We start from the raw sequence: 133068 nt of genomic DNA on the forward strand, positions 1-133068 counted from the left end.
TTAATGTTTTTGGAACTGCGCGGAACAGTTCATGTTTTACGATCAACTGCATTCGACGACGGAGTTGTCATCTACATTATGCAGGTACATTTGCAACAATCACTCTATCCACTATGCTTCCCAAGAGCAAGAACGTATCCGGTGAGGGGGTTCAAGGAGCCCGGAACTCCCCCCCCCAAAATTCTCAAATTTTTCAATTACTTTTTTAACAAACTATTTAATATTTGTCTTCGTCACTGCCACTTTCTTCATCCCACTCGTCACTATCGGAGTCCTCGCCGAGTCTCGCAACAATCCGTTCTGTCATTTCGTCGATTTGACGTTCGAGTTCCATATAAGTTTGTTCCACAGATATCGTATGATCACACCTTTTCCTCCAATCTTATTGAGTGATCGAATCACACGTTTACTTCACCAATTGTTCCACCGTATTTATATTAAATGTCACATTTTTTTCGCTACTCTTTCTTTAAGTAGGCTCCAAATTAGTTCAATTGGATTTAAAACTGGATGGTAGGGTGGCAGGCGCAAAACAGTGTGTCCACTTTTAGAAAACATTTCATCAATTTTGTTCTTTTTGTATGTGGGCTTGTATAAGATTATACAATTCGGGTTTGAACATAGTGCTTGAGTGAACAGTGTTACGCTCGGAAAGCCATTTAATCATTTCGGCCTTTCTGCTTGATGTTGTTGGTGTAGGATCGTCTTTTAATGGAAAAGACATATTTTGTATACTTCCACATAAAATTTATTAAAATAGCGCTTTCGCCGGTTAAGGCATCATCAGTTTGACATTGTTTACAAAAAAAAAAACAATGTCAAACTGATGATGCCTTAACCGGCGAAAGCGCTATTTTAATAAATTTTATGTGGAAGTATACAAAATATGTCTTTTCCATTAAAACCAACTTACTTCCACCAAGGATACAAAGCAGAAAATAGGATCGTCTTGTTTGTTGTGATAGGGGGCGTTATCTATCACAACAACAGAATTATCTTTCAAATTTGGGATTAATTTAGTGTTTACCCATCTTTCATAATTCTCGTAGTTCATGTCATCGTGATAGTCCCCTGACTTCTTCCCTGATTTGAACGTAAGTAGAGCATTGTTAATAAATCCATCTTCCCCGCCTGCGTGGACAATTATAAGTCGTCCTTTACTTAGAGGTGTCTTCAGTCCCGAAGTGCTACCATCTGTCCAACCATTGGTTTGGGTGTGTGTTGAGTGAATATATGTTTCATCCATGTACACTATTGGCCTTTTTTATTTATATACTCGGCTAAACGTTTTAAATACTTAATACGTAATTCACGGATGTCGAAACGTTCGGTTAAAATATTTCTGTTAGTAGCTTTTTTCCAGCGGAATCCCAACTTCTTCAATATTTTTGTAAGCGCCCACTTACTTCCCTTAAAATCTATTTTTTTCCCTTAACACATTTAATAATGATTTCAATGTAGGCCGTTCGCCTTGTTGTTGATGAAAATTATTTATTGTTCTTCGAACTACACCCAAATCAAAATTGTCCAGATCACGTTTAGTATGTTTGCGTTTTCTTACTTTGTTGGGCGTACTAAAAGAATTGCCAATTGGACTTATTTTGTTTTCCTCCTTCACAATTCGTCTCAGCGTGCTTTCTGAAATTCCAGTTGCCTCTACGACACGATGTTGAACTTTCTTCAAATTTATAAGTGTGTTGGTTTCTGCTTCCCGTTTCAAAAAATGGTAAACATTTGCAATCACTTCTCTTGTTTGGCTGTGTATAAACTTTCTACCTCCAATTTTACTTTTTACATTACGATCCATCACAAACTCTTTACCTAAAACGTAATGAGCACAACGCAATTAATTCGCAAATTGTATTACAACTCGTGAATTGGCACAAGCGAATGTTTTTAGGGCGGCACGTATAGAAGACTGGTGACCGAAGTTCACAAGGCTAAATACGGCAACAGACTGAGCCGCTCCACCCCCCACCACTGTAGTTCCGTCTTTGCCTACGACGCATCTCGAAGTCACCGGTCATGCTATACCTTCTCTACAATACTTTAGCTGTATTACCAAATCAGTTTAAGCTCATTTTACTATGCAGCCTTTTAAACCCCGACTTCTGTTTATTATGACTGTCTTTACGAGCTATATTTGCTTTGCGATATGAACTTCCCATTGAAAACCGAGCGGGCGAGCACTAACTCTGACCGCCATGTCAACAGTCCCTTCTTCAGGGTGTGCAGAAGGCGATGTGTATGATGTGGCGCCTAACTAACTACAAACTCGTCAACTCTTGTTTGACGCTTATCAGGCTTTGTCTAGCAACTAGCGCTTGCTCATTCTTCTCACTGATCAGTAGCATCGTAGCGTAGTAGCTCTCTACTTGTTGTTTGGTTAGTTCGTTAGTTGTTCTGTCAGATATAAATGAAGTGCATTAAGTGGTTTTAATACAGTGATAGTGAACAGCGAAGAGTTATCCATAATGGATTGATGTAATGATAAAACTATTGATTGCTTTTTTTCGTCAAACGTGAAAAACAAGATGTAAATGTTGTAAATAATTTGAATAGTGATTCAACTTTGCCACAACTGACTGTTGAAGACGTAGGAACACCATGCACTTCATCGTCCTTTACTTAAGCCGAGTTTCTGAGAAATAGTAGGTACCGTAAGTGATGATATTGGTACAATTTCCAAATGCCAGTTTTCTACTCGCCGCAGTCTTCAGTTTACTAGCAAACAGCTGCAAGATCTACGTAGCAAAGTCTAATTTGGAGTAGATGAACCAAATGATAAATTTTTATTCCCCAGTAGATTAGTAGGTACAAAAACAGATTTACGATTCCAAAGAAACTGGTTGAAACGATTTACCTGGTTAACTTATTCTAAATCGGCCGATGGCGCTTACTGTAAGTATTCTGTTGCATTTTGTACTGAGGCAGTTGGGAATGAACAAATTGGCTCTCTAGTGTCATCATCTTTTTATCAAATGGAAGGATGAGTTATAAAAGTTAAATAAGCATGCTGCAATTGCTGCAAATATCACAAAAAGATGTTTTTCCGTTGCTGAGCATTTTTTGAAAGTGAAAAATATACAAACACATAGTGTTACTTCTCAGATAGATTTCGAGAGAAAAGGCTAAGTTGAAGAAAACAGAAATACTCTTAAGCATATAATCGAAACAATTATCTTTAGTGTGGAGCAAGAGTTGCCTTTGAGAGGCGATGCACATAATCCATATAACTATGGTCCGATTGTATTGGATAAACCCACATCTAAAGATGGAAAATTCAGAGCTCTTTTGAGGCTTAGAGCTGATGTAGGGAATGAGAAACTACCTAAAAATGCAATTTACAATAGTCCTACTATACAGAATGAAAAATGTTAGATATCTGTGCGAGCATAATCCAGGAAACTGTTGTTAGAAATGCCAATAATGCTGGAGTATTTACCTTAATAGCAGACTAAAGAAACGTGTCAGGCATTTAACATATGTCTTTATGTGTTCGTTTCATTGATCAGAAAACAATGTTCACGAGGACTTTTTGTGAAAGTTATTGATATTAGTGCTGAAGGAATTTCATCTCTAATTCTCAACCAATGTTAGAGTCTTGGGCTTAAAATTGAAAATCTGGTTGGCCAAGGTTATGATGGAGTGAGTGATCACAATGAGTGGGAAGATGAATGTTGTAGTTGTCCAGGCACGTAGTAGAAAAGATCATCCGAGAGCATTACATGTGGTACTAGCCACAGATTATATCCTATACTATCAAATGCCTTGAACAATGGGAGCATCAAGAACTGCCTTGGGAAACTGCCTGAAGTATGTAATATATTTATGTTCCATCAGAATGTGGAAGAATACTTTAGACGAACTATTCTCATCCCTGTTTTGGTGATATGTTGAATAGCCTTAACATCAGATTTGAACACGATGTTATTACATCATTTGAAACCTTCAAACCCAATCATGCTTCTTCTGAACACGTTTATAAAATACATTGTCTATCGATTTACTTTGAACATGAGACATCTTCCTCAGTTGTTAAAGCGGAGTATCTTCTGTGGTGCCAGAAATGGCAAAAATGAGAATTTTGTTTTAAAACACCAAACAATTAACGAGTGTGTCGACAGGTGTGACAAACAGGTTTTTCTTACAAATAATCGTTTGTTGATTTTTTAGGGACACTTCCTGTGTCGACATGTACTGCTGAAAGATCGTTCTCAACATTGAAACGGGTTAAGAACTTTTTAAGGAACAAAATGGGGAATGAGCGTCTGACAGCACTTGCGTTATTCTCTGTCCACTACGGGAAAATATCAGTATCTCCAGAGCAAGTACAAGATAAAAAATCCGCTAGTATGTGATAAAAAAGTCGGTTGCATGTGCAAATCCAAGTTGTATTGTTAAAACTAAATTACCAAGTTTATTTAGAGTTTAACTAAACACAAATTCAAAATGCAAGTTATGGTAACACCGAGGGTGCCACAATTCGTGATCAAACCTGGAATTTTGATAATATGCTACCAAATACTTACTATCTCGAGGGATGTCCCTAGTTTATTGTCAGAAGTGTGGGAAGAGTTGGTCGAACCAAAAATAATGAAAAAGCCATCCTTCCTAAATTTGGACAATATCATTCTTCCCATATAAAAATGATCAAAAACTAAATTAAGTTTCCGCTAAAACAAAATATCAGATTTCTATTACAATGATTCGTAGAATCTATTTTGGAACAAATTTGTAATGGAAGAAGTAGGTTAAGTTAATATTTACAATCAAAATATATATTTAAATAATTAGTAATTTGCAGAATAATCAGTAAACTTTTATTTATATCTCCTCAATTTCAATAAATATTCAGATGCACCACACAAGGCCACGACAAGTTAAATGACGACGAGCAAACAAGAAAACAACCAGAATATCATCGGAAGTAGGTGGTCGACTATTTACCAGCCCATCAACATCTACATAACATTAAATACTTTGCATCTGAAACCTTATATCAAATTAATAGTGGATCCAAAACGATTCAAGAAGTTTTTAGAAATGCAGCAAGCAATGATCAATGCTTTAGTAATTAAGCTTTCAACATAATAAAAAACGGAAATCTAGTCTAAAATAACTAATCAGAAACTAAACATACTTTAGCTTATGACACAAATTTTGACAATTTCGATACTAAAAAAGCTTGGAAACAAGTACTAATAATATAAGAGTGCTGACAGTTTAAACATTTTGACTAAAACAGTTTTTTGAGCGTAGCGAGTGAACGACGCTATTAATAATCAACTTGATCACATTAATTTGTTGGTATTGCTATTAAGCACAACTTTGTCCATTTGATATCTGCTGTATCTCTGTATACCGGTAATCTGTTTTCAAGATCCCTTCAGTGAAAATAAAAAATTTGGAACACAATGTATACGAATTGCAAAATATAATTCCCCAGTAGGCTTGGGTAACTGTCAAGGTTATATGAATACATAATTAATTATATAGCGATATTTGCACTTAATCCTGGTAATTCAACATCGAATACAAAGTTTTTAAAAGTGTTTAAACTTATAAATCTAACATTGACCTTTTTGACTTAATTTGTGGATGAAACATTGATTCTTTTTTTAAGTTTGTCGTTGACGAAGCTGCTAATCATATAAACGTATAGTGTTATATTTTTGTAACATTAACGCTGGCAAATGTCTCAAAATTTATCTTCCTTTCAAAAATTGGAGTTGCTCTAGTGGCACAGTAATTCTTTTGTCTGAAATAGATGGAGTAGCTGGGCTATATTGATGCTAATGTTGCTAATTCAGTGTAGTGACCGTGTCTATGGCCTGAATAGGCATCTATAACGACTTGGATTGCAGATATTAATATTCAGACATCCAAGATGATATAAAATATTTTTTTATTAGTAAACTCCGAGTGAATATTCAATAAAATGTATTACTAGATTTTTAAACTATTAAATATTATGGTTTGTCATAAAATCACAGTTCTAAATTTAAATAGTGGATTTATTTTAAGCTGGCAAATTAATAAGTTCAATGTTTAAAAATTTTCGTCACTCTATTTTCCACAAAGAATTGACAAACCGTTTAGTAATTTTAAAAGGTCCTTTGGCAAGAAATAAAAATATCAATCAAATAATTATATCAAACTAAAAATCAGAGCTCTCTTCTGAAATAAAATAATAAAGTTTCCAAATAAATATCAAATACCGCTTGGAAATAACTAAAATAAAAATGGTCACGTCTAAGTTAACTCAAAATTCAAAATAAAAAATCAAGCTTCTCTTTCCACTAGTTGTCCCTTAACTTTCAAGTCTTTACAATTCATATACACATCTCTCAAAAATTATTAAAATTCAATTAATTTCCAATTAATAATTCACAATAAAACAGTTCAAATTAAATATTAATAAATTTCCAAAATTCAATCAAATTTAATAACAAAGTTCAATTTTAATTAACTTTTCTTGCAAGTTTGAACCAAATGTAACTTGTATGATTCTATTGTGCTCTATTGTTCATCGAGAATCAGTTAAGCAGATTGCACTGTAGTATCTATAAATTTAATTTTTCTATAAAAAAAGACAAAAAAATTAATTTAATATAAGATCTGGAAGACTATTTCAATATAACGTACAATAAATTTAATGCTTACGTCAAAATCCCTCGCGGAAAACATTTAGAAACACGGCGCACTTTCATCAACTAAAATCACGATAATTACCAAAAGAAGGGCGAAAATTATGAGCTGGCGGTTTTTATAGTTCCCCTTCCCCCCAACTCTGATGGACATCCGCGGTGTTCTCTCATTGGCCCAGCCGCATCCAATCCAACTCGAGAAACAATAGCCCTGTCAGATCTGACGAAACTGCAGTACACACGACATGTTTTGATCAATTCAAAGCAGTGAACCGCATTCCTAATAATTTAAAGTTACCAGAATTAACTTGCCAAAGGATTACATATTCGTTTTTCCCCTAACTTCTCACAATCTAATTAAAATTAAATCCCAATATTTCTTTCCCAACATTTTCATTTAATTTAAGTTTTAATTTAAAAAAAAAAACCAACCAATGTAGCTTTAAAACGCTATAGCATCCCTCAGAAATGACGTCAGATTCCAGAAGTGGTTACTCCATAGGTACTGAATAAGTGGTCCCTCAAATAACACAATAAATGAAAAATAGAAAATTACAAAATTTTGAAAGAACTATTAAATTAAAAACAATGAAAATTTACTACTTTAACAATTTAGTTATGAACAAAATTTTCAGAAATTGTATGAATAAAAAGTGTTTACGCAGAAGTTATATTTAAAAAACTAAAAAGGTTACTTTCATGATGGAGTTTTTACGTAAAAAGCTTATTTCCTAATAAAAACAAAATTAAAAATTCCCTTTGTTATAAAAGAATATGATTTGGGGTATTTAAAAATAAACTGTTCAGGAGGTAATACGTACTTATTAGGTTATTGTGTATTTAACTTGTGAAACATTTCGAAATATAAAACACTTGGTGCATTATTGTAGATGCACTACTAATACTGACAGTAGTAGTATCTATTGTTCAATTTGTTTAATGTACACAAATGCATCTCTAGACACGTAAATCTTTTCTGAGTGGTAAAAATTACACGTTTCACAAATGTTTTGGAAGCCTTGCCTTCAGGAGTAAGCATGTCCATAAAACCAGTGGAACTTTTTTCGGTGAATGTCTGTATCGGTTCATCAACATAATGAAATGGATCATCGAAATGTAATAATCGATATCTACCATCGATACTAAAACAAATAGAATTAGCATTGTTTTGTGCTATTATTACATATTTGTTTAGATTTTAATTAGTAAAATGAAACCATTGAAATTGGCCATTTGAAACAACCACTTGATATTACTAAAGTTATATTTTTGAACGAGTTAAAAAAATAGTGAATCTACAGTTTTAGAACTTCATCACATTTGATCACAATATTTGGATCCAAATGTAAAAAATGTAGTCTATGTAAGGAGGACATGAAGGAAAGCTTCAATGACGAAAACTAGGTGTTAAAAAACCCATGTTTTACTTACAACAGGGGAAAGTCTAAATTGTCAGACCATCTAGCCAATATTTCTAATGGTATAAGTAAATTTATTTGACTAATATCTAATTTCTATTATTCCTTAAAGCTATATTGAATGTAAAACTTTGAATACTTAGTCCCCGGCAAATAGTATGTATTTAAATCTATTTATCATAAGGGCTGTTTAACGTAATTACTCAATTTAATTTTATGATACTCGTATTTAACTGTTGTTCGTAAATAATCTATGAATAATAGTCTAATGCTGATTGTTTGAATACAATATTACAGTTTTTCTTCGATAATTTTAGCGAAATTAATAATTTTATGCTGACATTTTTAATTCTTTAGTTGCTCGATTTGTAACTACAGTCATTTTTTGACTACACTAATGAATCTAAAGGATTTGGAGTCACACTTTCACATTAGAGGGCTCAAAGGACGAGTCAAAAATTAAGAACAGAGAAGAATTCAGTGTAATATTCTCATTAAGTGGTGTTACATTTTATTCTTAAGGAAGAATCTATATTTCTTAATTATTGAATAATAACATCTTTCGATTTATTTCAATGCGAGGTGTATTTATTTGTATATTGGAATATCACAATATTATTTGTACTATTTTACACTGCCTTAATGAAATATTTAGTTTTGCACTACGATTCAAAAGCTGTAGAACACGTGAGAACACCCTAAATGGAAAAGGCTTAATTATTATACATTGAAAACAGTATTCTTTGCGGCGGGAACCGATCCCACAATGCAAAGCATTGATTTGCGCATGTCAGTTAAGAGCATTGCAAATGGCGGCTCTTGTTATTGTTCCGTAGCGTTTATGACTTTGTCCATTATTATGTCCGCTTTTTCTACATTTTTAGGTAAGACGACATGAGTTATCAGATAATACATGTTTCTTGTGTGTGATGATTGGTTTTAAAGTGGTGTGCAGTGATGGATAGCTATACAAAGCAAGTTAATGGATATACGAAAATTGGGTAAGGTGACATTTTCCTTATTTTATTCGATCTATTTTTCGTTTCTTGGCAATATTTACCGTCTTCACTTACGTCCTTATCAAATCGGAAGTTTTAAAAAATGCGTGTAATATTTTTATTATATTATTTTTTTGATGAGTTTTACATTATTTAAGAAATTAGTTTAATTTTAAGTCATATTTTGACGGCATATTTGGAGCATGCTGGAGTGATTCTCCACTCCCCCATGTCACAAAATGGAGGTCGGATCCCCTTTTCAGCTTCTTAATGTTACGTCTTTTATGGATTATGAAGTACTGTTCAGCAGTTCAATGAAAATCCAGCAACTAAAAGTATGTCGGCTACCATTTGCATGTTTTACCATGCATCCCCTAGATTATATTTACATATAATTCATGTTGTTGACCTGTATTAATTGTAGGCCTTGGTTAGGTTTGTCTTGGTGGGGTAGCTTTTGCTTCAATGACAGTGAATACACTATTTTCCTATTTAATTCACATGGATAGCGGCTTGGGGTATTCCTACCAATACTTTATTGTTTCAATATATTGTATACCTTAATTTGAGTAACGTTTATTTGAAAGTAGATTCAAATTATGATATCCCAGTAAACCTTGATAAAGCCTAAGCTCATCTAGTAATTGATTCTGTGATGGGGTGTAATAATTCAGTAAAGTTAAGTATTTAATTTGTATTCATTATTATCCTTAATTTGTCTTTATTATTATTATATATTGTCAAAATAATAATAATAATAATATTGTTGTCTTAATGCAGATTATTCCTAAGCTTTTAAGTTTAGCAAACTAGGCCCTACTATTTCAATTTTTTTAATTGCTAGGTTTTATTGCTGATAAACTCTAATCCTGCTATGTAAGTTTCTTGTTAATACTAGAGTATAGACTATCGTGTAGAACTAAAAAACATTTAGGCATAAATAGGTGAAATCGATAAACTCAGTTTTAAACGTTGTTTTAAAAGTGGCTCAAATCTTTGCTAGAAGTCAACATTACTGTATATGTCACATTTATTATGAAACTTCATATTAATGGACTTAGCCTAACACAATTTACTGAATGTGAATAATGTTTGGTAAATTAACCAACTATAATAGACATTTATTAAGATCAATAGAGTAGATTTGTCTAAATTCTTAGTTTAAAATTCATTGTTAGGTTCAGTGAAAAGCCAAACTAGTTCTAATTAAGTACATTTAATATCATCTAATATCAGTAATTTCCAAAATTACTGATATTAGATGATTCAAATGATTAGTTATAAGTATAAGCTATAATATGGTTTCAGAATCAGAATCATTTTATTGTCGTCCAACAATTACAAAATTGTATTGACAAAGTCAAATATGATATTAAAAATATCACTAAGTAGGCCTACAGAGCCTAAAATAAATACAATCTATATCTATGTTCAAAGTTTAAAATTATTTTAAAATTGTAAGTCACTAAAATTAGCATTAAAAATCTCATCTACAGAATTAAAAGTTTATGAATCACAGAATAAAACCAAAGCTTAATTATATAATAGCCAGCATAGTAGATATATGTAAAGCTATAAGTAATTAAGTATCTTGCACATCTTGTTTTGTAATGAATCTCACTCATTTCATTTACTCGTTCCAATAGACATAGCCACTTGAAACAAATTACAGCACAGAGTCATGCTTAACACTGGATATATTGAATGTCTCATCACTCAATATTACTGTAACCTCTGGTAGTGAATTTGTTATATACCTGTTGTATTACTCTAGCTATAGTATTCAATGTTAACACTTTGGCTACCAATTGGTGCAAGGTCTTATACAGGGAGTCTCAATATTACTGTAACCTCTGGTAGTAAATTTATTATATACCTGTTGTAATACTAGAAGCTATAGTATTCAGTGTAATACTTTGGCTACCGATTGGTGCAAGGTCTTAAACAGGGAATCTCAATATTACTGTAACCTCTGGGGGTAGGGTACGATAAGCGGACACGGTTTTTTATATCGAAGAATGTAATCATCGATACCTAATATTCCCATCTCAAATCGTAGACTATCAATCGATATAAAAGTATCTATAGCCTAGTCCTCAATAACAATCATAAGTTTTAAATTTAATATTTAGTGACCAAACAAATTATTATAAGCTAATCAAAATTATGAAATGAAGACGACCATATTTGCTCATCTCAGAGTTACAGTTGTTTCTTTCCCACAAATTTTACATAATGGGTTATTCGGTACGAGTCTAACATGTTGAAGCCACTAAAAACATGTCTTATCATCTTTCAAGCAATGTCGTGTAGTTTTCTAAAATTGACTGCCATTTTTAATTATAAATGTTACTTATATAAAATTGAAATTACCGTACGTGTATTATTTGAAAGTGTTTACAGCTGTTGATACTTATAGATTTTTTAAGTTAATTGTTCAAAATAATTAATCAGTATCGATTGATTATATCGATGGTTGTGATTAATTAATATCGTTTGCCAATTTCGATATAAAAAACCAGGTCCGCTTATCGTACCCTACCCACCTCTGGTAGTAAATTTATTATATACCTGTTGTAATACTCTAGCTATAGTAATCAGTGTTAACACTTTGGCTACCGATTGGTGCAAGGTCTTATACAGGGAGTCTCATTATTGCTGTAACCTCTGGTAGTGAATTTGTTATATTAATGTTGTAATACTCTAGCTATAGTAATCAGTGTTAACACTTTGGCTACCGATTGGTGCAAGGTCTTATACAGGGAGTCTCATTATTGCTGTAACCTCTGGTAGTGAATTTGTTATATTACTGTTGTAATACTCATAGCTATAGTATTCAATGTTAACACGTTGGCTACTGATTAATGCAGAGTCATATACAGGGAGTCTCACTATTACTGTAACCTCTGGTAACGAATTTATTACTTACCTGTTGTAATACTCTAGCTATAGTATACAATGTTAACACTGGGCTACCTAGTGGCATATACATATACAGGAAACCTAACTATAACTAATATTAGAAGAAAATCAAGCCTTTACTGTAGTGATGAACTTTGTTGCTCTGTGTAAGTGTAAATTACAAATGTAAGTTACATAAAACAATTAAGGAAGAAAGATGATAACTTGCAAGAGATAAAAATATTGAACACCATAGAAAAAAAAGAAATTTTTTCCTTGCAATTGGGGCCTACATGCGTCAGTACTGAACTATGGCTATTAAGTTATGTAGCCCAACAACTTCATGAATGGAATCTTATTTAACAGTGATTTGATAATAAATGATGCAGATGAACACACAAATGAATTTAAGTATTAACTTGCTAGCTTTTATGGACTTATATTATGCAACATATGAAGTTATTTTAACTAGATTTAAACAAGTTACAATCATCACAATTGATTATTCGAGGGTCATTCCATGTCAATTCAACCAGGTCATTTCACCAAACACCTCAGATTTTTATGAAACTTGGTACATTTGTTCTATATAGGCCTATAGAGATTAATAACACCACCAAATTTTAAATTTTTATCTCACATACTTTTTTAGTTATGGCACTTTAAAGTTTGGTCGTTTCTCAGTTTCCGAGCATTGGATAGTGCCCAGTAAAACGTGTATTAGGATAGAAAAAAAAATTCTCATTCACTTATTTGGCACCCAATCTTGGTGAAATTTTTAAGGTAGGTTTATATAAGTATAAGGAAGTTAAAAAAATATATAACATAACCCTAAGCTAAGCATAAAATATTATAAAAAAAATATTTTTTGAACTTTTTACAATTTAAAAAACGGGAACATGGCTCAGCGTAAAATTAAATATCTCAAAAAGGGAATGAGATAATCAAGAATTTTTTCCCCCCTAAATTATCTATATGAAATGGGCTTTAATTTAATAAAATAAAAGTTTTGTGTATTTTCTTCCTTCTATTTTTTGATACCATTGAAAGTGACATTATATTACTTACGAGCAATGTGAAGTTCGCCTGGTTTCAATAAATGGGTATAGCTTGTTAAACAAGGATAAATTACATTTTTATGTTTGGAAATCATAATTCACCCTTTCACTGTACTTATTTTAAGGCTTTGAAAGTTAATGAACCATTAGCTTTTCAATTAATTTTATGCACTCTGGTGAGAATTGATATGTTCTTCCAGTCGAGGTGTGTGGAGGCTCAACCACTGCAAGGATGTGTGGAATCGGCACATCACATATATCATCTCGTTTTGGCCAGTAAAATGAGGGGGATGGTCCTGCTGGATGAAGAAATTTTACTGTAGCGTCTCCATCTTCCTTGGCAACATTTGTTATTATCCCAAAGAACCAAAGATTGTCGTATTTACAAGCAATGTAGCGTGAGGGGTACAAATCTTCTTCTCTTACATTTAAGGCCAACCCTCTCCTTAAATTGTACGTTAGGCTAGGATGTTCATCAGTACTAATTCGCCTTGCTTCTAATGTTCCTGAAGAGTCCAAGGGTCTAAAGTTGTGAAAACTTCTGGTACCTGGAAGAGTATTAAGGTTTTCAAAACGTGTTTCAAGCTGTCGGCGAACATCATCTGCTGATTCTTTTGAAATGAAATGGAAATTTATTTTGGATATGTTTGATTTACAAAACTCGTAAAAGGTAGCTGCTGTTAGTATTTGATCTTGAAGAGGCCTTTGAAGACTTGCTTTTCTCGCCAACCTTTTAACAGTTCCCCCAATACCGTCACATTCAGTTTTGCCGTGGCTTGTAGCAAAGAAAGACCATTGGCCTTTAATTTTGAAGTCTTTTTCATGAAGTGAAAGGTTCATGAAGTTGTATTTGTTCTTGTACTGTCCGGCGCAACCGTCACTGTAATAGTGAACATCCGTGACATTGGGATAATTTTCCTTGACATACTCTAACAGGGTTTCTTGTATTTTATAAACCATACAAACATCATGATTTAAGTCATCGGAGATTACACAATGTGATGAGACTATTTTTTCCTCGTCAACACACATGTTAATAATTACTGGATGAACAGTACAGGAGTCTGAGGTCCAATGATAACCCTGCACCTCATCTTGAATCACAAATGAGAAATTCTCACTAAAGTCCATTGATATAATGGCTTCGTTTGGCGCACAGTTATCCTTTAAGCTTTTAAAATAGCTGGACTGGCTTTTTGCAATATAAGAATGAGGGATCAGTTTTTCTATTTTTGTTGCCAACTCGTCAACAAATTCATCAATAGTTGAAGTTTGTGTTATCATCTGTGTCCTGTCTGTAGCTACCCACTGTTTGAATTCTATTCTATCATCTTCTTCATAGTTTTCAAACTTTGCTTGTAAGAATGTTGTCAGATTGTCTTTTGAGGGACATGTTTCACATCGCCTTAACATGCAGTTTTGAGTTGGATTTTCACATAAAAGAAGATTTTGTAGATCTTTGTGACTCTCTTCCAGTTGTGCTGCATGTATTAAGAGCAACACATTTTGATGAATAGTACACACACAAACAGAGTGTGTTCCACTAGCACCAGCCAGAACACACCATTTGGGACGAAGAGTACAAAACTTGGAGAACCCTATTTTTATGTCAGGATGTTCCCTTTTGAAGTTTGCAAATATTTCATTGAGGTTACTTAAAATTAATCTTTTCTTCTCATATTTTTTCTTTCCCAGGCTTACTACATCTTTCATACCTGGCAAAACTCTTGATTGCTCGTCGCTTTGATAAAAATTTGTGACCAACTCCACAACTTCAGGACTGAGTTTCTTTCCTCTTCTTGGTTCAGGTTCAGCCAAAAGTCCTTTTTCTTTGTACAATTTTTGTACCTGTCTAGCAGAATAATCAGACACTTCAAAGGCATCTTTGATTTTTGTTCTCGACCAATTCAGTGATGCTGGAATCGTTAATAGTTGTATTTTCTTTTTTGATGAAAGTTTATTTACTTCACTTTTTATATTCTCAACAAGCAGGTCCATTTCATCTGCTTTTTGTTCAGCTGTTTTTTGCAATTTAGGTATTTTTGGTGGCAACTGAACATCTAAAACTGTTTCAATTTTCTTTTTTACATTTTGATGCAGTTTTTCTAATTTATTTTGTGCATAACCAATTTTGGAGTTTTCATTCAACGCATGTAATTTAAGAGGTGAACAACCAATATCCGTTAAAGAGGAATTTAGAGAATCAATAGCCTCTTCTTTTTGTAACTGAGTTTCAGTTTCAGTCGGCAGTGTAAAAAGATCATCATCATGTGATTCTTCTTCACAGTCATTTGGAGTAGAGAATATATTTTTAGAGCAATTGGTGCACAACTTTTCCCCTGGTTTTACCTTTAAACCTTTTGTGATACAGGCCTGACTTTGCTGAATACTTACAACTCTTAAGCCATTTTTAATGGGTTTCTTATGTTTTTTAAAAGGATCACAACAGACTTTTTGGAGGAATTCGTACTTGGTCAAAAATAAACTCTTATGATGCAAACAAATGTTAATTATTTCCTTATCATCTAATTCACTTCTTATTTTAATCAAGTTGAGATTTTCTTCAGACAAATCACTAACATTTTCTAGCCCTTTTTTTGTAACATAAGTTAATTTGTGGCATTCTGTCAGTTTTAATAGCCCTATACTACACTTATTGTCCATTTCTAATTGATTTAAAAGCAGGTTAAATTTCTCTTCTTTACAAATGCATCATAAAACAACGAAAATTTCAAAAATTAAGTTCAAAAATTTGATCTATACAAGTATATGGAATATCATTAATCTTTGTATTAATATTAGGTTTTTTAAAGATTGGCACCTTAGTTAAAACTCAATTCAACACTCAGACACACACACTAACACAATATCATAAATCCAAAGAAAGGTAAACACCACTTTATAACCACCACAGCTTATAACACTTACCTCTTGGGACACTAGTAACAGACTGGCTCATAACTGTCAGATACACTGCCTAGAAAAGCAGCCTGTCATGACATGAAAACCTCGTGTTGCAACTTGCCCAGATTAGGAGGTAGAATATCTGCCTGTTTATTTCTGTAGTCTAATCTATTTAAACATGAATGTTGACATTGAACTTAGGTACAGTACTGTGTTAAACTAAGCTTCTATATAAATATTATAATAATTATAATGTTTATATAGAACATTATAATTATTAAAATGTTAAATTAAAATTATTAAAAATTTTATTTAATTTTCATTAACAATCTGTAGCCATTGAGACTGGTACAACCTCGCTTTGATTGTAATTAATATATTGTAACTTGCAATGGCCTTAGTTAATAGAAGGAAGAAAATACACAAAACTTTTATTTTATTAAATTAAAGCCCACTTCATATAGATAATTTAGGGGGGAAAAAATTCTTGATTATCTCATTCCCTTTTTGAGATATTTAATTTTACGCTGAGCCATGTTCCCGTTTTTTAAATTGTAAAAAGTTCAAAAAAATATTTTTTTTATAATATTTTATGCTTAGCTTAGGGTTATGTTATATATTTTTTTAACTTCCTTATACTTATATAAACCTACCTTGAAAATTTCACCAAGATTGGGTGCCAAATAAGTGAATGAGAATTTTTTTTTCTATCCTAATACACGTTTTACTGGGCACTATCCAATGCTCGGAAACTGAGAAACGACCAAACTTTAAAGTGCCATAACTAAAAAAGTATGTGAGATAAAAATTTAAAATTTGGTGGTGTTATTAATCTCTATATATAGAACAAATGTACCAAGTTTCATAAAAATCTGAGGTGTTTGGTGAAAAAATTATTTTTTTTCTGGTTGAATTGATGTGGAATGACCCTAGATTGAGTGAAATTAAGTGCAAGTCTAGTACTGTACACAGCAAATATTTACAAGAATTTAACAGTGATTGTGCTTCATACATGTATAATATTACGTTATTCTTCTATGCAAGTATATTGCCTTGAAAATCGGGGTGCGACTGCAGTATAATAAGAGGCCACCACCACAATAGAATGATGGTATATCCTTAAAAACAGTAAAAAGTAACTAAATGTTAAACTGTTTTGTTTGTTACATTTAATAGATACATAACATAGATAGTTTTTATATAACGTAATTCGTGTCAACATTTTTGTTTCTATAGTTTGGATAATCATAAATATGATTCTATTGTGGTGGTGGCTTCTTATAATGTAGCCCCAAGAATAAGTACTGTACTAAGTTTATGTTATTATTTTTGTTTGGTATAACTTTTTAATCCCTCAGTGGAAAATTTGCTTAGGGAGTAAACTTATTACACTAAATCTGAAACTTTCTTTACGGATAGAAAAGATCTTCGCATAAGAGGTGATGATGTTGCCAAACCTCTGAATGGGTAGAGTACCTAAACGTACCTATATCAATATTACAAAATAGTATTGCATTTATTTATTCTCTCAACGGCAATGCCAATATACATAACAAAACCACATTGTGGAATACATACAACAAACTTAAGTGCTAGAACTAGACAAGATTAGAATTTCTTTGAATGACAACTAGTAGTTAATCAATTATAGAAAGGTTTACATAACTAAAATTGTGTGGTTATTACATTAGCAAAAATTACAAAACTAGAGAATGGTAAATCATAACAATAATAAATCTAAAAATAAATGGTAACATTACGGCATAACAGGGGCACATAAATGATTGATACATATAACAAACAAGCAAAAATTGAAAATGAGCTACATTATATACAAACAAGTTACAAAAGATAATATAAACAGGACAATGATTGCTTGAATAAATTAATAACTTTTAACCTAATCATGTATAACAAAGAAAATTACATTTTTTCATTAAAAAAAAATGAATGAGTAGTAAAATGAGATCAATGAAATGCATTTGAATAAACTATCAGTATAATCAATCGATACTGATTAATTAATTTGAAGAATAACTTAGTTCAAAAAAGTATCAACTGTACACATTTTCAGATATAAACACAATCCACAAAGTTTTGGGAGCGCCTTCGTCTAAATAAAAAAAGCTAACTAGAAAACTAGGCTGCAGTATAATAAGTGGCCACCAACACAATCGGATTATGATTATCGAATGATTCGAATCATCGATATTCATGACTATCCAAACGACTTAAAGAAAATTGTCAAAAGACTAAAAACAAAATGTCGGACCAAATAACGTAATAGATATTTCAAAGAACAAAATGGTTTTTGCTTGTTTTCAATCTTAGAAATTAACGTATAAATTTAAATATAATTTACAAATTAAAATATAATATATAATTACAACAAAACAATAACATTTAATATTACCTTATGTATTTTCAAGGATAAACGTAACTGCTTATGAAACAAAGATGACATGTTCGTCACTGGTCAGTACTTTCTGATTAAACAGAGGCCACCTATCATAGCACGCTGCGTCTGATGTGGTTAGGTGATTTAGGTTTACTAACCTAACCTAACTTTTAGTATTTACCATGTAACTGCCTACCCAAAGTTGCGAAATCCCGTTTATTATTATCAGTGTCCTCCGTTTAATTAGAAAGTACCCACTGTTCTTGCCATCATTAGTCAATAATAAAACACGTGATTTTAATTTTAAATGTATTTCCAAACACAATTTTATTTTGAGTGAACTGAATTAGGTTTATGTTTTTAAAATCATATTATGGCGAAGCTATACTTTTATATGTAAAATAAATGTATTTGTTTCAGATTGCATAAAATAACTAAACTTTACTTAAACAACGTTTGAGCAGCGTAGTACACTTACGATTACTTCAGCCAATCTGAAATAGCATTTCTGGATGTATTGATGCTGTCAAAAGTAAATTCATTAATAATTAAATATCATAGTTTTGAATTCAACTAAAATAGTACAGGATTTTTAATTATATTCATAATACCAAATTTAGAATGTTCAAAAAGTCTTCTCAAGATCGTTTTTAGATATGTCATGTTTGTTCTTACTTTTCTTGTGATTTTTACTTTTAATTGTAGTTTTCGTCTCGTCTATACAAACTGGACAATTCAGATGTAAAGGAGCAAGGTCCATTATCTTGTAACCATTTAAAACACTGCTCAGTGTTTATTAAATTATTTTGAGCCAATATCTGTATATTCATCGCCGTTTTGCCTGTTATCACCAGCCCTCTCGTGCATAAACAAATTAACAACAGCTAGTAATGACCCACTAGCAACAGCTGGTAATGACATCACTATTCTAAATAAAGAAAGCTGGCAATGATTATTTATGAATATCTATAGGTCAAATGTCATATTTAATAGTATCGATATTTAAAATCGATATCATAATACGATTGTGTTGGTGGCTGCTTATTATACTGTTGCCGAAAACTAGCCTAAAGGAAAGAGCATTGAAAGCTGATTAACTTTGTATTTTAGGTTTAAGGTTTTTGTTTTGTTTTTATAGTTATTTTATTACTTTAATGATATTTACACATTACCAGTCTGAAGTGTTTTTCTTAATGGTATGATTCCATTATTAGCCTATTCATGACAGTGTAAGTGTGTAATGTAATTAATGTGTATAATATATGTGTTTTATATATTTTATTGCATTAATGGTTTTAATTTTAAACATATGATAGTTCTGTTATTGATATAAAGTACAGGGCGTTTCAAAAAGGACTTTACAACTTTGAAAATTCATATAAATTTTATTAAACAAGGTACAGAGCTGGTTTTGGTGTTATTTTAAAGGAAAAAACTTCAAGTTTTTTACCTGAAACCAAAGATGTTCTATGTGGCTTCCGTTGGTTATTCTGCAGACATCCCATCGGTAGTTGATTTCTTCCCGGACTCGCACTAGCATTTCAGGTGTAACTTACTCAGCAGCAGCGTAAATTCTTGCTCTAAGTTCAGGTAGAGTGGCCGGCAAAGGAGGTACGTACACCATATCTTTAATGAAACCCCAGAAGAAAAAATCTAGCGGTGTTAGGTCTGGGGAACGGGGGGCCATCCAATTGGCGCATCACGGCCAATCCATTGACCTGGGAAGCGGTCATTTAGAAAATCCCGGACGTCAGTCAGATAGTGTGGTGGTACGCCATCTTGCATAAAGAAAACATTTTGTTCTCTGTCATCCTAATCGATCTGTGGTATTAAAAATTGTAGCAACATATCAAGGTACACTATCTCATTGATGGAAAAAAAAGGGGCCGTACACTTTCCTCTTGCTCAACGCACAAAAAACGTTCACATTAGGGCTAGCACGAACATGTTGTAATGTTTCATGTGAATTTTCGCTGCCCCAAATCCTACAGTTATGTGTGTTTACCTTGCCACTTAAGTGAAAAGTGGACTCGTCAGAAAAGATTATGTTGTCCAAGAAATGTTCATTATCATCCACTCGATTTAACATATCCACAAAGATGTTCCTACGCGCAATCTTATCAGTGTCTTTAATTGCTTGTAAAAGCGAATATCAGTATGGTTTCAAGTGCAAACGTTTTCTTAACACACGCCAAACCGTCGTATGTGGTATTTGCAGCTCACAAGATGCACACCGGGTCGATTTCGTAGGGCTATTTACAAAACATTGTCTCACTTGCTCAACGACTTCGTCAGATGTGCTTGGACAGCCTGAGGATTTTTTATGTTTCACTGAGCACCCTGTTTCTACAAAACAACTATGCCACTCATAAATTTTAGGCCTACTAGGAGGATCTTTAGCGTACTTGGTACGAAAATTATGCTGAACTGTTGACGCAGACTTCGATTCTTCAAACCAAAACACACAACCAACACGCTCCGGTCCAGTGAAGGCAGCCATGTTTAACTTAACTGTCACTAGCGCTTGTGCGGCGTGATTAGGCACTAGCAGACTACGCGAGTCAAAACTTGAACTGTTTTCCTTTAAAACAACACCAAAACCAGCTCTGTACCTTGTTTAATAAATTTTATATGAATTTTCAAAGTTGTAAAGTCCTTTTTGAAACGTCCTGTATTGATGATTACACCAAGTGAAATGAAAACCAGGTCTGCTTATTGTACTCTGCCCCTCTGAATCCTTTCACAGGAGCTCGTTGCTTCACAGGCTAGTTTATATGACATATATGTATTACACAAACACACCAAAGAAAATGTAATTGTATATAATATGTGAAGGCTTTTTTGTGATCAGTCCACTACCTCAATACCAGACCAAAATCAACAATATACTTTTCAAAGTCAAGCCATTTGATTGTGGATATGCAAAAAGGTTCTAGATTCTCAAATTTGTTATAGAGGCAATTTTTTGGGTGGGTTGAAACCTCTCAAAATTTTTATAAGAAATGCACTGGAATATTTTAAACTACTTATATGTGTGTGAATCAGCTGTTGGAAATAAACCAGTGTAGTAATCTGCAAAAACTGATTATCAGGATACCTGGTGGGTTGAACATTAGTGAACTTAATAGAAAAATGTGTGATGTCAAAACTTTATTTAAGTGTGTATCCCTCTTTCAGCACGATAATTATGAAATCGATATAGAAGAAATGATCTAGAAATGACACTCTCCCCAAGTTTGGTGATAATTTAGGTATTCTGTGAGTCATAATTAATTTGGATTATTATTATTATCTAGGGTAAAATTATTACTATGTGGTATTAACAACATTAAATATAACTGCGTAATTGGATTAGACAGAGAGATTATGGGGAATTGGGCAGCATGTATCAAATGTCGGAGTTTAACTTATGTTATTTAATAAGGGTCCAAGTTTTAGTTAAACTAGTTATTTCAGTCAAAACTAGCTACAGGAGTATCCCATAATATATGTTGTTTATGGCCTTCTGGCCGAGGCCATAATATAACATAATATTTCTGTTGTTGTCACTACATGCATGTACCCCGCACCCAGGCATTGGCGCTTAATCATGAACTAAGTTTCCCAATTCCCCAAAAATCCATCAAATTCTCAATTAATGTTAAACACACCATCATTCAATTGTAATAAGTTACATTACCAATCATATTGCACAAATTTTCTTTTTTTAGGTTTGTCTTTAAAACGTTTTCTAATCTTTTCTTTTGTATATTAGTATTAAATTTGCTATAATGTATTAACAACAGACCTATAAATGATTATGTATAATATATCTATATTAGATATTATTACATTTAACACTTTAAGAAACATTTTTAATTTCTCAAAATTGATTTCAATTAAAAACAAACTGGCCTGATAGGATTGTAAAAATGTACACACCTCAACAGCAAATGTAAGCCTAGAAATAACTATAAACTATAATGAGCACTATCAATAAAGTCTATTGAAGGTGTCTTTAGGTGACCAATTCTTGAAACAGCCAATAATCATCATTAGTGTTGCCAAGTTTCTTAGATTTAAGGATTAGACAATATCAACCGAAGTCAATATCAATAAGACCTGAGTGTACAATCTTAGTAGACCATAAGTGGACCAATCAACATTTTGGCAGTTTGACAGAAAGTCGTTAAGAACAATGCATGATTGTCACATTTAATAGCCAGTGAATCTCGAATGAATGTTTTGAAAAAGTCCATGGTGAGACTAAACCCAAATAGAATTATAGAGCAATAAATGGATTCTGAATATGTATGTGTGTGTGTATGCAGGAAAAAGGAATGAATATCTAATTAGCATTATAAAAGAGCATGACTTCTCCCATAAAAGTCACATATTCTTACTATGAGATGGTGAACCCATAATATTCAGCAATTATTATTTTAAGAGTCTGTGAATCATTGTATATGCAATGCCCCAGGACATTGTAAACTAGCCTACTCAATATACTTTCATTTATTTGTAGAGAACATAACACAACAAAAATAATCATAGTCATTTACTTGTTTTTTTTTTTTTTTTTCACAAAAAAAGAATATTCAATAGTTCTTTTTTTATTATGCAATGAAATTTGAAACATATTTTCAAACTAGACTTTTGTCTTTATAAGTTCTGTACCACATTAAGTCATTAAGTCAAATTAAATCATGACCGAACTTGTACAGTGTATTATATATATATATATATATATATATATATATATATATAATTTCAAAAAACATTGAATCACAAAAAGTACTTGCTCCGCCGGGAGTCGAACCCGGATCTCTCACTTGCCGGGTGAATGTGCTACCATTACACTACAGAGCGCTTACTTTTTCTTACAAATATATATATACAAATACATAATATATATACAAAAATATATATATATATATATATATATATATATATAATTTGTATCAAAATATGATATTTAAATTATAACTTTTAAATAATTATTATATAAGTATATATTGGTAACCCGCAACCCTTAGTATGTCCTGTGTTGTTTGAAAGTGAAATATATTGGTTAAATTCAACTTCTATTCTATATTATTAAATACACATCCATTTACTTTTTATGTTTTTGGTATTTTATTGGTTTTTGAAAAATATTCAAACCTTTTGGTAAATTATCATTAAAACAATAAAAAAGTATATACTTAACAAGTAAAGCTCTAAAGCGTTCACTGTGTATTAGCCATATCTTTAAAATTATTCATTTACTATAATAATTCTACTAAAATAAGCACTTGTAAGTGTTTGATGATTGATATTGTTGTTACAGAGTAAAACTAGAGGTTGTTTCATTACAGCTCAGTAATAAATTACACAAACAAAAATACTGTGTTTGTCTAAAATATGGTTGAATTAAATTGAGAAAGAATTAAACAAAACTGATTAAAGGGTTTTGGATTACTTTACGAATCTATTTTTTTTTTTTTTTTTTTTTTTTTTTTTTTTATCAATTAACAGAATAAACACTATTAACACTAATTAGTGATTTGTAATCTAAAACTTTGCAATAATTTAGTTGTTGTTCATTATAATAAATTCTTCATATCTTGATATTGGACGTGAATCTAAAACAAGTTAAAAGACACTATTTAATACATTGGTGTAGTGAAATCAGTATACTTATCGATATTTTTATACAATTATGCCAAAGCTAATAATACAAATAAATCATAACTTTCCTCATAAAATATATTACTTCAGTTATTTCGGTGTTCAAAGAATTAAAATTAAAATTTCCAATGAATTTTAGGCACATTTCATATGTATGTCAATCATTTCTTATTAAAATGTTATCGTCATTGATGTCCATAGGAGGCGGAGACTTCATGTACCTGTTCTTGAACCAGCCAGTAATCATCATGGTGTATTGCTAAGTTGTTTCCTAGCTTTGAGGCATAGTCAATACCATCTAGAATATAAGTCTGTGTCACAACTTACCTTAAGTGACCAATCAGCATTCTTAAATTTAGCAATTTCACTGAAGTTTGTTGAGAATAGTGTGCAATTTCTGCATTTAACACTTGTTATATATCATTAATAAATATTTTTAAAACATTCCATAGTGAAAGTAAATACACAATAAAACAACAATGTAGGATTGTGCAACATATCATTTTTTTACATGTGTGAATTTGCATAGGCGTGGGAAATAGGAATAAATATGTAACTATTACTAACAAAGATTATATACGAGCTATATTTTTTTACCATAGATGATGAAGAAGGCACACTCTGTAGTCATTATTCAGATTTATTGTATATTGAATGTTCAAGGAAAATGTGAAGTTACTTAATATCTCTTTATTTATTTTATATAGAACTTTTATATAGAAAACATGGATTTAAAGGATTATATACCAGCAATGTTAAATTGCCTAACTTTTGGACAAAGTATCTAAAAAAAAAACTATTGTACTTACAGTTTTAAAAATTTTACACCATTATCTTTATTATACTTTATGATTTTTGTTTACCAAAGTAACATGGCTGTGTTAAAACCTTTAGCTTGAAACTTTTTTAAAATATGACAACTTTTTTACTTAGTTTGTTGTTTATTACATTTTTAGACACAGAAACATTTCATAAAATCAAATGGTTTTGGTACTGAAATCTTATTACATCAAGACATAATCACAAAAAAGTCAAGTCAGTGTCTTAAATAGTTTCTGAAATATTGTGTACCACACCTCAGAAAACATGTTGTAGGGGGAAACTGAAAACTTTTAAAATGTACAGTATAGACTACAAGAGTAATTGTAATTGATTTAAAATGCTCAATGAGTGTGGTCTGTTTTCCCTTCTTCAGCTGGCAATCAATTTTTTCTTATTTCCACTCTTGTTTTTTTTTTCTTTGTGCTGGTTGAAGTATCAGTAATGGTTTTATTGATATTGTCTTTGAGCTTGTCATCCAGTTTACAACCAGCACTCTTGGATCCTGAGTTGGTGACAAGTATGCTAGGTTTAGAGTGACGATATCGGATTCTCTAGAAATGAACCATTTGAAAATTTGAGTTGGACAGCTCGGGAGTCTTAAATATGCTGCATGAGATCTAAAAGTGTTCCATTCCCTTTTTTAAGCTCTTATTATTGAGTTGGGGTTATGATGGTAGTGATTGCTCCCACAAAGTACTTTTAAGGGAAACATGAGATTCATTGGCTTCTTAGGAGTTAGATAACCGATGAGTTTATCAAGTGTCAATGGAGGACATGCCATCTGAGAATGAATGGAGGGGCCATAGCTACAGATATAGCCCTGACGCCCACCTTAGACTTGGTATGAGTGTCCTGTGGCTGACTAAATTCTAATAAGCATTGGGTTCCATTTTTTTTTAAATGGCTAGAACATTGATTAGGATAATTTTTATTCCTGAATCTGATTTTAAGAGTATAAAGCGTAGGTAAAGAAAATTCACTTTTGAGACCAAGACAGAGCAACTGTATAAGTATATGCTCCTATTTTTCAATAATAATTTTATACTACTAATAGGTCTAAAGTTTGTCTAATTTGTACACATATCCACACAAGTTACGATTTCAGAATTAACTGATCAAAACTAAAAAATTATCAAATTTTGATCCATGATTAAATCATTTATTTATTTCATAATTAATTAATTGTATTATAAAAGGGTTATTCCTTTTTGTCCTATATTTTATATTAATATTAGTTTTGTTTAAATATTTAATGTCTGTGATATATATATATGGATATCTTGGTTAATTGTCTCTTAATTACGTATTGCAAAAATCAGACTTTTCAGAAACTCCTTCCCCCCCCTTGTAACGGTAACACTAAACCCCCCGTCAATAACTACATAACACTGCCACCAACACCCCCCCTAATTTATATTATTCTAAAAATGGTAATGTGACAAAGACAATTTTGTAAACTCCTAAAACGTGATTTATTCATTTAAAGGTAGTTTTCCACAAACGAAGAACATCATTTTGAACTATTTGCTGCTACTTCACGTACGTGAATTTTTGTAATTAAAAATCAAGAATTGAAACCGTCTCTGTCTCCTATTGTCAACATTTTAACTTAAATCTAAATCCAACTATGATGTAGCAAGATAATCACTACACCATTGCCCAGCACCTAACTCACTGTATTGTAACATATGACTGTAATGCACATAACACATGCACTGACAGATGATTCTGTGTCTGCTAATCACCATACACTTGTTACCAGAATGTTTACCCGCAATGTTTTGCAGTTTTATCTTTGCTGTCAAGCGCATGAGTGAGGCAGGCAGTTTCTTTAAAAAAATTTTTTATCAGACACTGTCAACGTTTAGCTCAAGTGTCAAAAACTCCTCAGTCTAAAACACTTAATGCAAAGAGATTTAACCAAACTGCTTTACCATTGAAGGAGGCATTTAATCCTAGATTACAAATCTATTGTAAAGTTTACAACACAGCCTATCTAAAACAGTTGAATTTGGGTAGTATGGTGTTGGGAGCACCGTCCCCCTCCCCCTACCTTTCTAAAGATGCCAGTCAAGGTCAATGCCGGTCTGCCAGTCGCCTGCGGCACGGTGTTCTATATGATTTAACCCTTGCGCCGTCATTGTTACAAAGATTTGTGAATGCGTGACTTTTTTGCTGACGCAACTTTTCATTTTTCTTTAAATATTTTATTATACGAATTTATATACCAGTATTTCATTAACCGGAAGTGTAAATAATAGTTACCTAATAGTTAGTGTGTGTATATGTGTGATTGAAATTGTACATTTTAGCAAGTATTAGTTTGTGAGAATGAATGAGGGAGCCAGGATTAGACAATTACTGGACGAAACATTGTCAAAAAATGAGGATGTATAGGATAGTGAGGATGATGAGGACCAGTTAGATATATATATATTTGAGGATAAAGACGATACGTATGCTGACCCAAATTTAGAAGGAGACGAGTAGAGTGATGATGATAACTTTTCTCAGAGGTGGCAATGAAAAAGGCAACGACTAGACTACAATATACTACCATGTACATCCACACCACAAGCTGTCACGCCACCAGCCACCACAACACTTAGAGATACAGATGAACCAACTGACACTTACCTTTATAGACTTAGAACTAATGTAGGGTAATATTCGAACCCCAGCATGAAACGTTGTTGCCAGGAGAGGAGTAGTTGGTACAGCACATGATGCTATCACTCTTTGTGAATGTTTCGAACTGATTATAAATGAAGCTATTCTAAATAAAGTTATTCTTCACACAAACAACCAAATAACTTGTGTAAGAGTAAATTATGCAAATGTGAGTGCTCCACATTCCCTCTTGACAATTGATGAATTGTGGGCGTTTCTAGGAATTTAAGCAAATGCTGCAGTATGCAAAGATAATCACTTGACAAAATGAGAACTCTGTGATACTGAATGAAGTGGTTGTCAATACAAGTGTTCTATGAACAGTGAATGTTTGGAGTTCATTTTGAACTGTCTTCGTTTCGACAGCAGAAAAATGTGTTTGGAGCGTCAACGAAGTGATCTGTTTGTGCCTATTCAAAAATTATGGGATGATTTTGTTCTAAACTGTAAGACGAAGTATAAACCAGGGTCGTACGTAACTTTTGACGAGCAATTATTGGAATTCAGGGGGAAATGTCCCTTTAGGATGTACATCCCAAACAAACCTTCAAAGTATGGAATAAAAATAGTGTTATAGTCTGTGATACAACCATTAAATACATGTTCAATGGAATTCCATATGTTGGTAAAAAAAACTCAAACCACCACTTGCAGAATTCTTTGTAAAAGAAATTACTAGACCGATTTATGGTACAAATAGAAGTGTCACTATGGACAATTGGTTCATTAGTGTCAGCCTGTCCGAAGATTTGCTAAGAGATCCATACAACTTTAGTTGGTACCATACATTCAAACAGAAAAGGTGTTCTTCCGAACTGTTGAACAAAAAGGGACGACCTGTGAACACTTAGCTATTTTTGTTTGATAGGGAAAAAACACTTGTGTCATACAAACCATAAAAGAACAGTCATTCTCCCCCTCTCAACCATGCATGAAGGTAACCATCTCAACAAAAAAAACAAATAAGCCAGATATAATTCACATGTACAATGAAACGAAAGGAGGAGTCGATGCCATGGACCAATTGTTTAACAACATGTCATACAGAAGGAATTGACTCAACACTGACCATTAGCTATGTTCTTTGGCATATTGAACGTTACCTTTGTAAATTCCCATGTGGAATATTACACAAACAATCTGGAAAAAGGACATCAACCTGCCAATAGAAGAACTTTCATGTAAGAACTGTTACGGACCATTGTAGACCTCACATGCTGAACCACCTCCAGATAGCGAACCTTAGACACAGACTGTACACAATGTATAGGAATATTAAATAAGATCTATAAAGCATAAATGTTATTAAATTCTTCTCATATAATGCACAGAGAATGCAGTATGTTCTGTTAAAACTACTTAATTAGTTTAAAAGTATAAGAAAAAAATAATGAACCTAGTCGTAAATTTTACGAAGGTTTTGTAAACATGAGACTCTAAAACAGGTTATGTAATCTAGGGTTAAATGAAGAATTAAGACTTTGTTCCATTTGTTTTTATAGGAATAAAATAAAATTAGTTTTAAAGAGAACCAGGAAAATTTAATGGTGTGTAATGTTTCCGAACCCTCCTCCCATCCCTTTGGAGCGTTACGTAACTTAGGGTCAATCCCTTAGCCAAAGTATCTTAAATCTATTGTAAAGGACGTCCGACATTATATTTTTACTGAATTTATAATGTTTAGATTATCAATAATAGTCAACAAATAATATCAATAAAAAGGTATTCAATGCTATACAAACTATTTGTTTTGTTATATTTTTCCCATTGTTACATGAATCGTTGTCTGCATTTCTTTGTCACTCTTTTTTTGCTACTTTGTCCAATAGAGTAGCCTTTAGACAATAAATGTTTTTATTATTGTCTGCATGTTAAATTTTAAATTCTTATACTACTGTATTTTATTGTGTTACTTATTATTATATATGTTAAGTTTGGTCGTACAGTTATTGTAGAAAGTTGTTTTCATAAATGTATTCAATATTGATATTACTTTTTCTCAAACGTTTATTTTTAATGTAATTTATTATAGTATAATTAAACAATATGTTCATTTTATAGTGCTGACATGAACATATTCCAAAGGAACTTATCTATAAATATTCTCAGTTAAAATAATTTGTTACTTTTGATGAATAAATAAAAGTTACCCATTTTTCTATAAATATTTTTAAAATATTTTATTAAAATATATGGCATTGTTGTTCCATATAAATTTAGCAATATCACCGAATTTCTGTCAGGTCCATAAAACTAATGTTCAAAGGTAGTAGGATTTATCCTTCGTCAAATCTAGGGTTAAACTGTTCAGCAATCACCAAAAGACATCCTGCTCAATCTAATGGGCTGACTACATACATCTAGGCATAATTGTATTATGTAATAGCTTATTTAGTACACCTTTATTTGGTGGTTCTAGCTGATACTGTTCTTATATAAATAGTGAATTGGTTGTCTGGGACACTATATATATATATATATATATATATATATTATACAAAGCACGTCCAGAAAGTAGTGTACTGGTACTGTCACAGCTTTAGGGAATACTTTTTCGACATGTTGGCAACACTGCCGCATACCCTGACCCTTCCCCTTAAAAACGAGACCAATCCCCGAAGTGTATTGAAAACTCTTGATGCAGTAGCATCTCATGAAAAATGTTGATGGTATCTCCCGCCAAGTGCGAAATTCGCACCGTCATTAGTTACCTCATTGTGAAGGGAAAAGCTCTGGTTGAAATTTATAATGAAGTGAAAACTCTTTTTGGTAATGGAGCTATGAATCATACGAGTGTGTACAAGTGGTGTAGCGAGTTTAAAAACGGCCGTACTTCCATGCATGACGATCAGAGGAACGGAAGACCTTCACTTGTGACTAACAAACGTTTGGAAAAAATCGAGATTGCAGTCGGTAACGATTGCAGATTAACGTTAGATGAACTTTTTGTGATGTTTCCGCTAATCTCCAGATCCCTGATAAACGAAACAAGCACAGAAACTCTTGGATATCAGAAATTGTCTGCGAGGTTCATCGCAAAACAGCTAAGAGAACAGCACAATTTGAATCGAGTGCAGAGCTCCAAAGAGTTTTTGGAACACTACAAACTTGAAGGTGATGATTTTCTCTACTCTATTGTTACTGGAGACAGCACTTTTTGCCCACTACACGCCTGAAATTAAGAGGCAGTCTCAACAATGGCGTCACACCTTGTCACCCTCCGCCAAGAAATTCAAAACCAAACTTTTAGCAAAAAAAATCATGGCGGTCATGTTATGAAACCATAAAGCCATAATTTTGTTTGAATATCTGCCTCACAGGGAGACTATCAAAGCGGCAAGATACTGTGAGACGCTAAAAAAAATTAAAAAGGGCGAATCAGAATAAAAGGAGGGACATGCTGAAGAAGGGAGTCTGCCTGCTGCACGACAATGCCAGACCTCACACGGCCAATGCGACAAAGCAACTAGTGGACTCTTTTGGATGGGACGTTTTGAAACCCCCCCTGTATTTCCCTGACCTGGTCCCATCAGATTTCCATCTCTTCACTTCCCTGAAGGTGTACATGAGTGGAAACAAGTTTTCAATGGATGAGGAGGTAAAGGGGGAGGTGGAAAAGTAAGCGAAAGGGCAGGTGGGAGACTTCTTCGTGGCAGGCATAAAAGAATTGATCCCGCGGCTCAGCACTTGCATCGAGAGGGATGGTGACTATGTCGAAAAACAACTTACATATATACAAGTGTAGCCAAGTATGTTTTTGTCTTAAATACATTTTTTTTAACTTTACATAAATAATTGAGTACACTTACTTTCTAGCCGTGCCTCATATAACACAATAAATTAAATATAGAGTAATCTTGCAGAGTTGTATATGTCTGCCTTTTAATCAGATATCTTTTGTATCAAACAAATCTATATTCAAAAATATAACCTAAAAATAGATCTGAGAGTTCAACTTTGTTTTATTGAGTGAAATGTATTATTCATTTAAGTCACATAGATTGTCAATTTTCTTCAACCAAAATATAAAAAAAAGAACACTGAACTACTAATGTTCCAATGTGTACCAAATTAAAAATGAATCTCTTGAGATCTGGGTAAAAATGTTGTTACTTTATAGTGATCTAAATAGTAAGCCTGTTTGGCTGCTCCAAGTGCCAACACCTCATCAAGATTAGGACAGGTCAAGACTTGTGTAACCTCGGGATCGAAGAGATTGGTTATGGAAGACTGCAGCTTGGGAATGTTGGTAGCACCTCCACACAAGATAATTATGTCTACTGGCCTCTCTAACTCTAACTTGTTCAAAACATGCTTTATAGGCTCTGTTAGTTCAGATAAGATCGATTGAATTATCAGTTCAAACTGTGGACGAGAAACAGTCGCCATGAAGTCCACTCCCTCTTGAAGGGATTCTATGTAACAATTAGCAGTCCACATTTTTGACAGGTTGTGGACACAGGTTTCTGCTGCTAAATATAGTTTATTCAAAGCCCTTCTGTTTTCTTTAACATTCAGTTTGTGTTTTTTAAGAAACTCGTCAGCAAAGTACTCAAAAAGTGTGTTTGTAAAATGAAATCCTCCTATTTCTTCACTATGTTCAGAATTCAATAAGAACAACATTCCGTTTATCATCTCATAAGCTGCTACCTCATATGTAGTTCCTCCTAGCCGGTAGACTAATATGGTTTGTAAAGGTTTGTTTGTATCCAAGAGCGAGTATGATAAGACTGCAGCAGCCGGTTCGTTTACGATCTGTATCACTGTCCATCCTGCGTTTTCAGCAGATGTCCTGTAGTTCTCACAAAACTCCTCACAAGAATGTGCAGGAGCAAGCAGCACACATGAAATTTTCTCTTCATTAGAATTCAAGGTATTTCTTGCTATCTGGTATAATTTCTTTAAAATTTGTGTTGCAATTTCTGTAGGTGTAATGTACTTTAATTTACCTCCAACAGTCAAACAGTAATACACTTCATCATTTATCACAGTAATATTTATTTTTTTGTGGTCTTGAAGTTTCTTAATAAGATTAACATTCATGTTCATTACGGTTTTGTTTGAGCTTATGGTTGTTTTGTCGTGCAATGCTGCCGATTTTGCTGCAGCACCAACCAAGATTTCATTATCTGTCACTGTGATGTTTACTGGAGTGAGTCGTTCACCTGAGTCATTAGCAACAATATCTGGATGATCATTGTCTTTGCAAATAGCCATAGATGCGTTTGTATTACCAATGTGGATACCAAATACTGGTTTCATATTTGAATTATAATCAGGAATTTCAAGTTGACACAAACTCTTTAAGCTGTAGGAAGATGTACATTTATTTCAGCAGTTAAAACAATCCTTTATTCGGTTAATTTAATTTTCATTATATACTTAGATAAAAAAAAAACAATTTATCTTTTAAAAGTTTAATCATAGTAAATTTGTAACCTAAAATTTGATATTACACAATTTAAAATTATTTTTACTTCCTAAGCACTGAATTTAAACAGTTTAAGAATGTTTTCAGTGAAAATTATGAAACTATTTTAGCTGATACATATTCACTATAACACTTCTTTCATCCCGGGAGAGTATTAAAATACAATTATTCTTAAAATGTGTATTTATTAAAAATTAACACTTTGGGCAGCTCACTGTAGAATATTGGGATGTGCATTACCATAAACTTGTGTAAGCTGTTAGAAAAAATATATTTACTTAAATAATAAAATCTAATATAAATATTAAAATAAATAAATTATAATCTAATGCATATAAATTCTCTTTAAAATGTGCTATTTTTATACTATTCATGCATTTGTTTTTATGTATGATTTTGTACAAAAATATTAAAATTATCCTTGTAATAATTTATGTAAATACGAGGACTATCCAGAAAATGGATTAAGTTTTGCGCTGTGGCCGCTAGGGCTATTTTTATGTCACTATCGTGGCCATTTTTATGTCAGGGACTTTCTCCATTCGATGGCTATCCAGCTGTACTAGTGAGAAGTTACTGTCGCTCCTTGTTGTTTTACAATGGCAGTTTAAAATGTGTTATGCTATTTTTTAAAGTTGAAAATCCCACGAGTTGTGAAGTGTGGTCTGTAAAATATGGTTTTTGTTGGCTAAGCACAATAAATCAATTGAGGAATGATGTAATTACTGAAGGTGGAGTGCATCAGTGGTGCATTAGGTTTAAAAATGACAGAATTAATGTGTATGACGATGAACTAAGTAAACAGAAAGCATTGTGACCTATGAAATTGTCTCTAAAAGTTGATGAGAAGATTAAAGAAGACCACCGATCTACAATAACACAACTCTCATAAAGTTTTTCTTTAATTTGAAGGAGTTTGTTACATGAAATTGTTACACAGAAGTTAGGTTGCCATAAACTTTGTGCATGATGGGCACCAAAAATCTTAACAAAAAACTATCAAAATCAGCATACGGCTGCTTCATTGCCATTTTTGGACACTTACAAAAAATATGGTGACTTGCTGCTTGATCGAATCATTACAGGAGACGAGACTGGTAAAATATGTCAGTTGCGAAACCAAATTACATTCTATGGATTGGGGTCACATACACTTCCCCAAAAAACTAAGGAAATGCATACAAACATTGTTGGCACGGAAGAGTATGAAAACATTTTGTTGGGACAGAAAAGAAATTCTTTAATTTCTTAGAACATGACAGAACCATAAATTCTGTGAAGCATTGTGAAATCTTCCTAAAGGTAAAAAAAGCAATACAAAACAAGCACAGGGGAAAGTTAAATTGGAAAATTTTTATTTTGGAATGACAACGTCCGACCACACACGGCAAATAAGAGGTGTTTCCACATCTGCCTTACAGTCCGAACCTTGCACCCAGCGACTACCACCTGTTTCCAGCAATGAAGACCTCGCTTGCAACGCAGCACTTTGATGAGGATGGGGAACCGCAAGAGGGTGTGACTGCCCGGTCGAAGTCACAGAATTGAAGTAGCAAAATTTTATAACGCTGGAATTTCAAAACTGGTTCATGGCTAAGATAAGTGCATAAATTTCTATAGTGGCTATTTTGAAAATAGTATTTTAGTGTCATTTTCAAATGTATATAATAAAACTTTTTACTTGTACTTTGCTTTTTGTTTATATCAATATGTAATCTACTTTCTGGATAGCCCTTGTATAGTGGATTTAGTTAAGAGTATTAAAGCATTGTTATTGGATTCATTATACAGGTGTATTACTTTTTGTTACAATTTCAAAAAAATTAAAATAATTTTAAATATTTCCTAGACTTGTTATTGAATATGTAACCTCCAAAAGATGTTTAATTAATTATTGAATCACTTGCACATTATTTATCTTAGTATTTTGTTTTATTAAACATTTAGATAAATCAATACATGTTATTTTAGGAAATATTTAATTTGAGGTTGGATACAATAAACACATATTAATTAAGCTTTCAAATACTTTTTAGTTTATATCCTTAACCCTCTGGGTGTCCATCATATTTTGTAAAATGCGCATTTTTGGATTTGCAGGCTCTCCTTGTAAAGTTTATTTTGTTAAAAAATTATGAAAAAGTGCTTATTTGAGATTTTGTCCTATGTCTTGAGGTAGTTATCTAACACAATAATAAAATAACAATATTTTTACTCTTTTTGCGATAAGAATTATACATATATATATATATGAGGTCTGTCCGAAAAGTATCCGACCGCGGCGTAACCGACTGGCTTGGACTGGTTATTGGAGGGGAGGGGCGAGCCTACTCCTTCCCATATTAGGCATTGAATACGATCCGGTCACTCAGTGAGTCACAGCGCTCTGTTCCGTACAGTACTACCGTGTGTGTGCGTCTCATTTCAATATGACTGAACGTGTTGAGCAGTGCATTTGCATTAAATTTTGTCAAAAACTTGGCCATTCAGCATCAGAGACGATTACTATGACACGGAAAGTTTATGGTGACATGTCTATGGGCGATACACGAATAAAAGAGTGGTTTAGGCTGTTTAAAAATGGCTGCATATCAGTGGAGAGTGATGACCGATCTGGCAGGCCTTCAACGGCCAGAAACGCTGAAAAATGTCGAACGAGTTTGTGCAGCAATTAATGAAAACCGTCAATTGACTGTCTGAGAGCTGGAAGAAGATTTAGGAATACCAAAATTGTCAGTTTGTAACATTTTACACAAAGATTTAAAAATGAACCGTGTTTTGGCAAAATTTGTTCCTCGGCTGCTGACAGAAGACCAAAAGAACTGTCAACTTGAAATCGCACAGGACAATCTGGATTTGATAAAAAGTGACCCAGGGCTATTTAAAAAAGTTATTATTGGTGATGAGTCATGGGTTTATGGCTATGACCCTGAAACAAAGGCTCAATCTTCACAGTGGAAAACTCGTGAAGAGCAACGGCCGAAAAAAGCAAGACAAAGTCGAAGCAATGTCAAGACAATGCTGACAGTTTTTTTTTGACCAGGACGGCGTTGTTCATCACGAATATGCGCCAAGACGCCAGACAGTGAATAATGAGTATTATCTTGAGGTCCTAAGGCGGCTACGAGATGCAGTACGAAGGAAACGACCTGAACTGTGGACAAGCTGTGACTGGATCCTGCACCACGACAACGCGCCAGCTCATTCCCCAAACCCTATTCAGAGTTTTTTGGTCAAATACGACATCAACCAACTACGACAGCCTCCCTACAGTCCTGACATAGCTCCTTGTGACTTCTGGCTATTTCCTAAATTAAATATTCCTTTGAAAGGAAAAAGATTTGACGATGTTGAACAAATAAAACAAAATGCAACGAAGGACGTGTTAGCCATTCCGCAAAATGAATTTAAGGAGTATTTCCGAAAGTGGGAGGAGCTTTAGAATAAGGTAGTGGCTTGTGGAGGGGAGTACTTTGAAGGGGACCAGATTGCCTTTGCCGCCGAGTAACGTCAGTTCATGCCAGACACACCTGGTATATATATAAATTTCATATAAGAAATCAGAGAATTAGAAAGCATGAGCATTTTTGTAATTTAAAAAAATAAATACACACGTATCTGAGTAACAACAAATAATGCAACAGTCATTTTGTTTAATTCATTAAAAATATATTGACAATTAACACTCAAAGGGTTCAACTAAATTTGGTTAGTTCACCCCCAAAATAGTTTTATTTATGTAAGTGTTCGTCTCTTTACATTGTTATCTAAATAATTCCCAAATCAAGAAAAGATTTCATTAATCTTTTGTCTGTTAACTGTTTGTAATGATTCCTGTTTTAGACTTACCTTTAATGGTCTGAATAATATCAGGTTCATTGCAGATCTGCTTGTATTTTTAATAATGTAAGTTAATGTTGCCATGGTTATGATTAAAATTGTACTGTACAATAAAATTAATAATTTTGATTGTTGGCTATTAGTAACACATGGATAAAGTTAAGTTAGATTAATTTAGTGGAGTAAGAGGCTCTGTTAATAAATATTTGAACAATAACAATCAAAGTTATGTGGCAAAGCCTTATAACTGGGGCATTGGACCCCATAACTAACTGAAATAACCCCCCTCAGACTTCAGCACACTTTGTTCTTGTTAATGATATCTCTGTGTAAATAATACAAGATCGTACTCAGACGTCACATGGTCATGTTACTTTTCTTTATTGTCAAAGAGACTTTAGTTTTTAACCATAGATCTGGTGCCTTAGCAAAAGTTCAAACTGGTTACCCTGTTTAGAACACTTTGAAAACTACAACTAAAATCTTCAAAACTATATGCATTGCTGGAATAATGTGGTTATATACATGTGTATAATTATTTAGTCTGAGTTTTATATTATAGCACTAATATGAAAAACAGTAAATTATTATAGCAAATTACGTTTTCATCAGGTAAATGAACTTTTTTTGAAGTTGCGCAAATCTCTTTTAATAAATGTTACAATTGTGCAAAAAATATCACAGTTATCAATTTACACCAGTTTACCTGTAAAAATAAAAAAAATTACTAAATAACAATTCACAAACATTAAACTTGATTTTGTTAACACTCATATTATTTACACAAAGTAAATTAATAACAATTTATTCACAAACCAGGAAAGAACATGAGTATAAGCACAACCAAACTGAGTTCAATAAATAAAATCTGAAAGTGAAGATTAAATGGTCCCATGATAACTTGTGGACATACCAGTATAGAAATTTCAAATCCCCTTTATTGTAAGAGTAGTAACGTTATAAAACAAAACGATTCATGGTAAAAGCAATTAGTTTGATACAACAGAAAGAGAAAAAATCTTAGTACTAACAGTATTGTCATATTTTTGACCGTCAGCCAACTAAATATCAAGTTGTTTTAACATTCAAGGTTAGTGACACTGCGATCATGGTCTCAAAGTGTGACTACACTAGATTTAGAGTTAACTCTTCCACAAATGTGTTTGCTACAAAATAGTTTTAAGGGTATTTCAATAAGTTCATAAAAAAAGTAGAAAAAACTACTTACAAAAAAATGTTCATGTTTTTTAACATAATCTCCTTTGAACTCTATACGTCTAGGTGTTTTTATTTACAATTTTTTAAGCCATCTAAAATTAGGATTTTGTAAGCTCCTCAAAATAGGCTATTGTTTAGGCGATTACTTCCTAGTTAGATGTGAACCTTTGTCCGCAAAGCCATTTCGTGAAATGGTTGCTGGGGCCAAAATCTGGTGAATATGGTGGATGTTCTAATAATTGTTGTAAACTTAATTCCTTAATTTTGCCCATTGCATCTGCGTAGGCGTGCATCCATGCACTGTCTTTATGAAACAGAATCTATTTTTTTTTTTTTTTTTCAGATGAGGACGCTTTTCCTTGATTTCTTTTCTCAGCTATTCCAATAATATTTTCTTGTTATCGTTGTTCTGCGAGCATCCTAAAAGACTGTAGCCATAACCTTAAGGGTCCTTTACTGTCCATGTTTCATGAACAGTTATATATTGGTGCATCACGATTGCAACGGAAAAGCATCAAAACAGGTTCCGAGTCGATCACATGATTGCATTTATTTTCCACTGTGCGTAAATGCGGCACGGCATCTATATTGCTAAAATGCTTTTCACACCCAGTTTTTCATGCAAAATTGAAGCCGCTGTACCTTGCGATAAGCCTGTGGCCTCAACTGTTTCGCGCTTTTTGATTCATTGATCACATAAAATCATATCATGAATTTTGTCAATCATTTCAGTACATTTCCTCATGATGTCTGCATCTGCATTTATCTTTTGTTGATGTACGACCACATTTAAACTCATTCCCTCATTTTAAACAGTTACAAAAACAGGAGCAGATGTGCCATGGACTTTGTCTAACACTCAGCTTTGATTTCTTTCGGCATCAACCCTTTGAAATACAAGTGTTTAATCACTGCTCGAAACTCACTTCTATCCATTTTTATAGACCAATTAAAGTTGTTTACTTCAATCGGCAACAACAACAACAACAACAAAACTATGGATGGATACAGCTGAAACCTTAACAGCTGACTCGTTGGAATGGTACTTAATGGTGAACATTTATTTTCAATTGCCACCTCTTGGATTTTTAAGGACTTATTGAATGACCCTTGTACTATCGTTCCAGAATGTCATTTTTACATCGCCTCAGTTGTTTAATTAAAATGTAAAATTTTCATTAAAATATTAATGAAACAAAAGGAAATGTTTTGCGTTTTACAATAAATCAGGAGAAGAGTATAGTAGAAGCATGAAATGTTGTGGACTTGTTGTTTCAAGCGCTAATGCTTTTGCATTTTTTGGAACGAAGCAGTAGCTAGCTATTCCTAATTTATGTGACTGTGCACAGTTTCCTGCATAAATATTGTCTGCTGGTTCTAATCTTCAATGTCAAAGGAGCCTCTTACCCATTTAAACCATTGTGTATAGAAACTATCTCCATTCTGCAGTCAGGTTCATCTACAGTGCTGGAAGAAGTCAATTTGTGCAAATCAAAATTGTTATTTTTAATTAGTTTACATTATATTAAATTAATGATTTTCAGGTGAAAATTAAATTAAATTTCTGTTCCATTTTGGATATTGTTTAGTTTCTGTATTCAGGAACTAAGTATAATAATGCACCAGAATGTTAATACTCCTCAAAAGTTAAATATTGGCTTAGAGAATTTATATAGAGAGTTCTCACAGGATTTTAACCCAGGACCTGTTGACTGTTATCCGTTGTTTGACTTAGTTGAATTGTGCTGTATATTTTACTCTTTTTCTGTAAAGGAATCTGGCGAAGGAAATTCATGATAGGATTCCACACTGGTCTCTCTACCAGTGAATCTTTTAAAACTGCGGGTAAATGGTTTTAAGCATAGAATTTGTACCATGTTCTAGAGCCTGCACTTTGTTGTCATATCCAAGACCAATATAGCCAGCAGACAAGTTACATATTGCAGATAACCAGAGAGGCCACAACAGACTAACAGTTCACTTCACATACACAATGAACTAAACATGAAAAATTGTGCACATGATTGAGACTACAGTTACTTACTCCAAAACATAAGTGAATTTGCGTGCAAACATCTGCTGAAAATAGGCAAGTGTTTCAGATTCATCCGTTAACCATAGTTTTGTGACAATGGATAATACTTAGATACATCACTCCACTCATGAGATGAAATAGTAGTTACGATAATGGGATTACAAATGGAAAATTAGTTTTAAAAAACAAGCAAAAAGTAATCCATATGCTGATTAAGTGATAGTGTCAGGGTTTTTTGGGTGCTAAATTCACTCAATTTATAACTTGAAAAAGGAAAGATCATGATAACGTAGCAGTGGCATAGTAAAACCTTGTTATTTAGCAAAACTTGGCTGATCAGCATTTTGAACTGATTCTGTATTGATTTCTCCAGATCTTGCTTTCTTGGACTATCATCTTTTCCCTAAACTCAAAATGTTCCTGGCAGGAAAGAAATTTCTGTCTCATAAAAGAAATGCATACTTTTGAAACCAAAAAGAATCCCTTTACTGTGAAAGAGCTGTCTAATTAGAGAAATGTTAGGGAAATTGTGTTAAACTTCAAGGGAACTATGTTGAATATATCATGTCTAATGAAACATTTTGTCTTATTACAAACCTAAATTTATTAGAGAAAATTTAATTTATTCAAAATTGTCCAATTATAATATTAGATTCTTTGTCATCTGCAAATAAAGAAGTCCTCATTTCTATCAGACACTATAAGTCTTTCTTTGTGTAAAAAAAAACAAGTTTTATGCTTAAAACCACTATTCAATATCAACATTAATATTACCAAACTAATATGATAGTCATAAAACCTATAAATTATATTTTATTACACCTTTTGTCTGAAAACTATTCGTTATATTGAAGTTAATCAAACCCTTTAAAACCTATAAATATACCACAACAGTAGTTTTAAGCTTATGTTTAATCTATCCATTGTCAACTACTAAAGTAGCCTATCTCATGTAGACAATGGCTTTCTTTGTTTACAAACAAAGATAAGATGAAAGAATAAAACAACATTGAAATTTAGCTAAATATATCACATAAATGTGTTTTAATTGATATTATTGGATATATATATATCCTGTGTAAAACATCTAATCCATTGCGTTACATTATTCTTCTACATTCAAAGACAACAATAAAAAGCCTTATGACTGTAACAGTTATATTTTAATATTGTTCAAGAGAAGACAAAATCGATGCACAGTAATTATGCCTGCTTGAAATTTTCATAATCAAAACATTTCATAATTTCTGACTAGTGAACTTAATATTCTTAACCAGATCTAAAGAATTATATAAAGTGTTTATAAACAGTATAATCAATTTTCTGTAATCACCCATGCAGTTTGATTTAATTATTTGAGTTTTTGAAGTCTGATATAGATTGCTCTCCTTAATTTTTGTAAATTACTTAAAATAATTCAATGCAAGTTGTAGTGAACTATTTGCTGTTCCTTTCTAAGTATACAGTGCCAAAATTTGTAATTTTATGTGTATTGCCTAGAATATGTCTCTAAAAATGTATATTTTTATGTAGTTATGTGAAAAACTCAGCAATAATTTATTTGTTCAATTAATCTACAACTGCTAAAGCTTGTGACTGTGAGGTTATGAAAGTAAACGTTGGCTTGGCTTACCTTGCACGTAGGAGAAGCACATGTACAGATGTTGTAGCTGTGACTGATGCTGACTGGCTCCCAGAAGATAAGCTCTGATATCAGCTGTTTATCAGCAGACTAGGAATGTATTGTAGCCAGCCATTCAAACCCCCTCCTTGCCACCTCTTGTTTATCAGTGGTCTCCTAGTTTGTTCTGGATAACCGAGTTTGCCCACTGTTGAATTGATTGACCCTGTGAGTCAATAGCTCTTTTGACCTTGCTGCAGTTTTCCCAGTATATTATTGTGGGTTAGACATAAATTGTATTGGTGGATATTCCTGACTTACTGTATCTCTCCCACATCACAACGCTTTGTGATAAATCAATGCTCAGCTGGTCTTAATTTTCTGGGAAAAATATATCCAGACATAGAGCTGACGTACATTTGCTTTTTATGATGAACTGGATTAATATATTTTTTAATTGTTAAAAAATAAAACTCAGCACAATAACTGAAGAACCTAATCAGAGCCATTCGCCACTCTAGAATAGTTGTGTCCAAAGTGTGAATTCAATGTTTACATAATATAATATATGTTTTACATAATTATAATACATTTCTTCGAGACATGTGAATTGTCTATACATTAATAGAGACTGGAATAGTTACATGTATAAATAACATATGAGTAAAAGCTAGTTGAAAAAAGAGTGTAGCTTTAAAAACATCAGTAGGCAAATAATGCTTTTTCTTGCAGTCATTGTTCGAGGTTAAATGTAAAATTTCCATCTGATTTTTATAGAATTTGTTACACTGATAAAAATGTTTAGTCCTAGGTAGGATAGTCTGGAGAGGGATCATTAGAGCTGTCTTAATTTATTTGTAAACATTACAATACACCATAATGTTATGACATGTGATCTGTCATGAGATTTAAAGACTAAACTACTTTAAAATATACATTTAAATAAAAATATATTATACTTTACAGATTGGAATTAAATGTAAGTTTTCTTGTACTATAACTATGAAGTGTATTTCTATATAATAGTAATTCTCTATTCTTAAAAGTGTTACTGAAAATTTCTAAAATAAATACAGAACATAAAATTGTTATTTACATAGATTGGAACAATGCCTGATAGGGTGGGTTTGTAGGTTATTTTCTAATATAAAAAGTGCTCTGTTTACCATTTGTAAATTTTGTATACAAGATTGGCTGTATTTTGTTTTTTTAACATACCATTTAACTGAATTTTCTTAGTTGTTAATAATTTTATTTATTGCTCTTAATAAAATGCAACCTGTGTTGATTTTGATGCTCACTAAATTCTTTGATTTTAATGGCATAGTGCATCATGAATTCTTTCTTGCCACAATATGAAGCAATTCGAAAAATGTCTGGATTTTTGGCAAAACAATTCAAGGCTTTTTGCACCATGACAAATTTCACCTACTCATACTTCATTGCTTTTTTGTCAATTTTTGCTAAAAAATAGTACTGTAATGATACTCCAATCTCCATATGGCTCCTTCTGACTTTTTTTATATATAAAAATAAAGAGAACCTTAAAGGGCCTTCCATCATTTTACAAGCATAGATGACATTAAAAGTGCATCCCTGAAACAGCTAGAGGCTATCCCAAAGATAAAGTGTGAGGTGTTTTGAGGATTGGAAGAAGCGTGGCACAAGTGCGTAATATCTAATGGGGACTAATTTGAAGGTGATAATGTTAATGTAGACAAATACAAAAATTAAGAATAATAAAAAAATGAAAATTATCATTACTTTTTGAACATACATCTTATATAAGTCTATACCGACGAAGCAAGTATTTTTTGTTCATAAATCTTTCTTGAAATTAAATTAGGCCACTGTCACATGTACAAATTAGTGCACGCTGTTGTTCGTCAGGATATTTCGGACTTGGATAAATAATTCCATACCAACTAAAAACTCTTCCTCCCTCTCTGAACTCTGGTTCTCCCTTGGACCACTTCAGAGGGGTAGGCTTTAGCTGTTGAGTACCTCTGTCTTGTATTCAAATTATTTGCTTCCTTTTTTTCTAATTACTATTGTGTGCTTGTGTGTGTCTGTGATACACCCAAATAAACACGTTGCTTGTTTTTAATTTGTTCTTTATTTTGTTCTCACAATAAAATGTTAATGAACTTTATAATTTTTAAATGTTGGTTATTAAAACTAGTACTAGAAATAATGTAGTTTTGTGATTTTTAGTTTACTGCAAATCTTTGTCACAGAATAATTTTGACATTTTGAGTTTGAAAATTAATAAATATCAATAAAGTTATGGTGACATGAATAAATTTCTCGCTTTGAACAAAGGTTATCTGATAGTCAAAAATAGCTTTTTATAGAAACCCTGAGTTTACATTATAAATTTTCAAAAAGGAAAGGAAAGGTTGAAAGAAAAGAATTGTTGTAATTATTTGCTCAATTATTGTTGATTGTATTTAACCAAAGCTGAACCAAAGCAATAAATTTTACTTTTATTTTTTACTAGCGGGCCCGGCGCGCTTTGCTGCGCATTTCAATAATTTTTTGCAAAAGTTGCCCGCGGCTTCGCACGCAATTTCCCGTTGAAAACAGTACACTATATTCACTTATTCTTTTTCTATCACATTCTAAACATTGCTGAGATAATTGATAGTCGTTCCATCGTGAGCCTCTTGGGCGTATTATGAAGGTATGTACCATATTCCTGCCTCTATCTAGCTGTTACCCACGGCTTCGCACGCAAATCTTAAGAACCGAAGTCCTTATATTACTTAGTAAATTTTTTTTTTACTATAATAAATTTTAGATTAAATTAGTTATATCTCCGATGCCACGATTGAGCTTGCTTTGTTGTCTCGATCGAGAGAATATGTACACACGGAGTTTTGAGAACCATACTTCTGTCAAAAAAAACAACTAAGGTTGATTTTATAACATTCTTTATATTTGTAGCCAACGTAAGATAGTAATTATGATATCTGCATTACTCTTCTGATCAAGCATGAGCATGGTTTATATTAAATAAATATTGCAGTTAAAGGTGAATTTTTACGTCAAATTTGAATTGTATTATCTGGATAGTAAAGTCTATGTTTAACAGTGATTGCAAAAACAGTTTAAACAAAATTTGTCGTTTCTCTTAAGCTTACTCTATGCTTTAAAACTATAAGTGTAATATATGTTTACAAAGAACAGCTGATTAAAAATTTGAAAAGACGTTAACATATGTTTGCTGCAATGCATTTCTTATGGGTATTTCTGTAACCAGTGGGGCGGAATCCTGAATCGGGAAAGGGATGGGCATAGCTTATAAACCTTCTCCGTGGAAAAATACATATACGTACAAATTTTCATCATGATCGGTCCAATAGTTCACGATTCCATAAAGGACAAACATACAAACATTCATTTTTATATATATAGATAAGTGGATATGAGTGTTGCAGCATTTTAAATAGCAAACTGACTTTCTGATAATTAAAAATATTCAGTGTGGGGATTTAGTTGTTTTAAAATAATTTTATTTGTTTTTGAATATTAAAATATAATTTTTCTTTCATATTCAGATTAAAATTAAATAAATATTTTCATTGATTTCACTTAAAGATTTTTAACGATTATTGCCTATACTTTTGCTTTATAAGTTATAATAATAATAATCTTTTATTATTTTTTACAAGTATATGGTATGCAGTGTGTCAAGATATTTATAATTTATAAAATCATAGCGTTTTTTTTTAATGTTGGAGATGGTGTTAATATTGGTTTATTTTCATAATAACCATATTAGAAATTCATAACCAATATCTTAAAACTTTTTATTCTGTGAGGCGTTTTGAGAGCAAGACTATCATCGTCAGACACTTCACAAAAGTAAATACAAAAAGCAAATTTATATCCAATGTTAATATTAATTTTTCTGATGTTGTTTATTTTTTTTTTAATAAAAATAAAATTACAATGTATAATTATTCCATGTAAATTTTGAAATTTTGTTAATCTTTCTGAAATTATAGAGTCTTATATTGGGCTATCTTCTTTGATTTATAATAAATATTGAGTTTTCTTGATTTATATAAAATGATTCCCATTCCTTTACAAATTAAACAGTTTTAAGATACTGATTGTAGGAAAATTTTTACCCTGGAACTGGCAGGCATTTATTTCCTCAGATGACAGGCCATTTTTGAGTGTTATGTACCCATACTTTGACATTTTGTGAGAAATACATTTTTACTTTAAACCTATATGTAAATCATATCATCATCTAGGTGAATCCAGTTAAACTTCTGTCTAGGTAAATGCCAAGAAAATTTAAATTATCAGTTTTGGTTGTTAATTTATCAGGAATTATGACAGTTGGGCTGTTATCGTAAGTTTGCTGGAATAGTAAAAGTCTGTATTAATATTGTATTTAATCAATTAACTCTTTAAAAATGTTTTTTTTTAACCTAAAATTTATATTGTTTTGACGGAATTTATACTGTTTTTTTACAGAGATAGGTTTATAGAGTTTAGTGAATGTGAATAGAGAAAGTTATTTTTGAGTCTTTTATTCAAATTTTGTTATTTTTGAAATATTTGTCACTAAGTAATTTTCACTACCTGTGTCCATTTCATCACCACACAAACAAAGCTAATCGTATATGTGTAAGATATATCCCTGGTACAATAAACACTAGAAATACAACCATAAAATACTCAAAACCAGATGACATTAAGTGGTGTATGTCTGTACTGTGAGGCTACATCTAGCTCACAAGGTGCAAACACTCATGACAGAGCACCAAGGAAGTGTTGACATTTAGTAGAAAATGCAGAACTCTGTGTGATACATGATTGTCATATAAATGCTTCTTGGAAAATATTATGACAGACAAAACAATGAAACAAACAATATAACAATGCGTAATATTACGTCAGTAGCACACATTTAGGTATTTGCTATGAACATAATATTACGTCACAATCCGTGAAAGGGTTAAGGCAAAGTTGGCTAATACACCAGGAATCAGCACTTTTTTAGCTGAAAAATATGTACATTTCAAGATGAAATTTTAAAATTTTGTAAAAATACTAAAATATATTCCTTTGTTAGAAAGAGTTTTACAGTCTTACTAAATTTAGCTTTATATTTGACTTGTAGGACAATATGAATGGATTTAAAATTGGTATTAATACAGTACTTATTCTTGTTGTAGGTTTTATGTTCAAATGCAGTAGTCACCTCTTTTTCTAAGGAAATGTTGGCCTGTTGGTAAGTATATTAAAAGTTCTACTTTTAGGTTATTATGTGGCTATGATAATGGTCACTGAGCAGTGGCCAAAATATTGTTTTTTCTGCCACGTTAGTATTATTTACCTAGTTTATATTTTCTTCAAAAAAATTTGTCTCATAAAAAAAGAAATTGTTGTTGGCTCAAAATAGAAATCAAAGAATGGATTTAATAAATTTGGAGTAGCAAACAAACTTAGGTCTATCACTGGCCTAGACTAAAGACTGGTTAAAATACTGAGTAAGACTTCAAGTTTTTAATTAAAGCATGGTTCAAAGATGGTTTTGGCCTAAATAAGGATAGGATAAATCCATTGTCTTTAAATTAATTTCAGGGTGTAAGAATAATTGAGTTAAAAGAGATCATTCTTGTAGTCTGGTTGTTCCTCCAGTTGATAAATTTATCCTAGGTGTATCAGGTGTGCTCAAGCAACCAATCCATGAGATGCTAGTTGAAGGTTTTTTTTTTCTTCATGGATTCTTTTTAACTGTTCAGGTAGGAGGTTGAAAAGCTTGTCTCCTGCGTAGTACGGTTTCTTCTCATGCAGAGATGTGCGGTGTGCATAGAGGCTGGTATTTAGTTTTCCACAAAGGTTGTCTACATGTGATGCCCAAGTGAGTTTGCTGTCTATTATAACTCCGAAATATTTTGCTTCACTTTCTAGTTCAATGTCTGGTAGCTCTGGCAAATCAGTGGTTCTGTTTCCAGAATTTACTTGTTGAGTTTTTTTCTTATTAAGTACAAGAAAATTGTTTTGACAATACTGCTTAGCCATGTTGTATGTAACAAAGGATGAAATTTTTAATGTTTTTGTTCGTCAGCAACTAGAAGTGCAGTGTCGTCTGCGTACATAATTGCTTGCCCATATTCTTTAAGATATCTTGACAGGTCGTTCGGATCAGCAGGATGAAAAGGATTGGTTCTAATACTGAGCCTTACACCTTAAATGATTGGGAGTAAAGGTGTCCTTACTATATGAGTAGTGTGGTTTTTGCTGTATGTTAATTCAACTATTTGTGTTCTTCCTGCCAGATAGCTTGAAAACCAATTTGCAGCTTTGCCTTTTATTCCCATGCTCTTTATTTTGTTTAGCAGTAGAGAGTGGTCTAAAGTTTCAATTGCCTTACTGAAGTCTAAGAGAAACCCAGTAATAGATGCTCCTTCCTCCATCTGCTTGATGATGTGCTCAACAAGGTAGTCAGGGCTGTGATGGTTGACCTTCCCTTTGGAAACCATGTTGTTGACTACTGAGGATGTTGTTATTAACCCTTTGAATGGTTTTTTTTAAATTAAGAGTGCCCTAAAAAGTAATTTCGGTATACTGCAGTAGATGTGTTATAAAAAACACTCAATTAAATGTTTTAAGTTTTTCTGTTTTTATTTATAAAGAAATATCTAATTATGCATTAAAGTTATTATATTTACAAAATATGAGAATGAGATTAAATATTGAGTATTTTCTCATAAACATACTAAGGTACAGGTTAAGTATAAGATAGTAATAGTACACAAGTCTCCTCAGAAATCTTTGATGGTATGAAAGGCGAAAAAACAGTTGTCGCTGTTCGCCGACGCTGGTTTATCTGCGAATGTGGCATGCTCTCTTTATTTTGTCCTTCTTATCTTTAGCAGAGATGGTGGCGGAAAAATGCCGAACAGGGGAGCATCTTGGCAAAAAATTTGTTTGTAAGTCTTTCTCGCGCCATTTATCTAATTTGTAATTATACAAACAGCCACATTTATTTTCTCACACTAAACACAATGAAACTTTTACAATCAGGCAATCGGTAACGTAAAAGTAAGGTTACAACCTGTATTCACTACACAAACAGAATATAGATTCAGTTGATTACTTGGAACAATCGATTGAATACCGTCATAAGGCCTGAATACCGTCATAAGGCCTGAATACTGTCAATTGGGTTTGAAAGAAAAAAAATAAAAGAACAACTGTGATCTAGTGCAAACAACATAAAATACTTGAGACTGATTTATTCTGCTAGATTGCATTTGTACTCATGCAAGAGATTATCAATTACGAAAACATTATTGTGAAAACTGTTTAGAACAATATATCGCTTCCCACAAGGCTATCGGGACTACTACGGGCAGCACGAATAAGGGCGTTCTCGAATTTATTGTGGGATTACTAGTCAAAGGGTTAATAAGATGACTCTAATCTGTCAAGAATTTATTTTCAATTACTTTGGATATTGTAGATTAGAGAGATATGGGTCTGTAGCTTTCTATTGAGGTTGCAAGTCACTTTGGAATTTTGGAGGTTTTAAATTTTAGAATTATTTTGGATGATTTCAGGGATTTGGAAAAATTCTTTCCTTAAAGGATAGGTTTATGATGTGTGTGTGATCTCTTTGCAATGTTTAAGTAGTTTTGAGGTAATTTCATCCAATCCCGAAGATGGTTGTGACTTTAAGCCAGAGATAATTTTTGAAATTTCAGATCTTGTGGTTGGGTTTACTACGAGTTCAAGCAGATTTTGGAGTTCAAATGGTTCTGTTTCTAAACTAGGTATTGTATAGTGACTCTGGGTGTTATCTGCAGCTGTACTGAAATGGTCATTTAAATGTTGTGCTACCAGGATATTTAATCTATTACCAACTCTATGGGGGTTGAATGCCCTAGGTTTCTGTATCTCTTATGGTTAATTACATTCCAGACGCCTTTTTGTTTGTTTTCTTAATTTTGAATATAGTTTGATGTGGATTTTTTCCTTAAATTCTTCAGTCTAAGGTCGTACTCCTTCTTTGCTTGATCTGTAATCACCTTGTCAGCCAATTCCCCACTTTGGACCTTGTTTTTTAATGCCTGAAGGTATTTTAAGTCTGCATGCTTTTTGATCAATTGTATTATTGATACTAAATCCTCTTTTGGGTCTAGATTTTATCAAGGGGCATGTAGAATTCAGGACCGAGTTAAGTATTGATTAAAATTTTCATATCAATTTTATCTTTGTCAACAGTCAAAGCAATAGACAGTTTGCCATGATTCATCCTTCAGGACTTATTGTTAAGGTTTGTCTGGGAGAAACGTCTTCTTCTTGAGATTGGGAGTACTTTATTTTGAGTTTCCAAGTTTAAATGGCAGATCTGGCCAGTGTGATCAGATAGGCCAGTTTCTATGATTTCTGTCTTGATGTCGTCATTATGAATTTTAGTGCATATAAAGTCAATACAATTTGAAGTGCTGTGTGTCTGGTTGGTGGGAGGCACAGCCTTTGAATGTTATGGCTACCCAGCATGTTTATTAATTCCTTATTACCCATATTATCGGTTAAATCATCTATATTTATGGCCCCCATAACCACAGTAGGACATTTCCATGTTGATATCATGTTCAATGTCTTGGATAGGACATGAAGGGCTATGTTTAGATTACTGTTTGGGGGTCTGTATACTCCTAAAAGGTAGGTTTGAGTTTTACCAGTGTTGATGCGGATCATGGAGAGTTCACAGACTTTTTGGATTGTGTTATCTGTAACTTCTATTTTTTCAACTTTACTTTTAAGGCTGTCATTCACGTAAATGGCCACACCGCCTTTTTTGTCAACTTCTCTCGAAAAACCTTGTGTAAGAGTGTATAGTTGTTAATTCTGGTACTAGTCAGCTCTTCACTTCGAAGACTGTGTTCCGTCGATAAAACTAAGCTGAGTTTGTTTGTTTTTAGTAAATCATTGTCTGTCTTCCTTTGGAGGTGATTTATGTTTTGATGCAGGATTGTAAGCTGCCTGTCAATTTTTAGTTCTTTAGGGAATTCTTGAAGACTTTTGTTTTGTAATGTTTCATTTTGCTTGATTGTCCGGTTAACTGATAGAAAAAAGTCTGCAGTAATTGGTTTTCTTGTATGAAATCCGGCTGATGTTTATTAATACTCATAGTTGTCTTGTCAGAGTTTTCTAAATAATTTTCTATTGTTCTTATGTGTCTGTCAAAGAATTCTTCATATGTTTCTCATATATGAAGGAGCATAATGCTGCTGTTGGTAGTAAAACTGAGGTGAGGGAACAAAAGGTTTCTGTTTCTATGTTTTTGTGACATTTTAGAATATGATTGTTGGTTTCTGGAAGATTTGGTTTGTTTTATAGTGGTTAAGGATTATGTTTTCCAATTCTGTGATTTCTTTACATGTTCTTTGAGTAGGAGGGACTTTCTTATGTCATGCTCTTCGTACAGATTTTGTAGTCCTTGTCCATGTTTTTTTTCCTTCTCAGCCTGAGCTTAAGTTTCTTGCAATTTTTTTTTGTAAGGCTTCAATCTTGTGCACATACTTACTTTCCATTTCTGTTTAATTTTCAATTCTTGCCTCCTTTTCAGGAAGTTTAGCTTCTAGGGCTGAATTTTGAATGTTTAACTCCTCAATCTTTTATTTTCTAGTTAACAGTTTTCTGCTAGGAGAAGGTGATCGGCCTCAGCTGCCAATGTTAGAGAAGTCTCTAGATCCGTTTCCTCTACATCTGTTCTATTACTCAGCCTCAGCTCCAGGTCCGAGATAGCCATAATGCTGTTTTCCTTGTCTCTATTTTAGTGTCTTGTTAGGCTCCGTGTTTTCAAGGAGGGTATTTTTGCTTCCCCCAAGGCCACAAAACTTGTTTCTGGCAGGGGGCTGCTATGAGCAATATTGCAGGGTGCTGAGTTCTTACAAGTAATATATGACGAAGCATTTATTTCATCCTTGGCCAAATACACCAAAATATCTTTTCTAGTAAAATTAGAATACATTTTTTTAATTATGGATTTTCTGAGATTAGAATAGTGTTGATTGATGTAATGTTCATGCAATTTGAGATCGTGGTGCTCACATATAATTCACTGCTATAGATCATGTTGGATAGAAAGTGTTGTGATTTTTATAAACAAATATATAGCTTTTGAATAACAAGAAGGGGTCCAATGGTTGATTAGACATTGGTTATAAGTACTTCAGTGAATGATACAAATTTTGTAAATATGAATAAATATCAAAGTATGAAAGTGTTGTGTTTATTTTTAAAGTTCACTGTTAAATTTATAAAAATCGTAATAGATTACCATGTCATACCTTGCTTTTATGATTGTCCAATATTCTACTCAAACCATTTGTAACTTTAATTTTAGTGTGAAGACAGTATAATAAAACAATTAAAGTGGAGAATTACATTAACCACAAAAATAGCATTTGGACACACTGTTAAATAATATTCTATTCTTTTTTTCCTACTTTATTTTTCAATACATGTTTACATAACATAAAAAAATTATATACATTTTGAACAAAAGTGTTGAGGAAGGTAAGTAAGGGTTTATGCAATTTTGTTTATACAATTACCTAATAGGCATAAATAGTACAAATATAATTTTAAATGTTTTGCCAATTGTTTTTATTGAAAACAAAAAAGCAATCTAAAGAGCTTTCCCATTTAATATATTATTTTAAGATAGAGGTCTTGTGAAGATAACTGGATTTTTCATACATTTTGCCTTTGTTACAGTGAACCAAAAATTATCACAGTGTCCTTCCTGAGTAACTAACCTGCTAACACATAAGCTACAAATTGTGTATGTGAATTAGTCTTTGTGTTAGGTTAGTTAATCACCTGAGAAAAAATGACAGCAGTTTTTTTTAAATTTTGTTTCAAAATATGAAATTGTTAAAACATGCAGTTACTATATTTATAAGTAGAATATGTTTGTAAAATATTGATCAAGTGAAAGAGTGTTCATTCAATTGTTATTGGCTCAAACTTATATGTAATGAAAATAAAAGCAGTAATTTAAATCCAGAATTTGAATTTCTATAAAATCCAGAATTTATTTTTGTCAAGTAGGAATAAGCTATAGGGAATCCACTAAATAAATGTTGACTTTAGGAACATTTTTAATATTGGATATATATGTGATTCTTGACAATAAATAAAATTATGATTTTAAAATATTTAATAAAACCTTAAAATACTTGTAATTCTCACTATTTGGTATAAAAGCCCTTTCAAACTAGAGTCATATTTGTGTTGTTGGTATTTTCTACTAAGATATTTGAGAAAATTGTGTCCAGCATTTTTAGGGAAAAATGTTCTATCTTCTTTCACCTCACCAACAGGGTATTTATATTTCTAATATAACTACATATATTTCAACTTTCAGAAAGCTTTTGATAAGACCCCCCCCCCCCCCCCCGAAAGAAGGCTACCTGCTCTTGGTTTCTCTGCAGATTCTTCTTTGGTTACAGTCAAATTTGCAAAATAGGCCTTTCAGAGTAAATTTTGGGGTGCTATTTGTTTCACTGGATTCTTGGGGGTGCCAAAGGGGTTAAATCTTGGTCCACTAATCTTCCTTCTTTTTATCAATGATATAACATCAGTTATGGAATGCAATGTTACTCTTCTTTTCATCGATGATATAACATCGGTTTTGGAATGCAATGATACTCTTTATGTTGATAACATCAAAATATCAGTGCCCTAAGCCAGGCTTGAGAAAGATATTGTAAGGCTAGAACTTGTACTCTTGCCTATAGAGAATCATCATATTCTGGTGAATTTGTTTTTTCCACGAAATTCTCCATGGAAGCTACAATATTGATGTACGCCTAAGGGTTCCATTTTAACAACCAAAAACAATATATGGATAGGCTATACTTCTGTTACATCAGAAAGTGTCTCTTTCTTGTGGAGAACGTTAATACATGGTTTTAGGTTTGTTGGAGAATATAACAGTTTAAAAGTTTCTTTTTCCTCACGTTATCTTGTGTGTGCGTGTGTGTGCGTGCGTGTGTGTGTGTGTATGCGTGCGTGCGTGTGCGTGTGTAATTTTCATACCCCTTACACATGGTTTTGGTGGGTTATTCGTTTCTCTTAATATGAGAGTGGGAAGTAGTTTTAAAAATTGGCAAGATATAATATTAAGTGACATCTCAAATAAATGTCTCTTCTATTTATATTTATTATATAATATGATTGTATAAAGAAATATTTTCTGACCAACCATTTCTCAAAATGGGTCTTGTATAGCTATAAATGTATTAGTTTAAATTTTATATAACAAATAAAAGAGTTACAAGAAATTGATTTTCCTAATTTTGTTGGTGTTTTTGTGTAATCTAGATCTTTGAATTGAACTATCTTTTTATAGATTATTCTTTTCAAGATTTAAAAGAAACTTCTCCAACCCCCCTCTCTATTTTGAGAAGGGGGGTCATTCTGATACTAATTACCAAACATCCCTAAATTATGTCATTCACAAATCCATTTTATACATCTTACATATAGTAAATTAGAAATATAATATGTGATGATTCACCAGTAAAGATTTGTTTGTTGGCAGAAATGGCCGCGGACAGTGACGGAGGAGGTCAGCTGATTGAAACTATAGTTACATGTGAAGGTGATATTAAAGACCCCCAGTTCCCTCAGAAGTTCAAGCAGATCGTTCAGAAACTGCGACATTTACTGTGCAACGGTGAGTCAGAATACCGGCACAACATCTCGCCGCCCTCTCCGAGTGCATAAATGTTTGGTAAAACTATTTGTTGGACTTTAAAAACTCATAGGGTGTTTTGTGAACCACGGTGTCAAAAGTTGATGGTATGGATTTTGCAGAGTTTTTCTCTGGGTTTGCATACAAATAAGTACTTTTAAAATAAAAATAGGGTAAGATTAGTTTAATGTAAAATTTATATTTGCTTTTGAATATGTTTTAAAATAATAGCACAACGTTAAAGACTAGCGTTTAGTAAAGTTTTACTTGAGTTAGATTAAAATGTTTCATTTTGATTAAATATTGTTATTACCTTTCAGAAAACACCCTATGTGTGACAGAATAATTGCTAAGATCTTAAAAGTAATAACTTTTGTTAATTTTCTAGTAAGTTCTGTAATGTTTGAACTTCAAGTGTAAGTTTGTTAAATAATAATTTATAATGAGTAATGCTATCCCTTATCGAAGCATGGGTAATATCTTGATAGTAAAAAATTATGACCTAAGTAAGATAGGTAAGATAAGTTAGGTATTTCATTCATGGTTTCAAAGGTGAAATTCAGTATGCTATGGGCTAGACTCCTTTCCTAATTACAACAAACCTCTACTTGGAATTTCTGTTTGAATAAATTTTAAATGCAGCTAGTATAAATTGCAAGTGAGTTGTGACTCTAGCAGTGATCATTGTGCAGGTAACGGAGAATCTTTGAGAGTGGCTAAGGTGGAGCCATGGAACTCTGTGCGTGTGACTTTCACGATACCACGCGAAGCGGCACAGCGGTTGCGCCAGTTGGCGCAGGCTGGCGATGCCGCATTGCAGCAGTTGGGTATCCTGTCAGTACAAGTCGAGGGCGACCAGGTAACAACTATATGATAATATACTTGCTTTTAAAAACTAAATAGTGAAATTGCTCATTACGCTATTTTAGCCTAGTATTTTTTAGCAACTAAAACAACCTTAAGTTATAATTTAGCGACAAAAGGAATTTTATCACGGCAAGTTCTGGCTTTGTAAGTAAATCGGAGCTATTAAATGTGAATTATATTTTACTGAGACAAATATAAATTCTAGGGATGAATATGGATTACTTGTTGAAATGTTCATGCATGTTACTGAGCTTTTAAGAACATTTAACAGGCTCAACTGCTGCTTTTGTATTCATTACAGAATATTGGGGGGGGGGGAATCCGAAATTATCTTCTTATCTTTGTAAATGAAAAATAAAACCACTTCTATAAAATAATTTATTTTTGTTACCTGTGTTTTGAAGGTTTCATTTGAATAAATAAGTAGAATTAGACAAAAAATTCTGATTTTAAAATAATTATTAACAGGGTGACCACCCGACAAGGAAATCCGGACAGGAATATGTATTTATTTACTTAGTAATTGTGTTGTGGTGATTCTATTGTTGAACTGTCTTAAAGGGCAGACACAAATATTTAAGAGCCAGTTGTAATTGATAACATTAATTATGCTATTCTGGTGGTAACTATGGAAGGTTCTTTTCTGTATTGGTGTCTACGTATCCTACAGATCGCGAATTAAGTGCACTTCAATAATTTCTATAGCAGATAACTTTCTGATGCATTCTTCATATATTGGCCTGCAGTGAGATATATTTGGAACCAGATACTTCGTAAAACTGTAACCAGGGCTGCCACTAAGGATAATAATCTGGAAAAACGTGAATTATGTACGAATTTTTGCTCCAGGAGTACATGAGTGGATTATTTGTAAATTTTTATAATTTCTCTGGAATTTTTATTGGGATATCCGTTCCGGTAGGAATTTTTACAAGGATCTATTCCGATACTCGATACCACTGCTATTTTCACTTGATTCTGATACCAACGGAAGATTCAAATATGCTTGCAAAATTACAACTTCACAATATTACACCGAGTGATGTGTGTAAGCTGAATCTCGAATCCAAATAGGTCTTGTTCATGGACGATAGCTGATCCCATGGACGATAGCTGATCCCCAGTAAGAAAATTACCGATAGCTAACACATTATTACTTTCTGTATGAAAAAATGTAGATAGATAACCAAATAAAACCAATTACTGTAGTTTAATCAATAATAATTTGATTATAATTAGTATTTTTTATATTTATTTGGCACATCATTGCGAGTTTGCTGCGTCTATTCGTGGACAACTGATCGGTAGCACTTAAATTACTGATGCTAAAACTTGTTATTGTAGTTCTTTATGTATAAAAACTATTTAGTTACATATTAACAAAATAACATGATATATAAGTACACTAGTATTTTAATTGAAGTTCATATTTAAATGTCTATATTTGTCAACGCCAGTGTGTCTGCTGGTTCTATGCGCGGATTTTAGCTGCTCGTCAGATCACTAATTTTTATTTTATCTATAAGTTGTACTTTGTGTAGTTGTACAAAATAGTTTCTCTATAAATGTATCCATAAATATTTATGTAAATGGAATATATTCTGGAAGCTCATTTTATGAGCTATCATTTCTATTATTTAAAGGGAAAAAGTAGAGTATATGACCTTTGTAGTTTTAAAAATATATTAATTTCCCTGAATATCTCTGAATTCCTTTGATGTAGTGTGGTATTCTTAGGTCAAAGTTAAAAATAAAGTTCAGATGAAGGATTTGGTTTATGTGTTGGTTGTACCGAACTGACCTAGTTTGCCAGCAGAACCGTTTGCTGACCCCTTATATTTACCTGTCTCATGGTATTAGTTGGATTGACTATCTGACTCCATCCTAAGTAGCCAAAATGTAAGGCCAATACTCTACAGTCTCATTATCCCTGTGAGTAATCCTGTTCGATCCTAAGCACCAAGCAGCCAATATTTAAGACCAGAGCTCTAAAGTCTCAGCGTTCTGGGAGTGATCCTGTTCTATCCTAAACAGCCAATATATAAGGCCAGAACTCTACAGTCTCAGTATCCCTGGGAGTGATCCTGTTCTTTCGTAAGCAGCGCCAATATGTAAGGCCAGAACTGTAAAGTGTCAGTGTTTCTGGAAGTAATTCTGTTCTATCCTAAGCAGCAGGTATGTAAGGCCAAAACTCTACAGTCTGTCTCTAGGCATCATTCTATTATATTCCAAACACCTGAGATATATTGGTGTAATCTCATATTAAAATTTCATGTTTTGTATCAATGAAACATAATTATAATAAAATGCAAGGATATTAATATCAAAAAGTAACAAACCACTTATAGGTAAGAGAAAAGAATTAATCTTGATAGATCTTTTGGTTCATTTCTGTGTGCCTTTTAGGACTTTCCCTTGTGCCATAAAAAGTCCTTTCAATTAGAAAATCATAGGGATTTTTCCTGATGGATGTTGTAATTTGGAAATTAATTATAAGATTCGGATGTGAATGAATAATATTAATCAAAATTATGATCCAAACTCATTAAGAACTCCGTTTTAAGACGACAGCCTATAATATTTGTGCCAAATGGTAATTATAATCCAACTTAATCTTTTCCAACTGGGCAAGCTTAAGTTCCTTTATAAATCCCATAATCTTTACTGCAACTCATCAGAAAAAAACTGGTGTAATTCATTTCTTGGTTGAACAATTAATTTGGAATACACTTCAATAAATTAGGCAAAAATTGCTCTCAGGATGTTTGTTTATGTAGAATAATAGCTTGAGGTTCACATTATTCTTTTAATCTTTTGTTTAAAATTTTATACAGATATTTTTTCTGGTTATATTAGATTTGGATAAAATAAGAAATGATTATCATTGTACTTGAAAGCAAGAAGTTAATGTGAATGAACGTTTACAGGTGATCTCACTGCGGCTGGCTGGCCGGTTTGGTGGGGAAGCTCAGGAGATCGTATTACGAACTGGGGAGGCATCAACCAGCTCAGATGGGGCAGGGCCTTCTCAGTTTATCAGCCCCAATGTTGTGGCTCCCTCTGACGGGGATCCCATTCCTCCATTTCCCTCTGCTAACAAAGCATCTCCTCCATCAACCTTCCCTTTTGCCAGTATGACCCATGCCGCATCAGCGATTCAGAGTCGAACCGAGACACACTATGTGCCACCACCTCCACCCCCACCCTACCCCGATTCTCCTGCCCCCAATGTCGCATTGTCCAGCCCACTGCTGGTTAATCTCTTGCAGAACGATGGGGCTCCAGGGCCCTCCACCTCCAAAATGCCTCCGCCAGCCAGCAAGCAACTCCCAAGAGTAGTAAAGAGTTGCTCCCCTGTGCTCACCAAGAAACCGTCCCCACCTCACGACTCCACGGAGCTTCTACACCAGGCTGGCAACTCAGCGTTTGTCAGCGTCAACCCTACATGTCAGAGGTTTCCACAGGAGTTGACCCAGAAGGCTTCAACGTTCATGAGTCAGCCACTAGGGAAGCCTCAGGCTGCTGTATATCAACGGCCACCTCAGCCTGTACAACCATTTAACCCTCCCCCTCCTCAGGTAACTGTTATTCTTTAATCAGTTGTAATGTTTTGCCTATGAACTTTTTTAACTTGCTGTCTTAATGAATTTCATATTTTAATGTACATGTCCAGAGAGAATCAAGAATTTATTGAAAGTAAACAGAAAAATTAAAAGATCTGCATCTAATATAAAAGTTATAACCTGTGAGCTGAAAAACAAAATTCTATTTGGAAAACAGTTTGGGAACTTGAAAGTTTAGTTTTATTTTTATATTTATAGGTCAGTAACCGTCTACCACTGCAGCAGACGGGACAACCTCCAGTGGTGTTACCACAAAGAACTCAAGTGCCTCTGAACCAGAGGTTAGCGGCGCCCCAGCCACAGCCCCCGCTGTATAGTCCGGCTCGCTATCCACCAGCACCAGCCCAAACTCAACCCTACCAACCGCAGTCCCCAATCATCAAGAGTCCTCTGCCTCAGCCTGTGAAGCAGAGGGTCTTCACTCAAAGTGCTGTGACTAGCCAACCAGTTTTTCCACCTCAACAAAATCAACTGCCTTTACCAAATTCATCAAATACACTACACAATCCGGTTTTACATCAAAACCAAGCTACTGCATTTGCAACAAGACCTCCGCAGCAGAGGATATTCCAAGCTAGGCAGACTCTGGAGCAAAGAGAAGTGAACCATCCTGTCATACAACATGCTGTGCCATCTGCCTTGAGACAACCTCAAAATCCTGTAGCCAACTTTCCTCCACCATCACCAACACCTTCTACCATCGGTGTCAACCCTCCACCATATCCTAGACTACCTAATCCGGTGTTAAGATTCCCAATGCAAGAAGCGCAAGTAACACAGGAAGAAAAAGTTTCAGGAAGTGAAGAAAAAACAGTAGAACATTTGAAGGAAGAGAAACCACCATCACCACCGAGCTCTCCACCTCTGACGTCTAATGGAAAGAAACGTCAGTTCTTAATAAACCCTCTAACAGGGCATCTGGAGCCCATGCCGAGTGAGAGCAGTTCAGACAGTGAAGCAGAGGAGAATGTGCCCAACTCCACATCCCAGCCCAACCTGGACGATCCCTTCTTCACGTTCCCATCACCCCTTAATGACCGGTCGAATTCTGTCTACTCTGATGACGATGACGATGTGAGTTCTACTGTCTCACGACGAGCAGATACAACCACTACGGATCAGTCTGACTCAGAAGCCACCAACCGATCGACCAATAGTGAGGCTTCTTCTGTTGTTAGACATAGAGTGAAGGCCACTTCCAGCCCCGCCCCAGGTGAGAAGATTAAGCTGCGACTTAAATTGGAGAAGAATGAGCCAGTGACACCGGCATACAAAGTGGACGTGAGCTTCGTGAATGTGCCACAGGTGAGGAAAGCTGACAAGGGACTATCTAAGATATTCCCTAGTGGGGGAGTACCAGGAACGTCTGCCACTGGGGAGGAACCAAGAGTCCCACCTTTACATATCTCCCTGAGAGGGAGGAATGCAGCAGTTGTTGTGGGATCAAGAAAAGACAAGAAGTATTCATCTAAGGAGTCGAAAGAAGGCAAGAAGTCCAGCAGTAAACTGAAAACAAAGAGTTTACTGGAGGATGGTATCAATCCCACGCTGGTAAAGAAGTGTCATCCAAGTGAAAAAGTATTGACGAAAACAGTGATGAAATCCAGTGTATTCGAGCCAGGTGAAGTGAAAGTGCGAACAAAGTTCAAAGGAAGGACGGCTTGTGATCACGAGGATGAGGAGGAGTTGCCGAACTCTAGGATTATTGAACCGGGGGAAATTGTTTTGCCGTGTAGTTTACCGACACCAGTCAGAACATTTCCTACAGAGGAAGAAGTCGCTTCTATTTTGAGATCGATGCCTTCCACTGGTGGACACCACAAATTAAGTTTAAGTGGAAAAGTGAAAAAACGAGACTCAAAAAAGAAGTTATATCCTAGGGAGAGAGGCTTATTAACGGGTGGTAGGATAATGGAGGAGGGTTCGACTGGGGGTAGTAGTGGGTCGAAGTCAGGTAATGTACAGAGAAAAACGGGTAAAAGTAGTTCGGTTTCATTGTTAAAAATGAGTGTAGTGAAGTCAGCCACAAAAGAAGCTAGGATGATGGCCGCAGCGAGGATTTCCAACAGTGAGCGACAGAGGATGAATAATGCCAACTCAGCCTTAGGCAATGGAGTTGTGCAGAGAAGGCCATCCAACACTGCCACGGATAGTAAAGAACTTGCAGGCTTCACAGGTTAGTCTGTTACATTTTTGTTTCAGTTAATTAAAAATCACCAATTTAGTGTTAAATTAACTATATAAGTTAAATCAGTATAGTAATGAACCTATTTTTAACTTTCATTATTAGTTGTTGTAAGTATTCACTGTTTATAAACATTATATTCCCTAATGAATTTTGTATGTTCCTTGACTTTTACAAGTGATAACATTAACTCATAAATGTTGAGTAACTTTTAGTATAAATTTTATAACAATCTTAATGTCAAATTAATTATTTTAGTAATAACTTAATAATTTAGTTTTATAAATGACAAAATATGCCCTGATAGTACACACAAATGTGTGTGTGTGTGCACGCATGCATGTACAGTACTCCTATGCGTGTGTGTCTAATGATATGCGTTGTAACACTAAGTAACAGAGTACAGCAGCTGATTATCGTGAGCGAGTGTTTCTGCTTACAGCAACAACTGGGTCAATGAGAGTGTACCCTTACTGTAAAAAGTTAGATTTAGTCAGCGAGATATTTTCCTTATAGCGTATGAAGCGTTAAACTCTCCTACAGCAAAATACATATTTATTACCTAAAATAAAAGATTAGTACTCAGCAGTAGCATGTTCATTAATTTGTTTAGGATTTATACAATTGTAATTAAAAATACTTCATAGAGGATAATTTTTTTATAGGCATTTAGTTATTTGTAGACAATCAAAATACATCATCTCATCACTGCTGAGGGAAGATTCAATACGTTGAGTATATGATAAACATTAATCTGTTTTAGTAGGGTTCTCAGAATATTTGTACTTAAGGGAACAAGTGTAATTTTATGATTAGGGTTTGATATTTTTTTAATTGAGCATTATTATAGTATGTTGACAGAAACGTACAGTATACACTGTTATTAAAACAATGGTGGGACAGCGAGGAAAGGTAGTACTTAAGAAATATTCAGTGTAATATTTTAGGTCTTTTAATAGCTACGTGTCAAATATTGTATTGCACTGTATTTTCATAACACTGCAATGTAAACATATAAGTATACAAAACTTCATAAAAAATATAATTTATTTACTGGAGGTTTTTTTAATTACCACAATATAATATTTAGTAGAAACTTGTTTGATTCATTGTAATTAACTGTTTACAAGAATCAGAAATTTCAAGTATTGTTAATCAGTATTAGAATATCAACTAGACTAGATTTATTTGGTTGGATAAAAATTAAATTTATTTGGGCATTTATCGTAAATCCAGATATTATAGTGTTGCAGGTTTAATATGATAAATGGCTTTTACATTTTAAAATTAACCAAAACAATCAGAAGTTTCAAAATCTTTGTTTTTTGTAATGTCAATAAAACCATGATCAAGGTCTTCAGATTATCTTTCTTCTATGAAAACAAATTTTATTTCAGAGAGAAAATCTGTATTCTGTCTACTCAAATAGTAAATGCTTCTTTCCCTAGAAAAATAATATAATTAAATGTTGTATTTTCGTTTTGGAATGAAAGATTGTAAGTATATAAAAAACTGTTTAACTTTATTAAACTAAATCTTCAACATGTAACTTATTTAATCTTATTCTTCCTTACTTCCATTCTTTATTTTCAATTTATGAGTTTTTTCACAAACCATAATTAAAATGTGATATTAAGTTGTTTGTATACTGTTGCAGCGGCTCAAGGCCTGTTGTCCGGTGTGAAGCCAGGTGGACAGCCACCATCACCTCATGTGCCATTCCGCCACAACTGTGTCTCGGAGTTGCTCAAGAAGACTCCCAGCGATCTCACCATTCGTAAGGTATCCACATCCAAGCTGGAGGGAAAGAGTAGCAAGAGGCCCAGGGACTTGGATTCCAAGCGCAGTCAGAGCTCGCATTTCAGTAAAAGTCAAGAGAGGAAGCCCAACATCCTGACTGTGAACAGAGTCCAAGTGATAGAGCCGCTGCTGCCAAGAATTACACCCAATTCAGCCAAACAGCCTGGGCCTAGCTTACCAGTTAGCGAGTTGGATGTCTCAGAAAAGAAAGTGAAGCAGAGGTTATTGGAAGAGGAACCGGTGAAAAAAGTGGAAGTGAATGAAGTTATTCAGACAGAAATAAAAAATGAAGTGGAGTGTTGTGCTGTTAAACCTGTGCCAGTAGAGATAACGGCCAGGGTAGGGGGTGGTGGGGAGAGTCCAGCGGGAGGTGGGGAACAAGGAAACACTCAGGGAGAGGATTCGGGGATAGAATCGATGGATGCTTTATCGGAGAAGTCGCCGAACCAGGGGGAATCACCTTGTCGGAAAGATGAAAAGGATTCTAGTGGAATAGTAGTACCTGCTTCTAATTCTAACCCTCCTGAGAAAATAGTGAGGACTAAAAGTAGTGAAGGGGAGTCGGCACATAGTGTTGTTAAAGTCGAAAACGCGAGTGATAGTGTCAGTGTCACGGACAAAAGCGTTGATCGAAGCGAACCTATTGTTGATACATCTATAAGTAATAAAAGTGAACCTACTTTAGTTGAACCGCAGACTGTTAGTGATAATGCTAAAGAGGAGGGGCCTAGTTTGGAGAGTAAAACTGTGACAATACCAGAGCCTCCTACTCTAAACTCACCCACGTTAGAAGACCCACAACCTATCAGGATCACGCCTGCACTGTACACTTATTCGAATCCAGAGAAGCACCGGGAGGATACGCCATCTCCGGTTCCTGCTGAGGAGGAACCATCCACTCCTGCACTGGAGAGCCCACCACCCACAGCTCAACCACCCCCAGCAGTCATCCCCCCCGCCAGAGCAAAGAGGAAGCGGAAACAAGAGCTTGAAGAACGACCAGAAGATACCACCACTAAACCGGTTGTTTTAGAGCCTCAAGTCACATCTGATACACAGGCTACTCCTGATAAACTCAAGCCAACTCACAGCACTGGTAAGTCCATCAATACAGTTAATTATCTTTATATATATATATATATATATATATATATATTTCTTGTGTTCGTGTGTATGTGACTGAACTCCTCCTAAACGACTGAACCGATTTTGATGAAATTTTGTGTGTGTTTTCAATGGAATTCGAGAATGGTTTAGATTCACAATTTGGTCCACTGGAAAATGCTTTTTTAACAGCTGTTAATACTGTCAGCTGAAGTTCGTCAAAGAGGCAGAAACATTTAATATTTAGAAAATTATTATTGTAAAGTGCTTGATCAGTAGTGTAATGCAGATTGCATAGAAGAAGTTATTGCCTAATTTTCAGTTTAGATTGCACCAATGGTCAATAAACTATATAATGTAATGAAAATACTATTAAACGCTGTTATAAAACACCTCATTGCACAAAGCCGTAAGTGGTTGCACATAAGGTAATCGAATTTGGTTAGATTGAAGGTAAATGAAAAGAGCAGAGAGAAGACGCTTTATGATCAAATTTGGTTTCTTTGATACATTTTCTTGATTAGACCACAAGGCAAACTCCACAATAATACTAGAAATGTCTTAGACAGAAAACTAATTTTAACATACCGAATTTGATTCTTTACAACCTAATTAGTTTATCAAGGTTCATCTCTATAGATGAATTGTACTGAGGCAGGAATTATGGTACATACCTTCATAATGCACCTAAGAAGCTCACGACTATTAATTATCTCAGGAATGTTTAGAATATGATAGAAAAATAATATGTGAATATAGTGTACTGGTTTTCAACAGGAAATTGCATGCGAAGCCACGGGAAACTGCTAGTATTTTATAAATTTAATTGTAATTTATGCAGATTTAATCCTTGGGCTACTAAGTGTGATCCCAACCGATATCTTATAGAACTCGAGTGAAATTACAGGTTGCCAACAAAAACCTAGTAACTGAACACACTTCACAAGTGGTAAGATTTTCAATTGAACAGTAGGAGAGCTGCAGATTGTCTGTTACCACAGCTCAGTGTGTACAAGGCATAGGAATCTTATTACCTCAAGATGTCAGCTTTAGTCCTGCCCACTACCAAATTACTTTCAAATATCAGTTACTTTCTGGATCATCCTTGTATTTTAATAAATGATTGTATTACGACAACAGCTACAGTGGTAATGATAATTGGATAAAAATCATCATGTCTGGTCTCTGGACTCTCCACTGTGTTGTTATGATAATCATCCTATCTGACATAAGAGAATTACCATAGCCATCCATAACTGGGGACTTCCATGTTGAGGAGACAATTATATAAGTTGAAAACTGAGCGCTTATGCTTAAAAACTGTTTAAAATTAAGAAATTGCTATAATAGGTGAGAAATTAAAAATAATACTAGTACTGCTAGTTTAGTTTACCAATTGAAACATAAATGTATACACATAAACAGTCAATGTTTACTTTAATACGTTCGCTGTATGTATACATTTTTAAAATATATTTTTATTTACTTTTGGATGAAATATTATAAGAGATATATGAAAATTACTCATTAAAACATTATCTCTCTCTACCATTTTGGAAATGCGGTAACTGTGGTTACCGCTAGCTCTTGAGGACAGTCTTCCTTACCAGTTGGTAACTCTAGTTACCACTCGGACTAGGGAACACCCTTTTATGGCAGTGGGAATATTCCAAATGAATACATTGTAGATAAGTGAACTGTATTTTATTCATTTAGACAAACATAAACAATATTTATACGTAAATGTGTAGACCAAAATGAATGTAAAAGTTTATAAAAATGTGAAAAAGCTTATATACATCTCCGTTAACTCATTCAAATTCAGTTATTATTTACAAATATGTGATAAGTAGTTATAACAAAATATATTTAACCCTTTAAGCGTCATGAAAAACTGGACCTGATCTTTGATTAAGTTAAAAAATTTTTTATTTCCAATGTGTAAAGTTAAATTTATTTTTGTTTCTATATGTCAAAAGAGTTATTTAACGGTAAATAAAATTTGTTTAGCCCTTTCTGGATTTCCTAGGCTAATTTTTAACTTTTGAGAATATCGTAGAATAGCAGTATATGTAGTTGTCACTAATTTTTTTATCATTTATTCAGTAAGTAGGGGAATGAAACACAGTTTTACAGATAAACATATACTGTATTACAATCTAATAAAATACAAAAGTAGACAAAGAGTGTTTATTTGGTGGCGGGCTGTCGCAACTGGCATTCCGTGCGTCTCCCGCAAGCCACTGTTATCGCGTGGACTCTGAACCTTGTTATCGCTCGACAACCTGTAGGACGGCCTTGCGGGGCTTAAATTATGTTTCTTGCTTTCTGAGAACATCCTTATGACCGTATTAAAATATGAAAAATTTTGGGGTTGACCAAGTAATTGCTCAGAATTACCAAATCTTGAAATTCCGAATCGTCTGGATTCGCCATTCACACGAATAATGGTAAAAAAAAAAAACATTAAATAAACACTGGACACTGCTGTATATAATATTAATAATTTACTTTAAAAAGAATAGGACACAACAGAAAATTAGCGATAACCGAAATACAGGCCTAGATGCCTTGACGGGAGCTCCCGTCAATGACTTTGTGAAAGGTGCGGGGCCACGCCCGCTAGACAGTGTTTGGCCAATTAGAAGCCACTGTCACTCCCATTGTAGTAGAATTCGAGGTAGGGCAACCCGTCTGTATGTTGCATGACTATTAGAACCATCTAGCGGCAAAATATTCAACTAACAAAGCAGTAAGAAAATAAAGAATGCAAAAACGCGGATCCACGGCAATAACGTTTTGAGCTTGTAGTGGCCCTCCGCGGATCCGCGTCAATAACGCTGGAAAGGTTAAATATTTTTAAATGATTGTAGTTTAAAAAAAATATTGTAGTACATAAAATTATAAAAATTTAAGAAAAAAGAAGAAATAAGTTAACTAAAATAAAATATTGATATAATGTGTATATATATATATTCTAACAAACCCACCCAAAAGTTGTTTATTATTTACAAATACGCCTAAAACTTGGTTTTTGTACACCACTTTGTCCAGGGGTAAGATCCATTGTGTGCACAATCATTTACTACAAAAAAAATTGTAAAAGTCATTAAAAATAATGGAAAAGTCTAATGTGAAAACAAAGTGCATAAAAATACGGGAAAAGTTCCTCCCGAGGAGCGAGAAATACATCATTGTGATAGCTCGAGTGCTGGCCGCACACTGACCTTATTTCAGAACAAAGGCTCTATGGTAACCATAGTTACCGCCCGCTCCTAGCGCAGCGTAGTAGTGGTAACCAGAGTTACTGCCCGCAGTGAATGTGTTAAAAAAAGGCTAATAGCTAAATCTAGATATTGCATACGGTGGCTATGCAATTGAATGATTTGTCTCTTTATATTGGTATACTACTTGTTTATTATTAATCCTTGAGAGACAACCTTATCAACGTGAAGCACCTAAAAACGATAAGCCAAATGTACCAAGATAAGCCAAATGTACCAAGACATGATTATAAATTAAAAATCTATATATATAAAAATGAAACTGTTCGTGTGTAACAGCATCACTCACAAACGGCTGGACGGATTCGCCTAATTTTTTTTTTAATTTGTTCGTCTTGATCTGTAGAAGGTTATAGGATACTTTTTATCCCTTTCCCGATTCAGGATTCCGCCCCACTGGTTACAGAAATACCCGTAAGAAATGCATTGCAGCAAACATATGTTATTAAGTGAAAGAGTCTTTTCAAATTTTTAATCAGCTGTTCTTTGTAAACATATATAATGCGACAAAAAATTGTTGTTATTTTTGACAGTAACTAAGTAAACATAAATATATCATTGAAGCAACGATTTTGTCGGGAACATCTGCCGGGGAAGATGTCTTCATCCCTCGCATCCCCTTAATTCCATCCGACTTGCCATTTGAATTTAAGAGACTTCAGTTCCCCGTTCGACTTGCGTTCGCAATGACGATTAATAAGGCACAAGGACAATCACTTAACGTCGCAGGAATCCATCTGGAACCCTCATGTTTCTCGCAAGGTCAATTATACGTCGCTTGCTCAAGAGTCGGAAACCCGAAGAACCTTTATATTTATGCTCCAAATAATACAACTAATAACGTTGTTTACCAAAACGCATTAAAATAAACAAAAAAATTTTATAATAGATTTTATGATATGCTACGATGTATTAGTAGAGCAATAAATTAATTGGAAAAACGTATAATAAAATTAGTATTTCTTTTCGATGCTTGATTGATGTAGCCCTCTCTACTGCCACGCGAGCGGAGCCGCGGGTTTAGGCTAGTTAATTATAAGATTTAAATTGAATGTAAGAAATGTTTCTCTTAGGTGGTAAAATCATAACTTTTTGAACAGCCTCAACTTACCTGAATTTTTATGAATGTTTATAGTTGTATCTTTTCTTAAGAAGATGCAGATAGTTTTATTTAGCTTATTCCAAGCATCAATATATGAAGTACTTGTATTTGAATCTGTAACAAATGAAAAAATTTTACCAGGTAGCAGATTGATATCATTCACATACCATTAATGTCCAAATACATTGTTTGGGTACGTAGACATACAACCCTTTCTACCTGCCCAAAGATTTGGTAGACTCAATATTCTATTCATATTTCATGAAATTTGCATATAAATGAAACTGTTGTAGGGGGTGTTGAACCTCGGACACTGCGAGGTGTAGGGAGTGGAAAATCACTGCTGGAGCAGCTTCTGATAGAGATCCCACCTGAGCAGAGCCTGGATCAACGCCGTACCCGCAACACTCGCTCTCACTCAAACAGGTAAGTACTGTCTACTATAAAGGTTACCCTCATTCTTATTTTATTTTTTATTATCATTTCGCACTACTTACTTTCTTCCTTTAAGTAACACATGAAATACTCTTGAGGTATCCTGTTGCCCTAGTTCTGAAATGCAGGTGATGTACCTCACAGCATCACAGACCACCCACTTCTCTTCTTGGCATTGTCATTTTAAATATTAGATTTTTCTAATAATCTCACTTTTTTATTGTTTTATTTTGATTGATTGCCATGTAGCTTGCCACTTGAGACTTTTTTGAGGGTTTTTTTTCTGCTTTTGCGTTGGGTGAAGCCATCAATAATGCTGTTGTAATCTATCTACAAAGTTACGTCACTTTGCATGCAGAGCAACATCAAACGTTAATCCTTGGTTTTCAGACGTTCTACTTCAAGATTTGTGTCTGAGTTACTGTTGTGTATGATGCAATCATGAAGTTTTGAATGTAATATAACAGAGTCAGACATTGATGGAAGAACCTTTAAAGTGTCATCGTCGACTAAATCCAAATTCTGAGATTCACTGATGGTTAGGAACCAGGTTTTGTGACTACAATGAAAAACCCAATTATCTTATTGACCTTTTTGAGAACTTCTTTTCTTTGCCGTTTTTCAGCCATATACCAGAATGACAAGTCATTATGGGACAGAAATGACAAGTCACCACAAACAAAGGAAACTGCAGACAGGTTTTCATGTCATAACAGATGTACATTTGTGGTGGTGGGGTGGGCAGCGTGGAGGTGCATGTAGCAACCAGTTAGATGGGGAGTTGCTGGAAGATTTGGGGCGGGGTGGGGTGAGCTTGGGACTGATTGCGGTGCTGAGCGGCTGTGACATGTGCAATCACCGCACATCTATAGACAACATGACACTGGTGCTATTTTACCATACACAGCGTAGTAACTTTCATATAATTTACAATATATCTCAGCTAATTACTTTATTTCAGTAGTGATATAGTAATTGTTGCAATATAAAAATTGTTTAAATTTTTTTTATTTTATGCAGACTCCCAAAAAAATTTGTGCCCTTCAAAAGTTCTACCGTGTCTATTCATTAAAATGGGTTTGATAATAGTAGCTTTCAGCCTTGTATTTCTCTTTTACCTTAGTCTTGTGTATTGTAATATAAAAAGCTACAGCTTTAATATTTTTGTGAGTAAAAACTCCTTTTTTTACTTAGCTTGGTTATTTTCTTTTACTAATTTTTAAAAACGCCATATTCACCAAAATATCATGTATTTTCCTTACGTGATTCAAAATTATTTTTCCCTGATTAGACTTAAAATATGACTTATTTGTAGTTCTATTGGCATTTGCTTTTTTGATATATTTCAAAAACGTTATGACATCAAAATACAATACTACGTTCAATTTACTTAAACGAACCAAAATAATTCAGGAAAATACATTTATCGAAAACGGAAAACTTTTATGAAACATCCAGAAGGGGGTTGGAATCCCTTTCCAACCTTAGGGATCCAATCCACTGGCCTCTAAAGTTGTTAAATTTTCCATAAGAGTTGCATTGCAGTAAACGCATGTTATTAATTGAAAGAGCATGTTAAAATGTGATCAACTATTCTTTGTAAACATTATATATAACAATACAATCATATGTTTAATTTAATGTAAGTACTATTTTAAATTTCTTCATATTTATAGCTTGAAAGCATAGATTAAGCTTAGAAGTAACAACATTTCTTATTTCAACCTTTTCTGTAATCAATGTTGAGTACACAGTTATCCAGATAATAAAATTGAAAGCTTTTTTAAAAATACACTTTTAACAGTAACCTTTAACAAATATTACGTATGCTTGATCAAAGAGAAAATTCCTATCTTACTTTTGCTACATATTTAAAAACTATTGTAAAACCCAATTTATCTATATACAGGGTGTAAAAATGTCCCGCACTGGCTTGGTAACTCCCGAACAATTACATATATATATATATAGTGATTTTATATATATATATATATATATATATATATATACATAAAACATTTTTGTTGTTGTACAGAAACAGAGTTTTCAGAACTGTGTATGTAATATATTTTCTTGATTGGGGCAACAAAGCTAAGTAAATTACAATGGTTATAAGTATATGCTTTTCGACCAATGTAGGATTTTCAGGTCCACGTATATATTTCCTGATCGGAGTAACAAGACTTAACTCAACCATGGTGTCAAAAATATAATTCTTTTGAACCAGAAGTGCTCATACACGTGCATAGCCTAAAATAAAAAACCATACACAATATCGCGTAACATATGAAGCTTTTAACCATGAACACTGTAATAATATGTACCTAAAATATGCCTACTTCCGTTAAAAAGTTACATAGAGTCTCTCCAGTTTTCAGTTCACCAAGTGCGTTAACTGAAAAGTAATTTGACTCTGGGATTCCTCCTCACTGAGGTAAAATAATTCAATTGTTGGAGCTGTTAAGTATAAAATTATAGAATATTGGAGAGAATTTGAATTATTCCATTTATAAAATCTGTTTCATTCTTAGGCTTCAGAGCCCCAATATACTGCTTGTAGATCAAAAGGTTAGAATATCATTAAAAATAAATAAAATAAATCTATATACAGTGTGCCCACAAAGTCATGTCACAATTTTAATTGATTATAGCTTCTCTATTATTGATTACAAGCCTATGAAACATATATAAATCAAAAAAGTTGTTTATACATGTTTTGTTTTAATTGGCTGAATTACCCCCTGTTCTCATCTGTGGCTAACATTTTTACAAAAACGGCCATAATGGCAACTTTATTTTTCACTAATTTCACTATATTTTTTTAACTAGCAAAGTTTTATACTGTGATTTCAGTGCAGCGTGAGTATCGTCAAGTGTTTTATGAATATCCCTCTGAAAGATGCAGCATTTATTGATGGGATAAGATGTTTAAGGAAACAGGCAGTTTATTGGACAAAATGCGGACAGGTAGGCTATAAAAAGGAGATGAAACCTTTGAAAATATTCAAAACCGTTTTGTAAGAAGTTCAAAAATGTTTAAGCAGCAACATAGACATGAGTTAAATGTCCCTTCACAAAGTTTTTAAGAAAATACTTAAATTTAATGTTTAAACTCCTCAGATATTGCATGCTTTGAAGCGAGATGACAAAGATTTATGACTTTGCTGTTGTTACTCATTATGAAAATGGATTGGATCAACAGTTTATAAACCAAATTTTTTTAGTGTTGAGGCTACCTTTCACTTGTCTGGAAATCTGCATAGTCATAACGTTTATATACTGAACACTTATCAGAACTGCAACTGAATCATTTACCCCAGAGGTACTGATGAAAATATATGAGATCAATTTTCGCTTAGATGCCTACAGTACGATTCATAGTGCTGATGTTGATTTCAGATAAACAGACGTAAATCTGTTTAAAGAACTCTTTAATCCTATGTTAATCTCATTCTTGTGCTTTATGTACTTTACTAAAAAATGTATTTAACACGTTGACTGCTGACGGCAAATACATGTAAATTGCCCCAGAACCTAAAGTCTAATATTTATTAATACAATCACCATTTGCTATCAGAGGTTGATTTATGGGCAGATAATAACGTCTGTGATCCAAAATGGCGGATTACATGACGTCACAGATTGACCCGCGGATCCGCGGGGTCAGCATGCGGAAAGAGTTTTGTCGCACAGAGCGCGGCTAAAAAGTCTAATAACGCGAGTGGCTACCGTAAAAACAATCCAATTTTAAACTATTTCATTATATAGTGCAAAACAAAAACAAATAAAACTATATACAATATGTACAAGGTCTTGAGAGCATGGCTTTTAGCTGGCCTCTGTGATGTATGTCAAAACAATTGACAGCGCGAAGTCCTGGTTTACCTGGACAAACAGAACATGTATATGTTGTCATCTTCCTTTTCTTTTCATTCTTGTAGCATACCCTACAATCTTTACGTTTTCTGTCACCCTTTTTATCCCGTTCTTCATTTTGTACAAGTTTGTGGGTTGGGTTTCTTGGTGGAGTAATGAGAGGAGGAATGGGTCATCCATCAACATAAAAAACCAGTCAATCGGTGAACCATTACCTGGTACATCTACTAGCAATCTATTGTTTCCGGTGAAAGGGATCTGTCTTAGTCCATTTGTATTATTAACCCATGAAGGGTTTATTACAATATCTTCACTATCACTACCCGAACTGTCAACAGCAGTGTTTCCACTGGATTCACTATCCACATCTGATGCTTCATCGTCAGTAGCACTATTTTCTGTAGCACGGTTGGCAGACATGGTGAAATGCGATATAAAACTTGTATAATACAATAGTACAATGTCACTACACATAAATAAACAACTCACTAAGAACGCATCACTTGCACATGCTAAAAACGCGGGAAACAGAAACGAAGTACAAGTCAAGGTCAACTCGGAACCACACGCCACGCTCAACGAGTACGAACCGTCCCGGCCGAGAGCTGGGCTCACACTGAGCAATAGTCGAGACTATGGCAACGCCCCGCGGATCCGCGTGGCGCGCACTGCTACGCCGCCGCTTACCCCGCGGATCCGCGGGGCCCGCACTGAACGTGTTAAAAGTGTAACTTGACCTTATGGATAGACTACACTACACACTCACACACATGCATGCATGCTTTTAAGTGGTGAAGAAGAACATACAAAATGAGACAGAATGGTACAAATTATACATTCTTCATGTAAACTGTCTTGTAGAAGCCATGTTTAGATCTTTTCAAAAAATATGTTTATAATTGCTATTTATGTTACTTTTACGTTTTTATATATATATATATATATATTTTTTATATATATATATATATATATATATATATATATATTTATTTATTTATTTATTTAGCTCAATGAATTTTCTAAATTACATGAAATTATAAACAAGAATATTTACTTTTAAACCTGCTATATTTAAAATAAACTGTGATCAAACTCCGTTAAAAATAAAATTTCTGGCAGTTGATATTAAATAAAAAATATCTTTGACTTAGCCTTATCAGATTGCATTGTAGGAAAGAGATTAATAAAACACTAAATGATATACTTGAATACAACTTTCATATGTTTCACCTATAATATTTAATTTGGTCTCTTAGGTAATTAAGTGAAACAATTTAGCGAGACACAAATAAAATAATCATGATACAGTACATCAAAAATATACAAAATCTTGTATAGAGATGTCGGAATTACAGTTATTAAATTTATTAGTATATCATTACAAACATCCAATGATAGAGGTTCGTCAGAGACACTTGAGTTAGAGGTTTTTTCACTTATGATCAAAATACATCAACTACTCATTTATAGGATGTATATTATATAAAATGGTTTGTTGAGATATGAGATGTTGAATTGCTTTATACATTATTTTGTTGGCTGTGTTTGGTATCCTCCAATACAAATGCCCAGGTTTTTAAAACTCATTAACAAATACGTTGTGTTTTTAGTGTTGTAATTTGTACTGACATCCTTTTTATCTGCAGGGTGGGGCACCCCAGTCCCGAAGTGGGGTCCACAGGGTCTCGCACACCCAAGGTGAGCCCCAACTCCATGACTCCACCAGCTGTGCGACAGCCTGCTAAACGTGCAAGGAGAGGATCTGAGAGTTCTAATGCTTCACACGAAGAGCTGCCTCCTGCTACGCCAAGGTGAGAGCCCACTGACTTGATAATCCTCGATAAAAGCTTGAAAATAATTAAACTTGTAAATTGAAGTTTTCAAAAGTTTCTCAGTTTTCCCTTTTATAAAAATATAATATTTTAATGTTTTTTATCGTGATCATTTCCAGCATTGATGAATGCTTTGAATTTTTCAAAAGTCTTTTAGAGTGGGCTTTTTAAGTGTGGTCCTTCCATCTGTGGAGATCACTAACTCAGGCATTCACTAACTAATTATAATAGGCCAAACCCCACAGGCGCACGTGTGTGTGTGTGTGTGTGTGTGTGAGTGCGTGTGCGTGCGTGTGTGCGTGCGTGAGTGTGTTTGTGTGTGTGTGTCTGTGTTTTGTATATTAACTCATAATACAATTTTATACTTTTATAGTTCAAAACTTTCTTAAAATCACAGCAGTAAATTAATACTTCTATACTGGCTGCAAACAATTCTCTATCTAATATTTGATGAAATTTCCTATAAATTGTCCAATAAATATCTTTATTTTTAGGAACTGATTTCCACTTAAAAATTTTTTCAATTGCCAAACTAAGTGAGAATCAGATATTGCCAAGATAGAGCAAAAGTGAAGTTGAAACAGTAACTTTTAATTCATGGATTCTTGTGTTAGTCAAGCAGCTCAAGTCTTATGTTGTCATGCTACTCAAATTACTTCTCTGTACCCAAATCAAGAATGTTTTCCTCTGTTTATTCTTAAGAATTTTTTGCAGTATTGGCAGTTTATTGTATGCTTGAATAATTTCTAACTGAATAATAATAACTGCTCTAATCGCTTATTAAATAGCTATGATTTATAAAACTTTAATCATTCTACAGTATATATTTGCCCCTCAGTAAATCACAGAATGTTGTTCAACCAACACAGAATTTTTAAGAGGACTTACCACCATTGAATTTAATTTTGGGGTTATGAACACAACATTGTTAACTCAACCCACTTACACTAACCTAATTCTATAAGTATCAAACTTGTTCTAATAACTCCATATCCAAATCAGTTTGTCTCTTGATCCCATTGAAGTAGACACTAATGCTGGTTCTGGTATGCTAGTTTGGGACCAATTGCCGAGAAACTTAGTGGTTATGTGTATTGACCATGTATTATTTTGTTTAGTTGGCCAATTTTCCACTAGATATCGTTTAGATGTCCTTTAGAAGTATTTAAGATGCAACAAATAACCAAATAATTTTATTTTTTTAAAGACAGCTATCCTGATTTCTTTGTTTTTGGTTTCAATAATCATATATTTCGAGCATTTCTTTTTATTATCCCACAGTTTGTTTACATTGCATGTAATGATGAGACATGAAAACTTATGTGATACTAAGGCTGATAAACACCTGCATAGAGATTGTGAGTATAATTTGAGCAATAATGATATCATGAAAGAATTAAAAATTGTTATATTTTGCTTATTTGATCAAAACTTTAAATATGTTATAGAAAATTTTGTTCATTTTTGTATGAATAAAAGATACACAATGACAAGTATTTCTTACAATACAAAATAATATTGCCATGAGTCTGCTGCGACTATTCATGGACATATTATAAATATATATAATACAAACTGTCAGAAAAATAGTTAAAAAACTATGGTAATTATTTATCTATTATCTTTTTATGTACGTTATTGCAATTAGTAATTTGCACACTGCCTATCAACTGTCATAAGATTTGATAAATTTGAGATTCAACTTCAAACACATTCACACATTAGTCGAAACTTTCCAAGCTTATTTTATACACTTCTGTTGATTTTATTCATTAGTTAGTAGTATAATATTTTGGAAATATAGGTACTGGAATTTAGTGAAAAGAGCTGTATTATCAAGAATCCTCAATACCCTGATTGCATTAAGTATCAAGTATTAGAATCAATCCATACATAATTTCTACCATATTTAATTCGTGCCACTAGGCCTGCAAAGAACCAAATATATATATATATATATATATATATTATATATATATATATATATATATATATATATACATATATATACTACCTTAATGGGTTAACCATTTGAAAATGAACTTTAGTTCAATTGTTTTTGGACAGAACCAAAAATATTTATTGTCTCAATAAAAAAGATTCCATGAAAAAGACCCTTAAATCTCATAAGGTTAATAATAAGAATGTTTCTAATAACTTAAAATATCCAGAGTAGGAGTTTGTTTTAATTAGTTGAGAAATTTGTTATTGTGAGTGGGCAAGGTGAGACTTATCGATAAGGCGTAAGTCTTAACCCTTCGCATGCCACTAAACAATCCATTAACTTTCCTATAACGCCAAGACAACTAACAATTTTTTGTTTCTTTAAGTTCAAAGCTAATTTTTATTATACCTAAATTATAAAAGTTAAAAGCAAAAAAGTATAAAACGGGGAACTTTACTTAAAATTGGCGTATTTATTGATAAAAATAAAAAGGAACTATATACAAAACTGTTTATTTCAAATAAATTTTAATTTTACTTATTAAAACTAATGACAACACTACCACTACATGATGAAGAATAATGAGATATACGGTATACATGCACGCTCGCACGCACCGAGAAAGCAGTAATTCGCGCCACGGATATGTTTGGTTATGGCTCTGTAGGAGACGCAGAACTTATGAGTAGATGGTCGGAGTTAGACCAAGGGCGCTCCCCTCCTCCCTGCCACAAAGTGAAGGTCGTTTATAAATACTTGGCAGCCGTGATAAGCATGGAGTGTGTACTGGGTGTTTCAAAGGCTTTTTGTGCACTAAAAATCTCCAAGAGATATAATCTATAATATTGAATATAACTGTATTTGACGTTTTGGTCAAAGTGTACCATTCCAATATATCCATCTACGGCGTGGGAAGGGTTAAAATTTACTTTAACAATTAATTTTGAAGCTGAAAGCTAAAAAATATACTCTTCCGGCTTAAAAAGAGTATAGACGTCATTAATAAATTATTTTTTTAATTGATGAATGCAAACATGAATTTGATAACATTTAACACAATAACAACATGATTGTTTTTTTTTTTTTTTTTGTATTGTTTTATGATTGTGTTTTAAACAACACAGCAAATTACTCAAAAACCTAAAATAAATTGTGATTTATACTGACTTTGTTTATTTGAATTCCCAGGTTATCTAGATCAGTTTTACAGACAGACTGAAATCTTTTCAAGAATAACCAATCTTTGTTGAATATCCAGAGTAATTTCTTATTCTCTTGGCAGTTGTTTTCCATTCAGAATAATGCATACATTATAACAATTTAACATCATTGCAGTAAGTCTCTAAGAGGTTAATAATTGTAAATTTGAATTATGGCTAAAGATCGATAATACTATACTTTTATAACCATCGTAAAACTTGTATCAGCAGCTTGTTCTTCAAAGGTAACAGAGGACAGCAAAAACTACTCTTGATTGTGAAGAGCTAGATAGACAGGCTTATGGTTGTATTAAGTGATAGTCCAACACTTGTCAGTTGAAATGATGGCTTTGAAATGTCTGTGTGATCATTTCTCTTGGAAGCAGTGTACGAAAGTTAAACAAGAGAGAGTGACTAAACATCACCAAGTTTCTTTCATGTATTTTTTTTTTTAACTTAAGAGTAGGCAATAGTTTTTTGTAGTGGTGGCTCAGAATTTACTCTTCTGTTAGGTATCGCAGTACAAACTTACCTAGTAATCAAGCTTTGCACCATTGGTAATTGCTAAGTTTTGTTTGTTTGTTAATGAACACCATTTCCAATTTGATTGTTTTAGTTATTAACCCTTAGCGAGCCATGGACATGGCTAAACATCATACATAATTCAGTTTCATTAATAGATAAGGACTTGTATTGACCAAAATAGCGTAGTGTTATTTATCTTGTTTTAACACCTTTTATATGTTATCAATGTTAGCTGAATAAATTAAGGTGTAATGAATAGGTCTTCACCTTACGTTAATAATGAATAGCTGACTTATGTTAACTGTAGCGAGAGTGGATAAATGGCGGCACGCCACTCATTCATTGTCTGTTACCCACTCATACTCCTGTCAGGCAACGATCGTGTCCGAGAATTTTTTGTATGCTCCTGGACTTTGATTCATTGTTTTTTGTTTGAACATTGTTTAAAATTTTTGAAGTAGTTTTTTGTGTTTTAATATTATTATTATTTATTAAAGTTTTATATTGGGAAAGAAAGTTATTTTACCAGTTTATTTTAACTTTTTTTCAAAAGTATATTTTTTAAATTTAGAGTTTTAAACGAATACAAACATTTAAAAACACATAATTTAGTATGTTTAAATTTCATGTGGTGTTTGAAACTTTGAAAATATTATATTTCAACTTATAAATATTTATTTTACAATGTTTTGTTTTGTTGGAAAGTTACCGTTTGATTATAATGTGCTCACCAAGGGTTAATATCATCCTCACACAACACTAATAGTACAGAAGCCAAGAACAAACACAACCTGGTATTTCTTGAAATCGGTAGTAAAATTTCCTCTAAAAAAGAAATCAATCGTCAACCACATTAGTTTTGGTGAAGGCCAAAATGAGAGGGTTTCAAAGGAATACACAGCAATTTGTTTCCTGGAATCATGTTTTTCTTAACACATTTAAAACTAACAATTACACATGTAAATTAATGTTAAAGCATTGTTAGCTAACCCTAGCGACTTTCATTCTCCTTCTTCTAGTTGTCTGATGGTCATATTACTATTATTTATGTGTCTGGTAGTCGGTTTTAAGTGCATCAAGTTAAAAGAAATGTGATCTAAGAAATGTATTATCATTTCTTATTTTTAACCCTTTTGATAACCTCACACTTTGACTTCTACCAAAACTAGTGTAGCTGACAATAGATTTCGTTCATAGGAGAAAATTCTGTATCCGTTTCAAGAAAAAGTAGGCTTTGTGCTTATACAGTGCACATTAGCTCTTGACTCCTAGACTATAAGACAAACACTACTAGTAATACATAAGATTTTTATTCATTAATATATTGTCATAAATAAAGATAAAAATTGTGATTTGATCTCGTCTAGTATTTTGGTGTTGGGATATGATGACTCCGTCGGCCAGTGGGTGGTGAATGCGCGAGGTTTATCACGTACTACAGTCAGCCTCCCTACCCCACTCCAGCCTCCCAGTCAGCCTCCCTACTCTAACATTAGATCTGGGGACTTTACTATTGAGTCAGTATTCATTCTTTAATTATTCCTCTCATGCTGATTTACGTCTGCTCTTCACCATTCGTAGCAGATTTTTGTAAAGTTTAATTTGATTTTATGAAACAGTTTTTGTTTGTGAGAAATTTCATGATAAAGTAGGTCAATATAAAGATTTTAATATTGATTTCAGGTACAATGAGTTGAGTAAAGAAACTGAATTTCTGTTTAAGAACAAAAGTTATGGAATGTGGTTCTCCTCCTGCAGCATTTTACTACTGAGATATCAGGTTTTAAAACATCAAGTTGAAAAAATGCTTTTAAATAACCTGTCATTGCATCTAGTATTAAAAGTTATGTACAGCAGATATGTTTGATGATTACTTTATTTCTTCAAATTGTTTTAAGGATTAAATGGAATTTGGTTTTAGATTGGTTCTTTAGGTGAAAGATATTGTTTTATCCATGTATGCTCAAGCTTCTTCATGCTTCAGGTGCATGTATCTATTTCAGTTTCTTTACTGAACTCATAAGCCTATATATCAAGATTACGTTCAGTTACAATAATTGTAAATAATTGTAAATTGAATAAATAATAAAATTATGTGAAGAGATTTTCTGCATATAATTAATCCATAATCATATCATTGTTTCTGTCAATTTTAGAACTAATGGCTTTAATCAGGTGCAGTTTTATGGGTTAAAACTAAGTGTCAAGCCTACATCTTTAAATCTGTTATCAAGCATGAGGTGCAATTTGATATACAGTAAAACCCCAGTTAACCGAATTCGGATCAACTGAAACGGTTCCATGAATGATAATGTGTATATAAATAACCAAGCAAAATAGTTTATATTCAACAGCAGAAAACTGTGCTATCCCTCCTCCACCTCTAATCATGCGTGATACATAACCATAGTGACTGGATGGGAAATTAACGTGTCCTTGAGATGATACATCCTCTGCCTCCCTCAGCATGCCAGCCGACTTACATCGTTGGTATTAGTTATCTCCCCCACTCCTACCTCCATTCCCAAAGTATAACATACCGAAATCGTTAGTATGCAATTGGTATTCCCATACGCACCCATTGTAATAAGTTAATTTCAGACGTAATCAGGTTAACCGAAAAATTGGTTATCCAAAGTGGCTGTTCCCACTTTATTTTGGTTAACAGGGGTTTTACTGTACATATTTAAATTTATCATATTGACTACATTGGCTTTTTAAATGCAATGATGCTTGTTCACTACAGAAATTCACTTCATCTTATGTTTGGTTATTGCAAACCTGAATGTTATTGAATACTTTGTAATTTACAAACATTTTTAACAGATCTGTATATAATGTTAAAGAGCAAACAATCAATTTTCTTTTGGAATTATGTAATTATCCATTTAAAAATGTAAATTTATTTTAAACAACCTGTATGTTGGTTTGGAAAAAATTGAACTACTACAATATTGGTTTTTGTGTCTTGAACAAAAATTATAATGTCCATTGTTAGTTACACTCACGCTGAAGTAAACACACCTACATGAACACGTAGGGAAGCATACTGTAAAACCAAGCTATGGAACTGACATTGACAAATTATCCCGTGTAATTAGTTCAAATATAATTTGTTTGGGAGCAGCACCAATCAACAAGAACATAATGTGGAGTTCTATTAGATTGCATTGACGCAGCTAGATAATAGGAGCCCTTTAGTTACGCAGGTTTACTCAGGTAAAGAGTACACAGAGAGAGAAATATATGAACGTATGAATTGATGTAGGTCCGGTGCGTGTAAACAAATATGTACAAGTACAGCAGTTAACTATAATCTCTCCCAAAAACTAGATTATAAAAAATCTTAACGAAAAAATTTGAGTTTAATTTTTTTAATTTTAGGTTTATGGCACACATTTTATATCTCCACTTTTTATTTGGGATGATATTCCTTGATTTGTTTTTAACATGTATACATTATAGCTTGGCTTAACTCCTGACTATAGGCCAGACCACTAGTATTCAAAACACATTCAACAGTAATAAAAAACTGTTACTTTTAAAAATTGAACTGTTCTTGTTAGTGATCCAACTGCTTGACTATTGGTAAAGTCTGAATTACCTTCAAGCCTTTAGTTCAGAGAACTAGTTCTGTAGTTTGGTCATAAACAAGTCTTATTTTTTACTTTCTCTCCCTTAACATAATATAAGAGAAACTATTGATGCTTGACAAAATATTCTGTGAATAGAAATTTGGGTCACTGTGAAAGTATTTTTCTTAAACTTACTTTGGATATAACTTAATAAAGAATCAACTTAAAACAAATACAATGTGGATTTAGTAAGTGTAGCAATTTTGATATACTAAATATTAATTTACATTCCATATTGTGGTATAATTAGCATAATCAAAGTTGCGTTTAAATTGTCCTTTGAACACGTTTAATTTCATATAAAAATAAATTATGACAAAATAAATATTAAACTAGATGTTCCAGAATTCTCTATTATAGTGGAAGTACATGTAAAGGATGAAATGTTCTGGTACTATTTACTGTATAAGTTGACGAGAGTGTGTTGCAGGCCCAATAAGCGGAAGTGTTCAGAGAACGCAGCAGAACTCATCAAAGCCTGCATGGGACTAGAAGAATACCAGGCAAAGAAATCTGCGGATGCTGACAATACTAAACACAAGAAACAGGGTAGGTTGTGTAGAAGGTGTTGGGTATAACAAACATAATATAAAGGAAAGTTATTAGGTATACATGATGTTACGTCAACATATGAATGACACAAAGATAAAAACTTAAAGTATCTTAAATAAGTGATAGCGATAAATCATCACCGAATTTTTCGCATATTGCTAGCGATGAAATTTGCTAGGCACCGTAGCTTTGTGGTATTCTTACAAATACTACGAGTGACGATAGACTGTTGTACTAGGCTTAAGGGTTGAATTCAGTATTACAATTGTTTATTTGGATAGAAAATAGACTAGGGAATCAGAAATTTTCACCCAGGAATCTCAAAAGAGATTTTGAGTGGCCACCCTGTAAAAAGTCCTTAATGTCGTGAAGACTGTCTCATTTGTATTCTGCTCTATACGCTACTAAGTTGCATGACGCTTTAGACACAAATTATTTTATATTAATAAATCTTAGGTATGCATATATGTTTTGGAAAATGTTACTCAGGTTTGGGAGAAAAATTAGCTTACAACACAAAATTAATTAGTAAAACAAATTGTTTCTACAAATTTATAAACGAAACAATAAGCCTAATAATCCTAGAAAGAGATACATTTGTGAAGTATTCTTTACAAAGGTCATTCACTAACAAAACAAAATTATTACTGGTCAAAAACAGCTGAATTGTTCCATACGAAACTTTTAGGAACCTTGCGATGACATCTTACCAGCTGTTCAGTCATGATTTGTAAACATATTCTCAAATGTACTCAGTTAACCATGGAGAGTCCGCTCAAGAATTGCACTGTAGAAGAGCAACAGACCACGATCAGAATTTTAGTCATGAAAGGTGAGTCATGAAAATCCACGAAAATATGAGTGTACGGAGAAAATTGTTTGAATCGGTCAAACCTTTACAAATAACAGTTATAACAGTTTCTAAGTGACCGTGCATAAGTTTATGACGAGCAGCACAGCGGACAACCAGTCAAAGTTCCTCTCTCACTAGGCATATCACTGTTGAACTGATTAGTTTAAAAATAAATGCAAGTGTTGGAACTGTCCATAAATTTATTCACAACAAGCTGCAGAACAAAAAAACCCTGTGCGAGATGGATGCCCAGACAAGTTGCAGTCGTTCACAAAGAAAACTGGCTTTAAATCAGTTAACAGTTGAAAAATCGATATTCTACTGAAGGAGAAAGTTTTTTGTATAGAATTATAATGTGTAATGACATGAAACATGGATCCACCGCTATGAGCCAGAGTCAAAACGAAAGAGTTGAGTGGAAGCATATGTGTTCTCCCACTTGCAAAAAATTCAGGAGCCAGTCATCTGCCAGTAAAGTCATGCTTACACTATTCTGGAATTTTCAGGGGCCAATTTATTATGATTTTCTTGAAAGTTAAGAACAATCAACAGCCAGTACTAAAGTGACATGCTGGAAAACAAGAACTGCCATTCAAACTAAATGTCACAGGCTCTTGCTAAAGACAACGCCCATCCACATGTGGTATAGGTGACGGAAAGAAAAATTTTGGAAACTTGGGTGGTAGATCCTTCTACATTTCCACCTACAGCCCTGACATCGCCCCATCAGACTTCAATCTGTTTGGATCCCTTTAAGAGGGTCTATGACGGACACTTGTTTGATCCAATGAGAAGGTTATAAATCATGTGCAAAAGTAACTTCAAGATCAACCCAAAGACTTTAGGGCAAGGGCATTTAAAAATTACCAAAAATATAGAACAAGTGTATAAGTGTTGATGGGGACTATTTTGAAAAGTTACCAAAGTGTTGTATTGATTGAATAAACCGTTTTTAAACAGTAGTAATTTGTTTTGGAGATTATGATAAATAAAAATCAAGCAAAACTTAGGCCAAAAGCATTTGTGCTGTTCAAAGTAAATCAAAGTTATAGGTTTACAACAAAGACACCAATTTTTTTACCTATGTTAAAAATTACATTGAAATGTTATACTAAAAAAGTTGGTATGTCAAATAGATTGGTACCCGCCCAATACCACCAGAAAATAATTGACTACAGTATATTTAGATAGATTTCTTCAGATTAATCTAGAACAAGATTGACCACTTAGTTACATTTCTAATTAACTTACAAATATTTTTTTAAGGATTATAATTTTAAATCATACTAAAATAACACCAAATGGAATTTTGAATAGGACTGAATGCAGCTTCGGGGGAAGCAGCCGAATCCTCGGACGATGAGCCGCTGATCGAGATGGTGGGCAAAGGTCGGACCAAGAGTTGCTCCGGGGAAGACCCAAGTCCCTCACCCACTCGGTCAGCTCGCGGAAGCAAAGATGAAGATATCAAGTAAGTCCCATGTTGTCTATGATAAATAGTAGTTGTAAAATATACTTCCTGTGTCAGTTTTATTATAATAGTTTTTATTCAGAGTTTTATTTAGGATATGTTTTTCTTGAGTCATTGACCATTAGGTTTTCCTTCTATGGGCAGTTATTTACTCTCTGTCTTATGTTTTTATCATCTTTCATTCTTTTAGTGGCTAGATCCATACTTTTTCACTGTTGGTAACAAAGGTGTGAATATACAGCGTTACATCTGCATTTGTTTAAATGTCATTGTCACAATATTTGTTCATAAATTAAAACATTTTAATTTTGTTGATGCTATATTAGCTTAAGCACTGTAAGAAGACAGTGAAATCATTACTACTGAAATGAAAAATTCTTACATCTTTGTTTCAACCCAGAGTAAGTCATATCTTAGAGTAAATTGTTAAATATTAGTTTGTGAACAATAGTACAAGATAGTAAAAATTTACTATGCTCTTATTCTTTTATTCAACATCTCACATTTAGGCCAAATATTTACAGTAACCGTTATATTTTGGGGTAAGTTTATTTGTGTTGAGATCTTAGCTTTTATTTATCAGTTGTAGCATCAGTTATGGTGTATCTTGTACATTTTTTAAATTTAATGATTCTTTTACAGCTTTTGTAATGATTAATGATTTGTTGTTTCCTACAATCAGTTCTTGGTCCCATTAGTTCATGTGAAAAGAACTGGAGTGAGAACTGTCTGCAAAATGTTGACTAATGTTGTAATTTCGGCTATTACCATTTGTTTCAAGTTAAAGTACCATATAATAATTTTTTTGCTTTGGACAATATATTTATGCTGAGCTTGTAAACACTGCTCCGCACCCAATTGCTTGTGCTGAAATTAATTGTGATTGTTAATGTGAGTATTGGTGGATTTGTCCCAATATAAAAAAAACTTGATTTTTCACATATTCTATTGTTTGTTTTAAAAGGGTGTTGTAGGAACACACACTATCAAAAAATAATTCATTTAAAAAGTCCTTTACAAAAATATATGAGTATTTTAAATTTCCTTATACAAATGTAAATATACCTTACCTTAGGTAAAAAAAAAAGCGCCGTAAGTTAATTTAAAACATTAAAATGTTCATTGGTTGAAGAACCAGGAATCATTTATGTGAAGTTTGTTTTGGACGATGGAAGGATTGTGAAGGAAGCAGGATTTTTCTGTATGTATTAGGTTAGTTATTCATGTTATCTCAAAAAGTAGTGTTGCTGATTTTTTTATGGATCCTTTGATATTTGTTTTTGACAATGGAAGGATTGTAAAGGAAATAGGATTTTTCCATGTGTGTTACGTTAGTAATTCACCTGAGGAAATTAAACGTAGTGTTACTGATTTTTGTATCACTGAACGATGGCAAATGTCCAGAAATATCTTTTCCTACAAACCAGGAATTGTCATGAAGGAAATCCAATAACAGTAAAAAAGGATGATGCCTTTACAGTAGAAGTCCCTTTCTATTACAACAGTAAATGTGATAGACTTCAAGGTAAAGCAATCATATTTTTTATGTATTGTTTAGATAAGCTGATTTTAGCCACCTGAATAAAAAAATTCATTTTGAGTTTTTTTAATTGTTTTATAATTCTCTGGGTGCAATAAATGGTTATCATCGTACATGACTGATGTAAAAATGAAGGAAAATCAGTTTAAGTAAATCTTTGTATAAGTAATTAAAGGACCTTATCTGTTTGTAATCAACCCATTGCAATTCACTGATGAAATATCTTATAATGCAGCAGTTGGATGTGTCGTCACGGTGACGAGCTCAGGTCACAAAAGTGATCTTTCAATGTCACCTCCTATTACTCCTAATAATGTTTTGTACAAAGCGCTAACATCATCACTAGGCTAATGGATTTTTTTACCATGGCTATTATTTAGTTTTCAAACAAGTTTGTGAATATTCCGTAGATTGCAGTTGTATGTAAAAATTTAAGAATCAGCTGAATTTACTCTCTGTTGTGTAATACAGGGTCTGTATAATAAGTAACCGGACTGACTTCAGGAAATTTTTTATTTGCAAAATATGTACAATTTTTCATTAGAAATCTTCAAAGTAGTCCCCATTGGAGTCGATAACACGCTGATACCGTATTTTCCAATCCCCGAACGCTCCCTGGAAGTCGGCAACCTCGATGTTGTCTAGAGCCCTCGTCGTAGCACGTTGAACGTTTTCCAGAGTCCCGAACCGCGTCCCCTTTAGGTGTCTCTTGATCTTGGGGAACAGAAAGAAGTCCGGTGGTGCCATATCCGGGCTGTAAGGAGGCTGTGGCAATGTTGCCCTCAACTGTTTTGCCAACTGTTCGGTGACGAGCAGGCAGGTGTGCGACGGTGCATTGTCGTGATGGAGAATCCACGAATCGGCAATCTCCGGACGGACTCGGTGAACCCGGGCGGTTAGTCGACGGAGCACCTCTCTGTAGTACTGGCCGTTTACAGTTTGACCGGGTGGCACAAACTCTTTGTGAACAATGCCTTTCACGTCAAAGAAAGCAATGAGCATCGACTTCACCTTCGATTTGCTCATGCGCGCTTTTTTCGGTCGTGGTGACGCTGGTGTGTGCCACTCCGAACTCTGCCGCTTCGTCTCAGGATCGTATTCAAAAACCCACGTCTCGTCTCCTGTAATAACGTGGTTGAAAAACTCTGGTTCGGTTTGCAGTCGATCAAGGATTTCCGAAGCGACAGCAACACGACGCTTCTTTTGCTCATCAGTCAGGTGTTTGGGTACCAGCTTCGCGCAGATCTTCCTCATGCCCAGATCGTTCTTAATAATGTTTTGAACGGTCATCTTATCAATTCCGACCTCATCTGCGATAGCCCAAATGCTCAGACGACGATCACTGTTCAACACATCACGCACTTTTTGCACATTTGTGTCCGTGTGACTCGTTGATGGAGGACTGACGCGCTGTTTGTCATGGACGTCATCGCGGCCCTCCCGGAAATTTTTGTGCCACTGAAACACCTGAGTTCTGGACAGAGCATCCTCACCGTAAGCCTCTTGAATCATTTGAAGAGTTTCCGTGGCCGTTTTCTTGAGTTTGACACAAAATTTAATTCTAAAACGTTGCTCGATCGTACTGTCCATTTTCACTCCGACGGGGTAACTGAACAAGCACTCCGCTCTCGCTCGATACTAATTCTCCAAGCGCTTGGAGGCAACTGCTGCAGCCCAGTTCCCTTTCACTAGACCCCCCACCACCACTACAGCACCAGATACCGGTTAGCAGACGCTTTGACGGAGCGGGGCAGGCTCAGTCCGGTTACTTATTATACAGACCCTGTATTACTAATTTATTGTTTTCCTCAGTTGTTTTTACAACAGCAACTAGTTTTGAATTTTACGGTATCAGTTGCATGTACTATTTTTATTTGCCGTAAATAATAATGGCATAAATGATCATTTATTTTCAATTAAGAGTATCATAAGTAATTAAACCACAGGATGGTTCGATGTGTAATTATATTTAGACAGATATTGAAATAATGATTGTACTATAATTTTTTAGATTCCATTGATACCACCAAAAATGAATTTTGAAGATGAGAATTCTACTATTAAAGTGTTATTTAATTGTCAAAGTAGTTTATCACTATTCTTTTTATTGCACTGAAAAACTTTGTTGCCTCACAAGATACTTCATGCTGCTGTATGTATACAAGTTATATGTATGTCCACTGTTTGCAGTCCAAATATTTTACCATGGTTTTCAAAATGTTTATTTGACAGATAGCTCCTATTAGTAGTAGAGATTTTAAGATCCTAGTGTGGAATTGTGTTTTTGTTTTTATCAGATTATTTCCTGAGAGTGTGGTGCTTGTTGATTTATTTCCAAATAACATTGCTTGTTACATTGAGCTGCATAACCTCGTAGCTTCAGACAAATTGGACAGACCCAAGGTTTAGTTGATTGTCTTGTGAAATTGATTGATGTATTGGTTGATTAACCCTTAAAGTGCAGTATATATGAATATTCATATTGATTTTAGTTTATTGTGTTCATTATAATTAATGAAACCTACAAGAATGTGTATGAATGAATAAATGTACTGATTTGTAACCATAAAAAATTATTCATTAACCATTAGTATTCTTTGGTTATTGTTTTCTCTGACAATGTGGGGCGCGGCATGCGGATATAGCAGTATGGCGTGCCTAAGTATAAGGGACGTGTTTACATCTAAAACACCAGTACTGGTAGATTTAAAAAAGACTCGATTGTTATTTCTTCTTCCAAGGAACAAAAATAAATGTAACTTTTGCAAAAATAAAATTGTTTAAAATCTGTAAATGTATGTTAATTGAATCCTGGCCAAATTTTCTTCAGCACTTTAAGGGTTAATTACATGCATTACTAATAATTTAAAAACTAAAACAATTATTGAGTTATTTTATTTAGTTGTTGTTACCATCCCTTTGTTTAGTAAATTGTTTAAAATCCATAGTAAAATATAATATGATGTTGTATATCTGTTAATATTGTATCATTTATTTGATGACAACAATTTGGGCTTTGTTTATCAAGACTTATTGTTAAACAGAAACATGCTATACATTGTTTTTATTAGCTAAGCATTAGTGAATCGCTCAAAGAGCTGGACAAATTTTATTTCTGTCTATTTGTTCCGCCCTGCCGCTCATGCGTTGAGTGTTCCCCATATGTACAATCCAAACATAAAACTTTTAAGTCTCTGCTCGATCCAGTGCTCATTGCCCACTGCTTACCACTCGTATCACGGCAGAGGCCTCTGTTTTATTTATGAACAGTTGCTCCTCATACACACATTTTGACTGATTACATAGGTTAAAACAATGAAATTGATGTTAATATAACTTTCTTTGTTCAACCTCGACTGAATTGCGTATACACTGGTAAAACATTGAGCTGATTTCGTGTCTGACAGTAAAAATCGCTAGTTTAAATGAGCTCTCACGAGCGCTGCCACAACCAGTATCGGACATTGTTTACAAGAACTGGAGAGTATTGTCGGATATTAAAATTTCAGTTATAAACATTATCGAGACATCACTGGAGGGTGCTGTGCAAATTTTCTCAAAACTTAACTTGCTAGTGTAAATGCAGCTTAATGTTGATGCCAGTCTACGGACGGTAGATGGCCAGACGACCAAATTAACCACACATATCAGTTTTTGTTATCAGAGCAGCATTGGTTGGTCGATGGTTGGAGATCCCGTCAGTTCTTTGATCTCTGATCAACTATTTATCTGAACGACTTCCCTGCACACGTGATGATCAGTTGGACAATTCAAACTGTTTAAAACAACAGTCCAACATGTATAAGGAGCCTTATGTCATATTATTTTTTAGTGCATGACTATAATCTAATGAACATGTTGTGACGAAATTTTCGTGCTTTTATTTACTTTGTGGTTGTGTTGTCATGATAGGGTAATTCTATTCTTGCATTATCTTTAATGCTAACAAAATATTTCGAGGATTGGAAGAAGCACTGGCACGAGTTCATAATATCCAATTGGACTATTTTGAAGGTGGCAACATATTACTGTAGATCTATATTCTTAAGGAAGAGTCCATCCCTATGTACAACAGTAGAGTTTTATTTTGTTTCATTTATTTGTTCACTAAAATGTTATCAAGAAATAGTCTCAAAACAAAATAACATAAAAGATACTTGGCTCATTAAATTCATTCAAGTAGACGTGTCAGTCTTTCTGAAAATAAGATTTACTAACATCCTGGCATTTGTTTAATTATAACGTTTTTTATGTCAGACATAACACTGATTTTGAAAGTGACAACTTTACCTTGTACAATAAATATTTGATAAACAAAGCCCTGTTGTATTAATCATGTCAATATTTCAGCCATTGCAGCGGCCAGCATTGTCTGTGTTTGTAAAAGGGATGAGTAATCAATAAAAATGCATACCTTATAAATATCTTAGATTACATGATAACACTGGTCAAAATCATTTTGGTTTTCCTTCAATTTCTGAAGAACGAAATTTCGGAGGCCAGTGTAATGTGGAATGTTGGTTCTAGCTTGCTGGACGGCAAGGGGGGACGGTCCGTGTGTTTGTGATTGTATGCCTTCTGTAGTTCAGGTAAGCCCACAGTCGCACCCTAGCCAGCTTATCAGTGTGTGCACCTTGACTTGGGCCAGCCAGTTTGTCTGTTCTCTCTATCTTGTCGGTTGCAGGTATCTGTTCTGTTGATTTGGTCATAACGTTTGTCACAGTCGCATCGATGTTGTTGCGTTACTGAATTATGGTAGATCTTTTTTGTGATTAGAACTACATAAATATATTACTTAATGGAAACTTGCGTTTATCTTTCAATTATATTTAATTACTAAATTACTACAGGCTAGAAAATACTCTGAACCACTGTAATGTATTGCTTTCTATAGTTCATTTATACATTTTCATACCAACTTTAAAATTTTAAACAGAAAAAGTTTTCTTATTTTATATGACATAAATTAGTAAAATGTTATTTCACTCATAAAAGAGATCTACATTTTATTTCTAGCTTTATATATTTTATTTCAATAATGTAACTAAACAGTACTCTTAAGCAAAATATTATACTATGTAATTTTGAAAATAAATAACCTATAAAACATAAATCTGACTTTTTACTGACTAGATATTAAATTAAGAATAAATATTTTAATTGAACTTTAAAACTCGTTTGTAATCATATTTTTAATAAATTACTACTTTATCTTGTTATTAGTTTGATACACTTTATTAGAGTGGTCATTTGAAATATATTTGTAGGTAAAACTAATAAAGTCTTTATTAGATTTTATTATTGTAAGTTTTATATATGTATTTACAGAGTTTGTATACAAATTCAAATATAAACTATTAAGAGATTGCATTTGATTAGAAATTCTTTCAGTAAATCATTTACACTCTCATAACATTTCATATGTAATTGTTTAACAACTGTAATTTACTTACTCCCTGAATTGGGAATATGCATGCTGTTTCTAAATTTAGTTGCTTGATCAGTGTGCTTCTAAATGTTTGTGTGTGGTTAGATCTATTAGAGGTGTTATTATAGTTCTCTTGAATAATCATGTTTCTACTGGAAAATTTTAAATCGTACACTGTTTCGTATGAAATTGAAAATTCTATACCGTTTTTAATGCAGCTTGCAGATTGTCGGTAACTAAACTTACTGTGAAGTATGCATGTTTGTGTAGTAGGTATACTTTATTGTAGCATGGTAGACGTTGTAATATGGTAGTTTGGCTTCTTAAAGCCATCTTTGAGAGGTTTCATATTTTGTCATTGTTAAATTAATATTTTATTAACGAATACATAATTTTGAACGATATGGACAATTAGTTATTGACTGTAACCATCAATAAGGACATTTTCGTGTTAAAACCAAACAATACCTCTGGTAAAACTATCTCAAGCTTATTTAATATAAAATATAGGACTTAATTAAGTAAGTGTGCCTGCAAGTTTGTAATAATTGTTAAATGTGTCATATTGTGCATAATTATTAATTTGCTGGATATAAATTTGTAAAATTGTTTAAACACCAAATGTTACACATTTATAAAACGATTTGATCTTTATGAGCAAGTTTAATATTAAATTCCATTTTATTTTAAGATTTTGATAAAAGAGTGCCAAAGAGCTTATACTGAGTGAAAGAGTTCCTTAGTAAGGAATTCTATTCTCAGAAATACACTTGGTAACATTTAGCAAATTTGTTATTTAACTAAACAAGAAATTCTGTGAGTACAAAAGACGAATATACATATCAAGATAATACTTGTACTTGCTGTGTGTATAAATGTATTAAATGTTCATGCCTTATGAACATGTAAAATAAAATAAATGATTTCTCTAATGAGTTAAGAAGGTCTAGGTAATATTAAATAATTTCACATTGTACTGCAATAGAATGTTTTTAACATTTGTTATGGATAATAATTCTTTTCACCACTTCAGAATAATTATTTTGAAATCCATGTAGTCCTATACAATGTCAGCCCACCCAATCCTTCTGGTCTTTTGCCTGTAGCCAAGCAACAAATTTTGGAGCCATGCAATGTTTTAAGTAAAATTTTCATAAAACAAGTTTTATCCAGATCTTATTTCAACTCCTCAACAGCCAAACAACGGTTTTTCTTGATTGCTGCATGAACACATTCAGGTTTTGTTTCTGTTTATTGAGGATCTACCAGGATGAAAATTTGTATACAGTCATTTTTATATGACATAAATCCTAAATTTGTTTTGATATCTCTAACAGACCAAAATCTGTACAATACAAATACTCTAGGATGTAAAATAGCCGTGTTTTTGTGGTGAATATTAATACAAATTCTTTGGTGAAAATTTTTAATCAAAGTAGAATTCCACACTTGCGGAAGAATGTGTAATGAGACAGGTGCCCTGCAGGTCGTGTATGTGCCTTTACAACAGGAAGGTTCCCACTTTCACTGTAAAATTTGATCATATACAATTCATAACACTGAATATAGCCGTGGGTTAAATTTATTTCAGACAAACCTCTTATTTCTCAACTATTATAATGTGCTTATGCGCCTAACTTTACTGTATGGTGCGGAAACTGCTTATACTAGCACTCATGAATGTGAGTTTGTCATTCTCATTCTTTTCCTACAATCTTTATAGTTCCAAACCTTTTAACCTTCTTATTTTGTAATTTTTTAAATAACATATTGACTGTCTTCTAAAAATTTGTGTCAATTAACTAACAAACAATCTTTACTACTTTATTAATTTCTAAATTGTTACCTACCTACTCTAGCTAATTTACCTAGGGCTATGAATTATTTCAAATGGCCACTAAATATTCTAATTTCAGAGTTAGGTTACGTTCTTTTGTTAATTTAAATTGTTTTTACTTTTATTCCCACGTTACTACTGTATTTGGTATTATAATATATTGAACATGTTGAATAACTGTTACCATAGTGTTCTAAAGCACAGGATGTCCTCAGTGAGTTTGACTACATCAAGATGCAATTATTAACCTAAATTTAGATCAAGTTGAAAATGTGCATTGTGCTCAAATTCAAAAGATAATCTATTTGCTTATTATTATTATATTTCACAATCACTATTAAATAAAGTAAGAAGTAATTTTTAAACATAACTATTACTCAATTCTCAAGTATTTTATTTTTAAATTATTAAATTTATTTATTTATCAAGTAGTTAAATTAATCAAACGATGATTAAAGTTCTTAGTGCCACAGTGTTGCTGTACGTAATGTGCAAAAAATACACAAAATGCCAAAATCTGTTACAATCATATTGTGTTAGTAATTCATGTAATAACACACAATAATTTTAGGTATCTAACTGAATAGAGGAATTCAATAAGTTGTGAAGGATATATTAATGTGAGTTTTTCTTCTCTGTGAGTGGCCAGTATATTACTTGATATTTATGAAATTACTCTAGCAGTTACTTGCGGCTTAGCACACAATTTCATGTTGAAAGCAGAGACACCATTTGCATATTTATGGCCATTATAATGTACTCCTGTCAGTAAATTTCACAAACTATTGTTCATATTTATTAGTGATTTATTAATTTCATACCAATACTGATATCTCAGATCTTTTGAAATAACCAAGAGTTTATAGCCTAGTTGTCAAATAATATGAATACTAAAAAATTAAAATACTTGTTCATTGTTGAAATACCAGTACTGGGTATTGTTTAATTTTTACTAAATTTATAATATTTGTATTTACCACACAAAATATTTTACACATGAACTTCGTTTTAGATTTAGACACATGAATAAGTTTTAAAAAATCATGGAAATATTGTGTACAAAATGTTAGTTCAATCTTGAAATTTAAAAAATAAAATAAGTCCTGTAACCAATTTAAAAATATAACTTGTGTGCTACATTCTAAATGTGTATCACATTACAAAACAAAACAAAAATAATTATTTAGTTATTTTAAAATAAAATAATACTTTCTTAAACACTTCAATTAAGAACCAGCTGTACTGGTCGGTACAGACCATCTTGATTTTAGTCCCATAAAAATGTTTTAACTTCAAAGTAAATCTTTAGTTGTACATTTTAACTTCAAAGTAAATCTTTAGTTGTACATTTCAACTTCAAAGTAAATATTTAGTTGTACAGTTATGGAAGATATTTCATTTGCAAAATATTATCTATACGCGTCCAAATTCTTTTTATTTTTGTTGATTTAAATATTTTTAAAATATACACCTAGCAAGAAAAACCAAAAAGCTTTTGGATGGGTTTTATTATATCTTTTCTCTATAGCACATTCTTAAATACTGAAATTACTTTGATGAATCAAACTGTGTGCTTATCATAGCAACTAATTTACTTACCATTTGAAATGCTTTATAAAGTTAGGGAATTTTAAAACTGTCTTTAAAAATTGGAACATAGAGTGCATTTTGGAATAACAGATTTAGTTTTTCTGTTATAAATGAAATATAATTCACAAAACCTGACATTTTGGCAATAATTTTAATATCCATATGTATAGTTTTGATATAATTCAATTCATATTCAATTAAAAAAATATAAATAAATTTAAAAAAATAGAAAGTTGTAACACATTGTATTATTAATAAGTGCAGGTACAGCAGAATAAAATGGCTACCAGCTTTAATTCAAGTATTAGAGACATTTAAACCTCATGTAAACCAAAGTTCGCCGATTGTTAACAGTTTTTTTTTTTTTTTTTTTTAAATAATAAAAAATTAAAATGTTTAATAAAATTATTATTATTATTAAGTGTTCTCTTGTTAAAGAGAAATTAACAAGTGATGAAATGATTGAAAATTTGTGAAAGTTACAAGCACAGTGTAGATAATCTCTGTTTTTAAGTCATATCTGGGAAATTAGGAATTGCTCGGAAAGTAGTCAAAAATCTGGTATCTTTCTTTATCTTTTCTCATTTTCCTTTTTTTAGCTTATTGATGTCTGCTATAAGATAACCAGCATGGAGGCTAAACATTAAAGAGGGTAAATTGTTGTTTTTGAAATTAAAATATGAAGAGCTTCTGAATGGTACAGGTACATGAACCTTTAAATTTTCCATTGTTGGAAGTTTTGTGAAGCCATCTTGATAACCACTAAAGCATAGCCCCTCTCTACATCAGAGTCCACTAAAGCAGAGCTCCCCACTAGTCCATAAATCAATCACACTTCATGAACAACTTGACAATGTTGGAGAGATAGAGAGTGTGCATTTAAAATGTTCTTGGTGATTTAGAACAATTCATCTAAACGTAAAATAATTTGAAATGAAACATAAAATCTGTGTTAATCAAGATCTACAGTACTTGCTTCAAAATATAAAGAGTTTAAATATTTGTAACATGTGTTATAACTTTTTGAAATAATTTATGTAGAAATGAAAAGGCAATACAATGTTTCAGACCCAACAACGGAGGCGCGAGTGGAACAACCACACCTCGTACGAATCACCGGCTCCCTACGATTGGCCAGATTGTGAGTGGAGTTCGGCAACCTCCCACTATCACACCCACCCTCCCGCCTGCACGGCGGTCCGTACGCCAACATCCTCCTGATGACAAGAAAAACAGTGATAAAGTGATCTCAATGAACGCGAATGCGGTGAACGTTAAAACTCTCAGTGCTAGCAGTAGTAGTGCGAACGGTAGTGATATTGCCAAGGGTATTGGAGCAAAGAGTGGCAACGGTTGTGCGGCGAATGTGGCTCGAGGGAAGGTTGCGACGGGGCCTACTGCTGCCCCTACCTCTGCTCCCTCTCCCATCCCAGCAGCTACTGACGAAGTCAATACACGCAGGAAAACTCGCAGCGGCGCTGTTGGTGGTGAGTTAGTTAATGGCTTCAGTTTCATTAGGAAGTGATATAGATAAATTTAAAGTCAGATGTACACTTAGAGTAGCTGACAACATACGCTTTATGGATTTGTTACTCTTGCAAAAATCTATTTGTGATCCATATTTCAAAATAACACTATGTTAAACATATTTATATAAACATACATGTAATTACTTTTAAAGGATTTTAACTAAAAGTTCCACTACTATATATTGAAAATTGGTTGTTTAAGCTAATTATTATATAAAGATGATTTTGTTTGATCTGCATGTTAAATAGTTATGGTATAATTCTTTTTGTTAAAATTTATTTTATATATATATATACAAAATAAAAGTACAAGTCATTTGACAGGTATTTGGTCTTCCGATCATATGTTAGTTTGGTTATTAAACGCATATGTGACAGATACGGCCAAATAGAAAATAATTGAATCATAAAAAGTGAGGGCTCTGTGGTATAATGGTAGCACATTCACCCGGCAAGTGAGAGATCCGGGTTCGAGTCCCGGCGGAGCAAGTACTTTTTGCAATTCAATGTTTATTGAAATTATACATATATATTGTAAATTTCACACATGTACAGTAATTCAAAACAAAATCGATATACTGTGCAAGCTTTTATGTAAAAATATCAATTATAGTTTTAGTCAATGACTATTTTATGGCTTAGACTTGTTTTAGTGTAATTTTTTATGCTCTAAATAGTTTTCTAATTGATTAAACATATTGGTACTATCAAGGATAAATATTTTTTAAAGTATAGTGAAATGATTAAATATTAGTACGGTAGCTAGTAATATATAAACCAAGAGGCTACAGAACCATATAGATACTGGTCTCCGATTATAGTCTATAGATAACTCCTGATTGTCCAGTAATAACCACTGGTTTCCTAAACTATTAGTGCGGTAGCCAGTGAAATGGTAACCAAGAGGCTACAGATCCACATAGATACTGGTCTTTGAAATATCAGTCATTCAAGAGTCATAATACCAAACAACTTGTGTAAAATTATTAACCTTCAAAATTACCTACTTAATTACAAAATTAAACCCTTTGATAACTTGGCAGATAAATACAGGCCCTCCTCTAAAATTTTATGAGAATTATAGCCACCCCTTTTTCATGCTTTAGGACTCTTATGATCTTCCAAATTTTTAGCTCATAATTTGTATTAATTGTATGTTGAAAAACATGTTCTACTGATGAATTGAATGAACTATGCAAGGAACATTTTATGCTGTAATTTATTTTTCTAGACAGACAAATTTTATATCCATTAATTAATTAAAATGTTGAGTTTAAAAATACTTGATAAGTATTTTTCTTAAAAAAAATCCCATTTTAGAGCAACAACATGATATTGTTTTCAAAGTTGTTGCATCTCAACATAATATTTTAACAAAGGTATTTCGTGCCTACTTTGACTTGCAAGTGGAAAGTAATGTTCATTGTCAACAAACAGATATTTTGTAATTTCATCTCCTTTGTCATGCATCTGCTGACTTTTGTCTCATTCTTTACTAATGTTTTATCCTGATTTGTTTCCATTGTTATTCATGAAAATGTTATGCCATCTGTTTTAAAATTTATGTATTGAAAATATATGGAAAATAGTATGTATTTAAAACAAAACTAATGAATCTTTTTAAGAATAATTTGGGATATGTACTAAATACATCTTGAAGGAATATGGGTGTTATCTTGTATGTAGTAAATCACCAACTACCTAAAGAAGAATAAGTTAAAACTAATTAATGAACCTTGACTGATAACTGATAAATAAAGGTATGCAACTGGTACCATTCTGTGAAATATTTGAAAAGTTGAAGAATAATTTAAGATCAAACAATGAAGATAATAGAAAACAGGAAATGCCTTATTTTAGTGTTGTGTTGGAGGAGTAGTGACCAAACATATTACAGAAAACATCTTAATACTCGTGTTATTTAATATCATTCTCCCAAAATAAGAGGGAGTTGACAAGATTGACCAATACTATCCATGGATTCTCTCCTGCATCCTCAGACTCAAATTACTTCATTTAATCATTGAAAAGGACTTTCATTTATTATTTTCAAATAGAATTTTAATTGGATTCCCAATCTGTACAGCTTGATATATGTTGAGTGGCAGTTTGGTTGTTAAGCGGTAACAACAGTGTTTGTGTTGGCAGGAACAGACGCTGACGCGACCAAACGCCGCAGACCCTCGCGTGACGGCAAGTGACTATCACCTCCAGTGGTGCCCATCTCGCTAAACCATCGCGTAATTGTTGTGCTTTATTTCGTGTTATTTGTTGATCCTTTGAATTTTATTTTTTCTAATTTTGTGGTTATTGGTTGTACTTAGTAAGACAGTCTTTTTATCTTGTATTATTGCTGTCTGTTCTTATTCCCAATATTAATGGTCCTACTTTATTTTGAAAAATTAAGTGTTAATTTGTTAATGAAAGTTTATTTTTACAACAAATTCTATTAAGATTATATTGCTAGTGAAGGTTTATAATTCACTCATATATTTGTGATATTATACACATTATGTAGCCGTAATTTTGTAATGTTGTCGATATATTTAGTTCATACGATTTCTAAATCACCAATTTTTATCATTTGTCAAGCTTTTCATGAGGTACCTTATTTATTTTCATTCATATTATTACACTTCCATATTTCATTGAATAGTTAAACTTTCATTTGTTGAAGCCAAATGAGTTATTAATTTGTTTTCTACATACTGAAATTGCTTTGCTTTGCCAGTTGGCTATTTATTGCATAATAATACTTGACAAAAAGCAGCTACGTGTGGTTTAGGGTGGGCGTAATCTCTTGTGAAGTTTGTTTTTCGTATTCACAAAAAGCCTTAGGTTTTCACACAACTGTGTACATTTTGTAATATTGTACAAATGACATTTTACAGAGGCTACAAGATATATATTGCCGGTTCAGATACAGATTCTATTATATATTTTTGTTTTTAGTTATTTTAAATAAAAGAAAATCGTAAAAAAAGTTTGTCTCGTGTAATTTAATTAATTTGTATAAATGGCAATGTAAATACTAGCTGGGCTCTTGTAAATACACTTTTGTGTACACAAATTTGTGTTCTTTTGTATATTTGTCTGTAAATGTTGTTAGCTCTAATTTTTGTTACAAATTATTATTGTGTTGAAATGTACATAAATCAATTTAAATAGAGTAACAGTGGTATTTTGTTTTAAGGCTAGTTAATGCTAAATTTATTTGGGGATTGATTTTTGCCTCCAATCATAATAGAATATTGCAATATTCCTGCAAGTGATTACCATACTAAGTTCCATTGTTTCCTTTGCATTGAACTGCATCGCTATATAGTAGTATCAATGTTCAAAATATCTTACTTGTAAGCTATCAACATAAAAGTCAATTCTCAAAGGATTATTATTACCACCTTATTTTAAGAAGTATATTATTATATTACGTGTAAGTTTAATGCTTATGTGTCTTAAAAATGTTAGGTAAAAATCTTAAAATCACTTTTTGTTTTTATTTACAAACTGTTGGAGCTTTTAAGAATGAAAAGTTTATTTAAATGTACTATTTACCAGTATGAAGTAATGTACAATACAATTGTTTTTTTTTATTTTTTTTATTATTTAGTGAACTAAGATAATAAGTCGATCGCATCAAAACCAATGTTACAAAACTATAAACTAAACTATTTTTTAATTTTTTCAAATCAATTGAATGTCTTTTTTTAATAAAAAATGATTTTTTTAAACTTGAAACAATATTATAAAACAAGGAATTGGTTGTATATATATTAAAAATTATGCACATTTCAAATTTCTACAAAAAAGTACACATTTTGGTGTGAAAGTTTTTGATTAACAACAAGAGTGAAATTTGTATCTCCCCAGCCCTGAAAAAGCAGGAACCGAGAATCTATGTAGTGTGTAAATAAATTTTAGTTCAGTGTCACTACTTTTTTGCCACTGAAATAAAATATTATTTATTGATACTTTTGTGAATATAAAATTTAATAACAAGATCTTTCTGCATAATGGCTGCTTAAGGTACAGAGTGAACTTTATAGCAGGTTTGGGAGAAGGAATTAAGGTTTATGTTTAATGAAAATTAAAACTTTAAAAATTAGATAATTTTAATAATCTGTTTTAATAATCCTTACTTCAGAGGAAGGTTGGTCATGTTTGTGTAGTTAGTAAACTCAAATAAAATGTTTTATTGCTTTAAAAAAAGGCCTTAAGAAACTGCTCTAAAAATGTTGATACAAGTTTCTCTTAACCTTTGGTTTAAGTTGATTTGGTACAGAAACCACAGGGATACATACATTACCCCTTGACGTTCTTCGATTTTGGGTATTATGGAAATAATCAAATATAAGGGTGTACTCAGGGGGAGGATATGGAGTATCAATAACCTTCTCAAAAAATTCTGAATTTTTTCCTTTTGATTATTTTTAGTCTGATACAACAAAACAAGGGATGGGTCTATATTGGTTATGATTTATTTGTATATAAAGAAATAACATCACTTACTTTATTCAGCATCAATGTTTTTTTTATTATTATTATTTTCTTTCTCATTTAGTATTCTATACTATAATCTGATTTTTCATTCACCACATGTTTTGAACAAATTTCATTTTCCATCAGGCACTTTTAACTTTAAACTTTAACCCTTCCCACGCCGTAGACGGATATATTAGAATGGCATACTTTGACCAAAATGCCAAATACAGTTATATCAATGTTATAGATTATGTCTCTTGGAGAGTTTTTAGTTCACAAAAGGCCTTCGAAATGCCCGGTGCACGCTCCGTGTTTATCGCGGTTACCAAGGAAGTATTTATAAACAACCTTCGATCAGTGACAGGAAAACGGGAGCACCCTTTGTCTAACTCCGACCACCTGCTCGCCAGTTCTGCTTGTTCTACAGAGCCATAACCAAATCATATCTGTGGCGTGTATTACTGCTTTCTCAGTCATCACAAGCGTGCACTCACATCTACTACGAATCTCTTTATTATTCTTCATCATGTGGAAGTGATGTGATTAGTTTGAAATATTTATCTTGTTTTATGGTAAAATGTAATTAAACTTTTCAGTTTAGGCATTTGAAATTGATATTTATTCAAAATAAACAGTTTTTTAAATAGTTATTTTTTATTTTTATCAATAAATATGCTAATTTTAAGTAAAATGCCCTATTTTATACTTTTTTCTTTTAACTTTTATAATAAAAATTAGCTTTTAACTTTAAGAAACAAAACTTTTTAACTTGTCTTGGCGTTAAAGGAAAGTTAATAGATTTATTCGTGGCGTGCGAAGGGTTAATAAAAATTTATTGATTTTATAAAATGTCAAAATTTGTGATTCTTTTTTTATTTCTAATTTTATGGGTAAATTTTTTTGTTTTTTTTTACAATATCTAATATTCTAATTTATTTTTCTATTCATGGTCATTAAACATTACCTCTAAGGTATTCTCTTAAAATGTATAAACAAAGCTTCTGAAGGTATGTTAAAATCCATTTTGTAATTAATTGTTTAAGGGAAGAAGGCATTGAAATGGTTTTACATGCGTTTACATAGGAAACAATACACATTTCATGTACCTGCTGAGCAAAACCTACTAGGCTTATTAAGATGATTATTTGTATACATGTTGAGGACACTTTAAAGTAAATATAAATCCACTTTAATTAAAAAAATGTTTGATTAAAAATTGTAGAAATAAATCCATTTTTGGAAAAGATTTTAAAGTTTTATTAGTGTAATTTTTTTACTGTTAGTTACAATATAAAAATTAACTATTTTGAGTACTTAGGTACCTATAAGCATATGTGAAAAAAACACACAAAATACAATTTTAAGTCCATAGCTCACTATAAAGCTAAAATACAAGTACATTAAAAATTCAAAATAACAAGTTTCAGAAACCCTCAGAAAGAAAATAGTACTTCCAAAATTTACATTTCAAAATCTCAAGCTCCATATTGTGCCTCTTTCTCCTGCTCCTGGTTTTTTTATTTCTTTTTTTAATTTTCTTTACACTAGTTTCTTTGGTAATTTCTTGTCAGTCTTTTCAGCAATTTTAATCTTATTTATAAATGTTAAGCAATCTATTGCAAGTACTTTTAAAACCTTTACTTGGCCATTGCACCATCAATAAATGTTAATACTGCATTTAATGCTCCACATTTCAAAGTATTGTATCCTACAAACAGTCTTTTGAGAATTTTAAACCAAATTACATGATTAAGACTCTCATCTGGATTTTGTGTGTTCCATTTTTGTAAGAGTTCTATCTTTTGAGAGGTCTCAGAACATTTATTTTATATAGAGCATTTCTGCTTCTTGCAGTGAGTTTTTGTGTGAATATCTTCACAAGTTGCCTTTGCACTTTGGTACAGTAATGGGCAATACTGTTTTGAGCAATTTTGACTTATTTTTGTTGTCTATAAGTTGTTATCACTGAAATCATCCTAAATTGGGAATTTTTGCTGAGTCAAGTTTTTGCAATCATTTTTATTGTGCAGCTAGTTCTACCACCTTTTTCAAGAACCTTAAAATTTGTGTATATATATTAACACTATCTCAGGAAATAAATACCTTTTATGATTAAGTCTAAAGACCAAAACAGTCGGTCATCTGCTTGAATAGCTAGATGAGGATTATCCTTCTGGAAGGTTAATGATGTCACTATTGCTAAAACAGTAAAACAAATCTCACCTTTGAAATCAGCAATTCTTTATTTTTCAAATGGTATATAAATAGTGGGGGTAGTGTTGATAAGTACTGTATGAACTGTCAAAACGTGTGCGTTTAACATTATGTTGTTTTTAAGTATCAAGCTGGCTCTACATGAGGTATCCTGGTTGATTTCATTACTATCACAATTTTACACACTGATTCTCAATTTAATGTATATTTTTATATCTCATATGTAAAAACTGCCAAACCCCATTAACATTTTTAACATAAAAAAGAAGGCAATATTTTGTACAACTTATAGTATGCAACATATATCCACTTGAATCAGGGATTTTTTTCTACACAGATACATTTATAATTTGTTGATTATAGGTATAACTTTTGACATTAAGTCGAACTATAACTTTTGCTTTCACTTTGTGCTTTGAATACTATTATCATATTTTATTGAATTAATGGCAGTAAAATCTAATGAAGAGTGTATTGTCTCTTAAAGGTTGCATTGTATTTAAAAGCTAATCCACTTTTATTTAGTTTTTGTATAAACATTTCTTGTTTGCATACCTTCTCTCATAAAAGCTCCAACAGTTCAAACTAAACAACCATTATTTTTAGAATAACGTAAGGTAGGATAACGTGGGTAGAGTAGTGGGGCACTTAGTTGCCTAAGCTTTAAATCAGGTCTATCAATGGTGATATCTGGAATGACTAGGTTCTCAGATCCTCTGTCTGGATTTGCCGTTTATATAGACCTTAAGTACAAATGTATCTACAATTGGTTTATAAATCGTGCATCTATTTGTATGAGTGTATACAAGAAGATGTGTTTCATTTCCCATTTGTATACATAATTATATAAATAATATATATTATATAAAATAAAGCTTATCACGTTGTTGAACTGTTGCCTCTATTTTTACACTGTCGTTGAAGTTAGCGTCTTAGCCTCAGTAGTGAAGCCGTAGCTAGTTAGAGCTCTCCTATGCCTTATCATTTGTTGTTGAGCCAGTGTAGAAGTAGTCTGTGTCTAGGTTAAGGAGTGACATTTCCATCTCAGTTTGACGTTGTGTGACAAATCTCTCGACGGCTTTTGGCCAGTGATGTTTTTCCGCTTTTCTGGCACTATTTTTGTACAATCATATTGTCTGAAATGATTTTAATGCGGTCAGAGCACATTATAGTTAAGTAGTATATAATTCTGATTGTTTTAAAATATTTCATTCAAATTGAAAACAAGTTATCTACACAAACATGGAATGAAAATAAAAATTCTTCTTCAAATGAAATTAGTTAGGGATTTCTTTTAGAATTTCACCAACATGTATCATAATATCAAAGGTATATAATTTTAAATTTCTTCTTCTCACTGGTATGAAGAAAATAAAAATCCAATATCAAGCTAGTAAACTCGAGCTGGGGGACATTTGCGATTTTTTTGTTTGTAAAATTTAGTGTAAATAATATATAATAATAAATATTTTGAATTAAAACAACTGTGTACAAAAATGTATATTATTGAATAAATTATAATTTTATATGCGACTGTTACTGTATTCTTATGAGGCCAGTATAATGTCTATCATCGTCAATTTTCCTGTTCAACTAAGAGTTTAACCTCTGTTGACTTAATATGGCTCCCCAAAATGGCTGAAATATTTTAAAATTGTATTGTGTCAACGTTTAAATGTTGTGTGTGTGAACAAGAAAACTTAGATAATAGTCATGTTTACAGTATATACACATAAACAAAACAGTGGATAATGAATCTGTTTAGTTGTACGAAGCAATTACAAATTTATTATCCATACAACACAATATTTTGAGTTGTCAAGAAAATGTTTCCATCTATTTTTTCATGGAACAAATCGAGTACTAACTCATACAGCTGCCAAGAATAGGTTGATATTATTTCAAATATTACATTGAAAGGTTTGCATTCCATTCAACAATGTAGAGTAAATTGGGTACGTTGGTATTATGTTTTTAAATACTTCACTTGATGAACAAACTTTGAAATTGTATGTATCTTAATGTTTGTGCTTTAATGAGTATTTTAAACTGATTTTAATTTATATATTTTATTCTGATTATTTATTTATTCTTAGGTTTAATATTAATTGGTAGTATTTGAGCTGCAAAATGCCGAAACTGCTTGCAAATTTATTGACTCTTATTATAATGATTGGAACTTTATCAAGAGAGGGTCTATTGGCCAGACTAATTTTCCTATATGTACCAAATATGATCGTGTTTCAAATTAAAAAAAAAATGTCCCTAATCAGTAGATATGTACTTTTGAAAATGTAATTGTGTTGTGAGGAAAAGGTTTTCACTTTCACTACATCAATAACAGTAATGTAAAATAGGGATTCCATGTTTTCACAGCTAGATGGAATCCCCCAGCTAAAATGGAGGTGCAGGTGACCTAAGGTCTCTAGAACCGTTATGGCCAGAACGTTTATGTGTACTAAGCATAATTATTTACTACATTAATTAACAAGCCATTCAATAGCTTTCTATAATTGATTAAAAATTGTAGTTCACTTTAAATGTACTCAGTCTTATATAATGTGTTTGATGTCTGTATGGTTCAATCTTATGTAAATATTAAAATATTAGAGAGTTCTTTAAGAGATTTCAGATGTTTTGAACATGCAGGTTTTTCTTTCTAATAATTACTATCCAATGACCATATTAGTTAAATTATAATGTGCATGATATTAACATTTATACTCAACCATGTATCACCATACAAATATACAGTACATTAAAATTCGTTTTTAACTTGATTGATTATAATGTGCTCTAACTAGTCTTATTTGATTACATACATACATGCAAGTAACTATGCCTTACGGGACCATTTGTGTAAATATAGTATATATATAACATATATATGTATACGGGGTACTAGCCTTGTGATGAACCAAAGCACTAGCCACTCTGTTCCCAATTCTATGTATGTATAGTGTGAATATGATAGAAACTCTCTAGCTACGGCTTCCCTCAACCTACTCTAACTTTGTCTTTTATTGGTTTCATGATAAGTTGGCAATGCTGAAAACAGTAAGGTTAAGCATATTTAAGAACATTTCAGTAATATCATCACAAAAAGTAAATGTTTTGAGTACCTGCTCTTTGTATTTATGTACGACATATACATCGTACAGTGGCAATTGATGAATGCTCATTAAAATATATTAGTTTTTCTCAAAGTATAGATATACATATGTTAAATTAATATACAAGTGTTTGATAAAACACTAACGATGTTTGACAACAAGTTTCACACAAATAAAGTATATATTTATCATTGATTTTTATTTCTTTAATCTCACTATTTTCATTATCCCTTTTACATTTATAACTAAAAATGTTAATCATTATTGATATTGCTTTAGTTGACTCTCACCAGGAATCTTGCTATGCTGTTTTAGTTTTATCTTTGCAATAAAGCTGGCTTAACAAAAATGTTTTCATCCTCTGATGTAAATTTTGATGTTATGTTAGCGTAATACCTTTTATAACTTCCTAAAATAAATACAGGCCACAGAAGTGCCTTTTTATATTTGGTGAGACACAATCTGATTTATATAATGATATTGGAGTTTAATTTAACAGCAACACATTGCATACTATCCACAACTATCAATTTTGATCATCTGTTATTTAGTAATTTTTTGATCAAGTACTCAAATAAAAGGCATTTAAAATCCAAATAACTTGTTCAGTGATAAGTAATAAAATAATTCTTTTTTATACCAGTGCCAAAAAAAAACAGTCTTGCCTTTTATTTTGTAAGCTTAGAAATGTGACTGTTGTTGTGGCTGTAATGGAGCATTGCCAACTTCAAAGTAAATTCAGCTCACTACTGTTCAATAATTTGTATTGTCAACCGAAAATAATTTTGAGTTTGTTTTCCTTCCTGTTTTCTGTTTTGTTTTAGACTAGAGTCATGACACCGTTATTGGGTGAACCAATCAGTGCCCGTTGTTGTTTATTTTTAAGTTCCCTGGTTCCTTCAGAGTTGCTGACGCAACCATCGTGAGAAGAGCCCACCTCGTTTATGTTTTTGCCACTTGTGTCATGTGACACTGTGCGTCATGCAAGTGTTATGATGTTTTGTTTTTCACTTCTGGTGAAGGGTTATGTGCATTTCACGTTGTTTCTAGTTTTCCCTCTTTTGCTCCGGTTTTAGGTGAGTAAAGAAAGTCCGATGTGGATATTTTTACGTTATTTGTATAGAGCGAAGTATCGTGTTCCAAACACGAAGTGGGTGTTTGTTGTTGACTCATTGATAGGTAGTTATTAGTGTTCATTTAAGTTGGACATATGATTTGTATGTATATTAGGGCGATAGCGTATAACAACCATAAATTAATATATGTATAAGAGTTGCATTATATATATATATATATATATAAGATAGCACCGTTGCAGTGTATATAAGTTTTATGTACATAGACACTTCCTAGCCTTTCCTTTAGCAATGAAATTTCTTTTGAACAAAAATGAAATGAATATAGTTGTATAATTTGTCTGTACAGATATTGTAATTTGAACATAAGAATTCACAATATATTCAATTTATTTAGGGTTATTTGTATTTTAGTACTTCAAAACAATAACATTGAAAATAAATACTGTAGCATTTGGAAATCAGATGGTTTGTTTTAATTATAACCCCCTATAGTATTGTGCGTACCCTCTTATGTTTATAGATGCTGTTTGTGAATGTGACGGTGATGAATGCTGGAATTAAGCAGGTGAAGAGCAGTGCTCTAGAAACTCACAATAGTGAGTTGAGGCATTTATTGGCTGAGGGTTAGTGAAACCTATCACTCATAGGGCTGGTAAAATTTTATTTCTGTCTCTACATATTTTATCTTGAAAAAAAAAAAAACAGACCTATATACTTCATTTTTATATCCCTTTATAGGTTAGTGATCAATATATTAGCCACCTAATAAATCTCTATATGTACACCTTTTTTCGTGCAATTTTAGTTAACACACGGTGGTCAATATTTTAGACACCAAGAAATTCCCTCTGTGCACACAACTATTTTTTAAGCTTTTGAAAAAAATGTTTTTTACACATAATACTACCTTCTAGTATATTAAAATGCAAATATTATATCTTTTTATTGTTCTCGAGGGAGGTTAAAATTTTGACCACAGTGCCCTTGGTCAAGCAGAAACTCATTAATGTTTAGTGGCTCATATATTAGCCACTTGGGGGGAAAATAATAAAACTCATATGGGGAGGCTTTTGAAACAATTCAAAAAATGTATTTTAGCTGAAGCAACCTGTATGTAGAAACATTATGGACAATATAAAATTACTAAAAATACCTTACTGATTGCAAGTAATAGCCTAACCAACACACATTGAAAGAAAAAAGCTTAACTGTAAATGTCCTATTTCACAGAAAACACAGTTTTTATTCATTTTTGTGAAAAGGTGCAAAACAAGCTAGACAGAATGCAACTTAACACTTCTCACACTCAATGCTGCTGCGTTTTACATGTTTTTTAGTAGAGCATCGTGCATAACGTCTGCAGGAGGTGACAACTGGAAGATGAACACCCAGTTCTTTATTGTCAATCATGACAACTGTTATTTCTCCAGCTTTTTCCCTTTAGTTCAACCAGTCTTTGAGGTCTTTCGAGAACTGTAATTTCCAATCAGTTCATGAGCTAATTTAGTTCAGAACATAGGTTGTGACAGAGGTTTTTCTTGCTTTGCCTTCTCTTCGTATTTATACAAGATAAATGCGTTAACAATAACAGAATCCAAGAGGAAGTAAAATATTTTTAACCACCGTTTCAATTTTTATATTATACTGTAAGTTGATTGCAAATGGTCAAAATGATCGACTCCGCCCATAAAAAGGTATAGTCAGCTACTGCTTATGGGCACTGTATGCGGATTTTTTCGCCATGTAGATCTTTCCTGTCAACTTGAGTAAATTCTTCATTTATCATGCATGGTAGAGACTGTACTGATTTTTATCTCTATCTTTCAATTTCGTTACTGATAATTCTCTGTCCGCCGCAAAATCGCTGTTCCCTGTTTTCAAAGCATTATCTTTTGTTAATAAATCTTTGGGAAAGTATTTTCTGTCACTTCGGATTGTTCCACAGCCAAATAAAACCTTTGAAAGGCAAGTTTGAAAAGAATCTAAAAAAAATACAGCAGCTTAAGTTTTCAAAAATAGTAGTTAGAAGACAATACGTGTTCTCCCAAAGTTTCTTCTTTATCTCTTTAAGGTATTCTTACCTTCATAAATATCAAAGCCTAACATAAATCAGTGACAGCACAACAAATGACCCATACTTTAAAACCCTGTTTTGTAGGTTTATTTGGCAAATACTGCTTAAGGGAACTGCGACCCTTAAACCCAACCATGCTCTCATCTGTGCTTAGGAAGCGGCTGGGGTTGAATAGTTCATGGTACCTGTTTTTCAAAAAACTTATCATAGGCCGCAGTTTATACAATTTGTCGTACGTATCTTCATCTCGCTTTGGCATTCTGCTATTGTCATTCAAATGTAAAAACCTCAAAATGAGTAAAAATCTAAGAAGAGACATGATTTTTGAGATGGCTTCTACTTTGAATGTTGTTTCTGAACTCCAGTACAATCTCATGCTTGGTAACACATGGTATCCCATTATTATTATTATTATTAATATTCCAATGAACGCCAACAACTCATCTTTTGTTAGACCTAGGTTGGCATTAAGTTGGTGGGTAAATAGATTGGACTGGTCTACAATATGGTCTAAGAAATTTCCAATTATGAACAGAAAAATTGTCATGAGTGATAAAGTATTAATAGTTAACTGGTCCCATTGGCTGGTTGAATACAAAAGTCCTAGAAAGTTTGAGCACTGCTGATGGTTACGGTTTATGATATCCTCATTTTCTGACTGAGCATCATCTGATTCACTCGGGTCAATTATTCGGCCAAGAAATGGTCGATCATTTGGATTAGGGTTGAAGTCGGGATCGGCATCACTATCATCGTCGCGTATTCCGTAGTTAAGTTTAGGTAAACCTACATGCTTACCTCTAGTACATAGTGATATTTGCATTAAGCCTAATTGTGGATGTTGAGGTGATATCTGGGAACGTAGATGAATTTATAGCTGTAGATGTTCTTGGTTTTCTAGAGACATCCAAGAAGGCATCAGCTTCACTATCCTCTCCATATTCAGAGTCGCTCCCCTGATCATCTGTGATGTTGAAAATAATTGTCTTGTCCGTAGTGATTCATATTCTTGAAGAGTAAATCTAGTTTTAGCCCGCTTCTTGGGCATATCCTCACAAGAATCATCAGAGTCCATTCTAGAAAACAGGAAATATAAATAGTAAACTGAGCTATACTAAAAAGTTATTACATTTATATACATTTTATAAGTAATTGTTACATTGAATAATACAACAAATCAATAAACTAAACTAAGCTAACAATTCTTATTCAAAAATAAAGATACTTCTAGCCTGAGAATACTTTGACATTTGTTGGATTGGAGGCTGTATGTCTTTACAGTCTTATAAGCTGCAAACTGAAACATATCTAGTAACACGGTTATGTACAACTGATAGAGAACACTTAAAACATAGACCACTGTACATTAACTGGAAATACCCAAATTTGACACGATCTATAAAGGGATATGGAGAATACTGAATAGGGTTATGGTGCGTGTCACTCCATGAGATTTGACTGAGCTTTATAATATTTTTACATTGGTCTTGTGGGTAACCATGAGGGGAACGAGAAAAAAAAGCAGAATAAATTATGTGTGAAAATCTCAATATACTCGTAAAAGATTTTAGCATGTGTCTTATTAATACATGTAGCTTATTCATACAGTAGAAAGGAAAATACTAGAGTGGGAAAGTTCATGTTAAAAGTCAATGATATTTGAATTAAGTGCACTCTTCCACTGAAGTATCCTCCTTATTATTCACACACTGCTATGAAACCTAACTCAATGAGCTGATGGTGCATGTCCAGCCATCGACTGTGGCGTCCTGCGGATAGATAGACTATAGAAAACTTCAGTTGTAGGCTAGAACTCTGTTTGGAAGCAATGGATTACCGTTCGGATATCTGTAAATAAGATTAGTTTAATGTTAATTGTTGGATCAAAATAGTTGCAACCTAGATAATTTTAGGAATAATAATCACTTAAATTACAGCATCTTAAAGAGAAAAGTTTTAGAAAAGTAAAAATATTTTTTTATTAATCCATTAAGAACATAAATGGCAAATACAGCAGTTTGAAATGCTGTCATATAACAAAATATGAACATTAGTACATTTGGCACTATATCTCAACCATCCAAGATAAAACCAAACTATAATTACAGTACAGATTTTTTTTCTTTTTAATTGAGCTATTGATAGGTGTAATCAAAGTCATACTTTGCTATTTGAATTTTTTAGGTTTTACAAATTGGAAATATCTTAAATTTGCAACTATATTTGGTAAGTGTGGATAAAAATTTGATTTGCTAAAATTTTTAACAAGGTAACAGCAAAAAAAAAGGAAAACTTTAAAACCGTACATCAACATGAAGGTAGGTTTCTCGGTTAAGCCGTTATACATCACAGACAGGTGGACTGTCTTACCCTGTATAAGTAACCTTCTTTGTACTTTTTTGCAACTGTGTACTAAAATGTGTTTGAAACATTATATCTTTTAGTTTTAGGATACAACTCCTAAAAAAAGATATTGGATTCATTAGAATTATATATGTATATATTTTTACAGTTAGTATTTTCATCTAGGAGACAGGTTGTTGCCTAATAATCTGTGTCATCACTTATTGGCTTCTGATAAGTTACTATAAGTTTAACCACTATGTGAATTTCAGTTATAGCTACTGAATATAACTGTTTCTGCCTAAAACTGGCATCCCCTCCCTAACTGCCCTAATCATACAACCACAGAGCCCCCTGAACAACTCTGAATACTAGTAGTGAATGGAGAACGTTTATCATTCCAATGTTAAAAAAGGGGCAAATAATATGTAGAGATTTTAAGGTCTGAATAAATCTATATTTAGAATTAGACCAGCATAATATTCCTAGATCAGAATCTTTCAAATTTAATTTCACACTGCCTGTAAACAAGGGTTTAAGTCAATTATGAAAAAATAGTTCCTAAAATAGCACCTATATTGTATAAAACTTAGCACATTACGTTCCAGATTTACCGTTAAGTTTGCATGCAGACAGTTTGAGTTATTGTTTTATTGTGGTTGTGTTTTGAACCAAGTACAAACAGACGGCACTGAAAGACCCTTTTCCTTTGCTTCGAGGACAACTTGGCCAAGCTGAAGTGCTCAGTCATTGATAAGGAAGCTTTAACAATGGGTTTTTTTATGTAGAAATGGGTTAAATTTTTATTGTAACAAGACCAGTTACTACAAAAAATATATTATCTTTAATACTCTTAAAATGGCGGCAATTAATACATTTAACGTCTAAAAATCCAGCAATTTTACAATTACAACAATAACATTTTTCTCAGTGAATAGTTAACAATGCAACCAATATAGGCAGTGTAAAAATGTATTCTTAACAATAAATGTCTTTATGAACAATAACAAACCCCGGAATTAACAATAAGAAACTGCTTTAGTTACAATAAAGCTTTCTTATTTCCACAGGTGTTTAAAAAAAGCACAAAAATGTTAATTAAGATAACTTTAACTAGATCAATTGTCTGTTAATAATAATAAACAACTAGCACAATCTTACAGTTATGTTCAGATAGTAATCCTGTATTTTGGCAACATCATAGATAAGCCGTTTCTATGGGAAAGGCAGTAGTTATCGTATAACCTATTTTACTAAAGAAATAAGTTAAAAATCAACAGATCTTAAAACAAACTTTTTAAACATTAAATATTTGACTCTAAACTATTCTTAGGTGTAGATGAATCATGTATTTGAATTCTTTTTCATACATGTTTCATATTAAGACTCATTCATATGGTAAAATGTGTTTGTCCTGACATGAAAAATCGTTTGATATATTAGCCCAGAGAGTTACGGAATACTCTGTATGAATTAAAAAATTCAAATAATGAAGTTCGAATAAATTAATGTTGTCTTTAGAGTAAATACTCTTAAGGACCATTATTTTTTTATCTCCCAGAAAGTACTTTTTCCTCACTGTGCTACGTGGCCACGTCTATCTGGGATATCCCAGTTATTTTAATAGCTTGTCCCTAGTCAAACTACAACTTTATGGGACCAAGATGGGATTTTTCACTACTTAAGAGACTGGTGGGGTATAGCCTGGAAGGATTTTTGAAATAATAATTGGCTTATATTTACACTAGGTATGCTAAGAGTATCTATGTTACGGTTTCAGTAGAATCGGTTGAATATTTTGCGTAAAGACAAAACAAATGCACTTTTGAATTTGTAATATTATTAAGATTTGTAAAGATTGTTAATATTATATTATAAGTAAAAAATAAAAATGTTTAAAGAAGTAATGCATTGTTTTTAAGTTGAAGCAATTTTTGTAATAATATTGGTTGTCTTGAATCGCATGTGCAGATATGGTCTATCATGTTTGTTACACCAACTTTACACACATAATCAAAACAGGTAGATGGCCGCAGATGCATATTACGTGATAATATGCATCCATGTATGTAAAAATTAAATATACTATTAATATACACACTCACACAGACATGTATATGTCAAACTAAAATGCGTGAACTGGACTAGTCTTTTATTTAGATATATTCTTAGATGGGTCTGTATATAATATAAAACACAAATTTCCTAGAAATATTTCTTTTGAACTACATTACTTCACAACTTTTGGATTTTACTGCTAGACACTTCCTGGTCAAGATCTCAAAAGAAAAGAAGAGCTACCAAAAGTATAAAACAAGTATTTTTAAAAAGTATAATAAAGCTGTAAGGAGCCATGTATCAAAGGCCCAGAATAAAAGTTTTAATCAGTGATAGCCACTCATAAAGTCAAAAAAGTATAACAAGTTTTAAAAATGTTGTATTAACAACAAAAATACCTATTTTAAATCCATGTATTCTTAAGCTGTACATATAAAAAAACAAAACAAAACCCATCAGCTTCCTATTAAATGAAAGAAATACTCTTTTCAGGGGTAACAAGTGAAAGATGTAATTGTACTTCAAAACTAAATGACCCAGATAATTGATTGGTGTAAAATGGGTTTATATGCCAAACTACAAATACTCAATTACCACAAAACAGTCAAAAGCGATTACATCTTCCAAAAAACATTTCTAAATCTATTTGGGGCATCATTAATAATAATTCAAATCCTTCAAAATTGGGGATCGGCTTGAGGATGATGGAACTGAGTTGGCTAACAAGTTCAACAAGTTTTCTGCAACTGTAGCTTGTGACCAAGGCCCTCGTCCATCAGCTCCTCAAGCAGACTTCATGGGAAGACAATTTCAATCAGCCTCTATGGGCCTGGCACTGGTTGACGAGGAAGAGCTCATCAGAATTATTCAGCAGCTCCCACCCAAAAAGTCGAACGGTCTTAACTCGATCTCAATGTGGCTCATCAAGAAATGCTTGAAGTATATTGATAGGCCACTTATATTGGTTTTTGTTGTCTTCCTTGTTATCGTAGCTTGCATTGTCCATAACAACCAAAATTTTTTCAGGGAGATTTGGAATTAGACATTGTTTGACCCACTTTGAAAATTGTTGTAGTCCATGTCATTGTGATTGTCTTGAGACACATTTCTCCCCCTTCTTCTTACAGGCAGGATGCCATATTCTTAAGGCATTTATAACAAATCCTGCTTCACCTCCAGCGTGAATTATTATAAGTCTTGTCCTTCGCAATGTGTTTGGTTATCCCAATTTTGGATTGAGACTGCCAACACTTTGAGCTAACTTGCAATTTGTTAACATATGTTTCGTCTATGTACACTATATTTTTCTTCTCATGTCTCAGTTTTTGGATATCGTATAAATATTTTGCTCACCAGCCTACTACATGAGACTATTCGATTAATATATTACGCTTTGACTGAGTTATGAGACATTTAAATCCCATATTTTTTTATAAAATTCTTAGGTGGTATTCAATTTTAAGTATCACACAAATGATTTTACTTTATTTGAATGAATTTGTTGTTATTTAATACACTATAAAGAGCTAGAAATAATTAATTATAAATAACTGTAATTTTTTTCAATAACTAAGTATTTCTTATCAATAATTTGGTACTTTGATTCGGCTATGGTATAAAAATGGTTAGTCAAAGTCAAAAAATCTTTATTCATTTTAGTTACAATGATGTCACATTTGAATAGTGTCAGTTTAAACTAGCTAAAAACTAATATAAAATAAGCCTATAATAAAACTAAAATAAAACTACCTGATTTGCAAATCAAAATATTCATCTAATGAATATAAAGCCTTGTCTATCAAGTATGCCTTAAGCTTTCTTTTAAATATTTTATTTTCTGTTTCTTGTTTGATAGCAAGTGGAATGGATTTAAGAAATTTGGATCCAATGTATGTTGGTTTTTTTTGTGTAAAAATTTAGCCTATGGTGAGGTATTAAAATATCATTTTTATTATGTGTATTGTACAAATGAATTACATTGGTCATACCAGTATTTAAGTTTTTAATTTTAGAGCACATAATTGTATCCATTATATATTGACCGTAGACAGTTAAAATTTTGAATTCCTTAAAATATTCTTTCACAGAATCATTTTTTTTTAGTCCTAACATAATTCTCAGAGATTTTTTCTGTATCCGGAGAATTTCATCAAGATTTGATTTTTTCGTAGCACCATACAAACAGAGGCCATATGCAATATACGAGTGTATACAGGGTGTTTGAAAAGTATGGGTACGGCTTAATATTTTAAAAACCATAGGAGATAACATCTATAAACTTTGCACAGTGTCATATGGCTATGTAAACTATTTTTCCTTGCTATTACCATGACATGCCAACCATGGGGGGACGGCCCACAGAGGAAAACATGGAAATCTTAAATTGAAGCATGGGTCGAGTGATACCTCATTTGAAAGAGCTCACTTAGTAGAGTTGAATGCCGCAAACCGCATCTCAAAAGGTTTATCCAATCAGAAATGGCGGCTTGTTTTAGGTACACATTGTGAAGTACATTATGCGCTGCCATTTCTGACTGGATCGTCGTATTCTGATGCGGTAGGCGGCGTTTCACTCTACTAACCAATGTGTTTTCACTGACTTTTTTTAATTAGCAAATTATGTCATAAATTTATAACACAATAAATACCAATGTTTTTTAGTTTTATTTATTGTGTTATAAATTTATGACATAATTTGCTAATTAAAAAAAGTCAGTGAAAACACATTGGTTAGTAGAGTGAAACGCCGCCTACCGCATCAGAACACGACGATCCAGTCAGAAATGGCAGCGCATAATGTACTTCACAATGTGTACCTAAAACAAGCCGCCATTTCTGATTGGATAAACCTTTTGAGATGCGGTTTGCGGCATTCAACTCTACTAAGTGAGCTCTTTCAAATGAGGTATCACTCGACCCATGCTTCAATTTAAGATTTCCATGTTTTCCTCTGTGAGCCGTCCCCCCATGGTTGGCATGTCATGGTAATAGCAAGGAAAAATAGTTTACATAGCCATATGACACTGTGCAAAGTTTATAGATGTTATCACCTATGGTTTTTAAAATATTAAGCCGTACCCATACTTTTCAAACACCCTGTATAAGAGAAATAGATTGTCCTCAATGTATCAGTGCTACAGATAAAAGACATCTTCGTCAAAGCATAAATTCCCGAGTTTAATTTTGTAATCAACAATTGCACGTGTTGATCCCAATTAAGATTTTCATCAATAGTCAGACCTAAGAATTTGGTACTCTGATTCTTTGTTACTAGTTGGTTATTTACTATGATCATTGGCTCAATTATTTCCTTTTTTTGTTGGGTTTTAAAAGATATATAATTTGTTTTATTTATATTTAATTTTAAATTGTTTTCATTTAAAAAGGAATTAATGTTATTCAATTCCAAATATGAAAGCCTCTCTATCTCATCTACTGAATTAGATGATAATTTGAGGTTTGCATCATCTGTATATAAACACAGGTTTTCTTGGGGAATGTGTTTTAAGCTAAGGTGCATATCTTTCAAGTAACACAAGAATAGCAATGGTCCTAAAATTGAACCTTGCGGAACTCCAAAAACTATTTTTTTAAGTTTGGAGGATACTCTTGAGATTTTATTTGGTAAGGATATCGAAGGAATTTCTACATATTGAAATCTATTATTAAGGTAAGATTGAAACCATTTTAAATTTGTTGAATTTATTCCTAAACAATTTAATTTCTTAATTAAAATTGAGTGGTCTACGCTATCGAAAGCCTTTGAAAGGTCCATAAAAATACCTAGTGCATGTTCCCCTTTATCAACAGAATCTATTATCGACTCTAAATATTGTACTGCAGCACTTATTGTAGATCTACCAGTACGGAATCCATGCTGGTTATCGTCTAATAGATTATGTTCCTCTAAAAACGCCATTAGCTGAGAGTGAACGATTCTTTCATAAATTTTTGATGTTGAGGGAAGTAGAGATACTGGACGGTAATTTGACATTTCTTTTTTGTCATCTTTTTTATGTATCGGAAAAATTTTGGCTATTTTTAATTTATCAGGGAAGATGCCAGATATAAATGATGAATTTATTAAATGTGCTAGTATTTCACACAGATGTTCTCTAGCAGATTTAAAAAGTATAACTGGTATTTCATCAATTCCACTTGAATAATTATTTTTCATTAAGCTTAATACATTATTGACATCCCTAGCAGTCACAGGTTTAAATCTAAAAGTTGGTTTTCTTAAATTATCATTTGAAAATTCGTTAGATGTCTCATCAAGGCAGACATGCTGGAGACTATGTTGGCCAGATAAATCAACCATATTTACAAAATAATCATTAAAACTGTTTCCAATATCTGTAGGGTCTGTTAATGTTTTATTACCTACTTTAATTTTAAAGTTATCATAATGTTTTTGACAGTTTTTGCTTCCTACTTCGGAGTTAATTATGCCCCATACTGTTTTTACAATATTTTCCGACTTGAGAATCTTATCAATATAATATGCTTTTTTTGTTTCATTAATGTTTTTCCTATAATCCATCAGTTTTCTTTTCAATTATGTGTTTGTGTCTTTATCTTTAGATTGTCTAAATTGTTTACTTAACTGAACCAGGTTGGTTTTTTCTTCTTTTAACGCATATGTTATCCATTTATTATTTGAATTTCTCTGTTTAATTGTTTTCATGGGGAATGCTTGATTGAAATAGAATTTGAGTAAGTAATCAAATTTATCATATTTTTCCTCAACTGAACAAAAATATATATCATACCACGATTCTTTTGATAACAAATAAGAAAAAGTCTGTAGATTTTCTTGCGAGTAACAACGTTTCTGAACAATTGTAAAAGTATTATTATTTACGGTATGTTCTGGGCATCCGAATTCCAGAATTTGTCCATCATGATCTGAGAGACATGTTACACATCCTTCTACAGAAATTAGATTTGGTAAACGCTTTTTGGCAAAGAAATTATCAATAGCGGTTTCTGAAATGTTTGTTACTCTAGTTGGAAACTTGACTAAATATTCCATATTATGACTAGCCAACATGTTTTTCAGCATTGTCTGCTCTTTAGAATTAACTAAAACATTTATATTTGTATCTCCAGTACAAAAAACAGAGCAATCTTTATATAATTTGATTAAATAATTTAGAAGTTGACTTAATTTATCCAAAAATATTTTTACACAAGATGCTGGAGATCTATATAAACCTACCATAATAAAGTTATAATTCCTTATATTATATTTAGAAATACAAAATTCAAATTGCTTTTCTTCTATTAAATATGTGTTTAATTTATTAGGTAAAACCACCCGCTTCCACCTTAAATCCCGTCTACTTAAAATCATTATTCCACCCTTACTACAAATTTGTCTACAGAAATAGGAATTTATAATAAAGTTGTTTATATATTCAATCGGCCTAATTCATCTTCTTTCATATCGTGTTCAGATAAAACTATAATATGGGGTTCTAATTCTTCTGTAATAATTTCTAAAGGTTCGATTCTAGACTTCAAATGTTGAATATTTTGATGCAAAACTTTTACTTTAGAATTTTGATTTGAATGTGTCAGGGTTTTTCTGGAAGTTGTTTTGTCAGGGAGTTTAAAGAGGAAGCGGATAATTTATATACACTATTATTTAAATTCAGATTAAACTGATCCGAACTGTTCAGGTCTACTGGACTATCAACTACACAACAATCTGAATTAAAATGATCAGACTTAAAACTACTATTTACAATTTTATTTACTTTTTTAAGCAAACAATTCTCACTGATGGCACATACAGGACTTGTGTTTGCACTCTCAGCACTGATCGTATTGCTCTGCTTGAGCATCTCACTGAATGTGAAGACACCTGGAACCACTTTCACTTGTTCGCACTGTGTTGTAGCATGTGATATTTCGTTTGCTGCTGCTGTAGGAGTGGACGTTCTGCTTGTCATCATCTCTGCTTGAGCTGTGGTGGGGTTGACTGCCTCCAAGGAAGTGTTGTTAAACTTCTGTGATGGTTTTAAAAAACTACATTTTATATTGATTATGTTTTCTATTTGTTTTAAGAATTCATCATGAGAGAGTCCATTTCTAAGAACACGGTGTGATTTTTGAAAATATGACACTATTGTGATTTTTGCTTTGGTTTTCTGTTGGAACTTGAGAAGATGAAATGGGTCAGCTCTATTTTGTCCCGCACACAGCCTATTGGTGAACATATTAAATGATTTAGTCGCCTTTTCTTAAAGTTGTAAGCTAGGTCACCAAAAGCAATATCATAGTCGTGCTTTGCCGGTTTACCAAAATATCTACTTTTAGTAATCAAACTGAAGACAGAGGCACAATTTGTTTTATCCTGTACTGCTAAATGGTCGGTAAGACACTGAGAGGTTTCAGGTCTTCCAAACAGCCTCCCGAAGACAGCAGCCACTCCCGCTGACATATGACGTGGGTGATAAGTCGCCCGAGATGCTGTGGGCAAAACCTACATTTTTCTTGTATCTAAAATGCCTAATAACATCTGCCATGTTCATATCATTCGAATCAGGTTACTACGACATTCGAATCAGTAACTTAAACTAAATTATCAATTAAAAATACCTAAACTATGGAATGCAAAACCATTATTATTATTATAGTTATTTACAATTAATCAAAGCTAGATGTTTCTAAGGTATTATAACAATATTGTTTAAAATTAATTAAAACAATGCAAAATCATATGTGTGGTATTTAAACAATGACGATGAATTTATGTTATTTGGCACACACTGTTAGCCACACTTCAAAATTACTTAGTATGAAATAAGATTTACACTGCTGCCTGTTACATTATTAATAAGTACACATTGGTAGTTTTAAACTCATCATTAAATTTACTTTGCAGATATAAAAACATAATGTCAAATACACGTAATTGGGTTCATCATTTTGGTTTTTTATTTTTGGGTAGTTAAGATAATCAGAAATATAGATGATTTGATTGCTATGGTGGTGGCCATTTACTATACTGCAGTCGATTAAAGTAAAAATTATAAATGATAATATATTGTTAGTATGTCACATCATTCAGACAAGTTTACTGCACAATGTTAATAGCTTTTGTAACAAAGCCTACTTGAAGATCATGTGTAGATCACATATTCATATCTTTTAGTCTTTTAGTTATTGTGAAACACAATCAAGCTTTTACCATTAAGCAGCAATTGACAATTTACAGTATTATTAATAGTCTACTTCAATCAATAAAAACAAACCTATAAGGAAGTAGACCAGGTTTATCAAAACAGTTTATTAAAACAATACCTGGAAAACTTAACACTCCATTATATAAGACCTAAACGCCCTGTCATGAAATATCATTAACTTCACTGTTCAGTACTTTCCCTGTGGACATAATAAACGAAAGAAAGAGAACTATTCCACATAACTAGGCATAAACAATTATTCAACTCCTTTAATTTTGTTTTTATCATTTGTAATTAATTGTTTTGGCAGGCTTTGAGTTTAGATGATACTAGATTATTAAACCAAAGGAAAACGGATATCACAGCTCTATGAATATTTCGTTAACATTCAAAAAAATCAAAATACTTGTATATAAATGTAACGCGACCGATTTGAGGATTAATTGGTATCCGCTGCCACCACCGGACGATTCCGGAAAAAGAAATAAAGTTTGTGCAACAACGATTGAATTTTAAAAACACTGTTTATTAATGATTAATTTATAGAAATCACACAATTTACATTGGTTAAAAAGGGGAGAGCACTTCTGAATGATATAAAGTATTGAATTACATTATTGAAAGAATTTAGAAAATTTTATAATAGGGCGACAGAGAGTTACATGTCTACGAGTCTGAGGCCTGAACTAGACTGCCTTCCAGTACACGCAGGTGCTGACTCTGCATTGTCAGCACTCAGCAGTCTTACAAAAAGCTGACCTCCTCAACAGTGCTGTACACTTTACAATTATTATGTCTTTAGTTGAATTTTACTAAATGAATGAAATTTTTGTATAACCAAATAAAGCATAATTTCTTGAATTATTGTTAATATTGGGTTCGGGTCGTTACATCACCCTCTCCTCTGGAAAAGATGTGTCATAGGATTAAAGTGATGGCACATCTTGAATCTATTACATTCGTATGTTAATGACTTATTTGTAACTTTAAAAATGTTTTTTTTTAAGTGTTCCCCAAATTATTAATACATATTTCTAATCTAAGTTTACATAACCATGATACTATTAAGATTTAGGATTATTACTAATATACAACATTTTCTTTTCAGAGTCACAAGCCGGTCAGAGTCTTTTGATTTGTCACTTTAAAGATTTTAAAAAATTTTCACATTTTTTCACTATTTAATCATGAGGGGGGGGTCACCCGAACAAAGGAGGCTTCGTGGATGATCTCTGCTAATGGAGTTCCTTCCTCCACCCTCACCGTCAGTTGGCTCTGGTCTGGGCCGCTTGTACTCTGAGTTTGTCTTTGCCGCCGACTGGTCGTGCAAAGGCGTCTTATTCTCCTATGACATATAAAAACTACGAGCAGTACACAATTTAAACTTACAACTACATATATGATAATGAAATTATAATTTTTATTTACATTAATGACGACAGGTTTTTTTACATTAGATCCTTGCAATAATGAATTTAGTCCTATTTCTATATGATCATCAATTAGATTCTTTTTTATATCTTTTAGCGTTTCAAAAGTTAAGTTATTGTTTAATAATATAAGAGCGGTTTCATTGGGCTGCAATATGTTTATTTTCGGTATATGAAGGTGCGTAATATTTCTTTTATAAACTATATTGCCTCTAATCCTCGAAAATATCTTACCACTTTTCCCAAAAATATCACACCTTGATATTTGTTTTATGATACCTGAGGTATTTTCTAAATAATCTTTTACAATGTCTGTTTTAATTACAGATGTATCATCTTCAATATTTCTAAAACAATTTAATATTACTTTGTAGGGTTCTGCAACACTATAAATCCAATCATTGCCATTTTGTAACCAAAACGGTGAATTTACATTCTCAGTTAGAACTCTGTTACACTTTTGAGTTACCGAACTTAATCCCATAAACAGTGAATAGATGCAACCATCGACTGTATGGTGTAATACACTTATTGAATTTGGACAAATTTTAACATAACTGTGCCTACATTGAACATATTCATCTGAGGCGAGAGGTACATAGTACTGCCTATCTTTAGATATCAACAAGTAATCGTGTTCAATTTTCAAACTAACCAATGTCTTAACCTAGGTTGATAAAGTGGTATCACTTCGATTTTATAGGTTTCAAATTGTCTATCAATTGAGCTTAATGGTACTGTAACAATCAATCTTATGCTAGCTGGATTAGCTAATGCTTGTGCTGTACAAAGATCATAATACAAAAATATATCTTCATTATTTACAGGAACAATTAGTTTCAAATGAGATGGTATACTCTTTTCAATTTTATTCAAAACTTTTGTAAAATCATGTGGATTTAGTAATTTACTGCTTATCTTACCAGAGTATATAAGTTCTAATGCTTGCCTAAACTCTACTACTCTTAACTTAGCTTCATCAACAGTTTGACCTAAATGTCTTAACATTGTTGTAATTGCCATATAATATGTTTTGCTAAGGACTGATGGCATCATTATATTCTGTTCATTGAAGTTCGTTAATGATGTTATTAACCTGTCGTTGGCTGTAGATAACTTAATCATTATTTCATGAATAGCTTTAGTGTTACTTACAATTCTAGAATTAATATCTTTCATCAAAGTTATTTGTGTATTACGCGAACTAACAACTGTACCACTTATTAACTTTAGTTCGTCTACTTTGGTATTTACATGTTCTAAATCTTCACTAGTCGGTACACCATAACCACTTTAATGCATAACCTCCTGCATTTATAAGTCCACGCTTATTTCTGGAATTTCCAGCAGGTGGCAAAAGTTTTAACAAGTCGGTTATATCACTCTCATACTGTTAGATTCCTTCCTTCACTCTTATATATTCAAACTCGAAGTCTTCATCCCAGACGTTTACACTGATATTTTTAAACTGTTCTAATTCTGCACATCTTTCTTTTAATGGTACCAGTTCATCAAGGATTTCCACTAGATCAAAGTCTAAAACGATTCTCCATTCATCTCCGGATATCACAGAGTCTTCTAGCTTCCTAAACACAACTCCTTGGCTCATGTCGGCTGCTTTGACCAATGTAATAAGCATTATTCCTGTAACAAAGGTTATACTTGACATCTATAATCTAACTTATCTTTTATTTTACGCATATTCAATGTTGCTTAACTAACTTCTCCTTATTATAATATAACACAATTGATCTTCTTAAAGTAACTCGATTTATTCCTTTCACTTCTTACAACTTTTTCTTCTTCTGGCCTTCTGTGTTAGTACTCTCAGTAATCTCATGTGCTTGTGTGGATATTCTCAGACAAATTTTAGTCTTCAGAGATCTCTTTTTTTATGTTTTCTCTCACACAACATTCATACTCATTCAGCAACATTCGTTTCACATTTTCACTTCTGTCAAACTGATCATTTTCACTTCATTCGCTACTGAGTTGTAATCCTACAAGATGAAATTTCAAGAATACTCAACAGCTTCGGCTTTCTTTTACTTCTCTCGTGATATAACACTTTACTTCTACATTATTATAGTACAACTTGTATGCTTCTATTTACAACTCAACTTCATAGTCTTCCAGTCTGGATGGCTTCCTCTTTTCCCTGACTGGTCTTTCATTGTTTCTTTCTTGGGCAGGTTGTAATCCACTCGGTCCAGCTTGCTCTGCTGCTTGGCTTGGTACTGTTGGATCTTCAACCTCCTCTTCTGCATCACTTGCTTCTTCTTCGAGGCTTACTCCTCTTCTTGCTTCCTTGCTAGGAACTTCTAGTGCTTCTTCATTTTCATTCCCATGGAATTCTTCTACGCTGTCTTCGCTTTCTTCTTCTTTGTTTTTCAGTTCAACTACTGGCTTGATTCTATTCACGTGCACTTTGACGTTTTTCCCTCTTATCCTTAAAACTACATTTAACTCAGATACGATTTCTACTATTTTGTATGGACCTTTCCATAACTGTGAGAGTTTTTTAACTCTTCCCTTTTTTATGTGTGGTACATGCAGGTACACTAACTGTCCGACATAATACTCACTTTCTTTCGACTTCTTGTCGTAATGCTTCTTTTGAGCTTTCCTTGCCTTTTCCTGGCAGTGTTTCGATATTTCTTGAATCTCTTTTAATCTGGTTCGTAGATCTTCTACGTAATCTGAGTATACATCTGTGTCCTCAGTTATTGTGAGATCTGCCTCTAAGGGTGTTTCCATCTTCTTTCCGTACACCATTTCAAAAGGGGTGTACCCTGTACACTCGTGTTCTTGGCTGTTGTATGCCATGTTGATCATGGGTAACAGTTCGTCCCAGTCTGACTGGTTTATGTTGACAAAGTGGCTCAGCATTTTAGGGATGGTTCGGTGCACTCTTTCTGTCCGTCCGTTACTCATAGGGTGGTAAGCAGTCGTCTGTAATTTTTTTATTTTCAGTAGTTTGCAAACATTCTGAATCAGTTCTGATGTGAAATTTTTCCCTTGGTCTGTAATTAATTCTTTTGGTACTCCGATTGACGTTATGACTTTCTGGACAAATGCTCGCGCTATGGTTTCTGCTGTTTGATCTGGTAATGCTATAAATATTCCGAATCTTGTGAAATGGTCAATAACAGTTAATATGTACTTGTTATTTGATCTAGTTAACGGTAATGGACCTACTATGTCGCATGCTAATCTATAACCAAATTCACTCACTTCTTGAAACTTCCCTAATGGTGCTTTTGATTTTCCATAATCTGTTCGTCTGTTGCATGAGTCACATGATCGTACGAATGCTGTTACATCTGCTCTCATTTTTGGCCAGTAGAATTTGTCTTGAATTCTTAATATGGTCTTCTTTATTCCTCCATGTCCACTCGTTGGTAAATCATGATGTAGTCATATTACTTTCTCTCTCAATTCTCTTGGTATTACAATTAATTTTTCATCTTCCTTCTTGAAGTACACTACTCCTTGGGGACTTGTTTTGAAATGTTCATGCATTTTCAGTTTTTGACATTCTTTATCTTTCTTTTGAGCTGCTTTAATCGCGTCTATATCTAATAAAGGTAACTTTTCACACTCATTTTTATATACTACTCTACTTACACAATCTGCATTTTTGTTTTTCACACCGGGTTTGTGGTAAACTTTGTAATCATACTCAGCTAATTTCAAAGCCCATCTGGTTAGTCTACTTGAAGGATCTTTTAATTATAGTAACCATTTGATTGCACTGTGATCCGTGTAAAGAGAAAAGGATCTTCCATAAAGATAACATCTGAAGTACTTAACTGCCCAAACTACAGCTAATAACTCTCTCTCGGTTACACTGTAGTTCTGTTCTGCGGAATTCAACTGTCTTGATGCATACGCTATAGGATGTTCTATACCGTTTATTTCTTGTCCTAGCACTGCACCAATCGCTACGTTGCTGGCATCTGTGCTAAGAATGAAAGATTTTGAAAAGTCTGGGTAGATCAACAAGGGTTCAGTGGTTAGTTTTTCTTTTAATTTTTTGAAAGCTGTCTCACAATCTGGTGTCCAATTAAATTTTTCATTCTTTTTGATCAATTTAGTTAATGGTTTGGCTATATCCGCAAAGTTTGGAACATGCCTTCTGTAGTAACTGCATAATCCAATGAATCCTCTGATTTCTTTCTCATTCTTTGGCTGAGGGAACTCCTTTACAGCTTCAATCTTTTTCGGACAAGGCTTTACTCCTTGATTCGTGATTATATGTCCTAAGAAATTAATTTCGGGTTTTGCAATTTGGCATTTCTTTAGCTGTACACTTAAGTTTACCTCCTTAAACCTCTCTAGCACGTCACTCAAATCTTGTGCATGCTGTTCTATTGTCGGGCTGTAGACTAAGATGTCATCCATGTATGGTAAACAAGACTTTCCTTTCAGTCCTGATAAATTGGTATCAATTAACCTCTGGAAAACTGCAGGGGAGTTTATAAGACCCATGGGCATTCTGGTATATTCATAATGTCCTGTTGGAGTACTGAAAGCTGTTTTCTCTTGGCTGTTAGGATGCATTTTAATTTGAAAAAATCCCGAATTCATGTCTAGTGCAGTAAAGAATTTACTTCCACCAAGCATGTCAAGTGTTTCGTGGATATCTGGTAAAGGATAAACTTCTGGTACTGTGCATGAGTTCAGATCTCTGTAGTCGATGCACATTCTGTGAGTTACAACACCATCTGGACCAGGTTTCTTTGGAACTATGACCACTGGTCCTGACCATGGTGATACACTCGGTATTATGATTCCCTTATCCAGTTGTTCCTCTATCAGATTTTGTATCACTTGTTTCTGTGCATGCGGCACTCTGTATGGCCTTTTGTTAATGGGAGGGTGGTCTCCTGTGTTAATTTTGTGACTTACTTTTGCTGTACACCCTAAATTTTCAATTCCTCCAAGGCTAAACAAATTTCCAAATCGATGAAGTACGTTTCTAATCTTTGCTTTTTCTTCTGGTCTCAAATGCTCTATCTTTTCTTCTACTTTTCTTCTGAATTCGTCGCTTTTTTTAGATACTGTGTTGACTCTTTTTGGTTCTGTCGAATTCTTTGGTTTTAAATGAGGTTCTTCTAATTTACAGATCAAAGTGTTCTTGTACATTACTAAATCTTCTGGGCTTGTATTAACTACTTTCGTCCAACAAGTTCCATTATTACTTCCATTAGTTACTTTAGTTAGACTTCTGGCTACATAAATTCCATGAATTTTTACGAGTGCTGGTTCTGTAATTACAACTTTGTTTTCGATTTCTTGCTTTCGTTGTTTCACATTTTTCCCCAATTTTAGTTGTACTAACATTTCTGAACGGGCAGGTATGTTGAAGTTAGTTCTGCAGTAGGCTGGAAGATATTCAGGCAAGTTTTCGTTTTCGTTAGGCTTCACTTGCGTGTTGATTGAGCGATCGGGTTCTACTTGGAAGGTTTGAGTTCGCTTGGTGGCTATACCAAGTCCACTCACACAATCATTTGTAGTTTCTTTGTCTCGTTCGTATAGGTTGACTGCGTCACAACCTTCAATACTTAAGACATATCGTTCTAAATCAATGACAGCTCTTTTCCACCTAAGCATATCATACCCTATAACTGCAATATAATCGTCAGGCAAGTCTGCTACTATGAACGTACACATCATTTCTATGTCTCCTAGCTTTATAGTCTGTTTTACTTGACCGTAGGTGTGCATTATGGCTCCTGTGATGCCATGTACACGAACATCAGTCGGTGAGATAGGTCCTTGGGTGACCGTTTTCTCTATCATCGAGATTTGTGCCCCAGTATCAATTATTACTGGCCCATTGACACTCCCAATGGTTCCATGAGCTAGTAGTTCATAGTTGTTTTCATGCTCAGTGATGTATGCAATTTTAGGTTTTTTCTTCGCCTGTCCAAACCTTATCTTGTGTAGGTTCAGATTTACTTCCTCACGGGGTTGCCAGCGGCGCTTCTGGGTTCCCCGCTGTAGTTTAACGGTAGAGCGTTTCTTGAACTATAACCGCTTCCTGAAGGTTGACCTCTTTCGTTACCCGTGTTCTTTGTTCTGGCCCAGCAATTATCAGCTGTATGACCTTGCTTCTTGCAGAAGCTACAGTGAGGACGTGTGGAGTTTGCCTTCGATTTACATTCTGATTCTCTGTGCCCTTTTCTACGGCAATATCCACATTCCTTCATCTGCCTGTCTGTAGAGTTCCCACATCTACAGTCTTTTGCTACGTGTCCTATCTTTCCACAATTGTAGCATTTACCTGTTAAATTGTTTCCAAAAACTTTCCTTGGTTTTTCTTCAAATGGATTTGGCCTTTTTTCTAAGTTATTTATAGCTATCGCGGTAGTCACTGCTTCTCTAAAATTCTTTGGAAACTTAATCCTTGTTTGTCTGCCAATTTCTCCGTAAAGTCCTCTGACAAAGGCTTCCATTGTTCTTCGGTCAGCTTCTTCTCTTAATACTCTGTTTACTTCTTCGTTATTGGTGGTTCTCAGTGTTTTGTCACTGACCCTCTTTACTCTGTCAGAGAATTGTTCGATAGTCTCTCCTTTATTTTGTCTGATGTTAGCTAACTGTTCAAAATAATAGTGATCTGGTAGGCTATCTCCAAACCTTTCTGTTAGGGCAGACTTAATTTCTTTCAGTGTTGTGGCGTTTTTGCATTTTTCATCTGATTTTGAAAACTGTAGTGCACTACCAATTAACTTTAATTTCAATACTTGTAATGTTTGTGTTTCGTTCCAATTGCTCAGTTATCCTATGCCTTGAATGCTGTCGAAGAATGGCATGAGTAAATCGGCTCTCTCTCCATCGTAGGGAGTAATGCTAGACACTAGCTCAAATGATGGCTTGCTTGCTGCTCCGATTGTCATATCCATAGCGGATGGTGACATCTCTATTCTGTTCAGCACAGAATTTCCCGCGATGGTTTCGTCTATGCAGTCCTGAAGAGACCTGACTTTGGTTGAAATTGCATCAAAAGCTTCTTGGAACTCCACGGTTTTTCCTTCGAATGTTACTGTAGAACTTATGATTGTTGATTTTGGAACGTGCTGCTTATGTGACATCTAATCTAATGATCTTAATAACCTAACACTGAATTCAGGAAACTCTACAAAATTTTACGAAGTTCGATTTAAAATATACGACTGAATTTATGACTAATAACACTATTTTTTCTTCAAAATCCCAAAAGTTTTCTATAAAAATAAATTTTCCAATAACCAATCAATGATCGATAACCTATCTATACCTATCTAATCAATAAATCATCATTAATTGATGTTAGTGATAATAATCCATATACATCATATAAAACTAATTAGTAGATTAGCAATGCCTAATCAATTAACAATATCAATTTACACAGCAAGATATAAGTATAGATTTTAAGTAACGCACTGGAATAGCGTCTAACTTCAAATTCAAATTAATTTTAAAACATCAATATTTCTCAATCAATTATTTAAACTCAAAATATTAATTTTATCAAAGCTATGACACTTGTTTTAAGGAGTGCTTTTACATTACAAAGATTTAATAAATAATTTTTTTATCTGGAAACATTGGCATTTCCTGAATATTATTTAACAAGTATTCTTATCTTAATTTTAAAATGAGAAATAGGTGCCCTGGAAGTGACGACCTGACATTGAAGTACACATTGTTACTCCATGTTAGAGTAATTTAATTTAATTTACTTGTTACTTAATAATTGATCACAAAATTAATAAGAAATTGTGCTATCATTCAATGCTGCATTCACTATTACACCACAGCACCTTTATTCTCTCTTATCTCTATATCTTATTTTATTATATAATTAACGTAGAATATTTGGTAAGAATAGTTTAAAAGTATAGCCAATGTTTCTTTATTCAATTTATTCAATTTCTGAATGTGAACAAGGCTCACCAAATATCGCCGCCATTGTGACTGCCATGGTTGCTAGAGGCTGTGGACAGATGATGTTGGTTGTTGTCAGCTTCATAGTCCGGTCAATTTAGACATTGACCCTTGCAAAAATTCCCAGAAAGCTGAAAATTTGCATAGATGTTAGGGACACCATTGTTATGAAATTGTGAAAAGTCCCCATCGATCCCATGTCTGCAAAATTTTTTATTCAAGGTCAAATTTCACAAAAATAGGTTTTTTGAACTTTTCAGCGAAACGGTTAGTTTTATGAAAAAATATGTGAAACAAAAATTGTAGATCCTGCAATTATCTACAAAAAAGCCTCTTATGCTTTTTTTCATAACACTAACCATTTTTCAGATAAATCAATTACAAAATTTTCTTACGCTGTATTATCTATAATATGAACACATTTCCACACCACCCATGAGGTAGTGTATTTAGCACGATTTTTTTAATGTGGTTTCCCTGGTAGGCAAATTTCGCAGTCTATTCCAGTAAAATTTAATGAATGTTTGGTTATTCTTCTTCTTTTCAGTCGTTACACTCTTGACAGAGTGATCGTTGTCGATCAGGTACAGCTCGAGTGACAAGTCCCGTTATATTTGATTGTAAACATATTATGTTATTCATTATCGTCGTCACTAATTATTTCCTCTTCTTCCCCTCCATTTTCTTCTCTCTCTATTTTCTTCTTCTTCCTCATCCTCTTGAGTAGATGTAAATTGTACTAACAGCGATACATCAGTTGTTTCGTCGTTCATGTAAAAACCTTCTTTTGTTAGAGATTTAACATTTGAACACGATTGGCCTTGACAATTGGTGCACGCTAATGAACAAAATAATTCTACTTTTTTGCAGCCGCATCTTAAGTTACACCCCTTTTTGCAGTTGCAAAAAAACAGAATTAAGAAGGTTTTCTGGTGCAGGTGGAAGAAGCGTGTGGGTTGGTTCCAATGCATTATTGACATGCTTCCAACCCCATTGTTCTGGGTCTAGTTGATTACCAAGCCAGACCTGAACCAGTAATATAGACAATAAAACTGTTGGTGAGCGGAAGCTGCGGTTGGAGGAAGACAAGCTAATTGCACATGTGTTTGTTTTGCAAAAGATAAGTAACGTAATTTGTCTATGGAAGTAAATTTTGGAGCTCCATATACAGACAAAAGAAAGCGAGTTTCTGGTGAAGAGTTGATATCTTTGAAAGCTTGTGCACAAGTAATAAAGTTTTCTTTTTCAAACAATTAAAAAAAATGTTGTTTTAACCCTTCGAAACATTGCTGATGTTGTATCATAGCCAGTCATAGCATGTAAAAACTGTATATGATTTAACCGATTGATTATCTTCCTGAATAATTGCTGCCGCAGTTGATAGAATCTTCAATTGCTCTTCTTTGTTTTTAGGTTTTTTTCACTCCAAGCTTTATTGATAATATCATAATCAACAAGAAATCATACAATATTAACTGTCCTAATTTCGGAGTAATAATGACTATTACCATAATTTAACTTCAATCGTAATTTAATTTTTCTGTTTTCAGCACTTAAGTTTTTACATACATTTTCTAATTCTTCTAACTTAAACTGGCAGTAATCACTACTTTCAATATATGAAAATATTTCCCCCATGGTGAGATACAATGCTTGATCTTGAGGACGGCCGACTTAGCCACCAGTGGTCGGCTTAAAAATGATACAAAGCAATCATTATGGTACTTAGCTTCAGCAGCAACTAAATCGTGTATAAACCCGATGCGAGAAACAATAGTTTTTGCGGTGTCATCAGAACGAGACTGAGCTGCTTTGATAACTGAGTCTTTAAAGGAATGAGTTATAACACTACAAATTTTAAGACGAGATTTCTCTGCTTGTTTCTTTTTGTATTCCTCACTCAACTTGTCGCCGCAAAATAAACAACAAGTTTTAAAAGAAAAATATGACTCACTTACATGTGCTCTAGTACGAGGAGGACTTTTTGAGAGGTACTAGCTTATTCCTCTTCATGTTGCCGTTATGCTGCTGCAATTGTACTCCTTCTATTGTATTGTTTGTGACACTGCACATTCTTCAAGTAATCAGTAAATTGATTCCTCCTTTGAATAATCGCGTTAAGTAACGCCTTCATGCCGCTATCAACAATAACACATTCACTCGAAGATAAACGTTTAGTGCAAATAAACACTATTGCGACATATTTTCAACAAAAAGTGAATACAGCACAAACTTTAGCAGAGAGTATTTGAGATAACTACGTGTTTTCCCATGAAGGAATTTTAAAGACTAACGGTGATTTAGGTGTGATCTCAGAAAAGCAGGTAGACGGAATGGGCACTCAAACAATGGAATGACAGGCAGATTTTCAAAGAGCACATGGTCCCTTAAAATTAGGTACTCCGTTTTTTTTAAATTTCATATTCTCAGAATTATTGGTCAATATGAATGTATTAGTCACGCAGTCTTATAGTTTTACTTATATTACACGCCCAATGATATCATAGGCAGCTTAGTCGTGCTTATTATAGACAATACAGCGTAAGAAAGTTTGTAATTGTTTTTTTCTCCAAAATGGTTAGT

At 33.0% G+C, this 133068-nt stretch overlaps 2 protein-coding genes across 7 annotated transcripts; one reads left to right on the plus strand and one right to left on the minus strand.

Moving 5' to 3' along the window:
- The first annotated feature begins 8874 nt into the window (after positions 1-8874).
- On the plus strand, positions 8875-98911 carry LOC124367436 (flocculation protein FLO11). Of its 6 annotated transcripts, none has more exons than XM_046824249.1 (14): positions 8875-9069; positions 46809-46864; positions 54200-54334; positions 55045-55211; positions 58147-58797; positions 59041-61018; positions 62685-63923; positions 68611-68743; positions 74275-74439; positions 79497-79646; positions 82195-82313; positions 84487-84640; positions 96104-96522; positions 98713-98911. In XM_046824249.1, the coding sequence occupies exons 3-14, from the start codon at positions 54202-54204 to the stop codon at positions 98763-98765; spliced, it is 5361 nt and encodes a 1786-aa protein (XP_046680205.1). In that variant the 5' UTR covers positions 8875-9069; positions 46809-46864; positions 54200-54201; the 3' UTR covers positions 98766-98911. The 6 variants fall into 6 exon arrangements, with proteins under 6 accessions (XP_046680205.1, XP_046680229.1, XP_046680214.1 ...); XM_046824273.1 differs by having other exon boundaries at positions 98719-98911; XM_046824258.1 differs by having other exon boundaries at positions 8875-8952.
- Positions 31540-32950, minus strand: LOC124367466 (heat shock 70 kDa protein 14-like). The gene has a single exon (XM_046824298.1). The coding sequence runs from the start codon at positions 32728-32730 to the stop codon at positions 31540-31542; it is 1191 nt and encodes a 396-aa protein (XP_046680254.1). The 5' UTR covers positions 32731-32950.
- Positions 98912-133068: the final 34157 nt, after the last annotated feature.

Source organism: Homalodisca vitripennis, chromosome 1 (assembly GCF_021130785.1).
Source record: "Homalodisca vitripennis isolate AUS2020 chromosome 1, UT_GWSS_2.1, whole genome shotgun sequence".
Classification (NCBI taxonomy): Eukaryota; Metazoa; Arthropoda; class Insecta; order Hemiptera; family Cicadellidae; genus Homalodisca; species Homalodisca vitripennis.

Bases quoted from the DNA above. Each gene is read 5' to 3' on its own strand.
- LOC124367436 (XM_046824249.1), top strand. From the start codon at position 54,202: ATGGCCGCGGACAGTGACGGAGGAGGTCAGCTGATTGAAACTATAGTT. The intron at 68,744-74,274 runs GTAAGTACTGTC...TTTTATCTGCAG, and splicing joins ACTCGCTCTCACTCAAACAG to GGTGGGGCACCCCAGTCCCG. The intron at 79,647-82,194 runs GTCAGTATTCAT...AGTGTGTTGCAG, and splicing joins TCTGGGGACTTTACTATTGA to GCCCAATAAGCGGAAGTGTT.
- LOC124367466 (XM_046824298.1), bottom strand. From the start codon at position 32,730: ATGAAACCAGTATTTGGTATCCACATTGGTAATACAAACGCATCTATG.